At 40.5% G+C, this 126,420-nt stretch overlaps 1 protein-coding gene across 1 annotated transcript; it reads right to left on the bottom strand.

Moving 5' to 3' along the window:
* Positions 1–4,856: 4,856 nt before the first annotated feature.
* On the bottom strand, positions 4,857–58,108 carry SLITRK3 (SLIT and NTRK like family member 3). The gene is made up of 9 exons (XM_067002271.1): positions 57,467–58,108; positions 53,489–56,512; positions 46,212–46,269; positions 44,120–45,566; positions 20,122–20,260; positions 16,610–16,642; positions 14,812–14,861; positions 13,342–13,493; positions 4,857–4,948 (listed from the first exon to the last, which is right to left on the bottom strand). Exon 2 carries the CDS (start codon positions 56,492–56,494, stop codon positions 53,693–53,695), a length of 2,802 nt encoding a protein of 933 aa, XP_066858372.1. The 5' UTR covers positions 56,495–56,512; positions 57,467–58,108; the 3' UTR covers positions 4,857–4,948; positions 13,342–13,493; positions 14,812–14,861; positions 16,610–16,642; positions 20,122–20,260; positions 44,120–45,566; positions 46,212–46,269; positions 53,489–53,692.
* Between the last annotated feature and the right edge of the window lie 68,312 nt (positions 58,109–126,420).

Genomic DNA, 126,420 nt, shown 5'->3' with positions numbered 1-126,420 from the left:
CCTTCCGTTATGAACATTTAGCCTTATAAAACAGCCTTAAATACAGAGAAATACCTTCTTTTTAGCTCAAGTAAGAAAGTGAAGGAATATGTGTGCATTGCACTAGCATATGAAAACATTGTCAAGGGTTTTAGTGATAACTCAAAAGAAAAACACTTTAGTAAAAGTTGTGTATGGTGTGTGCGAAGTAACACTAAATCTGTTGCACTTCATCACCTCTCATTTCCTACAAATATATTCTATCACCCCACCAGCATCCCTATTCCTGGAAATCCCACAGCCACAGGAATGAATGGAGAGGAAAAGCAATACTGAAACATCAACCATCCCCAGAATAGTGAAGGCAATACTTAGATACAAGTCGTATCCAGCAGTTCCTCTCCTGAGTTTCCTTTAACATTGTCAGAATACAGGTCCACTAGGAGCCCTAACAAGTGACAGTTATTTTTCTGAAAACTAGAATATTATTAAAGTCCTTGTCATCAAACTCTTCCCACCACCCACAAACAACCATAGCATTATATTTCAGCTTTTTCATTTTCGTGGTCTCCCCCAAGACCTGAGACTTCAAAAACATGGATTTATAATTTATAACAGTTCTAATTTATAAAAGTTCTACTGCGTGACTTGTACGCAGCAGTGAAGTAAAGGTCTCCAGTAACTTGGATGCAATAAATTGGATGACATACCTTAAAGCCCCTCCGCTTCCTTCATCTGCTGCTCTTAGTTGTAAAGCTCAAACTCAAAATCAATGCTTTATTCTCAGCTCTTATCAGCTCATTGCGTTGTTTGCTAACCAATCTACCAATAGCAGGCCCGTACATAATTACAGGCAGATTGTGGAAACTCTTTGGGCTAAAATTAGTTACTATGGTTATTGTAGCCAAGGAATGGCTAGTTAATTAATAATATTTTGGTTCAGTATTACTCAGCATGTTCTCTAAATAAGAGAAAAACAGCAATAAAATGACAATACGTTTGTCCGTGCTGCATGACTTAGTAGTTTTATTCTGTTCTTTTTCCATATCATTATTTCTAGAACCTTCATGCAACCTTCCCATTGTCTATCATTTCTGCTTTAATCACCACATGAAGTCATTAAATGTTCCCAAATGAGTAAAAGACTTATTAAAATAATTGTAAGAGAGAATCAAATTTATGATCACTGAAACTTTTTCAGGAATGAACTATGAATTATTAATTCTAATATTAATATAAACAGATTTCATGGGATTCTAACAAGAAATGTCAAAATCATAAGAGAAAGATGAAAGATTAGCATGGAAAAGAGCTTACAGGGAAGAGTTTTCAATCATAATCTTAATATGAAATCTTAACGTGGAATTAGGTTTTGCCTTCTCCTTACAACAGATCTAATCATAACCTTAAATCTCTGTTTTCCAAAGGAAAACTTTTAGTTCATATTGTTACCGTACTTATAAGCTATTTTTCAGTAATAAGGAGATGGCTGAGAAGTGTCACTTGTAGTTTTGAATTTTCTGCAAATTTATTTAATTTCCTAAATATTTCCCCTCCCACTGGAGACCCCTCTAAGCACCAAGTGAATGGTTCCCTTCTCCTTAGTCAGTACTTAAAAGACACAAAATCAATCATACACAGGGCTCTCCTGGAACCATTCATCTCTGAATGCCACCACTCTCACTGACCGTTGTTGAAACACACCCTGGTATTTAGTTATCTCATCCTCTCCATTTCACTGTAACAACATCATGCATATCTGCATGTGTGCAAACAAGCTCTTGAAATGTAATTCTAACATCCCTCTTAACATTGCTAAGTATGCTGCTTTATGAGCGCATATTGAGACATAACAATTTCACGTGAATTATGAAGATACCAATGGTTCTGGAGGTCTGGGGGGGCTGTTTGTGCATATCTGTTTTCCAAGTTTTATATCTTCATTTAGCTGTTCCAAGAAAGCACACAGTTCGGCAAAGCATATGGCCATGAGTTTCATTTAAGCATGTCTGCAATCACATTGCCATCAATATAACCATTTGCTTAAGTGCTTTCCTGAATTCACAGTGCTGCAATCTCATATTATCAATCACCTAGTGCACATTTTCTATGCAACTTGAGAGCATGAAAGCACTGAACAAAAAGGTCTCACAAGAGGGTTAACCAGCAGGTTTCCCAGCTGAGTGTATTTTAATTTACCTACAAAGGATATCAACAATGGGGCTTTCAGGTCAAGATGTGATATTGAGCTCTAAGAAGCAGGAACGGAGAAGGCTCTTCAGTCAGGGACACCAAGGGACCATAAAGAAAACCAAGAATTCTATTAAATCAAGAGCTGGAACAGCATGGTCTCTGCTATGTCCTGCTTTAGTTTCCAGGAATTAAGAGCCGATTCATTTCTGACAGCCGTTAAGAAGAATTACTAGAAGCCCGGGAATATAGGTTAGACTAGAGTCTAGGAAAAAACCTAGGAAATTAGGTACTGTTCAAAATGTAGTCATTTAGACAGAAACATTTATCTATCAGCTTTTAACAGGGCCAGTTTTAATTAAATCACATACAACTTGAAAAAAAACTTGTAAGGCGGTCATAGGTGGCTCACTGAGAGTTGTGCTGATGAGCAAGTTCTTTCTCTACAGCTTCACAAGATTTTTATTTTTCCCTCCAATGCTCCAGTATCAAACATTTACTTTAAGTTACAGTTTGGAGCCCTTAATTCCTGCAATAAGCTGCTTGCAGATCACCAGTTCAGGCAGGAACATAATCATTAACTGCCATGGAAGACCATCTACCAAAGATCCAGTGGGAGCATACTGGCCCTCCTGTATTCCCCACATGCTGCATTTGCATGGCTGAAACCGCTCTGCAATCCCATTCAGCAAGACAGGAGCGCTTCAGTGCAGCCATTGTCATACAGAAAGAAGGAGGAAGTCTGAGCACTTTTTACAGGCAGTTGTGGGGAATCCTGTGCTCAAAGACTCATCCCTCAAGACTGGGAAAAAGAAACTAGCTTGATTTACCTTCTGCATATGACAAGGCAGATGCCTGCTGAGGTCTCCTCCCTTCTCTGAAAGGAGATATGAAAGATGCAGCCCTTGTTCCTTCAGAAGGAGGTATGTGCCCTTATCTCCATTCTGTGTACTGAAGCACACATTGCCTGTTCAGAGCAAAGACCCATATGTCTGTGCCCCACTCCCAGCTCAGTTACTCATTAGCTGAGTGTCAGGTGGTGATTTTCCTACGCTCACCTGCATGCTTCATGATTTTTTCCATCTGGATAAGGAAGATGATGATAATTCTTCAAATGCTTCAAATGGTTTGATTAGCAACAGCTTTTTACCTAGAGAACAGAATAGGGTCCAGCCTTTCCAAGAAGTCGCTGAGTTGCTATCTCAGGGAACCATACACACCCTGAAAATTCTGGCTGCAGTGCCCCGTTGAACAAAGGTCTTATGGACTGTTCCCTGAGGTGCTGGTCCCCAAGCACCTACTCTGGTAGGAGTGCCCCATAGGCATTGCTGCTTGGGCTCCTCTCCCAGGCACAGGGACAAGGGGGCTATGTGCAGGTCCCATCATGACAGTACAGGTACAGTTGTACTATGGTTTGTATCTAAATATGTCTGCATAATATTTGAACATTACAGACTCTGCTTACTTTGAGTAATTGCTTGCTTTTCTTGAGACGAAACAAATATCCTAGCTGAGCAAAAGGCAAATAATTTGGTAAAATCAACATATTGGTGACAGTTTGGTGACAAAACAGGTCGTTGGCAGGAGACCCAATCTCTTCCTACTGTAACTCTGCTGCCGTAAATTGGTTTATACTGTTGATGAATGTCCTCCCAAGAATTTCAGGACTGTTGGCAAACTAATGAGGCAGATGCACACAAGCAGAAAACCCATCCAAATTCGGCACAGCTCTTAGAGGATTCCTGGGAACCCCTTGATAAAATTCCACCATCAAATAACAAGCAGATCACATGGACGATATTCCTGCCCCTAAAATCTTCTTCTTTGGCACTGAAATCACAAAAGACTTCTTGCAGCATTCAACTAAAAATATAACCTTCCAAAAATAGAAACACAACTCCTCTTCAAACTTAAAAAGATCAAGGTTTAGAAATTCCACTAGAACAGTCCCAGACCACAGAGAGAGCTAAGAGAAACTATGACTACACTTTTCCAATTGTTATATTCATCTGGAGAGAAGACTGGGTGCTTTAAGGATTATTTCTCTATTTCACATAAACAATGAAGAAAATATGTGGTGCTAAAGCAGAGGTTGGAGACTAGGACTTCTTATTTAGAAAACAGTATCTCAGTATCTTAGCCTTTGAGCTCAAATCATTTCACATTCTCTCTAGCTTGATCGGCATGGAAATATTAAATGACTATGGCAGTGTTTAAACAAGAGCAAAGGAATATTTAGGTTGATACCTCTTCCTTTTATTTTTATAGACTGCACCTTATTGTCTTTATCAGGTGAGCAAATGGAAACTCAGACCTTTGCAGAAAACTACCAAACAAAGCGTTATGAGTTTGGTGGAATTCAACCTGAAAAAGGTTCACTGCACATCTTAATCAGTTCTTCAACACTTTGCTAGGACCTCAGCGAACACATGGAACAAGTGATGTGGTTCACAGCATAGCTTTGCCCACTGGATCACCAACCTCCAGGGTTCTACTGGCACCCGTGAGCTCCGTATGGAGGACTGCAAAGAAAACACTTTCAAAAGTTCATTAATGCCTATAACAAAGTAAATGCATAGCACACCATAGGCATCTTTTTGCTCTTTTAAGCTTCAATAAGCACAGTGATGAGCACAGACCTTTGAAAACCTGTGTTAGGCAGCTCTTTTGTGGAAGTTTCTAGGCAGAAGCCTTACCAGAGCAGGGAAAATTTTACTGGACCTCTGGACCTCAGAATGAAGGCATACTGTTATTCAGCTTTCCAATTTGTTATAGGTTTCTGTAAAGGACACAGAAAATCCCTACAGTTAGGACAAATATATATATATATATATATATAAAAACAATTTTAAATAGAAACTGAGCAAGAAAACTTCTAATGGAGAAAAAATAAAATAAAATAAAAATGTATACTTGCCCAGGAGTCTCATTCAGACACTGAACAATTAATGAAAATTCAACCAAGCAAGTAAAAGAACTGGGAAAGCCTCACAAAAATGTATTGCAAACATTTATTTCCCCAGTGGGACTTTGGAGAGAATGGATTTGAATTCATTCAAAGCAATCTCATTTGCACAAAGTGCCTCACAGTTCAAGATCAGATCACGTGAGCTTAGTCTCAAACCGAAGTAGTTTTCATTTCATAGCAAATGACAGCCAAAAGATTTTGATTTTGTTTATTAACGAGATACAGAAATAAGTTCAACTGAATAATTCAATTTTCATGGAAAACCAGAACATGTTTGAAGTTCATTTTCAAAGTATGTGTAGTTTTTCTAAGAGAAATGCAATTAGACATTATATAAACTCTGTCTTCTCATAGCTAAATTACTTTCTGTGTACCTAAACCATGGGCCTTTATCCTGGTTCAAATAACACTTCTGAGCCAAGAAAGTATGGCAAAGATAATGAACATGGTAAAAAAACTGAATCCAAATGTTATTTAGGAGTTATTATTTCAAGTTACAGCCCAGTAAAAGCCATGATGATGACTGCAATGATAACATTTCCAACTGAACATATACTGTAGAAAGAGGAAGAAATTCCACAGCTCTTAGGGCAGTTGACGAAATTACTTGTTGTAAATCTCTAAAATACAGCAATATAACAATTACCACTGAAAATTTTACTGTAGACAGAGCAGTACATGTTTCTCAGATGGTTGTGATGATCTGATAGTTGTTAAGACGTGAAATCAGATTAAAAAATATTTTAACATTTCCTTTTTTTTTTATAGTTAGTGAACATAAAAGCAGAAATTGAGAAGGTGTCCAATGTAGAAGGAAGAAGCATCATGACAGTTTGAATTATAATCATGAATGTAAATTACCTGATCATGTCTATAACTGCTGTTCTTCAAGCTAGCAAATGGTAGGTGCTAGTAGAGCCAAATCTTATGTATTGCCAATATTTATGATATGTCCTTTCAGCTGAAAAAGGAATTACAAGCTTGCTTGAAGAAAAAAAAAAAGTGTATTTTCTCTGTGGCTATTCATGATTCAAGACATGGAAATATCAAAACGTGTTTTACAGAGTTACTTGATCAAAATCTATTGTCTATTTTTTTTTTTTATTCTTCAAATTGTAATGAGATTGTATTAGGGATATTTGGAAATGTAAAATGTCCTAGAAGCAAATGATTCAGACCTGTCATTTGCAGCTGACAATGTTAACTTTAGGATACCCTTTGCTGCCTATAAATGAGGGTGAAAAAGGATAAGTATTTTTTTTTCCAGCTAATTGCTAGCTCCTGATAATCCATAAAACTCAAAAGTACACCACCAGTAATTCTCAGATACACATTCTCTCATCTCTGCTCTGTCATCCAAAGGGGATACTGATGGTATTCGCAGGCATGTAAGGCCCAATGGCCACCCCTGTGACATCCCCTCCAACTCCTTTGGTCCCCCACCTCTCCTCAAATATCTGAATCCACAGTTTGAGTCACAGAGCAGAACCAACCCAGCCCAGCTTAGATGCTTTTCTCAAGAAATGCTGACTTTGGAAAACGAAGGCATTATTGAAAGTGGAAACTTGGCAGCATGTTAGATCAGATTTATTCATGAGGCATGGCACAAGCTGACAGACTGAGCCCATTGCGGGTGCTTGTTCTGGAGTCATTACTGGGAATGGCTGTTAGTTTTACTCTCTAGTCTTCGTTTTCTTCAGCTTTGTGTAAATTTTTTTTTGTACTCCTTCCTATCTCAAATGTACCAGCAGAAAGAAAGCTTTACTTCTGTTAACAGATCTGGAGACATTTTCTGAAACACTTTCTGAACGAGGACGTGTCAAGGTTAACATTCTAAGTGCAGCTTATTGCTTTGAATAAAAAATATATGGCTTCATATGAAATCTATTGGTGGGAAAATCAAGGACTAGTTTCATAAAATAAAAATGCATGTATCATGTATTAAATCTCTTCAGAAAAGTCCTTTTCACTCTTTTGAATCCCTACAAAACAGATGAAACTGCCTTTTAAACCTCCTGATATCTGTCATGATGTTTTTCTCTCTAGAACACGGAAAATACACATATGTGCTTAAATAAAGCATGTACAGCCTAGCAAGAAAAACACAGGCAAAACTTAGTCTTGGATTTAAGAACCCCGGTCAGTCCATTCTGCATTTTGGCAATCAAAATGCACATTAACGTAAAATAAATACTTATATGACTACCTACTTGTGGCAGTTTGAAGATGCATATGCACAAACCACTAGGAAGCCCAAGAGTCTGCCAGCTCTTAAGATTTTCAGTCATATGTTAGGCAGATGCAAAATAGCAATTTATATAGTTTTCTAATGCAATTGGAAAACAAACAAACAACTGCAAAAACAAAGGTAAAAAGCTGGGGACTCTTTCTGACCTTCTTAGATTGTGAATTTGCACATGCAAGTTTTTCTGCAACTATGAAGGCCAGAAACTCTAGTTATTCTCTTTAAATGGATGTTGGTACTTTTACTTAAAGTAAATAAATAAATAAATAAAAAAAACATACATGATATTTAATGATTAAATTATGAAGATGCAATACTGACAATAACCTAACAGCAAAAATCAGTTAGCAAATAACACTCCAGACACACCTTATTCAGTTCTAACTTCATTATTTGTAATTCCTAACCTATTATATTTTTTCAGGTCATTATTGAACAAAATCTGAAACGACAGATTGCCTCCCCGCTTTCAGAGTCAGGAAAAAATAACTCTGAAAGCGACTGCTTAATGAAATCACTGTTTTGACCCTTTGCATTTTTTTTTTTTATCAAAGCTTGTCTGCTGACTGTTTCTATGACTTTCCTTGCCCTTGCTGCAGATGGTCCTCCAGCCAGCGCCTGTGCTTCTTGCTGCTACTGAGTAGGAAACAAAGCAAAGCCACCGTTATTACATACTGATTCCTAGCCAGCTCTTTTACTTATTTCGACATTTTATTAGTTTATTATTCAGCTTTGCTTTTTTTTTTTTCAGCAAAAGTAATGGATGGTCATAATAAGAAAAAAAATTATTAAAGGCTTAGGATCTCTATTTAAAAAGGTGAAAATTTAATATTCCACATATTTGTAATAATAACTGAAAAATGTGCATAACATCAGTGCCAAGAATCTCATTTACTTCAGCCTCTGTTTCTATATGGCATTTAGTAAGTACTCAGTGGGCAGCCTGGTCTGCAGAAGTGACACAAGGGCTCACGCAGAGAGAATGGATCAGCTCATACTCACACTGTTCAGGATACAGGAAACTTCAAAGTTCATGGTGCTTATGATCTCCATTAACATAGTTCCCTCTCTATCTTTTAACCTGCACAGTAACTTCTGAGCTGCAGCCTTGCACCTAGCGATAATTTTTTTTGTCTCTGTGATGAAGGATTAAAATCCTGAAATAAATAATCCCATCATCCCATCAGATGCTTTTGCTTTGCGCGTGAATCTTTACAAACCTTTAAAGATTCTGTTCAAACCAGTTCCAAGGTGATCTCTCTGATTACAACAGCTGGAAGCTTCCACCCCCCTGCCCTCCTCCCTTTTTTTTTTTTAAAGCCTAACACCTGATATTTTACAGTTGCTTGTAATCTCATGTGGGAGTCTGAATGAAAACATCAAATAGTGCAAGATTTCAAACAAAGCTCTGTGGTCTGGCAACAGCACAGCAAAAATGATGGGATTGAGTACTTTCCTTGGATTGACTGGTTCTCCTGCTCCTGCCTTTCCATTCTCTCTCCATGTCTTACCTGCAGTTTTCTCTTTCAAGAGGCACCGTGTACTGCTGATCCTGTGGGACACAGAAGTGCCCAGTTCTCCCCAGATCACAACTCCGTTCAGGCCCTCACATGCGGCAAGGGGTCACTTAAGTACCAAGAAAAGCTACCTGAAGGCTGGACAAGGGGGCTTCATTCCCCCAGCAGACTTCAAGGAGGACAGTATTGGCTGTTGCAGTTTGCTGGCCCAGATGGACTCACCAAGATATCTTCCTCCATGACTGATTACATTAATGACAAGGGCTTGAGTCAAGGAATTCAATGATAAAATGATTTGCTACACCAGTAACATAGTTTGGGCTCAGGATTCTGCGAAGGTGTTTCAAGGAGAGTAGATTGTAAGAGAGCACAGCACGTCTTAGAATGGAAATAAACTGGCCACGGGATCATATGCTTGTGCTGGGAGATTTGTCATGTGGAGAGCGTAAACAAATCTTAACAATGAGGCGAAAAACAACTTATATTAATGGCACAGATCAATGCAAAACATTATGGCACTGAGCCTTGCGGTGACAATGATATTAAAGAACCTCAGATGAGCTGCAAGATACATGAGTCTCCTGGTTAATGAATGATGGTGTTAATACCTCAAGGTGTAGAGGGCATGGGTGTATGCATTTTTCCTGAATGTGTAAAAAAACTGTACCAGATGATTTTGGAGCCACTTCCAATAATGTCCAGTTCTTGTACTGTACCCGGCTTTTTGTTTTGTTTGCTGTACCCAGGATGTCACCAGAGTGATGAGAAATAAACATTACCAAGAGGGAACGGCAGCCCAGCAAATTCTTCGCACCATTTACCTTTGTATTGTTTGCTGCTTCTGCCTTTGGACTCTCCTAGTGCTCCAGGAAGGATAAATGCACCTATGGAGTTTAGAAGGGAAGATCCAACACTTTCAAGTGAATGGACAGAGAGAAGGAAAAAAGTTGTTACTCTTACACGAAATTATTTGATGCTTTCTTCAGTTCTTGTGATTTTTGAAATAACACTTGGTATAGAAGCTATAGCCACTCTTTCTGCCTGTACATGTTAGCACATGACAAATATATATGTATTTATATATATCAACAGTTTAATGTCTTCACCTATTATCAGTGCCTCAGGAAGATAAATACTCAGTTTGTTATTTTTTTTTTATTCATTGTCACTCTTGAAACAATTCCTTTGTGATAAAAAGAATTCAATTTGAAAGCATATTATTGAAGTGTAAAGGCAAAGGCCTTCAATGATTCCTGTCTTTCTCAACTGCAGACATCTTGAGGAAAACATAATGGGTGATTATTATTGATCAAACAAACATCACAATCTGTAAGTTCCTGTACTGTGAACTTAAAATCCCTGGACCCAAATGGTCAAAATCAAGTTTGCGTGTGTGGTGGGCAAACCTTGACAGGCTCCCAGGCACACACTAGGCCTCTCTCTCTCCCCCTCCTCAACCGGATAAGGAGAAAATATGACAAAAAAAGCTCACAGGTTGAGCCAAAGACGGGCAGATCACCTGTGCCACTCCTTCCTCCTCCCACAGTTCTGCTCCAGCGTGGAGTCCCTCCCACAGGATGCAGTCTTTCACAAACTGCTCCAGCATGGGTCACTTCCATGGGCTGCAGTCCTCAGGAACCGACTGTTGCAGTGCGGGTCCCCAGCAAGCCGCAGCTCCTGACAGAGGCCTGAGCCTGCGTGGGCTCCCCATGGGCTGCAGATCCATTCAGGGCATATTCTCCTGCTCCTGTGTGAAGTCCTCCATGGGCTACAGTGTGGATATCTGCTCCACAGTGGTCTTCCAAGGGCCGCAGGGGGCCAGCCTGCTCTGCCACGGTCCTCCCCACCACGGACTGCAGGTGAACCTCTCCTTCAGCACCTGGAGCACCTCCTGCCCCTCTTTCTTGGTGTCTGCAGGGCTGGTTGTCTCACATTTTTCCTCACTCCTCTCTCTCAGAGCTGCACCACCATGATTTTTTTTACCCTTTCCTAGATACGTTATTACAGAGGCACCACCCAGGTTGCTGATGGGCTCAGCCACGTGCTGTGGCAGTTCGGCTGGAAGCGGCTGTGCTGGCAGTGGCAGCCCCTGGTCTCTCCTCACGGAAAACGCTCCTGATGCCCCCAGCACAAAAACCTGGCCACAATCCTCATTTCCTCAGCCATTGGGAAGGGACACAGTGGGGAGCACCTCCCTGAGGCAGCCAACACCTGTTGAAAGCTGTGATTTCTCAGTCTGAATGAGTTCCTGATGAATTATTATCTTGGGTATTCAGTAAAAGCCGTTCCCCCTGGCCGAAATGCGTGTAGTTCAGCTAACATGCTGTGCTCTGACAAGCCCTCACAAAGCCAAGAAAACCAAATGATGAATTTCCTCAAATAAACATGATAATACCAAAAATGATGAAAATAAGCTCTCGGAAGCTTTTGTCTGTGCCTAATGTTTCCCACATCAGTTGGGCAGGCATCAAGTGGTAGCACATAACCTGACAGGGGATGGGTCGAAGGCTTAGTAACCTGCACGTCCCCTTTCTGAAGCAATTTCCTTGTGTTTGCTTGCTTATGCAGTTGGTCATTACTAGCTCAAGATTGTACTTTGTTCCTTTGGACAAAAATATTCATCAAAATGGTGAATTCATTCTTAAATGATCTATTCATCTGTTCTATTACCTGTTTCCCCTGCATTTCCAATTTCCTTACTTTACAGGCAAATTTCAGCAAATTCAGTCCTATTAGAACACTGATCTTCCTATGAGATGTTAGCTACTTGGCTGTTCTACTACAAACCTTTAAAGCAGAGAAGCAGCCTTTAAATGATTTTTAAGCACAGTCAGTAGAGATTACTACTACTTCTGACTGCAGTTTATTCCCATCAAATTTAATTGTAAACACACTGTACTAATCCTTTTAGTTTGTATGCTGCACTCTTAGGATACAGAAAGTCGTTAACATGAATCACTATTATAGTAAACATACTACATTTCCTTCAGTGAAATAAAAACTCAGAGACCAATATTTATCATTTAACCTTGAAACTTCAAGTTTAATTTTGCGACTTCAGCATTGGGGAACACAAAGGTCTGGCTGACATTTTGCAAGTACCATAGTAGTTTATGGATAACAACTGGAAGCATTGTTTCACGCTAAAACAATCTGAAAACATTTACTTTGCGCATACTTAAATACTTTTAATCAGTAGTGACTACAATTGGCAGAGTTAAAATTAAGATGGTAGAACTTATTATGGGTAATATTATAACTCAAAGTCCATGCAGGTAACATATTCCTTATGTTGCAATAAGCAATATCTTTATGTTACATATCTTTATGCTGCATATTCTTTTTTAAAAAAAAGGGGGGGGGGGCAAGAAGGAAGCCAGACAGAGATTCTACTTTTCTTCATTCGGTGGACGTTTTAGCATTTAGTTTTTATATATACATATATATAAGGCAGCAAAATTTGGAACACACTACAATTCAGCTGCGCATATCCATTTCTTTTTCTTTCATCCAAAATAAAAACCAGAATGAAATACATCCATTCTGTTTCAAAATCTTAATTCATCTGTTTCGTTATGTACAAAAGTTACATAATTTTGGCTTTCCACTGAAAGACAGAAAGTACTGAGACTTAACAAAATACTGAATTTCAAAGAAAGGATGGTAAGATCCCAATAGCAGAAGAGATTAGGCCCTCTACCAGAAAAGCGGTGAGACTGAGTGCCCCAGCAGTTCTGTTTGCATTTGAAAGATGCTCCATTGGAGTGCTGTCCTGAGTGGCAATACAATTGTAGTCATTTGTCTCAGTTGGCTTTAGCAGTGCTTGACTTTATTGTCTGGGAGAAAATGCCCTGGACAGACATGACCCGTGCAGATGGAAAGCCTGGCACTCTGAAGTTGGTGGGAAGCTTAGCCGATAACTTCAGAGGCATGGAATTGGACTTGTGCACGTAGCGGCCCTGTGTGAGCTGCCTTGCCTACAGCTCAAATCTGACTTGACAGAGGAAGAAATGGTGTTGGCAAACAGAGGTAGGAAATAAAGTTGTCAGACAAAACTGACAACAATAGGGTCATGTAGAGACTACAAAAACATTTGTTGCTTTTCCTTCCTTCAAATCGCAGGCTGTGAGCAAGCTATTAGGAAGAGTAGAAACCAGCACAAAACAAAACCCACCATTTCTTCACAGTCAGGAGCAGCCTGGGTTCCTCTACAGTAATTTCTGTGCTTAAAAGCTCTACTGCACCTCCTGCACAATATTTACTCTCTATTAAACAGTACTTTCTAAAAGTGACTGTCAGTTAATGATGATATGTCCTGCTGAACTATCCTCTAAATATGGTATTAGAGCTGAGAGCTGAATCCCCAAAGGCTTAAGAGCATATTGCTAACATAAGTTGTGAAGTTGTGAATATTTTCCATTATGCCAAAAACAGCATCCTACCTGGGTGGTGCTGTTGTAGCTCAGCACATAAGCTGATGGAATTGTCCCAGCTGGTGAACGTTGGTGGTCATGCGCAGGACTTTAATTTCGGTAAACATTAAGTTGCTTGGATCTATGTAACCGTGATGTACAACCGTGATCTCTAAAACATTCTGAAAGAAAAAAAATGAAATGGGATGTTGGCATTAGACTGGTTCAAGTCCACTTGAGCCTTTTAATTGCCATCCTTCCTTTCAGGTGTTTTAAAGAAAATATATCTGTATATTCTTGTTTATTTTTCAAATGCTGAAGGCTTCAGTTTTCTTCACATTGTTAATCTATCTAGGTCCTGGAATCTGCTATGTCTTTAATTGCTGCTCAGCTGCAAGGTGTAAGGAGCAAAGCAGCCACATGCTCTTAACCCTTGTCACAGGCAGATACTGCCACATAGGCAAACCTGTCCTCTGCTGTCACCAGGACAGCAGTTATGCCTCATCTCCCAGTTTCTGTGAGGCCTGAACTAGGATTAAAAAACAGATTTTCACCTGCAGAGCTTCAGTTAAGACCTTTTTTGAACTGACTCTGGTTCTGAGTAGGGTCCAAATCTATTAGATCCATCAGAAATGTTTCTCTGCTTCTATGGACTAAATGTGCTATGATATAATTCTGCATATTTAATGCAGTAGTCATGGGTCTGTTTATTTTAGTGTGAGCATTTCTAACTTTTGGTTGATTCACGACCCCTTTAATTAGGCTTTTCCTTACCAGCTTTCTGTAAGAGCAGGAAAAGGTGTATTTATTTCATACTCTCCTTTCAGCTGCAAATAGTGTATGTTAGCAAAACACACTTCTCTTCCTTACCAATTAACATCCAAGTAATTGACAAAGACAGAATTAAATGAGAAGAAAGAACAGTTGGGATCATTCTTAAATTTGTTCTTAACACAGTTTAATCGTACAACCTGTGGTGGATTCGATGATGAGCACAACAGACTCCTTGTCAATTCCTTCTGATAGACCCAAAAGACTGTCAGATGCGTACTTCTAGGATTCCAGCCAGTCTACTCTTAAGCTGCAAACCCAGTTCCCTGTGAGAAACTATCTCCAGCTACAGGATGTGCACCAACATCCGTCCTGCAGCTTTCACTGTGGGCCAACTCCTTAAAATGAATATTCACATCTGTGTAATAACCCCACTGAAATAAACCAGGTTACTCTGATGTATATGAGTACAAAGTGCCAAACGAATTTGTTCTTCTAGTGTGCACTAATATATGCTTCTGGATTACCGAATAATTTTTTTAAGCAATATGTATAGACCCATAACAGTCTTCACCCTACTGAATAACAACTGGTCTGTCATCTAGAATTAATGTGAGAAGGGGGAATACCTAAACTTTGCAAAGGGCCAAATTAAAATATGAGTAGTTAAGAATGAGACAATGATCATCTCAAGTGATTATTCAAAAACTGTTAGCTAGCATTACATACCTGCTTAGCAGTAAATAATGTTAGCAGATATGAACCATCTTCATATGCATCTGTTAGAAAGAAAGAATACAATCAAGTGTGTTCGCTGTTTAGTTGTTCAGTTAATATATTATAAAACTTTCAATTGAAGAAGGGTGCCCACATGCTCTACTCATATACGCATGTTGTATATCTCTCACTGTATATAAAGAGAGTATAACTGCATTTGTGCAAGAAATGCTTTTAGACATAAGATACTTTCTTGTTGGACTGTTTGCTATTTAAATGAGAACAAATTTTAGAGGTAAGACATATAAGAAGGCAAACAAACTGCTTCAGAAAGATCAAGGAAGCTAAGACCAACAAGAGAAAAATGTTTCTCGCTGAAGGAAGCACGGGAGTGATTTCCCGTTTCCATATCTATTCACTGTCCAATTATGCATGATAATGATAGATGTTGATGCTTCTTTGCAATCATTGTTATATATTTTACCAGTCCTCTTATTCAGCACAATGAACTAATGAAAGCAGTGCTGATGATAGTGGGCATTGCGGGTTCTGCTTTTCTGATCTACAGCAAGCAGATCACTAAGATCTTGGTAAAGGACTACGTGACAGTGAAAACAGTAGGTATGACTGTCATCCCTAAGAGGGGAACTAGAAAGAAGGAAGACGAGAAAAACCTGTGGGGAGTACTGTAAAAAATATTTCTTGCAAGTTGTCCTGAAGGCGTTACACATCCTGGAGTACATAATTTATTATCCCTCTCTCCTGCAGGGCAGCACTCAGGACTTGCAAAAAGAGACCAAAGCACTAATGACTGATGTCAGGGAGCACTTCCAATCTTTACTAAACGTATTGAACAATACCTTGGCAAATTGGCTAAGACTGCAAGCAACATGATAACCCTGAATCTGCATTTTTAAAGGCTTTGGAAGTCCTATCAAAAGGTGTGCCGTGGCAAGATAAGCACGTAGTTTTTGAAAAGAAGACTCGGATTCATTAGACATGTGCCACACAAATAGCACTACTTGGCTAGACCTGAAGCTTTAACTGGAATCTACGTGCTGTTTCAATTTTTATTTTTCCACTTATCTAGTTTTACAGCTTTCTACAATATAGTCCTTGGCCAGCACAGACCTACATTTAAGCAATTATTTTCCTTTATTCCTAAAAGAAATACAATATCTGATGGTGGCAAATGTGTAAAGTACATAAATTCCTGACTCTTATTCCAGAGTCATATTACACTGTTCCATTTTCTCATTTGTTGTAATAATTATGGACAATTAGGGCTTCAAACTCCAAGGTCAGTTTTGCTCCTTTAAGAGTGTTTAGCAAATGTAGAACATGTTTCCTTCAAGTGGTCTAAATACCAGAGCAGCCCCTCTGCAGGCATAAAACCTCCCATGCGAGGGGAGGATTACAATAGAACTAGCATACAAAGACTATTGTTTGTTTTATGAAGAGCGAAATGTGTTCTTTTCATGTCCGTTTTGCTTGGAATGTGCTTTTTTTGACACTGGCAGGCTTGTGTGATGCCCCAGCTGTTCTCTACAAGTGCATTGCAAAGGTCTATCCATTAACAACCACTAAAAATCTGCAACTCACCTTTGTTCCTTTCCCATCGTGATTCCTTCAATATGGGTAAAATGGACCCAGCTGCATCCAACAAAGACACAGCTCATACTTTGACTCATTAAAGAAGCCACAGATATCAGTTCCTGTCTGAAAGTTGACAAATAATCCAGCTGGAATACTGTAAATTCTTGTACAGTGTCAAGATAATTAAATATAAGCTAATAACTCATTAACTTACATAAGATAATGTAGAGACTGAAGTCCATCATACCTAAAGGAAGAAATAAATCAATGTTACCAGCTGTTTTTCTTTCCACTTTGGTATGTCAATAGTTGAAAAGATAATACACACATAATGCAGAATGAGAAGAAGAAGAAAAAAAAGTGTTTCACAATTTCTCTAATTTCTCATATTTTTGTGGTATGTAAAGAATTGAGAGCTGGATGTCAGATGCATACGAAGATGTTCAGCAGGAACCAAAAACTCATCTGAACAAAAAACAAGCCATGGAGCTATAATCATGTCAGAAACAAATAAACTAGTCAGAGTTCAAGAAGTGTTTGGATAATGGTCTCAAACACGTGGTTTGATTTTCAAGTTGTTCTGTGTGGAGACAAGTGTTGGATTTGATGATCCTTGTGGGTACATTCAAACACAGAATATTCTATAATTTTATGACTCTGTGATTTGATGAGAAGAGACCAACATGGGCTTGCCTAGAAGAACATATATTAAAGCAGTTGTTTCCATCTCACACCAGGTAATGAGCCACACAGCTTAAGGAAGACTAGTTTGGGTGACTGCCTTGGCATTAGGTGATGTCTCTCTGCAAATGAGCTGGAAAGAAAAACAATTCACCAGCTAGGTCCATTCCACAAATAAAAAAGAAAAAATGGTTTATTTTCTTAAATAATGTCTTGGCAATTGCCACAAAATACCTCCAAAGGTAACAAATAGGCTTTATGAAAAAAAGTTGTGGAGATAGGAAGCATAAATTCTTCTCAATTGTCCCGCAGAGGATACTCACACCTTGCTGCTGCTGGTCTATGCTGTGTGCCTAGTGTGGATGCATAACTGCCCTGGTTTCTTCGAAGAATCCCTTTGCAGGCGTACTGTAAAACAGTAAAATACTGAACTGCAATACTAGTTAGAAAGCTGCACTGATTGAATCGCACTGATCTCCAATGCTAGCTCCACCATAATTGCCTAAACAGCTGCTTCAATAAGGCACTATGTATTTATTTTTCGACAGGATTTGCAGCTTTAGTGATGCTATAATTATAGCAAAAATACACAAGTCACTTAAATTACCGTAGTAATTAAACTAGACTAATGTGCTGTAATTATTTCTTCCAAGACAAACAGTAAGTTTTCTAGTACCTTTTATTTCTTTGTAATGTATTATCAAACATTTTCAGCCGCTGCTTCGTTTACCCTCCTTCAACAGTCTTTGGAAGGTCCTGCTAAAATTTGAAATCCAAAGAAAGTGTACGTTGCCCACTGAACCGCCCAGGGATGAGCAGGGCCCAAATTTTTTTACTGACTTAGGGTGGCAGCTCTCTGCTTCAGGACTGAGCAAAAACTGTATCCCTGAAAAGAAATCCCTCATGTTACCAAGCCCTCCAAACCTTTACCTCAAAATGGTTGCTAGATTCACTCTTAAAGGTTCTGGCTTTCACATCTGTGCAAAAGCCTTGTTACAAAAGAACAGCCTTGAGCCAATACAAAGAAGGTTCCTCTGTTGAATTAACAGAGAAACGAAACTATCAAACTAGGCAAAAATTTACAGCTTACTTTTCCATTACAGTGCTTTTTTTTTTTTCCCATATTGTGGCTTTTGTATGCGAACAATCTTCTTGTTTGGATGGTTTACTCTTAGAATAGGTTATTATTACTACACATCTTCTGTGTCACAATAACTCCTTTAGTCAGGAGTATTAGAGAGAGATCTAATTAGAGAGATCTCTTAGTTGTGATCTCTTTCTTTTTTTTTATTAATAACAGTTTTCTGTTTGTTTCAACTGTGAGAATATCTGTATAGGCTGTGTAAGTTATCGTACTCATTTCTGTTACAGTACCTCTCAACAGAGAAGAAAATATTTCACTACATTTCAGTTCACACCTGATGCACAGGAATGACAGCAATATTGCTCCCACTGTTAAATTATTGTCTATTTACAATATCCAAATTGCATGTGATTTGGCTGACAGCAGAGGTATCAGACTTTCCTCCCTCTCCTGCCAGCAGATTCATGCGTGCCTTGACCGACAGCGCTGCCATGCACGCTGCCGACAGTAGCATCCACTCAGTCAAAAAATCAAATAGCCTTGGTATTTTCTTGTCTTATGGCAACATCAAAGTTACCAAGGGCTTTAAGATCATTAAGACCTATAAGGAAACGCTGTTCCTTGCTTACTCCTTGAATTGGAAATGAAACAGCACAAGTATACTATCGTTAGATCAGACGCTATCTAAAGTCAGCTGGGATCCTATTCACTAAGGAACAGGTAATGACATCTGTCTTGGAACTGAGAAAATAAATTCCTAAAAGGAAAGCCTTATGAACAGAATGTGTGTTTTAAAAGTCACTGTTTTCTCTCTTCACCCATATTCAAGTAATTTTGAATACCCAAGATAATAGAGCCCTTCTTAAATTAACATTCTTAAAAAACCTGTATTCATTTTCCCTCACTACATGTGTAAGGCTAAAACAGTATCAAGGCTAGAAGTAAAAGAGGCTATCCTAGCACTAGCTAGAAACAAAAAACACATGTTTTATATTTTAATTGCAGTAATTAGGTGAGACTGTCATTGAGTAATTACTGTTAACAACAGCTGATCCAAATGTTCAGACCTGTTCTCTGTTCTGCCTTGTAACAGAATAGCAGAGCAATGCCTTTTGATTGACTGCTCCCATTTACAATGCTGAGCATCGCCCCAGGATGGCCTTGACTCAATAGAAACCTCTGCTGAAAAGGCAACGTGTTATGTGTGAACACCCTGGGACGGGACAACGATTGGTGGCGAGTTATTACATCCCAATTAAACTATATGAGAAATAGCACCGTGACCACCTCATTTCATAATACAGGTCAGCAGTTGGGCTTGCACAACTTAAAATGTGTATGGATGAAACCCTTAGAACTGCTATACAAAGACTTGCTCTGCAGCTAGGTGAAGAGTAACTTTCTTTAATATCAGACTCGGGTAAACTGCCGCTAAAAGGTACCTTGAAAATTGCATCTGCTCAGGGTCAGTGATTTTAAAGCTGCCACACTCAAAATAAAGGCTTTGCCTGCCTGTCCTGACACAACGAGTGATGCTGCTGCTGGTGTAGACATGCTTGAGTTAGTTTTTTTCTACTTGGCTCCAACAGCAGTATGCCTTTATTACACTGCAACAGTGGAAGCTGAGCTTCAGCTCCGACCTGCACACACCCACCATGCCTTCCCCTGCACATCCTTGCTCAGGTTCCTACCACCCTGCTTGCGCCACACGCGAGATCACAGCGCAAGCTGAGCAGGAACGTGACTGAAATACTGCCAACTGCAAAACCTGGAGCATTGGTGCTCTGAACACCAAACTCCACTTTGAACAGAACGGCAGAATCAACACTACTAGGATGAAAAGGAAGATTTCACAGACATCTGAAAGAGACTCAGGCAGGTTTGGGCCATAAGAATATGGACACCAACTTTCTTGGCAGCACATTTTGGAGATAGCAAGAAAGTATGCAAATCTCACTTACTCGAGGGTAGGTTTTGTTTGTGACCATCCGTAAAGACTGTGGACATCATAGTGTCTAACTGGGGTACCGTCCGGAAGATACTGCTGACCTTCCATGCATGGAGTTTTGACAATTAAATCATCTGGCTGGGATCCCAAATCTAATGAGAAGGGAAGAAAAGAAAAAAAATATTTTTAATGAGGAGTATTCTATAACAACTGCAGTTAATTTGTTAATGGTCATGATTTCTTTTGTGTTCACTCTCTGTTAGGCATCTATACTGTCATCTATGACTTATTATAAAAGAGCGTTTCCATCTTTATCAAATGGGATATCTCCAATAGTCCTGTGTGGGCATCTTTCAGTATCCTCCTATAATTCAATAGAAACACTCAGACTAGGTATTCTGAGATTAGATGAGCTGATATAGGTTAATGCATTAGCCTTCCACTTCTGCATACTTCTCATTAATCTTGCCTAGTTGTTCTAATGAAACTATGCCTGCTCCTCACATCTGAGCTGCTAATGAATATTTATTCGTCTGCCATTATCAAAATCAAAGTACCTTTCAACTTGAGCAAATGTTTAAAACATACACAGTCCATAACATGACCAGAGTTTGATTTCACATGAAAAAACATTTCCAAATATCCAAAATTGCAAAAATCTTCCTAAGAATGCAACAAATTCAGGGAACTTCCTGTACCAATTCATCTGTTGCTGTTTCAGGAGGAGCTAACAGACAATTTTGGTCTATACAACAATGATTTATTATCAAAAAAATCTGCATAAAGTTCTCCTGACTTAATTTATTTTTCTTATTAGTTCTCTGTGGAGTAGTATAAAGTAAACTGATACTGTTTTCTTAACATAATCATTATTGCCCTTCTCCTAAACTTCCCCCCCAAAATAATATATTCAGCATCTCTAAAATGAATGGATATTTTTTTACTCATATCTTCTTAAATGTAGATGTATGGTTCAAAGTGAAGCCTTCAAAATATTTAAAGTAAGTGTTTCATGCAGAAAATGACTGTAATATTAATAATGTATGCCATGGAGACATAACAGAGGAAACAACGCACCACCAGGAAAAAGAAATACAGAAATTGACTACAACAATCTGTTACTTTTTTCTGTATGAGAAAATGTAAATGCAAGCAAACTGTAAACTGTTTCTCTGAAAAGACTGCAACCTGTAAGTTTTGGCCAGGAAATAGAATCACAAGATGTTTTATTGTTTTGTTTCTCAACAGAAGAGAGTACAATAACAGCTTCGTTATTTTAGATCTTGACATAGCAGTACATACGGTTGTCATATCAGCAGCCACCCAAGGCCTTCAATATTTACTGCTGCAATAATCAGCCAAATCACAGCTCTATTTCTTAAAAGCATCCCAAACTTTCACAAAAATCTAAAGAAAACTAGATGCTTGGAAGTTTTTCTGTGAGATATGATTGGCACAGTTAAAATAATAAAAGGGAGTCCTACAAGTCCGATGCATGAAGTTTTTCTCTTTCCAACAGATTTTCTAGGATTGCCATCACAATACCTGTGGAGCACAAATACCTTACTTTCTGGCATTTTCTGTAGCTGTCTTCCTAACAGACTGCACAAAACGCTCCACCAGCATCTTCCTTTGCAGCATTAGGGTGCAGAAACCCTTCAAACTAGAGATTTCTGGGCTAAGATTTCTGATGTACATGTCCCAGTAGGAAATACCTGACCGAGGTTTGCTACTTCAAAGAGACACGCGAGTGAATCTGAAGGCTCTGACAGAGGTGCTCCGGTCAACAGAGCCAAGCTGTTCCCTAGCCTTGCCCCCTCCAGCTGTCCGTCCTGACCTTCTCCCAGGGTGGAACCTCACAGTGTCAGCTGAGGCAGGGGGAACAAAGCATAATCACATCTTTTCTCCTGCTGCTTTTGTTACAAAGACAGTGACCGCCAGCACAGCACAAAGCATTTATGAATTTAGGAAAAGTGGTTACAGTTCTGAACCCCAACAGATGCTTGCTTTCATGCAAGTGGAGTCAGAGCCTTGGGCTTCAGACGAGTGGAAAAACAGATTATACCAAGGATAAAGGTAGCATTTAACAACTGGATGATAAACCAGAAAAAAGGGACCGCCAAAGTATCTACAAGGAGGAGCTTTTTTTTCCTATCAGAAGACAGAGGCATGACTGCACCAATGCAAATACCACCTACAGATGGACACTAGTCAGGTTAATTCACATGGGAAAATATCAAACTGCCTCTGTGAGCAACCATCTGCAGAACCTGAGCCTAATCTTTAGGAATACGAATTGGACATGCCCAAAATATATATTTTAACCTCAGTGGTAGTATTACTCTGACTTCATTTTTAGCTGTGCATTCCTATTGCTGCAGTTCTTGCTATGTTCACACCTACATTTTATTCCAGTATAGCTAAAATAAAGCTCAGGTACTTTTGTCTTGGACAGCTGTCTATGGACACAATAGGACATGAAAGAGAGAAGATGGGGTCCGCCTGAAATGCAGCGGTACCAGCTGGCATCCACCATAAACTATAATACTTAGCTCTGAATGATATGGTTTGTTGCAAAGAAAACAATAAGATCTGTCAAATAACACTTCTTAAAATGTTAATGCAAGATACAGTGTTCTATAAAAGCTCTTCAAAACAGTTGTTTCAGAATTAATGTTCAACCTGCTTGCTGACTTCTCTCAAAATATACATAATAAAGGACAAAGGCTGCAAAAGCAGCCTAAAGGACTGAAGTACCTCAAATCCTTTTATTTTAATGGAAACTGAATGCCTACCTAAATCCTCAGAAATACCATAGAAAATCCCATGGTTCAAGGTATTCCATTTTTCAAAACTTTCTTCCCCTCAAGATTAAAATTTCTATTTCTATTTTTTCCAAGGTTCTTCCATTGCTCTAGAACTAACACTGATTTCCTTAGACATGCATGTATTCCAAATGCATTAATTTTCATGAAAACAGAAATTAATTTGACTGTAAACTAGAGGTTGAAGTTTGTATCTTTTTTTTTTTTTGACAGAACAAAACTGTCGAGGTAAGGATTATCAATGCCAGTTCACCACCAGAGATGAAGTTGACAGGCTTTGGCATAATTATAGTGACTGTCCCAGGGGAAACAACTTCCCTGACTGCTTTTGCAAAGGCGAGGTTGGCAACATGGCAAATATAGCCTGTACATGCTTACTTGTATGCTCGTGCACCGGTGTGCTGCGGGAACCAGATGGCACGAAATATTTTGGCTTCAATACTGTATCTTTGAGTTGACATAATCTCTACTGTTTTCACAAGTAATTTAAATAACTCCAGAGAGTTAAAAAAAGCGCTACTTTTTCATTTTCTACCTGTTTGTAGTGTCCAACGCTAATTATGTGAATTCTTGCACCCGTTGAAACTAATTTGGATCTATACCAGAATATATATCAATCTTGACACCACAGTTTAACAGTCAGAATGCTAATGTACCAAACCTTAACATATTTGTAGCTACAGTGAAAACACGGGGGAAAAAAATAAATAAATAAAAAGGAAGACTAACTAAATAACAGATTTTTTTTTCACTTAAAAGTTATGAAAAAGTTATGACATATGAGCACCTTATTGACATATGACAAACTTCGCTCAAGGTCTGCTCAAAACAGAAGAGTTCAGACCAGAATAGGACCAGAGGACATTTCCTGAGCTCCTATGCGAAATAGGAAGACCCCATTTTTGTGGTTCACCTTGTTCAGCATTAAACGGGAGAGGAAGTGTGATTTCAGGAGGAAATACATACACAAGAGAGGAACTATTATCTTCAAGCTGAATAACGAAATTGTCACACAATGAGCCAAACCTACTGGATGAAGGACAGCAGAAATAAGTAGACCAGGACCCCATAGGAACTGCCTATCAACTCCCCACGTCGCTTCATCTGAGTAGAACCTGGGAATTGGGAAGGACAGGGCACTAACTCATTTTGAAGAACTAGACCATCATCAGTAATCCTAGTATTTCAAAGTACTGATTGCCCAGAATCATGACTGAAAAGTGTCAGGTGAAAATTCCTTCTTTTTCTTGACGTATTCTTGACCTAGTTGTGTTCAAAAGTTTCCAGGTAAGGAAATGTACATTCTAATATACAGATCATGGCCCAGAGTGATTTGATTAGCTGGCAATAACATTTCGTAGCACCTCTTAAGACTGACTGACAATAATATATGCATATATACAGAAATTACAGATGGTTTCTGATTACTCTTCTGATTACACCAAAATGGTATTTCATGAATTCAGAAGTTGTCTCTCTCTATATATATTCCAACATGCATTTTCACAAATTATATACCTATTTGGATAGCTCCTATCAACATTCAAGCTGAATCTTTTATTCCTAATAAAATTACCACAAAGGCTCTTTGGTACACTTACTCGTGCAAAACTGGACGTGCAACCGTGTCCCCTTGGGTATGAGCTTTGTAAAAGAGGGTGTACAGGTAGGGCAGCAAAGTGTAGCGAATGTTCAAGTAATGTTTGGAGGTTTTCACCAAAAGTGAATCGGCTCCAAACACAGCTGGATCCTGAGGCTGAAAATAAATATTAGATTATTTTCAGTTTGTGGGAAATACCCTGCCAATCACGGAAAGCAGCTGCTGTTTGCGAGGAGCTGAAATTCAGTGGTGTGCATCTGCACAGTATCTGCCTTTTGGGTTGTGAGACTTGAGGTCCTGCTCCAGTCTCCCTTAGCACTGCCGGTCCCTCCTTGTCCAACTGCGAGGAGGGCACATCAGGGACAGCCCAGGTTTCAGCAAACAATATAAAGGTAAATGGTGCGAAGAATTTGCTGGGCTGCCGTTCCCTCTTGGTAATGTTTATTTCTCATCACTCTGGTGACATCCTGGGTACAGCAAACAAAACAAAAAGCCGGGTACAGTACAAGAACTGGACATTATTGGAAGTGGCTCCAAAATCATCTGGTACAGTTTTTTTACACATTCAGGAAAAATGCATACACCCATGCCCTCTACACCTCGAGGTATTAACACCATCATTCATTAACCAGGAGACTCATGTATCTTGCAGCTCATCTGAGGTTCTTTAATATCATTGTCACCGCAAGGCTCAGTGCCATAATGTTTTGCATTGATCTGTGCCATTAATATAAGTTGTTTTTCGCCTCATTGTTAAGATTTGTTTACGCTCTCCACATGACAAATCTCCCAGCACAAGCAGATGATCCCGTGGCCAGTTTATTTCCATTCTAAGACGTGCTGTGCTCTCTTACAATCTACTCTCCTTGAAACACCTTCGCAGAATCCTGAGCCCAAACTATGTTACTGGTGTAGCAAATCATTTTATCATTGAATTCCTTGACTCAAGCCCTTGTCATTAATGTAATCAGTCATGGAGGAAGATATCTTGGTGAGTCCATCTGGGCCAGCAAACTGCAACAGCCAATACTGTCCTCCTTGAAGTCTGCTGGGGGAATGAAGCCCCCTTGTCCAGCCTTCAGGTAGCTTTTCTTGGTACTTAAGTGACCCCTTGCCGCATGTGAGGGCCTGAACGGAGTTGTGATCTGGGGAGAACTGGGCACTTCTGTGTCCCACAGGATCAGCAGTACACGGTGCCTCTTGAAAGAGAAAACTGCAGGTAAGACATGGAGAGAGAATGGAAAGGCAGGAGCAGGAGAACCAGGAAAACCCAGCCAAGGTAAGAACTCATCAAGAAAAACACCAAACTGTCTTAGAGATGACAACGTAGGTTAAGTGAAAAAGATTCTGAAAATGCACATGATGAAAACTGAAATAAAATGGTTATAATATCACCTTTTATAATGATGAAATTTACTGCTCTAAGAAGTCTGCCTTTTTGTATATAAAAAGTAAACCTCGGGTGATAAGTGTTAGTTGAATTTTCATTTTTTTTTCAATATTATCTGTGTTGCTTGGATAATTTTCTTCCTTCAGTTTGAAAAGCCTTGTATAACAGCAAGTAGTAAGGAAAAGCTTTGAACCATTTTAGTTTGCTTCCCTAAAGGAAAAATAGCCAACCAAGCAGGCAAAGTATTTCTGCTTATAACAGCATAAAGAACAGGTAATTTCTGTTTCTGTAGCATCTTCCCTTCAAAGTCTAAGATAAAACCATTTTATGTTTTCAGACAAAAATGAAAATCTAGAAAACACTGTCTGAGCATCCAGCTACTCAAACTTCCTTGCTAGGCAGCCAAGAGGAATGCAAAGGCACCCTGGAAAAATGCTGCTGTGGGCATGGAAAGAACAGGGACTCTGCTCAGTCCAGTCATTGTTTGTAGGATTGCCGCCCTGGGTCAATGTTTATCATAACTTGCCCTTTTGGCAGCAGTGCTTGCAGCGATAACCTGCTAGCTGAAACCCTGCCTGCCCCACGTGGCACCCAATGTGCTGCTACATGTTCTGGGCTGATAGGGAAGGCATCTGCTTCATGTGGAGCCCTGCTCTGTGCTGCAGCCTCTTCGCATGCACTGGTGCCGACACTTCTTCACACTGCTCTCTGTTAACAGTCTTGGGGTGGGAGTTAGATGATCTTTAAGGTCCCTTCCAACCCAAGCCATTCCATGATTCTAGCTCTGTACTTCAGACCATTTTTACAAAATGGATGCTTTTTAAGGAGAAATGCATCAAAACAGCATCAATGTATGTAATTAAGCTTCTCTAAGGTGGCCCATGGGTACCAGCACACTGCCTTTTCTAAATGATACTTCTGTGCTGGCACAAAAGGACACAAAAAAATTAAAGTCTCCAAATGTAAACTCATTAATAGCACTTACATGAAAGAGGGGACACAACAGAATGTCAACCAGTATACTTGTGTGTGGAATTACCATAGATTCTGGTCTTCATGGTTAAAGACATCTAAAAAAAATAATGTAAGGTACTTTGCTGTGCATGATGTGGATGTTGTAACCACACCTCATCTTTTCAGAATTTAAAATCAGTGTCTCTACAGAATGCAAAACTAGCCATGAAACACATTAACAACTACAGGTTTCGTTTAGTTTTTATTATCGTTATTATTTATTTTATTTACTCTAATCTCTTGGAGCTAGATAACTTTTATGATGGGTGCTTACGTGACTCCTATAACAAGGAGCCAAGGTTGCTACTCTGCCTCCAGAAGAAAGGAGTGCCTGCAACATCCTTGGACGAACAGGAAAGCTATGGGTGATTCTTGAGCCAATATGGTTTGACAATCATTTTCAGTGACCAGCAAGTAAAAAGTACCCTAAGCAAGCCACCTTAAATTACCAAACTTAGTAACAGCTCTGTGAGGACTAGGTAAATTGTTAACTTTCCAGTTAATATTGTTTCTTTATCAATTCTGCCTTAATAATGAGGTTCATTCCTATTAATTTCACAGATTTAGCAATGCACTGATCACATTTTCAGTAGCTTTGCTCTGAGGAAGGAATAGATTGACTACTGGTGTAACCTCGTTGTGGGGACACTTTCTGCCATCAGATAAGTTACTCTTGAACATTTGAACCAAGATCGATTTAGAAAGTGTAATACATTACAGCATCCTTTGTCTGAGCTGTAGTATTACTCAAAAAAACTTGTTTTTATGCTACATACCACACCGCTCCCAATGAAATATTACAATAATATCTGAAGAGACATATTTCTGTAAAATGGTCCTAGAATATTGCCTAAATTCCTTCAGGGTTATATTTCAGGAAACATGACCATATATTCATTTCTTTCCTTTGAACTGCTACCTGTTTTAAGCAGACCTATCAAAGTGTTCTGGCAGCCCTTAAGTTACAAAGATTCAAAAAGAAAAATAAACCAAAAAAAACACCATTATAATTAAACAGGATTAAAGCACCATGTAAATTACCCTATTTATAACTTTCTCAAAACCAAACACTGCCCAAATTTTCATCCATTCAAAGTATATTGAAAATGATATTAAGCCAGTGGGAACTAATCCCTGAAACAAGCCTCAGCTATCAGTCCTCAGATATCCCTTCTCACAACTTCAGTGGAAAAAAAAGGGGGGGAGGGAGGGAATTTAAGATATGCATTTATAGGAATGAAGAATTTCAGATTGCTTCAGCACAGCACTTCCTCTGAAAGGATGGTGGCTGGAAAAAGACAACTCTCCTATACCGTTTGAACCTTTGATTGAGCAGCAGGTTTTGCACAAGAGGTGAAAAAGCAACTGAGTTTTGAAATAAAAGTTATCATTGGTATATATGCACAAGGACATTGGCCATTTCAAGTATGCTTCACTGTACATTTTCTGTATTTGTCTGCTATTTCTGTGCTGTCAGCTCTGCTACTTTTGTTTTCATGGGTAGGATCCACACCATCACTCCCTTTGCAACGTGATTTCATTAAAAGGAGGATGAAAGGCACGCCAACACTTTCGGCTAAGTAGTGTTGACTGTGAGGGCCATATCCTGCTTTGGGCCTCAGTGGGACTAGTCATCCGAAAGAGAGATCCTGTCATTTCTCAGTACAAATATAGTCCAGTCCTTACTTGGAAAAATATTCTAACCCATAAAAATAAAGTCAGAATAAAATAGCAGTTGCACTCTTTTTGCACAAGAAAGTAGAAACAAACAAGTAAACACTCCACATCCTCCACTCCAAGTCACACTTTCAAGTGACTGGACAGAGAGAAGAAAAAAAGTTTTTACTTCTGTTATAGCAAATCATATGATGTTTTCCTCTGTTCTTGTGATTTTTCTTTTTTAAATTCTATTTGGTATAGAAAGTACAACCACTGGTGCTTCTTGTACCTGTTATTAACACAAAAATATACATCAGCATTTAATGTTTTCACCCCAGGAAGCTAAACACTTGACCATTATTCTTTTTTACTTGTTATCACTCTTGAAACAATCCTCTTGCAACAACAATAACTACAACAACGAAATCAATTTGAAAGCATTTTATTGAAGTATAGCAGCAAAAGCCTTCAATGCTTCCTGTCTGTCCTGACTGAAGCGAGCTTCTTGAGGAAAACATAACGGATGATTAGCATGGGTCAAACAAACATCACGATCTGTAAGTTACTGTGCTGTAAACTTAAAATCCCCAGATTCAAACTGTCAGATTCAGGTATGAGTGAAAGGCAGATTGCATGAAGAAAATACAAGGATGTTATAGTGAAACAAGTAAGATTCAAGGAAAATCCTAATTACATAGAAGAAAACAGAGGACCAGGTGTACTATCACTGTAATTATAGGCTTGCTATATATGGTAGGGTTTTGGCTCCGTGACTGCAAATACAGGAGAGCTTCAAAGGAGAAAAGTCTATCACATAGTCCAACAGAAACAAACAATTGTACAACCTTCCCATTCACTAGACAGAACTTGAATTCTGATTTGGATTACAAATATATATATATACATATATATAAAGATTATTAAAGTAAGCTACATCTTCCTTAGCCTTTCAAACCAGTTCAAACACTGGGTTGGGGGAATGTTTCCATTGACGGCAAAGATCATGAGGGATTTACCCAACCTGGTGTGACTGTGATCAGGTGTGCAGCATGCATTGCAGAGGTTTAAATACATCCACATTTTGCTATCAGTGGCAATGGAGAGGAAGAGTTAGAGATTCTTTCCAACCCTCTAGGAAGAGAGGTGGCCAGCTATGAAAAAAGGTGAATAGGATAAGGAATAAAAACAGACTAATGTTACACAGATTGTGAAAGAGAGCTTAAAGAAAAAAATATTTATATTGTATGTATCCTCACCTCTAAATCTTGTTGTTTAAACAAGAAAGCAGAGAAAGGACAAAATAGTACCTATATTAAAAATGTATCTGACCTAGTTAATTGCTTGGTTGACATTTGAAAAAAATATGGGGAGGAAAATCTTCTGAATTTAAATTGGAAATCTAATATATTAAAGTTTTTTAGAAACAAATTAAAAATTATACCTGACAGGTTTGTCAGAAATAGAAAATCACATAAGTACACGTTGCCAGTTCATTCTGAAAATGTTGCTGCTTTATCAATAAATGGGAGAATATTTTGTTTTCTTTTAATCGTGATTATCTAACAAACTGAGGAACTGAAGGAGATATAAAGCTATTTAATTTTCCATAAAATCAAAATAATAATCAGGGCCATGGAAGCCAAAAAAAATCCTCAGAGCATAAAAACTGTTATTTTTGATGTGCAAATGAAATGGAGCAGAAGACCTAGCACAGAACGCAGAAACCTGAGGTGCTCACTGCCTTCTCTGCCTGCTGGCACATCCTCCCATCTCACATATCCCTGAAGAAAGCTCTGCTTTTCAGGGAGACTTGTACCTTTAAAGTTCCCACCCAACCTAAATTTTTGCATAATTTTCATTACTTCACAGTAATTAATAATTGGTCAGAGATCATTTTGATAATATACATATGACGTCAACATAAATTTTTCCGAGTTTCAAAAGTATGCTTAGTGCCTGTATGTCATAAAAGAAAGAAGAGATAAGAGGGTATCATAAAAAAATTATGCCGGCAATAGCAAGACAAAGCCAGTTGTACCTAATTTCTCAGTGATCACACTGAGATCATGCAGTACCTTTCAAATGACTATGCCTTTGTCTTGAATGAAAAATTTATTTCCATTAGGAAATACTCTCAAAAGTTTTCTCCATTTACAGGCTGGGACTTACCAGCCACCGGAGGCTGTGGCTTCCATAAAATCACAAGTAGGATTCTCCCTAAGGCATTCTGGTGACTTGTGCTTGTATATCCACTCTTTCTGGGAAGATGAGGAGGTGAGTGGTGGCCGTCACCTGTGTCCCCCTAGCCCACGGTGTCATTTCTCGTGGACAGTGCTCGATACTGCATGGAGCTCCTTGATCTTCAGAGCTGCTGTCACTCCCCTCTGTGGCCAGGGGCTTACTGCTGCAGCTTAGTCTCTACAGAAACAGCCTGGTGTCAGAAATGTCCTGGTGTGATGCTAGACTGAATGAGACATGTCACTAACCTCTCCTCTATCACCATCCCTACCTCTTGCACTAAGAGGGTTTATCCTCCTTGTCTTCAGATTTGCTATTTGTTCCAGGTAAGGATGCAGACATTTCTCCTACCTTCAGCTCCTGCTGTTCATATCGGAGCTTTCAGGTGTCAGACAGCTTTCAGAAAGCTGCTTTTCCCCACCCAGGCAGCAGCCGCACTCAGCAGTATCACACCTGCTGGCACCGCTTCTGCTGCGCAGGTGAGTGACCTGCCCCTGAACTTGCGGCATTGATGGAGCTTTTCCTTAGCTGCTGCTTTCCAGTCCCTTTCTTCCTCCTACGGTAAAAGGGGCAAAAGACCAATTATCTTCCTAAGGGTGAGGCAAAATCAGCACATCAAACTTATAGGTGCCTCGTGCAGCTGAACTGCTCCATGTGCAGTCGGAGCCTGCCCCACAGGACCGTTCCCAACAGGCTGGGGCTGCTGGGGGAAAACTGCACAAGCACATCAATTCAAAGCAAATAACACTGGGGGGGTGGGGGAGAAAAAAAAAAGAACACGTTTGTCTTGAAACTACTTGAACTAAACTGATTTTTTCAAAGAAAAACCATTCCTGCTGTTTTGCAGTAGCCCAGCAGGCTGAGATTTGGCATTTGCATGTTGCAGACCCACAGTACTGGGACAAGATTTCTGAATCCTGCCTTGCGAAGGTTGGTTTCGAGAAGTCAGGGATGATTCTTCCCTTTGATGTTCCAACCTTTACCCCACATGATCACTACAAAAAGGCATCAGTTAGCACCTAATAATTATGAGAATGTAGGCACTTAATGTAAACACACTCCATTGCCTAAGGTTTGCGAGTCATTTCCACTGATTTAATAGGATGCTGCTTGGTCAACTAGTGCTACAAGTGATGAGCTAGTTCCATCCTGCAGGATACTTTCACTGTTCAGAAAAGAAAATGCAGTGTAGTTAACAACATTGCTGGAGATCTATTATGTTAATTACCATAATCTTTAATATCTATTAAAGACGTTTGCCCCTGCCAGAATGAATTAACTAATTGATACAAAATGCACGGAGTTGCATCTAGCATTACTAAGAAAAAGGTTGTCATTACAAAAAGGATTAGACTTTTCAAGTAAACATATATGACATCTTCTGATTAAATAGAGAAAGGGTAAAAACATTGAAATTTTGGAAACAGGTGTCTTCAGACAATCTCTGCCTGATTCTTCTAAGTCAGAAGGACCACTACCATGTTTCTTTCCTACACAGCAGGACTGTTTTCAACAAAAGCTATGTAAAGCCAGGACGCCTTTCAGACAACAGCCCTCTGAGACAGTGGAGATTCCATTTCTGAAGATTTTCACTGCCTGTTTTACTGTTCCCTTTGCAGATTCAGATCTTCAGTCTGAAATTGTGGCCTGGAAACTAAAAATCTCTCAGACTTAGTGCTTTCTTGTGCCTATTTGGGATAGCCAAGAAGTTATCCCTGCAACTGAAAAAGCTCCATATGGACCCCTATCTCAATCCATTTGTACTTGCTCAAATTCTCCATTAATGGACTGTTTAAGTGAAACATTAGCATTCATGCTTTAGAATCTCACATCTATTGAGTTTTGTTCTTGTGTATCTTAAAATTGAGAGAATTTTTAAGAAAATGATTATTTGTACTTAAATACAGATTTTATTATATATATTTTAATCAAGATATTTCCTATAAATGGATTGAAATCCACGTGACTGGATCTCTGTCACATCTCAGTTTTGTTTTAAAACTGCTTTTTAAAAACTGCTTTCTATCATGTTCTATGCATTCCTTTCTTACGTAAGCACTGGAGATTTTGGGGTATCATTTGCTTAAGACAGGAAAGGGAAAAAATCCTTTGCACATAAATAACACTCAATTTCAATCTGAAGATTGAAGAAAAAGAGCCTCTGGTATTCCTATAACTCCGTGTAGAGCTGTGCTCTTTTGATTCATGGGCTACAGTGTTGAATTCATACATTTTCATTGGGGAAAAACGTAGTTGGAAATTTTCACGTTCTTGACCTTTAGCTCATAATAAAGTAAGACTTTACATCATATACTCTGGAAAATACATGAAGTACCCAGAAAAAAATAAAAACAATAATAATAATAAAAAAGAATGATCAGGAACTATGGAGGGTGACCTTCACTGAAAACCTGAGATCTGCAATTAGTTCCACCAGTGATAAAATTTGTAAAACACAAAGTTGAGAAACAGTTCATGTTTTTCTGTACACAAATACTATCTTAAGAGAAAGAGCATCAAGAGAAGGTTAAGTACACAGTTTCCTCAGAATAATCACCAACTGGGGGAGTAGGTTTCCTTCCAACTCATACATATTTCTTGTTAAACACAGTTGAATATATTTTGATTTCCAAGGAAAAATGTTAAACAGCAATACAAGGATGTAAATGTAGTGAGCTTTCAATGTAACAAATGTTTGTTTATAAACCAAGACTGTACACTTGTTTCTCCTGACAGCTCAATGTCAGACATATCTTCTGAAAGTTAACACCACAACAAGCTGAAATATTTTGGTGGTGTTTTGGGGAAGTCACTCTGCTACACTGCTGTAAAATAAAACCAAATAACTGATATTGATGTTATATTGATTATATTAAAATTACATTGTAAAATGTGTGATCCAGTGTAGAGAAGTGTGTAAGGAGATACAGTATGCCTGTCTTAAAAGGAATTAGATTTACTTTCCTGTTAGGATATTTAGCAAACAATGAAACTTCTGTAAGTACATCTCTCTAATAAAAGTAGAGTTCCTACAGTCTGGTCCTAAAGAACAGCAGCACAAAATTTCATCAGTACTCTGCAGTATTTTTAGTTGGACAACATAGCCAGTAAGGGACTTCATGAAACAGTGACAACCTTGGAAAGGGAAAATGAGCAGAATTTGGCTCTCTGAGTTCAGTATGAGCCAAATTAGATTTTTAACCAAGTTTGATTGTTCTGGAAAAGATTTGTAAGTCCAAGTTTAGAGTTCTTGAGGACATCTACAAAATTATATATATATATATGTATGTATAAAATCATATGTGTAGTTGACATAAGAATGAGTGAATTTTAAGAAGTGAATAACTTTATTTGATTGAAAACTGCTTTAATGCTGCCAAAAATGATCTGCTTTTGTGCGGCTTCTTTTTCTGAAATATCATGCGATCTTCGTGAATTCATTCAGTTTATTTTCAAGAGTCTATCAATTAACAAGAGTTATCTATTGCTAGCAGTGGAAACTCTTGTGTAGCAAGATACTACTGACTCATAATCTTGACCTCAAGGTAACTACCATGATTTAGCCATTTTCTAATCCTGTGCTCATTTTATGATTCGAAAATCAATAATAAAACTGTAAATATAAGCATGACTCATTTTATAGGCATATTCTCCAAAAGATGCTTACACAGTATTTTTAAATGCTTGCTATTTTGTGCTTCTATTTCCTGGAGATATTTAGAGAAATAATTAAAACTGGAAGATGCAAAGCTGCTACTCTAGTTAATAATGCAAGAAATTGTGACATCCAACAATTTGAACACAGTTATTTAAAGCATCCAAATGCTCCCAAAGTAGTCTGTAAGGTTAATCTGAATATTATTTTCTTAAAAGCTTTAATATTTTTGATATTTCAGTTAATCAAGTTCTCTCAAATTATTATTATAAAGTCTTATAAAAAGTAACAAAAGCATAAACTTTCTATTTTGTATACTTCTATGCACTTCTCTTTGCTTTGCATGTAGTCACTGGAATACAAGATTCACGAGCAAAAGAGCATCAGTCTTTTAGTTGCTTGACTGTGTAGCTGCCCTCATTGGATATACAGATCACACACAAATCTACATCTACTGAGGTTTCCTGACCCTGCAGATGGGAGATTCTATTGAATAAAACTAGATATTATTACAAAAGGCAAAAACCAACAGAACCCTGACATTTAGGATTGCAAGCTTTTAAAACACAGCCAGCAACATCGAGCATTCTCTGCTTACATAACTTTTGTAAATATTTACTTTTTCATCAGTAACATGCAAGATCTGGCACAATATGGTAAAGTGGAAGGTGACTCCAGCAGAAAATCATTTCAGTTCATTTCTGAATGTAACAAACTGCTTTACTGGCTGTAAAGAAATGTATTTCATCAAAAGGATGTTTCTTGCATCTTGTTCCTACGAATTGCTCTGCAGTAGGCAGACCCTGCTGTGCTGGGGCTCTGTGTGTCCACAGGGAGGTGCCCACACAAAATCATGCAAGGAACATTGCCCTAGAAAAGCAATAATCTGAAGAATGTCTTTCTGCTTGTAACCCTACTGTTAAGTGGTTATTGTATCTGAAATAAACACAAAACCAGGCAACACATCACATCTTTTTTTCCTTTTGAAGGACTATTCTGCAATCCTCAGCTCAAATTTGCTTGCACAAGATATTAAAAATAGAACAGGATTAACCACAATACCTTCTAGCCTAATTTAATTCGGTGTGTACTAACACTGCTGCCTACATCCATGTTAACTGACGACTGTTTGGCTTCCAGACATGCATGCTGCATGCAGTTTGGTCAGTATTCCCTGCCTATATGCATTTGCCTTGACTTAGAGGGCTATAATCTGATCAGTCTGGCTAATGCAGATGTACACGAAATTTCTATGCTACTGCCACAAAGATGATTCATGGCAGCCCCACCAGGCTGCCATCAGATCTGTATGCGCACTGCTGCTGCTGCCTGCGCTCCTCATCCCTTGGCACTGCAGGAGCCCATGCTAGCTCCTCTCTTGGACACCTCAAGAACATACCATTGTTTCACAGATACATCCCATAGGATGGCTCCTAGGTGGCAAAACTAATGCTGAAGCTTTGGCCCAAATAAGATTTTCACCCAAGGTGGGAAGGAATGAGTTCCTCACTAATTTAATATTAGGCTGAGGAACAGGAGTTTTTCATCTCTGACTGTTGCACTTGAACACAGAGACATTATTTTAAACCACTAAAGACAGGCTGAGTGTTTCCAAAAAATATCTTCCCTTCTTAAATTTCTGCTCACTCTGGCTTGCAGCATGCTTTTGAATAGACACCTCCATCTTCTTCCTTGCTGTCTTTACTGGTGGACTGATATCTTATTGTTTTCCTTCTTGCAAAACATCTTTATTCCTACGTGCAGGCTAAAGTGATGAGCTATTGCCTACACGAAAGCCAGTTGCTGGGATAGTAAATAAATCTCCTGTGCCATACTGCTGCCTCTCAAATGAGAAACTAAAGACGACACATCTCTCATTACTTTGTGTTGTTTCTTCCATAATTTATGAATCTACATTGCATGTATTTTGAGCTGTAAATGTGATCTGCATCTATATTTGATATAAGGCATGCAAAGGACAGTTCCCAATAATGTTGTCGGTTGTTTATGAGCAGAGTTACAGTAAATAACATTTAATGTGAAATATGTAGTGTCTCAATAAACATGACACTGGGCTAAGATTACTCATACTGAGGTTGCTGAGACTACCAGCGGTGAGGCACACCGATAAGTCCCTGCATCAGGGACTGGGGACCAAGGCTTCCAGGTTCTTTGCAGACACCCAACTTCGTGCTACTGCTACAAAGACACACTCAAGGTAAAACACTATAATAAAATTGCTTTGATACTTCCATTAGAATAAATTATAAGAGCTCAGTCTAGATAAAATAATTTCTGGTCTCCACTCCATTAAAGCTATTCAGAAGAAGCATCAGGTAATCCAAGCCAATTAATCCAATGAAAACAGGGACGTTGGTGAATATGAACAAGATGTCTCCATCCACAGCAGTTCTTAACCAGATTCAGAGGCTAGCATTATGAAAAAGTGTGAGTATGATGGCAGCCTCAGCCTTCTCTTTAGCTGCCTTTTCAAACCCAAGCTGGAGCAAGAGCCTGATCTTTTCTTTTTGGGTGCCCTCCTGTACTAAGGTACGTGGGATACCAACCACTGCAGAAGGAAATATCCTCTCTCCATAAGGTGTCTGACATAGCAAAGAGCCTCACAGTGTTTCTGAACTGTAGAAACCACAGGAATCAATTTTCACTCTTAAACCAGAACTAAAAACCTTTTTAACTTCTGAAAAACACTGTAGTTAAAATCTGCTTTAAATTCATTCACATGAATCTATAGAAACTCGAGGTCTGATCCTGCAGTTTCTGAGATTTTCTGAAGTCCATTGGGAATCTCCTCTCTACAGATAGAGCTGTGCCAGTGCCCAGCATTGGCATTATTTATTTCCTATGCCACGCAAGATGTGTTTAAAAGGTCAGCAGAAAGTGAAAATACCAGTGTGTGACTTCCCCATGGCTGCTTACAGTGTTTATCAGTACTTGATAAAAATATTGCCCACATCTTCCCTGGTGCTAACCTTTCAGCAAGTGCACAGCAAGTCTAAGGTTTGTGTATTTGGGGATTTCATTGCAAACATTTAGCTAAGTCTATAATGTATTATAAATAGTTCTCAACACAGGCAGCAGCATTGTATATTTCCCCTATGCCTTCATGGTACAGAGATAAGAGTTCTACAGGGAGGTAAACTACAAAGAAAATATTAAAAGATTTATCTAAATCCATACAGGAAATCAGTATCAAGGGCTGAGAAGAAGGCAGGAGGACCCGGTTGCCATCTCCTCACTTACATGACTAGCTCAATAAAAAGCACTCTTCTATTTTTATTTATTTTTATTTACATAATTATGTGATTTTTTTAAAAAAAATTTCAGCGAGTTTTGATGTTGTCAACACTTGCTATTGCAGTTACTGTATCCACTGGGAAATTAATATCTTCTACAAGCAACATCTCTCCTTAACTTAACCCAACCCACCCTCATCATCTATATTTCAGCTGTAACGTTTGGTCAACTTAGATATGACTTTTGATCTTAGTTTTCAAAACTGACTTGAATGACTTGTGATGATAGGTCACACTCCACAAGATCTTTAGAAGATGGATAATCAGAAAAGTCTACCAAGTTGTCCATTAAAAGTCCTAGTCACCCTGCAAAATTTAAAATATTAACATTTTTGAAATTAAATATTTAAAAATCTTGGCTTCTGATCTTAGTTTTATATTGTCAGCCTGTTACCTTTGTCTTCTTTGCAATGCATGCAGAAATCATCTAGAGGTATCAAATCCCACCTATACACATTACTTTGAAAATATTTTTTATATTCTCTGCCACCCTCCAAAATGAGGCTACCAGCCAAGTTTGTTACTGAAGATATAATACATCTTTGCTGAGTTTATAAAAACCACAAAATTAATAGAAATAGAATAGTGTATTTTTTTCAGAACTCTTCTGTCTAGTAGCAGTTTCCCTTTCCTGACCTTCTTGAGCCTGTATTTAATCCACTTTGGCACTTTTCTCAAATTAAACTTTTTCTCAAAAAAATAACTTGTTTTTGATACAGGCTCAGAAAAGTAATTTATAGCCTCCTCTGAAAAGCTTGCTTGAGGATTTTGGACATACCAGCTCTCCCAAACACAATAAACTGCAATCTTTTTGCTCTGTTACGTGCACGTCCAGGCTACAGGGAACATTCTGGGGCAGAGAACAAATGGTACTTTTTTTTTTTTAATTACATGCAGGAGTAAATAGTCTTTAAGAGCCTGCATTGAGCTCCCACTTTCTTATTCAAAGAATGTTGTAGAAGTACTTGTTCTTTTCATGTTTTTTTTGTTTTTTTGTTTTAATGTGTTCTGGGATGTTTACTCAAAAGAGGAATAAAAACTTTGGTTCATATTTTTTCAAAGATATCTGATTTGGGCCACTTCACTTAAGAAGCGACGAGAAGCTTTTGTGATTTCAGAGTTACATTTTAAATGAGATGGGAATTCGATGACACCAGCCATCAGCATTCGCACAGGCCACCAACTGGATTTCGGCTCTCAGTTATTCACCAGCCACTCCAACAGAAGAGAAGCTAAGAGGCTTAAAATACTACTGGCTTTTCCTTGAAAAAGCTAGATGCCCTCTCCTGACATATATACAACACTTACTTGGTTACCTTTAAATTCCGAATTACAGCATTTTCATTTTTTGCAATCAATTTACTGTGCTCATTTAGTTGGCTCTGAATGACTCGGGGAGCATTTCTATTCTTTGGACCTGCTTCAGCTACTGTCTGCAATGACTCTATTTTGCCAATAAATCCTCTTCTAGAATTCAACAAATCCTCTCATTCAAACTGGGCTGCATCTTCACTACTTACCTTGTGCCTGTCCCTTCAGTCTCTGCTGTATACTGTTTAACCACCATCCTGTGTCCAGCTTTTTTCCAATGTCAGTCTTTTCTCTATTGATTTATGCTTCTGGCATTTTCATTCACTAGATCTAAGAATTTCTTTGTGATGTTTACCTTGTCAAAAACTATGGCTATAAAGATTTAAATTTCTAAATTATTGTTGTGGCTGATTTATCAGGGGCCCGATTCTCTGAAGTCCATAAAATTGTGGGAATATTTCCAGTAGCTCCTTCACATGTCAGATCAGGCCTGCAAGTATTTATTTTTACTTATTTGATGGGAATTTCACCTTCCAAATGCAGATGGCATCTTAAACTCAGGAGGTTCATTTCAACATAATGAGGGAATTTACACCTCTACCACATACATTCTGTGTGCCCCAGTGAGCACCTAAAATTATAGAATATCCTGAGCTGGAAGGGACCCACAAGAGTCATCGAGTCCACCTCCTACACTTGAATCCTACTCTACTGCAGTGAACAGTAGCTGACCGCAAAAAGGTTGGGATATTGCTGAAATGAATAAAGTCAAGGTATTCAGAGAAGACTAAACAAAAGCAACTATACTCCATCAGAAGCAAAAATGCAAGCAACTTTACATCTGAAGGCTTTCAGGATCACAGCTTCCCCTTTGGGCTCTCCCTACCCAGCTTACCACAGCACTAGGAAATTTGGAAAACACTTTGCAGAGGATCATAATTTCCAGTTTTCATTGTTCCCTGATTTAGCTGTGAAAAGAAACAGGCGAATGTAAAGTCCACCCACTCCAAGCATGTTAATTATAGGTGCTAAAGATCAGCTTAACAGTATTAATTCTTTTATCATTTAGGCACACGTGCAAGTGCCCACAGTATGTTCTTTGTTTTTGCAGGGGCTAACTTGGGCATGCTAAGACCATGACTGTGCTAGCAAGTGTTCATTTGTATACGTATATTACGCTGTCATGCCTGTCCTATGCACATACAGGTTTTAAGCCTGTACAGATTTTATGTGCGTGTTGCTGGCACAAATAAGCAATTGAAAATCTGTTCAAGGTCTACTATATTACTCAGGATTGTAGATGCTGAACAAAACACTTGAGAAAAATTATCTTATTTCTGGTGTTATCTGGTCCCAGCAGTAAAGGGCCTGCCCATACACAGATGAATGCTAGCAAGCCAACTAAAGCAACGTTAGAATGTATTTTCCCTCTACAATTTGGTCACTTGATTTCACCATTACTACATTAATGTGCCTAAAGATGGCATAACTTTTAGTCTTAGAGTTGTATATCACTTGAAAAAATGAAGTAACCGCAATTTCCCTGAGATTCTACTACTCCCACTCTTTAATCTTCCCAGAACTACTACTTTTTGTAATGACAAGACTGACAACAAGAGATTATGAACTCAGTTGTAGTTTACATTGGTAATAACGTGAGAAGTCAGCAAATTGCCTGATATTCATTCAAAAGGATTATGGATTCACAAGCCCCTGTTGATTACACCCACATTTCTTGGCAATGGAAACTCAGTTTCGTGACTGTAAGCCACAATACAATACTAAGCTACAAGATATGCTTTCCTTCAGTACTTGATTCCTTTATTTCCTTTATTTCTTCCTTAAAGGAATAAGTGACTAAAGATAGAATGCATGATATCTTTTATTAGAAAAAAAACAAAGATAGACAAAGTTTTTGAGCACAGAAAACATTCATGTGCCTGAGAATGATTTTTCCTCCATAATACCAGCTAGATACTATTTCTTCCCTACAAACAAATTTTACGTGAATCAAAGCACATAGAAGTTGGTGTTTTTAGTACTAATAAAGGAAAATAAGTTTAACCCTACTTCTATTTTTTTTTCTATTCTATGTTTTCTTCTAAATTGGTATGATTTTCAGAAAGCTTCTCAATGCTTCAAAAAGAGGTTTTTCTAAGCTAAAAAAAAAGTGTTTTCTTAAGATGAGAATGTTTAAAAGGTTTTGGTTTGTAGCAATATTCAAGTGAATGCTTTTTATTTTTTCACCTATAGAATAATCATTAAAAAAAAAGTTTGAAGATTTTCCTTCCAATTAAAACCAATTACTTTTCAGTGGAAAAAGAAGAATGGAGTTCCTCATGGCTCAGGAGAGACATTGTGAAAAATAAGCAGTACATCCCTGTCTAAACGCCGGCGACAGTCATAATGAGAGTATCTCTGAGCTCTGTCCTGGCCATAAAACTGCTGCAGTTTCCTTGACGGCTGCTGTCTGTGCTCATTGCCTACCTTTATAATCATCACAACTGCACCTTCACCAGATCAGCCACTGCATCCAAGGAGCCACATCTATCATTATATTGTCCATTCCCCCCCCAAGCCAGTTCTTTTTTGTTATCATTGGTACTCAGCACCAGAGCTGCTCAGCCATTACGTGTTTTACAACAGGTAGTTATCCATTGGAACCTGACTTGGAGACATCTTGAGACACAAACTGCAGGAGCCTAATCCCTGTAAATTCATCACATATTCTAGTAGAGTGCCACTGCCCTTGTTACTTAATTACTTCAAGGAATGGTTTAAGCAGGAATTGGTAAAGGAAAAATCACAGGGAAATTGTGTTTCTCTGATCTTTTTTCTTTTTCTTTCAACACAGAAGGGCAGGATCAGGCTTCAGGGGGCACAGAAACTTGTGCAGGAGTTGGAGGCCAGCCCAGGGAGCACTGCCCACGCAGGGGCTGGCCCATGCAGCACAGCCACAGATCAGCACGCAGCAATTCCCACCGGCAAAAACCCCCAGAGGTTTTCTCCAAAGGGAGAAGGTTGCCACAGGCAAACTCCCCACCAAGTGGCCTGAGGAGCTGGGTTTATTCGCCTTCATTTCTAAACTTCAACAAAACACTAATGGCTGCATGGGAAGCCCTCCAGAGCAATTGCTGCAAGCATGTAGCAAGCATCTTTGAATCCAGCTCAGGGGTACGAGCAGTGCTGTACTGAGAGCAATGGAGCTACAATGATTTACACCACCTACATGCTTTGGTCATGTAATTTATTTTGATGTTCACCTATAACAATAACATTATTTTGCATGCCCGATCCTCAGACTACGCAGTTCCTTTCCTAAATATAAAATGGTTTTACAAAATTCAACCACAAAGAAGGTGGGGTTTGTTGTTTCTTCACAGCAAAATAGCAAGTAGCCAAGGTTCATTATAGACTAAATTTAACCTGTAAAGAGGACATTACCACTGAGAATGAAGAGATTTGCACTCTTTATTGTTCCTTTACTAGCTTCAGATTCTGGCCTTTTTGTGTCATTTGCTGCTTTCCTGAGGATGCAGACATCTAGGCATCTTCTTTAAGAAGTGACACCAGAAAAACTTATTTCCCAAAGTCTCCACATGCTCAGCAAAGCAGCAGTTCTCTGAACTCTCTGATACACTCAACTCAAATTCTGATGCTCCTTGCTTAAAAAAAAAAAAGCCATGTGAAGATGATGTGCCTGTGGGTGTCCAAGAGACACCGTATTCAAGTGATTAGCCTGCCATGAGGCCTGCATGAGTTAATTAAAATGTGATCAATTTTTCTGCTCCCCTTCTAGTTTTCTTCATTCAGGCAAACATGCTGAAATCACAAAAACAGCAAAAGGATTGCTTTAACCAGATAGTATATAGATTCAGCATATTTTCTGCATTAAAAAATATAACATTTATATGGAAATGACCTTTTTTTTTGAAGAGGCAGCTATATATTACACAAAGTTCCACTACAGCATTTATGCAAAAGAGATTGGGAAGCACTTTCCCGTAAGGTGCTTATTTCCTCCAGTGTAAATAAGAAGGCACAGTATAATCAAGAAGCTTAAAAGAAACATTTCACTCCATATCGTATATTTTAAACCACCAGGTATTTGTTTTCAGTTCTGTGATTATTTCTTGTTTGTTTGCCTTCTGCCTCAGAGGAAGCAAAGGACTTTAGAAGAAATAATCCATTCTCCCCCTTCTCTCTTCTAATCACATCACAGTCTGCAGACGATGGCAGGTTGGCTGCATGACAGACCCATGCCACTCTCAGAACCGTGAGAGCATTTGGTGCACGAGGCAGAAAGCCTCATGCCCTCAAAGCCCTGCCATGGCCCCAGCCCCGTGCACAGTCCCAGCGGGACATGCATGGGCTGCGTTGTGCTGGAGCCCCCACCGTGAGGACAGAGCCACGTCCACGTGGCCTTCATTCACGCCAGCACAAGGCACGTAGCAATTCTGTGACCAGCCACCGTTCGGGCCGAGGGGATGCTCGGGGAGGGCATTACGTGCAGCTCAAATCAGGGGCAAAGCTGAGAGCAGCGATCAGCTGCACAGAACCAAAGCCCTTGCAACTGCCTAAAGGTCTCTGTGATAGAAAGATGCTATAATCATAGAATACATAACTAGCAAATCCTTTTTAGGCTCGCTTTTATTACAAAATTACACTTTTGGTTAATAGTTGCACAATGACAAGCCAGTTTTAATGTCAGTGTTGTGCTTAATGAAACAGTGTGAGCTGATCTGACCCCACTGAAGCCAAGTGCAAAATTCACCCTGATATAAATGGTTTTCCAGTTGAGAAATTCTTTGAGCTTATCATGAATTAAAGTATAGCTTGCTCCGATGATGAAGTGAAATTATTTAAAATCAATTATAACATAAAAGAGATATCCTGAACTAGAAGCTCACTGAGCTAAGATTCTTGATTTACAGCCTAACATCCTAACCCTAAATGGAAATCCATACATCATCTAGTCAAAGTAATCAGACTCCAGATCACTTACTTTAAAGCAGGAAATTCATCTTTTTTTTCCTCTGTTCAGAAGCCATTACCATTAGCTGGGACGTTAACAGCAACCAAAGTAATCACTACTGAGGTTATTTCACCATCAAAACTCCACAAAGCACAACAGGGATTTCCAAAGCATAAACAGTCAAGAACCCCCTCTTCCTTCACTTTTAAAAGCAGCCCCGGAGTCTCTTTGGCCACCGCTTTATTTCACATATGAAGAACAGCTGTGGAAGAGCTAATGACTTGCTTGGAGTCCTCTGGAGCAGTAAAAAGCTTCCAGGCTGGTGCTCAGCCATGGAGCAACACTCCTATCTATGTGTAAATGATAACTTAAGAACTTTGTGCAATATGATGTTAATGGGACAAGCTTCTTGTTGGGTTTTAAAAAAAAAAGGACACACCGGTGAAATGTTATTTTCCATAGTTGCATGACTATTTATATAGAGAAATATAAATTTATATAAATGTATACATATATATAGATACACATATTATACATTATGGGCATATACATACATACATATATACACACAGCGTTATCTACACATACACAGATTTGTATATACATATATATAAATATATATATACACACAAATACAGACAGCTTTCTTCTTTTTAGCTAGCTATAGTTATAAATTCTCCCTCCCCCACAGAGCCAAGATGATCTGAGTTGCCTCTGCTGAACTCCCTACGGTTGCCTTTCCATCACAAATTAAATATAATACTCATTATCCTGCAATTCTGGTTCCTGAGAAACTTGGCAATATTTCTGAATGACTTCAGATGCAACAATTTCTTCTGCATTGCCTCCGCTAACCTATTCCAGGAGATGCAATATGCTGCTAAGATTAAGTGTCCAAAACACTAATATGTCTGAGAAGTGCCTCCACTGACCTACATTAGGAATGTAGGTCTTAATGTATACATTTTTAGCTTTATCACCAAAATGTTCATATTTTTATAACAGTCCAAAACAAGCCATATGCCTGAATCTCCCAGAACTTTTCAAAAAATGACTTCTACACTTCAACATGCTAGCATATACACATATACATACATATACATAGTATATATGTATATAATGTACATACTCAGTATCACCATTTCCCTTACATACATTAGCCACTCTGTTCCAGCAGAGGTAACAACATAGGAGGCAGTTACTACTGCTTTGAGTTAACAGCAGCTAATTTTAGGTTGTCGTCCATGGAACACCTTTGCGTTATCCCTGATGCATACCTGTTAGTGATCCATCTTATCAGTGTTTTGTGCTCTGAAGGCTTTAACAGACTTTGGCTGGCTTGTAGGGGCTGGCAAAGCACAAGGCATGTATTACCACCGCGGCTAACCTCGGGAGGCTGCTTACAAAGCTGAGTTACAGGTAGGCAATCCAGTCGATACATCTTACAGAATGAAGTCTTGAGGTGCAAAACATCACTCTACAGAAAAACCCAACAAAGATAACCATATTTTTAATTGGACTCCATTTTGTGCACATGTTCAATGTGCAAACCGAGGCGTTAAAAGTTATCATCAGCCAAATGATTATCTCTGCATGCAGATAGGTAAAAGCAATGTTGAGAATGCCAACAAATCTGGATGCTGCTTGAGAACTTGGGCCAGAAGTGGGGAAAAAAAAAAAAAAGGATTCTATGAGATATTTGTTTACCTGCTCTAACAGAGAGGTTTCAACAGGAATTGTATGTTGTTATTGACTGTTTCTAACACAGCAAGATGCTTGACTTTGCGGTGCCGTTTGCATCGTTAGCCTTGGCACAGGTCCCACTTGGCACAGCTTAACCCAGCCATGGTTAATAATGCCATTCCTTCCATTGGCATCACTGGCTCTAGCACTGTGCCCCCTCATTGCTCACAGGAGGAATACGTACATACATAAATTAGATACATCCACCTTTCTTGCTTTGTTGGCTTAAAACTGAAGGGGATAATTAAACACATTGAATAATGACCGACTCTTTGCCTTAATCAGTGAAGGCTGCAGAACAAGGACCCAGTAGCTATGACTTGCCCTTTCTTGAAGAAAATACTGATATAAACTGGATCTGAAAAATATCTTTACTTGCCATATTTCTTTGATTGCCAATACTATCCACTTTCCAAAGCAGCCAGGTTTTTGGGTCACTGCAAGAAAACATAACAGAAGTGATGCCACAAGAAACGATGTTTCCTAATGAAGAAGAATGCATTAGTTATACATCTTTTTCAGCAGTGCTTTTATGAAGACTGATCAGCTGTGCCCTCGCATGGCATTTTAACTGCACCAGAGAAATCCTGGATGAGTCTTCTGAAGAACACAGAGACAAACTTTTAAATGGCCAATGTCCATTACCAATGCCCAGTTTTTTTAACATTCATTTTTCACAGAAACACTACACCATGATTTTTCTAAGTGCTCATCACTGCCCTGCTCCCTGTGCGACACAGGAGCGGTGCCTGCAGTTGCAAGAGACCTCCAGGTACCTGATAGCGCAGGGTGAGAGTTAATGGTGGAGAAGATTAGCTGGCCACATCTGAACCTGTAATCTCACTAATGGGAGTTTCTTACACCTTCCTTTGAGCCTGATCATTCTGGGCATTCTCAGGATTGAGAGGACACATTTCATGAACACATTTCAACTCTCAGCCTGAGTGGCAACTCCTACTCTCTTTGGAGCACAGCTCCTTCATTCTCCAAAGAAAAGGAGAAGAAAAGAAAGGATTAGACTTGAAAGTCCTATTAAAAAGTATTCTGTGGTGAGAACTTCCCCACTGCAATGTTTTCCGCTCTCCAGTGACACTCTGAATAAAACCAAACCAAACAATCATGAAACAACAGCAACAAAACTGTAATTAACCTTGACTTCCAAAGCCAAAACCTCCAAAGTTCAAAGACAGACTTCAGTTTAAGGATTATTCAGATAAAGGTCATTACATATAAAATATAAAATATGTAAATATTTATGCATATAGTAACTAAGAGAGCAAGAACAAAACCAAAGGTTTACATAGCTTTCTAGAAAACTCATCTCAGTTTAGGACAGTTACAGCCGTGAGAGACTGATTTCATTTTAAACAAGTATGTTCTGAAAAAAAAAAATAGCAACAAATACCTTCCTACAATTCCTCAACATGCAAAACAGCTCTTGTCTCAAGGAAAGCATAGTAAAGAGGACAAAGCAAGAAAAAAACATTTTCCCATAATCAGTGTACTGATGTCACTTTAACACTTGGGGCAAAATGATTAGCATTAGATGAGATAGTCACTGCGGGACAAAGACAACAACCCCTTTTTTGGGGGGGGGATTACTCTTACAGGAGTCCCCACTGGCAATGGTGCCACCGTCAGCAGAAGGATTATCCGTGCCACCACAACCAGCAGCATTTTCCAGGTCTATGCCAGTCCAATAGTGACTCATCACAACTCAACACCCCCTCGATGACTACTTATTCAAGCCCTACTGCGTAATCTGCATCGCTGCAGAGAGCTGCCCTTCCTGGCACAGTGCTACAACAACATCCCCAGCTTCCATGCCACTTATCATGGACAGGAATTTTCCTCCACTGTTGGTGGCATCTGTTTGAATTTCCAGCTTCTGAGAGATTTGACCCTTAGCAAACCTAAAACATTTCATCATAATTCATAGAATATATAGGATATTCTTGAGAAATTTAGAAAATTCTAATACAAAAATAAAGACGTTAGAAAAAGTAAATGGGCATTCAGTCCATGATGCGTTCAGTACATGGCATATGACTGAGCTATTAATATTTTACATTGTGCTATACTCTCTATTATTATCTGTTCTTTTTAAGGCACCAAACATCTTAGTATTGCATATACATACATCTTCCTAATACCACACTTACGATTAACGCCCTTAACATTCAAAATATAAAGACTGATGCAGCATCCACTCTGCAGAGACTACCCAGTACAATTGTCAGACAGGGAATTTCTATAGCAATGCCAGTGGCTCAGTTCTTTTGAGTCTTCTCCCATCATTTTTCCACAAAAATGAACAATCTGACAGTGTTCTGAAAACCACCACAATATTGAAAGTTTTAAAAGAGAAAATCCCACCACAGGGGAGTGTTTCCAAATACTTTCACAGTGATCAAGATAACCTACAACGTTTCACCCCAGCACCCCTCTGGTGAGCACCATGTATCACCAGATACACCCAAAGGTAATGGGTTCGTCAGTAACCCCCTACCTCCTCCAAAAACCCTAAACGAAAATAGAAGTACGGAATTTTAAAAGAAGTGGGAAGCTACAAAGATCAAACAAAAGACATTTAAAAAAACGATATGAAACACAATTGTTGGTGTCTGTAAATATTCTTGCTTTTAAAGAAGGTAATACAGATGAGGTATTTCCAAATAATTTGCAACTGTTATATAAATAATCGTGGTGTATGTAGCTATAATACATAGCTACCTATGACATTAGATCTAAACTCCTCTACCAATTTCCACATTTCTTGAATCTACTGAGACACACTAATATTTGTCTTCATGCAAATCCTCTTATTTTAGAATAAGAAAGTGCTAAGGGTTGGTTAGTTTGTGAATGAGGTCAATCAAGAAATTTACTAAAATGGTAACAATTTTTTTTTTCTAGTCACATGGAGAGCTTGTCTCGATATACTTGTATCCACATAATATAGGTTGCAATTTTCTGAGATGAGACGTTGCTCTTCATTTGAGTCTGCTGACTAAAACTGAGCGGTAATGTGGTACTTCATCACTGGCTTCAACTGGAGCAGGATTCGGCCTTTAGTCCGTGCTCACACAAGAGTTTGTTCCAAGCACATTCCACTTCTTCCACTAAGAGGAACAGGCTTTGAACTGGGACTTAGATGTGTTTGCCAGATTAAAACAGAATCTTTTTTCAAGAAGTGGGAAAAAAAAACTGTATTCCCACTCACATCAGCTTTACAAAGTATTAAAAATAGCATATTTTGTACAAAGAGACGTTGTTAGCATGAAGAAGTTATGAAACTACATATTGGGTATATTTATTCCACATTTCTCCCATGGAAACAATTGTTTTGTATTGTATAATCCATACATAAATTCACTGTGAAACTCAGATATGAGGAAGTCAGATTTAGAACCAAGTCTTGGAAAACTCAGAAAATAGGAATATGCAATGTGCAGCAGTCTGATTTCTGAATGTATGTAAATCCATGTTGGAAAAGGAAATGCCTTTGGAAGAAGTGCAATTCTGGAACAAGTTCACATCTAAGTGGCTGAACCATTGCCAGAAGTCATATCCTAGGGCTGAGTAATGTAGATAACCAGTGAACTTCCAAACTTAGGGCCAGATTCTGCACACCTTATTCACGTGAACATTTCTGTAATACATAAAGCCAGCTCATCACATATTGTTCATGGGAACAGTTCAACTTCATTTGAAATACGACTAAAGTAGAAGTAGCATAGCACTCATGAGTTGCTGCTTGCATACTTTAGTGTTTCAGAAATGTAGAACATTGCATATTGATATTTTGTAGAGACCTGTCTGTCGCGTTGCTCTAAATGTTTATAGCAGAGAAAATGAGTTGGCCATAAATGCACATTTCTTGCTTAAAACCAAATCAGCAGTGATGATATGCACAAAAGTGTCATTTTTTGTTGTTTTGTTTTGTTTTTTCTGGAAGGGTCTCTGACAACATCTTGAGTTACCACAGCTTAACTCACATCCACTGAATCTAATAATAAACCTCTTTGTAGTATTCACCTGACTAAAGCAGTCCAGTTCCTGGTGTGCTGTGACAGACTTTCAGAGATGGCAAGTGTTCTGGAAGTCAGATCATTATTTATACCATAAAAATTAACATCACTATTGATGCAACCCAGGGATCCACAAAGCATTGTCCAAGCCTCAAGCAAATCTTTTAACCCAGGTAAAATATTACTTTTACATCTATGGCAATATCAAGGAAGTACAAAAGAGCACCGAACACCACCACTATCTATTCCCATGTATGCAGCCATTATCAGCTAGGACTGGGACTTACCTGGACTTGTTTCTTTTCCACCTGTAGGAAGAATTTCAGTATAAACAATGAGTGAATAAGCCAAGCACATGGTGAAAGATTTACACAAAGGTTCTGAGCACTGCCACATGCTGAACTGCTGAAGCTGATACCAGCTACTCATACAATAATGTAATAAGCTAAAAAATGTATTTATTTATTTGAAATAGTATCCCATCAAACAGCTCCAATGTGAATGTGGATCATTGACTTTATTTGGTTCCTTCCCAATATTATTAATGCTACCAATAACACTGCTGATAATGAGAATAATCCCTATTAATTAGGAGTAACCCAGGTCGCAGCATGTAAATAGTCACCCGTCACAGACCAGAGATGATGGATCCACTTTCGTTTCCTGCAGTGGAAAGTAATGCTACCACCCACTCAGCCTCAGCTTAACACAATGAAATAGCAAAATAGAAGTCATCATAATATACATTAGATATCACAGTTAAGTATTGTCAATATTTCCAGAGGCAACTATCCCCAAATGATTCCAGTGAATTCCCAGTACACAAGGAAAAGAAAGTTTCCTACACAAGGAAAGAAAAATAACTCAATGTAAGCCAAAATTATCTCTTTTAATACAAAATTCCATTCTCATAGAACAAATTTATTTCCACTGAATAAATAGATTTCTCACCATTCACGGGTGAGATTGCTACCTATAGTTATGTTGAAATTCTCTTGCCTTTCTGCAGTTTAATTAAAATATAAACATTATTTGCAACTGGCTTTACTATATTTGGATACAAGTATGAACACTTGGGGTTTGATGACATTGCCAAATGTACACAGCACCACTCTCACTAGGGGTTGTACTTTAACCTGGTTTGTATAGCTCCACGTGTTGCTTGCATGTACGCTTATCAATGCAATTCTGATTATCATATTATAATGATTATCATAAGAAAGATCTGGCCTTTGCACTTTGATGTTTATTTTTTAACAGGTCCGTGCTCTTCCACTGTCCTTTAAATAAAAAAAAAAAATAAAAAAAAAAATCAATGGTAACAACAATGAAAAAGAAAGAAAGGAGAAAAAAAAAAAAAAAAGAAAAGAAAGAAAAGAGAACCCCATGCCCAGCAGACTAGAGCTGAATTGCAGCAGTAATAAAACACTATCAGCTCAGTAGAGGAATTTGGGAACTTCAAATGTATAACATTTCTTTAGCAAAGCTATTGAGCCAATGATAGATTTACAGACATTTGGAGCTGCCTCTCCACCCCAAAGCACATACAGCTACTCCCAGTGCTTGGGACCCTAATGTCACACCCAGCTGCCTCTCCAAGACAGATAGACCAAAAAGCCTGCAATAAGCATACTTGATGAAGCTATAAAGGGGACACTTGGGGTGAAAACAAGCGTCCATGGTTTTATCTCCGGTATATGCATTGTGCTGGGTGGGACAAAACTGCTCCCACCAGGCCGGAGGGACAGCTGGATGAGAGGTGACACCACGCTCCACTGCCCCGCGCCAAGCAGGTGGCTGAGCCTTGTCCCCTGAACAGCACCCAGAAAAAAAATGCCTTAAGGGGGAAACCTTTTTAACGCAGATGGGGGTGAGAAAAAAAAAAAAAAATCACAAATATACATTTATTATTATTATGGATAAATTATCATACCTGCTGCTCCGTTAAGACAAACGATACCTATAGATATATATTCGATCTTTCGCTATAAAACTCTATATCTGAAGACCTTCAGGACAGTGCTCGGTGACAGGGGATGCCGGCAGTGGGCTGTCCCCCCCGCAGCCCCCCCGGCCCCGGTGCAAGGCCCCCGGGGGCTCCGGTTTAGGGCCCCGGGGGCTGCGCTCGGCTGGGCCGGGGCCGGGCGGGCAGCGCTGGGGCTGCGGCGCCACCTGGCGGAGGATGAGGAGCGGAGCCGCCGCTGCCGCCCGGCCGACCCCGGGGACCGAGGCCAAGATACCACCGGGACCTTCCCTCCCCTCCTTTTGGTCTCACTCCGGTTCCAGCGCGGAGCAAACAAACGGCCGCGCCAAGGCAGGCAGACCCCCGGCCGCGGGGAGGTGGCTGGAGCTTTACGCATCCCTTCCCAGAGACCTTCAACTATTTTTTCCAAAATTGAAAAGCGCTTTAATGCCCGCTCCCATCCCCCTTTGACTGCTCGCTTCGCATTTAGAAGGAGCCCCAGCAGTGCCCCTGCGAGAGGGCACTGGTTTGAGATGCGAGGGAACTGCCGTAAGTACAGTGCGGCGTGGGAATACGGATTGCAAATCGGATTTGTAAAAGTCTCGGGTGGTATCTTGGCAAGAGAAGCTGTACAGGTGTCGGTTTTTTTTTCTCTGTTAACATCACAGTGCATCGAACTGTTATCAATAAAATAGCTTTCAAGGTTAAGGTGGGAGAAGGAAATCTCAGTAGGGGGAAGCTGACGTTTAAGGTTCAAGCTTTGTATTCCTATATATATATATATGTGGATATATATATATATATGCATGTTTTTTCAAAACTTTTTATTAGGAAAGCTATACCAGACGCATCACTGTACAATGATTAAACATTACCTTTACAATTTATATTCACTTGAAATTACAGAATAAATATATGCACATTGTTGTACCTCTCGTGTGTGTGCGTGTGTGTGCATGTATGTGTGTATGAGAGAAAACATTAAAAGTGCTTCCTACAAAGCTGTTAGTGACAGGTGCCCAGTAGCTTTTTTTTTTTTCTCCTTTTTTTTTATTTTCCTGCATATTTGCATGTTGCTTTTATTTAGGAAAGTGCGGATGTCCTCCAAAAAACCATGGCGTCATGATGAAGTGTCGCTGAGCATCCCCTAGGTGTGTGCGCCACGTGGTTACATCCTTTGGGCTGCTCGGCTCCGGGTGGCTTCCCCCGGCGCCCGGGATTCCCTGCGCGGCGGCGGGCGCTGCGCGGAGAGGCCGGGCTGCCGCGGGGTGGCGGGGATGCGGGTGGGTGCGTGTGCGTGCGAGGGAGGGAGAGAGACAAGAGTGAGACATTCGAGCAAGACCCTCCCCTCCCTTCCCTCTTGCAGTTTCCAGGCATGCAGCAAACCTCTCTCGTTTGCTTCTTTGCATTTTTTTTTTTTTTAAATAAATGTACAGAATCTGTGCCATGATGGGCAAGAAGAAAGCAAGCCACAAAATGCCATCTTCCCTCCCCCTCCCCTCCAAGGGAAAATATAGAGGAAGTTTACTGCAACGGAAAAAAAAGAAAAAAGAAAAAAAAAAAAAAGAAAGAAAGAAAGAAAAAAAAGAGACACACATGGAATTTACTTAACCAGGATCAATACAAAGATCCCCGATAATAATAATAATAATAATAATATACCTTAGACATGGCACAGTCAAAGTCTCAGTTTCAGTATAAAAAATAATGATTGATTAACATCTGCTGGCAAAAGTCTGCGAAGGCACTTCGTCGATTACTGCTCTGAGGCCGGCCCTGCCCGCAGCGCGCACAGCTGGCGGGCAGAGCGCGCAGCTGGAGCCTCCCCTCGCATGCGGCGGTGCCGGGCGGGCGGCGGGGCGGCGGTCAGAACCGGTACGTGGTCTTCTCCAGGACTTCGAGGTAATCCGGCTTGGTTTGGAGTTTGGCCCTTAACTCGAGGTATTCGCTTGTGGGGGTTTGGTGCTCTGAGAAGCCCTTGCCGGCCGCGAAGAGAAGGGTTTCTTTGAGCCTGGCGTCCTGCTGGAGGTCCGGGTATTGCATGCCAGGGGGGTGCACGTGCAGTTCCTTCAGCTTGGGCACGGTGCCGTACAGGCAGTCCACGAAGCCCACGGCGCAGGGGGGCGGGCGGTCGCGGTCCCGGGGGGCTCCGCCCGCCGCCGCCGCCGCCGCCCCCGGCCCCCCGGCGCCCGCCGCCAGCCCTCCGCCCGCGGGATGCTGCGGGTGGGCGGCCACGATGGTGTTGAGCTGCGAGCTGGACACGGCCAGGCTCCACTCCTGCTCCTTCTCCAGCAAGGTGCGGTAGTTGGTGCCCGGCTCCGGGCCGGGGGGCGCGGCGGCGAAACGCTCTCCGGCGCCCCGCAGCAGCTCGGCCGCCTCCCCCCCGCCGCCCCCCGCCGCCGCCTCGTCCTCCTCGTCGTCCTCCCGCGGCTTGTAGATGGGGTTGTTGCACATCTGGGTCACCGGGTGCGGGATGTAGTCGTAGACGTGGCCCGCCGGGGGCGCCTTCTCCGGGGAGCGCTCCCCTCCGCCGCCCTCCTGGAAGCCCCCCGGGCCGCCCAGCTCCGCCGCCTCCGCCCGGGGCCCGCGGAACGGCCGCTTCCTCCGGCGGCGCCTCAGCACGAAGGCGAAGAGCCCGGCGGCCAGCAGCACGGCCGAGAAGAAGAGGACCAGCAGGCTGAGGATGAGCACGGAGAGCGGCACGGCGGCGGCGGGCGGCGGCAGCTCGTAGGCGGCCGCGCCGGTGGCGGAGGGCGGCGGGGGGGCGGCGGCGGCCGGGGGCGAGGCGGCGGCAGCGGCGGCGGCGGCGGCGGGGGGGCGCAGGGCGGCGGGGCAGAGCGCCCCCAGCTCAAGGGAGCGCAGGTCGCGGCGAGCCAAGCGCTCGGGGCTGGCGCACAACACGTCGCCCACCACGCTGACCGAGCTGAGTGCCTCGAGCCACTGCTTGAGGGGCACCAGGTCGCAGGTGCAGTCCCAGGGGTTGAGCTTCAGGTCGATCTGCACGATGGCGTGCAGGTGCTCCAGCACCCCGGCCACCGGCAGCGCCAAGAAGTGGTTGTTGCGCAGGTTGAGGCGGGCCAGCGAGGTGCCGGCGAAGGCGTCAGTGGGCAGGGTGCGGAGCAGGTTGTCGTTGAGGAAGAGCAGCTTCAGGTTGGGCATGAGGCTGAAGGCCGCCGGCTGGATTTCCCTGATCAGGTTGTACTCGAAGTACAGGTAATGCAAACTCTGCAGGCCCCGGAACATGCCCGGGGTGAGCCGCTCGATGTCGTTGCCGTTCAGGTAGAGGCTCTTGAGATTGGGCAGGTTGATAAAGGCCCCGTCCTGCACGTAGGAGATGCGGTTGTTCCCCAGGTGCAAGAGATCCAAAGAGGAAAAATTCCAGAAATCGGAGCGGTAGATTTTCTGGATCAAATTCCCGCTCAGGTAGAGCTTCTTGGCGTTCAGGGGCCTGGGCAGGAGCTCGGAGATGTTGTGAAACCCTCGCTCCTTGCAGTTGACCGTCAGGCCCAGGTCGTTGATGTGCAAACTGCAGGAGCAGCCGGTAGGGCAGATGATGGGGATCGGGGGCCTGGTTTGGTAGGCGGCCACGGGCGGCTGGTTTGGCCCGGGGTACAGGCCGCGGGGGGTTGGGGGAGGCCGGGGTGCCCTGGGCTGCTTGGTGGGCTTGGGCTGCTTGTTGGATGTTTTGTACTCAACGGAGGAAGCGGTGAAATGGAAGGAGGACAGCATGGAGGACGGCTTCGTAGGCCACGCATTCTCCTTGCTGGACGACAGCTGAGGGATGCCCAGGCTGGCTTCCACCTCGGAGTCGGACAGCATGGGGCAGAGCTTACTTCTTTTGATTTCCCGCAGGTCCTTCCCATGGAAGTGGAAGGGGGTCTCGCAGGTGATGTCCCCCACCAGGGCGGTGTAGGGGATGCGCTCCAGCCAGCTCTTCAGCTGCACGATCTCACACGTACAGTTCCACGGGTTCTCCTCCAGCTGAATCTCCATCAGGCTCCTGCCAATATGGTCCAACATCCCACGGTACGAAAGGACTTTTAACCTGTTCCCACGCAAGTCCAAGTGGGTTAAGGACACGGACTTAAATAGGTTGGTGGGAAGCATGGGGATCAGATTGTCATTTAGGATAAGGACCCTCAATTTACTTAGGTTTCGAAATGCCCCGCTTTCAATCCGCTTAATGACATTGTAATCTGCCTGCAGATATTCCAGACTTTCCAAACCCAGGAAAGTGTCGTTTCTGAAAATGTCCAATTTGTTTTCGTGCAAATACAACCTCTTCAGAACTCGGAGCCCATTAAAAGCCCCCGTCTGAATGTCCTGCAGTGCATTGTTCCCAAGGTTAATAGACACAGCATTGTTCAGATGAAGAAAACTGTTGGTGTACAATTTCCTCATGGAATTCCTCTGCAGATAAAGTTTAAAAGGTCTTGACCATGACTCTGTTATCTGACTAATATTTATAAATCCTTTGTTGTCGCAATGTATATGGAAAATGCTCTCCTTCACTTCACAGTAACATGGATCAAAGCAGGGTTCATCAAGTTCCTCCGAGTCCTCTATCAAGGGAATTGGTGTAGTCCATGCTAGAGCAATTGTGCTTAGAAGAATTATCCACAACATCCTTCCTTTATGAAGCGTCTCTGCCGAGGAAGGTTTCATCATTTGTTGACGTTTACAAAACTGCAACGGGAAAAAAAATGCAGATTTTCAGTATTTCTCTCCTGCCCCGCTCCTTTTACCAAGCCCCTACCTGCTAGACTTGTGTTAGACTCCTGGAAAGTTCAGCAACTGTTGGGTAGACGTTCACAATAAACTCTAGGGCTGTCGGTTGTGCGAGCCTTGCCCTGATTTATACTTAAGAGATGTTAAAGGGTTTAATCACGCGATATCAGCTTCCCTCATCTCCCTCCGCCCCCCGTTTTGGTAAATGCCACCTATAAAGAGGACAGCACATGCAGACCATACAACGAGAGGAGCACACAGGCAGAACGTGTTGCGTCTTTGCGTGTTTTCCGCCATAGGACCAGTGTTCAGAACTGCGTGTATTTCATACTTGTTTGCAGTTTTGGCTTTATAGCCATCGTAGCCCGTGTCGACTACAGGGGGGAAATCTCGTAGCAGTGGGCAGATTTCTCCAGTGTCACACTACATCTTTTATACATGCAAACTCCCAAAGTTATTGAATTTCAGTCCTTGAATCTCTCTCCCTGCCAGCTCGATATTATTCCATATGTAAGTTCAAAGGAATGTGCAAGGTTTCCTAATGTCCCTGAGAAAACAGTTCCCTTCAGAAGCCAACACAACGTCTTTAAAAGAGTAAACGGTTAACAATCCTGATTTAAAAGAAAACATTCCCCTTTCAAACACACAGATGAATTAATGGAATGGTATATTATCAGATAAATACATACCACATATTAGTCATTTTAGCTGATTAAAGCATTTAGAGATGATTAATCTTTCTAAAGCACATGCCCATGCGATCAGCAGATCTAAAGGGAAGTGACAGCTAAAGAGGCACCTAGGATTGAAATGCTCAGCCTGCCTTGGATTAGGGTATTCTGCGCCCCCAGGACCAAGCAGGAGACCCGGTTAAAAAGATGAAAGTGGAAGAAAAAATACCTTGACACTTACCAGCCGATAAATTATCTATCCTACTATATACGTTTCCGAATGAAGACACGGTTCTTCTCCAATCAGATGAAAATAATACTGTACTAATGAGATGCAGCTCCTTCAACATATGGTTTCACCCTTCCTTTCACCAGATATTTCAAATGTATGGGCATGGAGAAATGCTAAGGATGGTAATAATAACGGTGGTGATGCAGCCTTCCTTGAATCACTGAAATGCCCATTAGAATTATTCGGAGCGATCATTGCTTTCGGTCTTAATCTCTCAATAGAAATGGTCCTTTTTCCCTTCCACGCGTAAGAACTGGAAAATTTTGACCCCCATCCACAAACTTAAGAGCAGAAAGATGCATTTAGGGGAGAGAAATGCGAAAGGAAAAGAAATCCTTAGGATCAACTTGCGAATGAAACCCTCCCCTGTGGGAAAGAGGTGGTTGAAAGCATGAAAAGAGAAATACCCCCTGCAATTAAAGCCAGCATCTAATTGGGAAGAAGGGAGAGAGATGAGAGCTATATTGCAGTATCAGTCTCTCTGTCTCCTTTGCAAAATATTAGCCACTTAAGTTCTTTCTCTTCTGCAAGGGCTGTAATAAAAAAAAATAAATAAAGAGGGTTATTATATCTTCTTTTGGGGAGAGGGGGTGTCTTTGACCCTACGTGGAAACAAAAGGATCCAGAAAGCTTGTACTTACCGGTTTGCAGGAGAGATTTTAGCACATCGTTCCAAAAAAAAAAAAAAAAAAAAGGGAAAAAAAAAAAGAAAAAAGGGGGGAAGGGGGGGAAAAAGCTCGAGTTTAAAGATTGCTGGTTTCTCTCTGTCTCTCCCTCTCTGTCTCTCTCCCTCTCTCTCTACTCCTGCTGAAGCTGAGGCAAAAAGGAAAAAAAAAAAAAAAAAAAAAAAAAAGAAGCAAGGCTGAGACGTGCTGGGAATGCAATGAGCCCCTCAATGATCTTCTTTAGGATGCAGAGCTGCTGTTTGGCACACTCAATGGAGGAGGGAGGAGAGGGGCTGCTGCAGGCTCCAGCGCCGCCGCCGCCGCCTTCTCCGGGCACCGGCAGCGCGGAGCGGGAGGGCTGGGGCGCGGCGGAGGATCTCGGGCTTCTCTCCTGCTCCCTGTGTGTGTGTGTGTGTGTGGTGCTGTTGTTGCCCTGGATCAGGCTTTTCCACGTCATGAAAATGAGCTTCAAGAAGGGGAACAAATGAAGGGGGCGCGCTTGGCACCAGGTCGGGGGCGCGCATTTGGGAAGCCCTGACTATACATTTTTTTTTTTCCCCTGCCTTTTTTTTTTAATTTTTTTTTTAGAGAGGGAAGGAGGGGGCTGGTTGGCGGAGAGGAAGGGAAGTGGGAAACGAGCAGATGGGGGAGGAAAAAAAAAAAAGGCAAGAAGAAGCAGAGAGGAAAAAGCCGCCGGGATGGGTCACAATTCGCATCCCTCCCCCACCACCTCTTCTAACAAAAAAAAAAAAAAATCCAACTCCGGAGGGAATCAGAGATGCCCTGACTGCAAGCGCCAGCCTCGCAGCCTTGCAGCGGCGGGTCCGGGTGTCCCGGGGTCTCTGGGTCCCTGGGTCCCGGGGTCCCGGCTCCCCGCACCGCGCCCCCTCCGGGCCGTGCCGGTGCCGAACCTCGCCCGAGCCTCGCAGCCTCTCCGGGATCCAGCAGCCTCCTCCCTCCCGGCCGGGAGGCAAAGCCCCAAACCCTCGGGGAGGACACCCGGCGCCTTTCGCATCCTCCCTCCGCCGCCGCGGAGTTTGCGCGGAGGCGGAGGGCGGCCGCGCCCGCGGAGGGCAGCGCTGCCGGCCGGCATCTCTCCCCCCCCCACCCCGGGGAGCCGCAGGAAGGTAACGGGGCTGCGGGGAGGGGAGGGGGGGAGCGATCCGCGGAGGATGCGCGGAGGGGCGCGCAGCTTGCGCGGGTTCCCCCTCGGCTGAAAGTTGGGTGGCGAAGACCCCCCCCCCCCCCCTCGCCTAGGGGTGTCGCACCCCCGGCATCCCACCTGCGGCCAGGGCAGCATCGCGGCCCCGCGTTGCCTCCGCGGCCCTCCGCAGCCGCGCATCCCCATCCTCGGGCAGGCTCCGGTTCCCCCTCAACCCCAAGTCCCCTTTCCCCGGGGCGGCTCGGCCGGGGGGAGACTTAACTGCGACCGCGGCTCGGCAGCACAAAGTTGACGGGCGAAGCTGCAGGGGTCGGGGGGAGCGCCCGGGGGGGCCGCCGCCTCCTCCCGGCTCTCTCGGCGGGCAGGGGCGCTGCCTCCGCGGCCGGGCCCCATGCTCCGCAGGCTCCCGAGCTCTCCTTCAGCGGTGCGGCACGGGCGCTCCGCACCCTCCTAATTAAAGCGCAGCATCATCCCCCCGCCGAGGCGGGCGGCACGCACCCGGCACCCCCTTTGGAATTAAATGGGGGCGGGGGGAGATCGGGAAGGGCGAAAGGGCAAATCGTAGCGGCTTGGGCTTGTGCCGAGCTCGCAGGGGGGCTCCAGCAGCAACTCAGAGCCGTGAGAGACGAACTGTGTCCCCCCCCCCCCCCCCCCCCCCCCTCCAGCACCCCCCTTCGCTCCCCGCCGTGTTTGGGGACCTTGCGCTGCCGCTACCCCGCAACTTTCCCCAAATGCCACCGGAAGGGGCTCGTCCTCCCCCCACGTCGGGGCTGCCGCCTTCAAGTTTCGCCGCTGGGCTGGCGACGGGAGGACGGGGGGGGGGGGGGGGCGCCGGGGGGCTGGCCCCGTGCATGCAAACCGGCGGGTGCTGAGGGGGTGGCACTGGCCGGGGGGTGCCCCCGCCTTGTGCCCGGCTGTCCCCGCATGTGAGCAGCCCCCCCTAACCCCCCCGGGACGCCCTCGGGGCCGCAGGAGGGGCATCCCCCCCCCCCCCTCCACACACACACACGGCACCGCGATGCTCCCTGCGGGCGTGCGGAGGGAGGAGCAGGAGCTGCGAGCTCGCCCAGAGGTGCTGGCCCTTTCCGGCGCTGCTCGGCTTGAAAACCCCGTGTCCCCCGGTGTGTCCCCCCCCCCCAGCCCAAAGTCAGCAGTCGCCCTGGCCGCCCCCCTCCCCAAAGCAGCTCCCAGCCTCGGCCCTTTTTGCTGCCACCAGCTGCTGGGAGCAGGCTCGGCAGATTGGCAGCAGCTCCGGCTCAGGGTACGGCGGGCTGATGCAACCGAGACTGGGACGTCACTCGGTTATTAATAATAATAATTAGTATTGGCAAGCGAGCTGTTTCCTTGCCAAACCCGTCCTGGAGCCGTGGAGTCAGGGGAGATGCGTGTCAGCCGGGTGAGGGGCTGGCAGGTGCCCTCCCGCCTGCCTCTTCCCAGCCTTGGTTGTAATTACTGAATGCACCTTTTCCCCGACGGCTTGCAAAAAAAAAATAATAAAAAAAAAAAAAATAAAAAATAAGGGAGAGAAAAACCCCGGACAACTTCTGTGACAAATTAGACAAGGATACTTGAACAATTATTGTGCCTTTACGAACGTATCATTACAGCATTACATTTCCACTGGAGGCGACCATTCCCCCCACTGCAGTCATTGTAACGCAGTCATTTAATGCTTCATTCAATCTGCAGTGTAAACCAACTCGTTCCTTTTCTAATAGAAGTGGCAATGTTTGAGAGAAGGAGGGAGTTTTCTAGCAAAGTTCTGCCTGTCCAGAAAGAAATATTTTGATCTTTAATAGCCTCTTCTGTCTCGAGCAATCCATGGTAAGGGCGAAAGCAATAAATAGTGCAAGGACAAGGGAAACTCTGTTGTAATTATTATAGATGGGAGCTGCTTTCTGGCTCTCTGTATTTTGCTAAAGCCAGGGAGCAGTTTAGAGGTTCTGGATCTGAGCGCTGTGAGGATTTAGGGGTAGGCAGCGCCTGGGTTCTGGCTGCGGTTCTGCCTAGGGGTCTGGAGAAGCCTGCACAGCCAGGACTGGGCTTCAAATCCCCTGGGCAGGGGGATGCGTGGGAGCCTGGGCTTGGGACCAGAGCTGTGAGACACCAGCAGGCTGCCGTGCTGCTTAATCCAAGCCTCGTGCACTTGTTTCAGAGAGTAGGGTGCTCTGGGAGGGCAGGCCCTGGGCTTCAGGGGGCTTCCCATGGGGCAGAGCCAGCCCCCGCCTCTGGGGACCTTCATAGCATCCCTGAGTCTGAGGGAAGGCCGGAAAGTCAGTGGGGCTGGGGAAAATGCAGAGCAGAGAGTGGTCCTGCATGGAAATGTTCATGGCTGCAGAGGCTGAAGGGGCAGACTTCGGATAACGCCACTTGTCTGCCTGGTGTTCAAGCCTGGCGAAGGCTTAAAATTCCTTCCCTGGTCTGGAGATCCCCCTTGTGTCCTCATGAGACTCCATTTGTCTGGTGTGTCAAGATAAATGTATTTAAAATTGAGATCTCCTCTCTTTTCTTTCTTTCTTCCTCTTCTTTTTTTTTTCTTTTTTTCTTTCTTTTATTTTTTTTTAAGAACCTTTCAAAAGTTCTTGTTTTTCTATATTATACATTGCTTAAACTGAACGACTTTAGTGTCTTTGAAAATGTTGACAGAGGAAAATCTGAACAGAGAATCTTCTTTGCATACCAGTCAATGAAACAGTTCATGAGGCTTAGCTTCTTCTTTTCCCTCTTTACTACTCAGTTCATTTACCAAACCGAAAGGGAAACAAAATTACTGGTGGAATTTACCTACAGTCCTGGCTTGGAAGAGAACTTTTCTGTTGAAACCTGCATGATAGCATCCCAGTTTTTTGGAGAGAATTACAACCTCTCAGCCTACCATACCAACAGTTGAGGCCCATGCCCAGAGGACCTGAGTTCAACACAAGGCTCGGTCCTATGCCCTCCAGTCAGCACGAAGGGGCTGCTGTTTAGGAGCAAGGTTGGCCAAAGCTCAGTCCCCCTCAGCTCCAAGGGGAGCCGCTGAGGACCCTGAGTCACCTCCAGCCTGGGACTGGCTGCTCAGCTGAAGGCTGGCTTCCTTTTCGGCGTGCAGTCCTGGTATTTGACATGCCAGACATAAATTACCAGGACAGATTATTTGAGCTGCATAAGCGTTTGTGAATGCACATGAAATGGAGGAGATGTAAGAATTTTAAACTGGGCTTTTCCAGCTGGAATCCTTCAGGCTGGAGAGCTTCTTATGTTGAACTGATGCTCCTGGCCACATTTTTTACAATTAGTCACCTCATTATCATCTATATAATATCATATGGAATTTTTCCCAGGCCACATCCACTCTAAGTGATGCATACATCATAGTATTTTTATATATGAAGTTAAGAAATAACAATGCACCAGATTAAATCATCACATTGTACTTCTGATGTGAAACTCCTCAGCTACTTTAAACTCAAGAGAAGGACACTGAAGTTGTACAGAAACCCCAGCCATGCCCTCAGTAACAAGTTATATGTAATTGGTTTTTACTCTTGGGATTTTTTTCAGCGGAGAAATTTTGCCCAGTGTTTGATGATATGAGTAAATATTAAAAAGAAAGGATGAAAGAACTAATGGATAGCATTAAAATAGAACAGCAAATACCAGCAAATCATGAGTGCAGTATTTTTAATGGATTGTTATTAAAAATAAAAGAGAAAAGTAGGCAAAGTAAAAGAGAGATTTTCATGGACAAAATTGACAGTTCTGTTATCCTCACCAAATCCTGACATTTCAAGATCAGTTTTTATCTAATGATTCAATGGCCTTAAATATTTCTTTCCACTAAATCAGGCACAGCTATAGCTATTTTCCCACCTCAGACACGTAAGCCCACATTTTTTTCTAAATGTGCTGATATTTATTATAGCCAGTGTCAAAAAACTTCGCACTCCATTTATATATGAGCTTCTCTTTGGCCTTTATTAGAATGATCTACGGCCGTGGTTAGGCATGCACAACTTCTTTTGACAGCAGCCAGGATTTCGTGTGTGGATCAAAGGTAGAATAATTCCCCAAGGGCGATCTCTTCCCGTCCAAACTACAGAGTTATGAGCTCTGCTTCAGTGCGGGGTGGGAGCTTCTTCAGCTCTTCCCATGCTTCAGACAGGTCATTCTGCAGCCCACATCCACTTTTGTGCCAACGTGCTGCATATTTTTTAAGCTTTTTATATTATTTTTTTCTTCGGTGGAGAAAGTAATTCTTACCTGGTAGCATGAATACAGGCTCTGGTGTCCTAAATGTGACAGATCATGGACCAATGGACCAATGCAAAGGAAGAACATGGACTTAGAAAGGTGCTTTCTAAATTTCTCCTTCCATTTCCCTAAGAGCCCAAAGGTAGGACACAGAGCCTCAGAAGATAGCTGATACCTTGCATGCATACAAAAAAAATCTTAGATAATGCAGAAAATAATGTCAGAGTACTATTAGCAGGAACATACAATTCTATGATTCTGTGACTCTGTGATTTATTCCAAAATAATCATGTGGGATTATTTCTACACATATGCACTCTGCACGTAAACATTTCCTTTTGCAGTTGCTAACTCTGCTTGGTTTCCTTTCCATCTTGTGGGCCACTCTTGTGTATATCCCGGTTGCTTTATTTGGTCTGGACCCATGAAAACAGAGATAACCTGACAGCACACACTGTAAGCAACAGCACGGATTTTCAGGGCATCTGGATTTAGAGTTGCCAGAATTAGAAACATGAGCCCGAGGAGATCATGCCAGGGCAATTTCCCATTCCTTGGCCATAACGCCAATCAATTTAAAGTGTAATAGAAGCCACGATTACTGCACTGGATTCCGTGTGAAGGAAGGCACTTACTGCTCATTTGGAAAGAAAAGCTCATATTCAAAATTGCTTTTAGATCAGTCTTGATCCTACTTTTAGTGATGTCAATGGTGACACTTTGGTCCAGCCCCATGGTGCCAGAATTTTCCATTTACTGTTAACTACTTCTCTCTCCTCATTCCTACACTCAGCACCATTGCTTGAGGACAGTTCGGGCATAGAGACAGCCCTTATCTTTGAGCACAGGGGCAGCAAGATGGATAGTCATTTTAATCTCTTAGAAAAATTAGTTCAATGGCCATAGAAGAGATGGTGAGAATGGTGTCTTCCTTGCTCCTGCAAGGCTTGCACTCCTTTCTTTTTGCTGCTGATGACACAAGTCTTATAGTAGCCCCTGGTTAGGAATAAGAGGTGATCTTTCATCCTCAATGGGCTCAGCTATGAAGTTTGAGATGAGCTGACTCACTCTGATTTCAGTTATGTGTAATGGAAGCTGTGGACTAATGTAAGTCTGCAGAAATGGCAGAAGAGAGGCTGGTCTTAAACTCTTGGATCTTTTCTAATATGTAAAACCATGAGCCATAATACTTGGGTTTCCAGTGCATGACACATTAACACATTAGCATGCTTTTAAGATATTATTATGCTGAAATTATTAAATGGAGAGAGACAGAAGCAGCCAAAGTACCCCTGAGTGCACCTCGCCCAGCCTTCAGGCGGAGCTGACCCATGGCTAGGGAAGGAGGCTGCTGCCCTTCCAACTTAGGCAATGGAAATTATTGCAAACTGAATCGTGTGGCCATCCCTTATATGCAGTAGTTCCCTGTTTCCTTGTCTTAATTAAAGTAGCATTATGTTGTACAGGAGAGAAAAGCTGCGGCAAATAGCTGCTTTTTATGTTTTCAATACCGTGATAGGTTTTCTCCATTTAGTCTTTGGCTGTTTTATGTAACACCGAGTTTCTTTTACAAGGAGCAGCGGGAACCACCATTTTTGATCACTACTTCCAGATAGTCATTAAACGCACACGTATGAGAAGGATCAGAGGTCTAGATAGCACGACCTCTGAGGAAAGAGTAAATTAGGAATGTTCTAAACAGAAGAGTAGGAGGAACATGATGATACTTTTGAATTATATATGAAAAATAAAGGGAATACTTTGTTCTCTGTGAATAGCATCATAGAGAGTACAAGAAATTGGTCTTAATTTGTAGCCAGAAAGCTTCATATCAGATATTAGGAAAAAAGTTTCTGATGGTTAGGATGGCAAAAACTGACTTTGGGGTGGCTGAGCCTCTGGCATAAGAGGCTCAAAAACATGCAGGTGAGGTCCTGAGCCAGGAGCATCAGAGAGCAGTTCCTGTAGCACACAGATGGATTAGGGATGGATCCCCTGAGCATCCCTCAAACCCCACAATTCTGTGATTATTCATGTTGAGGGACAAATTGTTTGTGATCCTATACTATACTCCTATACTCCTGAAAAAAAAAATATATATATATATATATATTTATATCCTCGTTAAATACAGTAGGAAAATGTAATAAAAATAGTTTGGGAATTAGATCCCAGTAGAAACAATGACATAAAAAAAATAACATGAAGGAACTGAGAGTTTCATATCATCAGGATATGTACAGATAAGCTATAAATGAAGCATCATATATCTAAATTCTGAACTCATGCAATTGGCTAAAATTGTAATCTGGGAAGGATATATATGTATATATTTATATGCATATGTATGTATATGCAAACACACACATGCGCATGCATATCTACATCCTTGTATGGTTTTATTTATCTTTATCTTTTCAAGGTTTCTGTGCTTAGGGTTTTTATTTTCCATTCATTTTCTATCTTTATGCACCATCCATCTATCTCCAGTTGGCTAGCTAGATAAAAAAACAGCTTCTCAGGTAGTCAACTCCCAGAAGCTGGAATTTTAGGAAAAAAACTCAGTACAAGAAAATGCACAATGAGTTCCCGAGAATTGTTATTCCTGAATATAGATAGAAATCTTAGCTCATAGTGTAAGAAGGACTGTACCATGGTGTAAGGTAAAATCCAGACAAATACTCAGCTTTTCCTAACCACTTTTCTAGTATTAAATCTTAGTTTCAAAGAGCGCAAGGAACTTTCCTTTTAGCTGTTGATTTAACTAGGCTTAAAATCCAATGAATAAATTGTACATAGTTCATCAGCTTGTGGGGTGCACAGTGCCTGCACACCAAATAATAAGCTACACATCCCACTGTGAAAGGTTTATGGCCAGAAGACTGCAGGAACACCACTGTGGGACTGTCAAAATAAAACATGTAAGGGAATCATAGATGAAATGAACGCATATTGGTTTAAAATCAAGCCCATAAATATGTGTCACACCTGTCCTCTGGGTGGTCAGCAGTAATCAAGCTGTTATATTCCAAACGTATTTTCACGTTGATGCTGTCTGATTTGTCCTCCCTCGCTGAGCAGTATCAAGGAATAAAGTGAAAGACCTGAGTGATGTGGTGCCATCGCAAAGGCTGCAACCAAGGTGACATTAATATATCAAGATAAATATACAACAGACCCATGAAAATTCAAGGCTAATTATGTTTTACTGTGCTAACCTTCTTAGAAAAAAAATCATTGAAAACAGGTTCACAGCAACTGTTTTCTCCACCCAGCAAGCTTCTGCACTTTCCCACAGAGGTTGCTGTGGATGTGGAAGTAGTCTAACATAAGGATTAATAATAATAATTTACACCGTGGGAGTGCCAAGGTTTCCCTCCATGCATGCAAGGTACTGTACGAACAGAAAATTATACACAGAAAAGTTTCAGGCCAGTGACCAACGTGCGTGAATGTGCTCATGATTGTTCTTTGTACCTAAAACTCTCTCGGTGTATAATAAATTCAGCCACATCCTTGCTGTACTTCTCCCAAAGGTTACTCATTTTAGCAGGTGGTTTTCATGGTTTTTCTAAATAAGCTATCGCAGAAGATCCAACATTTGGTATCTTGCTACAGAAGGCCCCAAATAATCACCTAATTAGCTGCAAGGGTGCATCCCATCCTGCTAAACCAGGCACTGCTTTCTGTAGCCGCCTAGGGGAGCCCAGCAGCTCAGGGATTTTGTTTGCTTCCAGTGCAAAACCTTCCATTTGGTTTCTTGCTGGTTGAACCTTTGAAGACGGTGTTATTAAGTTTTTAAATTACACTGCTTAAAATGTGATTTTGTTTTTGGCCAGTTAAGCAGCTGTCATTTGGGGAGAATCCGTTCATCCTGAAGCCACATGGGACCAGCCTTATAGAGGTGTTAGGAGAGAGGCTCTCAGACTTTGAGGCTTTCCCAGGTTAGACACAGAAGATGGAGAAAGCCCTTGGTGACTCCCTGCCAGAGCAGTTTTACTGCCGAGCTTCATCACAGACACGTCAGGGCTACCCCCACCTGTAGGACACGTGGCCCAAGTTGGACACAAGGAAGTCAGCGATGGGCCAACACAGCAAAACACTATGGGTATAGGAAACTCAAGAAAGCAGTGAGTGCAGGGACAAGGAGAGATGCCGTGGATGCATCTCATCCACCCGCAGCAGCAGGAGCCATGGTAGGCAGCAGATCCACGTCCTCTCCAACACTTCCAACCGGTGGTACCTCTCACTGCTTCTCCCCGCAGCCACGGGTCTCCCCCTCGCACTGACAGGTGATGCTGAAAGCTTCCCTGGGGATGCCAAAGTTTTCAGCTTGTCAAATGGACATCATCAGCGTTGTCCAGGTAGAGACTGACTTTTTTTTTTTTTTTTTAAATACATGACTAAAAGATATTGTGCTGTTAAACTGGATTAAAACATGAAAGCAGCAGAATGGCAAAACTGCCGAAAACCTATGAAAACACATGCATTGTCTGATTTTCTGGTGTGCAATGCAGATGAAAATGGCAACATTTTTTTCCCAACTATTTGCATATCTGTAAATGACTGCAAGGCAGTGTAGAAGGAGGCCAGCTGGATTCAATTAAAGAGAAAGGTAAAAGGCTTTTGCTTTGAATTTCATTTTACAATTTAGAGCAGGCTGACATTTTGAATCTCTTTATGGAGTTTTTAAAAATGAGCGAAGTTCTGCACAATGCAGCCCGAGCGCAGACGTGTGTGTCAAACAGAATTATAAAAAATACACGTTTATTCTTATAGCAATAATTAACGTTTTGTCTCATGCAGTCTCACGAATGATCCACATAAAGCACATTTTAGGGCAAGCTGCTTAGCGAGATTTCAGGGGACACTAATCCGCTGGGCTTCGCCGACAACCCGAACACGGCGTCACGTGAAAGCCTTATCACGGCAAACCCAACCCAAGCCCATCTGCAGCGGCGGCGGGGCGCTCTCAGATGTTTGATGCCCCGACGCGTGATATCGCGTCCATTTATTTGATTCCACGATTCTGTGAGTCTATGATTTATTGGGGTCGGGTGCCGGGCTTCGTGCACGCCAGGCTTATTTTATTCATATTTCCGTTATTCCCAGGAGCATAATCCCGTGCTCCTTGGAACCCAGACCCCTGACCATGGCGTCTCCCACCCGGGGGGAGTAGCCGGGCCCCCCCGTGACCCCCCGGGGGTGCGGAGCCGCCCGGTAGGTGCCGCAGCTCCCCCAGGGGGCGCGCTCCGACCGCGCAGCCGGGGCGGGGGCCGGGAGGTGGGCGCCCTTGCCGCAGGGTGCCTCCTCCCCGGGAGCTTTCCCAGCGGAGCGGGGAGTGACCGTAATAGCAACAGCAGCGCAATAACGGCAGCAGCGGCTTCCAGTAGTTCTTCATAAGCCCCGATCGTTATCGCATGCGTCTTTCCAAACATTTATTTATTTATTTATTTGCTTGTTATCCTTTGCTTTGAGCACCTCCTGTCTGGACGATGCCAAGGCAGTGCCACGGCGTCATTCCTGCCCTCCGTGCGCGTATGCAGCAAGGCAAGGGTGATGCAAACAACGTGAACTGATGAGAAGGGGCATGATAAATAATTCTTAACTTCTTTACAGCCACTTGTACCTTACAGAGGGCTCCAATTTGTCCTTGCAATTATTAGCCTTCGCTGATGAACACAACCGTTATGAGTAGTCCTTCACAGACGCACTTCTTCCGTCCTGCGTGCAACATGAAGGTCAGCTAAACATCGCTCTGATTGCTTCCCTGCTCCCCTCGCCTGGCACATGTCCCGGTTTGTCCCCGCAGAACCAGGGCTCAGACAAGCCTTCAGCGCCAAGCGGCTTTCCCAGGTACACAGGTGACTGCTAAAATGCCTTAAAGTTAGAGGGAGAGAAAGGGAGAGTCGAGTGAGGAGAGCAGCCAATTCTCCAGGTTAGGATGACAGACAGGTTAAGATGACAGACATTGTTCCCCACTCCTACTTAGTCAGCTATATTTATTTTTTCAGTGGATTTTCTCCTTTTCAGAGTCTCGCTGTATCCTGCGATGTCAGGGAAATGTGTTAAGCAAGCTCTGCTATCCAGGGAAGGGCATAGTCCTTGTGCACAAGGAGGAAGACAGATAGGAATATTTGGAGTTTATACACAGCTGAATACTAACATAGATGGATTTGAAGGAGGGTTAGAGAAAGACACTTGACTGTCTGACAGCTGTGTGTCATGCCAAGATGGAGAATGGTCCCACTTCACATTTGCAGCACCGGTGTTCCTGGCAGCAAGAGCAATGCATACTGACACTTTGGGGGTAGTAATGTTTTCAGGTTGCTCATATGTTCCCAGGAAAGCCTGTTTGTGGCTATTTTAGTCCGACACAGCTTCATAACTTCATCTTGTGTTATCACATTTTGTAGAAGCGCCAAGACATCACATTGCAAAAAATTTGCCTTGCAACCAACAGTGTCAAAATGATTGTCCTGATGATGGAAGGAAGGCATTAGATATGTATATTTCCATCCTGTCGAAGGCATTAGATATGTATATTTTCATCCTGTCTTCAGCAAATTACAGCAGGATTTAAAGTTACTGTGATACATGCAGGAATAGAAAATAAAAGATTTCCGGCCTCCCCAGCCCCTCTCGTGTTACCCTGGGGACCGAACCAGAGCACTGGCTGCTTGTGATTTAAGGGTTGGTTTAATGGAAGGCTTCTCCTAGAAGTCCCTTTGCTAAAATATCTATTTATTCTTTATTTTCTTCTTCCATTAAGGTAATCTGGCTCTAACAGAAAGCTGTCTCCCAAAGAATCCTTGCCTAGTTTTAGCCAAGGCTAATTCAGGGCTAACTTGCTACACTTATTCTGGGTGTAAAGAGTGAAAGAGCCTTTCTGCACCAATGACTTTTTTTTTTCTGTATTTGCACCAGTACAAGCAAGGAATGGGTATGACTTTAACAGAAGAGAGAAAAATATAACCAGCAATGGAGAAAGCCAATTATGTTCCCCATTGCCTAGGGATGGGCAGCCTAATTTGTAGCTGACAGTGACCTGATGGACTGAACCATACTTTTTCTGATCCAGCATTTGGAGTAATTTTTATTGTAAACCAATCATTACAATGTAGGACTCTCAGTACCATCAGTGTCACCGTGACAAATTCCCACGGCAGTGTTAGTGTTGCTGCTGGGGTTTTTCCTCCCATCCTTCACAGCCTGACACGTTCCGGGAGGTGCTGGACATGGTGCACCATGCCCTGTCCTCAGCACGCACCCTGGGCAGAACAACTAGTCGGTCGTGTGAGCGTGACGGTGCCAAACATGATGGTACCATCACTGGGGGACATACTACCAGTCTCTTTGCTGTAATTTTGGCAGGAATGCTAAAATTAGTCCTCTAGTTCTGAATATGCAGACAACACATTGAGCTGGGAGTTTAGCAGTGCACATTTTCTCCAGCATCTTCATCTAAGACAGTCTCTGATTTTGCTCCTTTATGTGGTTTATAGGTCATAAAATGATTTTTTCCCCCTAAGGATATTGTACTAGTTTGTGTCCGACGTCTGTGCACCCTAGTAATTGCTAAGGTTTAGTGTGGTATCCTTATCTTCCCTGAACTAGAATAGAAGCAAGGCTTCTGCCCAACCCATTTTGGATGGAACCCTACTTCATTAGAACCAGCTGGAATTTATTTTCAACAGAACTTGAGCAATTTCTTTTTTTAAGAAGCCAAATCCCTGATTTTTCAGAGGTGTGGGACTTCACTAGTCTGCACTGGAAAAAACTCACGCTGGGTTATGTAAGCTGTGGTTTGCAGAGATAAGGGGAAATGTGGAGAAAGTGACCTGAGAGGCTACATGCAGGTCTAAGATCCGTGGCTCTTGCAGACGATGTGCCCTACATTCCCCTCCCAGGTCTGCGAGAGCACACTGTGTTCCCAGGAGGCTTCATCTACACTTGCTTCCCCACATTTCTGCTTAGCTGTGAAATCTGCGATTTCTTTCTTTCCACTCTAGTATCCAGCAGAGACTGATTAACGAATGATAGACAGACACCTACTATTGCTAACAGGAGGGATAAAAGCCTATAATTTTCATAAGACAGATCACTGAGACTGTTCTAATATTGCATAGTCTTATCAATACCTCTACTCTGCCAAAGTAGTGCCTTAAAAGAGTGTGATTAAGGCTGTAATATCAAGTATAGGGATGGTAAGACAGGCCAGGGTTGTGGTAACTGCTGCGGCTTTGTTTCTGCTTCTTCCACGCATCATCCTCAGCCACACAGTCACATATGTGTAAAAGTGGCCATGCATTGAAGGGCTATAAGGTGCAAACCATGTATTTTCTATGCTCAAATATTATTATTTATAATAACCTAACACATATATTGATTTTATAAGGTCAAAAATCAAAGTGAAGGTGGAGGTACATTTATTCATTGTGGTAGAACTGGAAAGTACCTAGCGGGATGTTTTGAGTGAAAATCTAAGCATCAGTTAAGTGAAATTGGCTTAAATGAGTTTGTCCCAAGGAAACAAATACATTTTTTGCGGTTGGGTTCCCAGGAGCCTCCTGTGCAGGATGGGTGTGTGGCTGCAGGTTTCCATTTGTGCAGGAGGAGAGGCTGGGCAGCTTGCTGAGACGTGCGGGAGTGCGGCTGGGACGGGGCCGTGGTGGCTGTCAGCATTTCTGGGATCTCTGCACGGATCTGGGGTGAGAACTGTGCCCCTATCACTGCGGCGCCAATGGGAAGTGTTGAGGAACGGTCCTTGTGGGCCTGCTTCAAGAGCAGTCCTGTGAAAGGAAACAGATTGCCTTAGGCTAGACATTTAGAGGGCCTTATGCTTCTCTTTAAAGTGTATGTTCTTGCTCTCAGGGAAATATCCCCTTCCAAAATGGACTTGGACAGGGAGATGGCATATGGACTGAGCTGTAAATGTGTCTTTAGGTCTTCCTCGTGCAGAGAAATTTATACCAACTGTAAGGCCACCGTGCATCCAGATTTTGCTGCATATCTTCTTTGTTTTCCCAAATGCCTTTCTGGGTCAGATTAAAGATTCACTGTGCTCACAGGTGCATTTCCCAAGGTTGGGTGATGCCTCTTTTTGATCGGTGCTGCCTACTCAGACATGCCTGAAGTACTCGCGGAGAACCAGCGCGGAGCTGCAAATCCAAGCCCCAGGTGTGAGTTAGCCCAGCTGGCCGTGTCTGGAGTTTGGCTTTGCCATGTGTTGGTGTGTGGGCCCTCTGCCTTGCTTTGGTCTGAATTTCCTCCAAAATTCAGATGGAAGAACTTGGTACTGCATTAAGTTCATGCCAAGCTCACCAAAATTTCCATTAGGAAAAAAAGGGGAAAAGGGTCTCTGAATATGAAAATATTTTTAGTGCCTTTTTTTTTTTTTTTTTTCCATTTAAATTTTTAAACAACTTTCAGTTTGACCTGCTAACATTTTGGGGTTGTGTTATGCATGTTATGATGCCATTAAAAAAGAAAGAAGGGCTAATTAAAACATTTTAAGCCACGGAAAATTGCTTTTCCAACTTTACCCATATGTGCTCATGAGGGAAGTTGAAATTTTATTGCAGTTTAGAATGGAACTTATTTTTTTTTAAAGTTATGTTCATTTCCAATGAATTTAGATTCTGGTCAAAATTTACAAAAATTGAGGATAAAAGAGTTTTAAATGCTTGAAGGCTTAGGGTACTGAGCAGTCACATTTCTCATCACTTTCAATAGGCCTGTCCCTCCCACCCATTAAAAATAAGCTTCAGGACTATTCAGCTTGTGGCAGTCTATGCATAGACAGTTACTTTTGAAGATTTTGATTTTATTTTTAATGTAATCCTTTTTGAAAACCAGAAGGATATGTTCTAGAAAAATCATTTTTTCTTTCTTTCTCTTTCTTTCTTTCTTTCTTTCTTTCTTTTCTTTTCTTTCTTTCTTTCTTTCTTTCTTTCTTTCTTTCTTTCTTTCTTTCTTTCTTTCTTTCTTTCTTTCTTTCTTTCTTTCTTTCTTTCTTTCTTTCTTTCTTTCTTTCTTTCTTTCTTTCTTTCTTTCTTTCTTTCTTTCTTTCTTTCTTTCTTTCTTTCTTTCTTTCTTTCTTTCTTTCTTTCTTTCTTTCTTTCTTTCTTTCTTTCTTTCTTTCTTTCTTTCTTTCTTTCTTTCTTTCTTTCTTTCTTTCTTTCTTTCTTTCTTTCTTTCTTTCTAAATTATTACCTATTAATTGTTCATACATATTTCTCATTCTTTTGTACACTCTCTGAGTCATAGATCACAGTGCAGTGACCACAGTGGTGATCAGCCTTCCCGTACAGCAAGGGGCATAGAGCAAGACAAAGTAATTTTTCAATTAGATTATGTTTTCAATTTCAATTTCCAGTTTAAACCCTAACTTCTGTTTCAGTAAGATATTCAGCTGTGATAACTGGCAGAAGACTAGTGGCAGCAAATAGGTTCCTCCAAATAGTTACCCTCTCTAGATCACTCCTTTCATGAGGCTAATTTCTTCAGAGTAATCTTCAATGAGTTAGATCTGATTGTGATTAGTGCAAAAATTGGTGAGTAAATTTATTACATGATCAATTTTCCTCAAAGCCAATCTTCTGGACAGACTTATATATCTGTATACTTTAATACTGTTTTCAGAAAGGGGGAAAAACATTATAACTCACCTTGGGGATTTTAAAAGGAGTGATTTTCTTGAAACTGTCCCTTAATATAGCTAATAGCTCTTGGCTTCACCTCAGGATGGTTAACAAACCCATCATTAACTGTGGTTAATGAAAAATTAATTAAACTTTTTAAAATCTAATCCTAGATGACAAATCATTATAAATCATGCCCTGGGTTATTCAAGTCACCGAAGTGAATAAATGGGTTTTAAAGTCCATATATGTATAAAACAGAATTGTAAGAAAACATAGCATGAATCTTGCTAGTTGCCAAGAGCTATTTTGTTTGTTTGTTTGTTTGTTTTAATAGCTTTTAAAGTTTCTTAAAATTTCTGGAATTCTCCCTAATGTATGACCCTGGTTTTATATATATATATATATATGTATGTATATATATTTAAGATTTAATAAGAAACCTTAACATTTTATATGATCAGAGAATCCCAGCATCTGCAGTAGGATTATCCACACCGACCTGGAAGATAATCGTTAAACTGTGGAGATTTGAAAGAGGGAGGCCAGGGTTATTACAAAGTCTAGCAGGACACAATCCAACAAGCTACCTAACTGGATTTTGAACTCTTATAAGCTGTCAATAGAACGAGGAGACTTTTTTCCTCTGTTTTGAATGTGCCTAAGATAACTCAATAAAGAAATAGAAGTAGGATCAATAAATTTTGTCTGAAAACAAGTTTTAAGAGAGCCACAGGTCTTAGATGTGAAGCAATAACAGGCGAAAACACTAAGTAGTCGAAGAGCCTTTCACAAAACAGGTTAGAAACCATTTGATAAATCCTATGGTTATTTCAGAGATATTGTGATTAGCTCATAAATCCCCAAATATTTCCCATATACCACCAATAGTATTTATGGCTTTTAGATCAATGTAGTGTCAGGGTCAGTACAACTGTGGTGCCTGGTATTACTGGAGAAATATTTCTGATGCTGAATTAGAGCATCACCCTGAGCGAGCTTGGTGAGGTGTGGGCACAGAGCACAGACCCTTCTCCCGCGCCCACACCGCAGAGGAGCACAGCAGGAGAGGCAGGGCCAGAGCAAAGCCATGCCGTGGGAGCTGTGCCGTGGGATCCGTGCCCTGGGCAGCTCACCCAGTGCTGGAGGCTGCTCCTGGAAGCCACCTCCTGTTCCCGTCCATCAGCTCCCACAGCTTCCCCGTGGACGTCTGGGCTGGCTGCACACACAAAACCCTTTTATTGATGAGAAGAGAGGATTTCCTTTTAAAGTTACTCTTGTTCTGTGCACAACGAGTTCTCTTTCCTTTCTTCAGGTGTTCTTTCAGTACTGCCCAGGCTATACCTAGTCCTCCTCTGGGGCCAGAAGACTTGACCTCTCTTTCTGCTTTCTCCTTTCTTATTTTTCCTTCCACTCCCATAAGACTGCAATGTGCTCACTCAGTGTGCTCACAAGTTGCCTCCAAGGCCGAACATCCCATTCCCTGGCTCACTTTCTGATACCTCAGACAGCATCCCTTAGATAAACTCCATCTATATTTCATAGATATCTATCTCCATCGCCCTGCAGGATTACCTTCTTTGTGTGGTACATTTGACCCCTTGCAAGGGGTACACCCTTCAAGGGGTGCAACTGAGCTTTAAGATAAAAGCCATTCCCAGTGAACTTTTTAAAGATGTAGAAGTTACTTATGTGCAAAAGTCTTTACTGTCATCAAATGTGAACATGTTTTATTACATGTATTATTATTTATGTATTACTCAAAAAAGCCCAAATTGTTTTATTTTCAGGTCCAGGAATCAGTTTACCAAGTTTAAGAATATGTAATACAGTAATTATGGGCATTCCCCAAAAGCTGTATTTAGATATTTATGAAAAAGCTCCCATGGGTAACACTTCATATAAAATATTTGACTTGGAAATGCTTTTATTTTCATAAATTCTTTTCCGTTTTCTATTTTGAGAACTGATGCAATATTTTTCATAACACGTAATATTTCTTTGAAAGGTCATATTATGTAGCCAGCCACTGCTGCAACTTGTAATGCAAGACATTTAGGCAGTGAACAAATGCTCTTGATGACAAGCACAGTTTTGTAAAAAAAAAAAATAAAATCTATTTTGCAAATAAGAGCATAGCATCACATCCATTCTTTCTCTCAAAAATACATTTAAACTGGTTTTTGTTGTTGTTTGTTTTATTTAGCTGTAATTCAGACATACCCAAAAATGTAATTAATTTTGATCACCGCTTTTGTGTGATTCCAATGATGGATAACAAATAGGTTATGCTTATCCCTAATACAACCTTATTATATCAAACAGTTTATTGCATTACAGATGATATCAAATAATGGTAGTCATTCACGTGAATAGTTCTGACGTCTGATTGAATTTGATTCCTTATTAGAGAGAGTTCCACACTGCAGAATATTGTACCAGTAATATAATACAGAAATTGCTTCTAGCAAGTGAAACGTACAATTAAAATAAGCAAATATTTAACTCATACTGAGCTCTTGGGATCACAATGTCAATAAGAGACTTAAAAAAAAATTAATTGTTTCATCAGCCTGGAGCGTATAAGGGTCTGTAGCCAAGGTGGGCTGCCAGGGATGCCCAGTGTGTGGAGCTGGGTTTACGAGAAGGTGGTGATTAGAGTTATTATAAATGGAGGCTGGGATTCATTTTATGATCAAAGTATTGAACATAAAATTAATAAGCATCCAGTTATGACAGTAATAAATGATGATGGCACGCAGTTGATGGGAATGTCAGAAGAAGAAAATATGACTGTCAGGCGTGTGCATGGAGCTCCTGCTTACACACTGGCATTTGTATGCACACACGCACGCATACACACACACAGACACACACAAACACATGTATACACACAGCTTCCTAGCCCCAGCCCAGCCCTTGCAGGCAGGTTTGAATTTCACCAGGGAGTGCTCAGATGCTCTCACCTTCGGAGCTTTGCTTTGGGAATATAAAAGAGGGGCTGTCCCTGCACTTAACCAGCCACAAAAGGTATAGTTTTTGTCTGGCTGTTGCTCTGGGGAGAAAAAAAAAAGATTTCTTTGTGACTTCCCCCTTAATATTCCTTCAAGAGCTTGGGACAATCTAGACCTGAGGATGCCCCTGACACGAAATTAAAATAAGAATCGGATTTCTGTTCCTTCAGAGCCTTCTGCCTTTCAGAGCGAGTTGGAATTGCTCTTTGCTTCTTACTGACTAGTGCTGCGACATGCCATTATTCATGAGCATTTTCAGCAGGAGACAGATGTATGAACTCTCATTTTCTATGGAAGATTTCTTATGGAGCCGGCATTGCCAAGCGGTGATTAGATAAGATGACACCATGGGAAATTCAAGATGGAAACAAAGCCAGAACAGGGATGCTGCAAAACTGCAATGCTATCAGTCCTTATTGAAGGGGCCTTCATCTAGGACATTCAGATGGACTCTTTTAAGGCACCAGCTCTCTAATGAAGCTTAATAGTTTTGTATTGACAATACCTAGCAGCAGAAACTATGTAGATACTTAATAATAGTGTAATCATTTTCTGTCAGCCATTTGGTCTGAAGCAGAATACAGATGCCTGCATTATTCCATTTAAGATAGATGTATTTACATTTATTGAAATTGCGTACTTTTACATTATATATCTCTGAATTTATCATAATATTCCTTGTTTAGAAGGCAAGTTTGCAGGGATTTAGATTGACTAACACAATGGGAAATTTCAGATGAAGCAGAGCCAATGTGCCAGTTCAAAGTAGAGCTGAGAATTCATCTGCTTCAGTTCCAATGCTCTTTTATGAAAACCAGCTATCTCATCAGGAATCATTTATAGGCACTTTGTAAGAGTTTGTGTGTCAGGATAAATTGTGTCATTAATTGCAAATACACCAGTGGGATCCTGGAATATGTATGCAATGCATATGTATGCAAGTGAAAAATACTGAAGGAAGAAGAAAAGATCATGTGAGGGCCTGTAACTATGATGGAACATTGAATATGAAAAGTAAGCACAGAGGAAGCTAAATAAAAAATAAAAATAATAAAAAAATAATAAAAAAGTCATGATTTTAAAGAAAAGGCAACTATCATATCCAGAAAAGGGGAAAGCATAGATTAGAACTAAATGCTAGATATTCCTTATGCTTTTAAACACATTAGTTACAGAAAGGAGCCATCAGATCACCTTACGTTGTGTCATATTAAACATGCAGATTGTATGGGCTTTCCACTCCTAACTGTGTGCATCATGAGCTCCAACCACAGTGCTGTGGTGGTGGAATTGCAGGATAAGGACTATGAAGAAGAGGTGCTTCAGAAGGGGGTTCAGGTGCTGCTTCGGACCTCCAGATTGTACTTATCCATTTGGATTTATTTCACGTTTTTGACTGGATTGTTTGAAAGTAATATAAATAAAAGGAATATGTGAAAATATGTGGCAAAAATAATGAGATATTCAGCAGAGTGCTGAGGAAAAATCACTGTTGGATCTTGTGCTACTCTACCAGCAAGTTTGACGGTGATGCAATCTTACAGAAAGCACTGAATCATGCTGTCAATTAACCTGAGTAGCAATGTATATATATAGGAAGTGTTGCATAAAAAGGGAACTTGAATATGTTATAAAAAATTGGTAAAGTGATTGCAAGAAATCTGGTAATTAGCATGTCTGCCATACATCTTTGTGAACATTCACCTAAAGAGAGCTGAGGACGGTGTTAGCAACAATGTGATACAAAATAATTAGCTTGTTTTCAGGGCTTAAATAGTCATTACTTTCTTGTGAAGTCCCTAATTAAGCTAATCCTGGTTTATAATACATTAGCAACCACTCTTTATGTAGAAGCTACTTCTTAGAGGATAAAAATAACTTCAAATTTTGAAATGCTCAAAATTATATGCAAAAATTGTAGAGCTTGGGACAGGAACAATACAGAGGAAAAAATTTATGTAAGTACTTGATTTATTCCTTGCTGCCCACATGCAATTTGTTCACCTGAAGTCTGCAGATACAACAGTTTAAAGGCTCTAGTGAAACAATTTTCCCTTTCTGCTTTGAAAGTCTATGACAGCCTGTTACCATGATTTTCTTAGGAGGTCCTGCTATAGCATTACCCAATTATTTCCTAAGAACTGTAAAGTGTTGTGATGTTGTTTTTCTTTTTTTTTTTTTTTTTTCTTCCACTGACTCACGCTATGGTAGATGAAGTAGTGATTTTCAGTTTGATATTTGACTTCAGTCAAAGGAAAAGAGCTGATAACATGAGGTTAACACAAAACAAAGCACAAAGCCTGGGCTGCAGGGTACAGTAGGCTCTGTCCCTTGTCCACAAAATAAGAAACACCAAAGAGGTAGAAAAAAGCTAAATTCTGGAAGTGGGAGGCCTGTACGTAACTGTTAATGGTTTTTCACGGTGCAGAATTAGTGCCTTCTCCAGCTTTGGGCTCTGCTTGGAGATTTACTGATGGTCAGATGGAGGCAATGTTGAGTTACAAAGCCCTGAAAAAAATCAGGATAAGTTAATTTTATGCAAGACAATGAAATTAGCTGATGTCGCAAAATTCAGAGTGATGTGGAAAACAAAGGCACCCCTCCCGCTGAAAGGGATGATTGATTGAAAAGAAAAAAATGCTGAAAACTCAGCCAGTGCATCCTGCAAAGAGAGATCAAAATGAAGCTGGGAAGGCTGGCTCTCCCTGTCCCTTGGATTTACAACAGGCAAGGAATTACATTTCCCATTTAAAGACAGAGCTGAACTTCTCACTTAAATAATTTGTAGAAGCTTTGCTATCAGCTTATGCTCAAAAACTGAAAACTGGAAAAGATAACCACAGTCAGCAAGAAGGCACCTGAGACTGACTTTATATGCAGCAAGCAGCAAACCACAGGATTTCTTACAGAGCTATTTATCCATGCATCTAACTGAACCATGTGGTTGCTTTACCATGTCATGCAATATTCTGTCTGTTCCCCCTACACTTTCATTCCTGGTACAGTATCAATATTTCATGTACTTTTCTTACATGGGCTATTTAATATGTTGTAAGAGGCAAAATATACACAGTATATATAAGGGAAAGAGATTTCCTGCCAAAGCTGTTTAACAAACCTATGAAACCTAGCCAGAAGCATAAGGCAAAACACAAGGACATGTACTGTACAGGCATGATAGGCAATTCCCTTTCATGTCTGTATTTATATTTTTTTTTACATGAGAGGTGAAAAAACTACTGCTACGAACAATCTACTGTGAGAAATATCAGTCTTCCCAAATTTAACCTATACGAAATAGAGAAGAAATAAATCACAATGCAACAAAGCACTGGAATAATGTGATACTGTGTTTAGAGACGTGGCTGCATGTATACAGAGTACCTCTATTTTATTTATTTTATTTTATTTTATTTTATTTTATTTATTTATTTTATTTTATTTTATTTTATTTTATTTTATTTTATTTTATTTTATTTTATTTTATTTTATTTATTTTATTTTATTTTATTTTATTTTATTTTATTTTATTTTATTATTTTATTATTTTATTTTATTTTATTTTATTTTATTTATTTTATTTTTTAATATCTATTTTGATTTGGCCTCTGGTCTGTGATTCAAAGTCAAAGACTCACAGAAGCAGGACGTGGCTAGCACCACACGAGCCCCATCCTCTCCCCACTTAAACTGCCCTTAGTACACACGTGGATGTGTTCACAGGCTCGCACTTATTTTTCAAAGAGCGGAGCACATTTAAGTTAGAAGAGATTAAGCAGAATTAAACATGGATGCCTTTTTACAGAGCCATTCCTCAGAAGGCACATTTTTTTCCAGAATTGACTCCTGAAGTCTCCTCTACCACTGTTAGATTTGACTGCAAATGACAAGCTGTACACAGGAACCAGGCATTTATATCCCTATCATCACTTATTAACTGTTGTTGTCGTTGACAATGTAGGATAATAATAGGGATTCTTTCAACACCTGGCTTAAAGATGTAGGAGTTTATGACATTCAAAAATATCTCGACAGAACTGACAGGTGAAGGCATGTTCAGAGGCAATTTATACCAGGAACAGTACATAAATACCATGCAGCAGCTGACTGGGACATTAAAGAGTCTTTGCTAGCCCTTAGGAGCTGACTTCGGCATTCGAAAGCAAGGTCATTTTCTCTTAATAAGGTATCACTGTCTCCGTCCGTAAATCACTCTACACTGTCAGCATGTTGCAGTTTATATAGCAAAATGACTAATAGGGAATAATAGTGTTGCAATAAACAGTGTAAGGAGAGCTGTGAGTGAGTGGAAAAAAAAATAATTGGAAAAACAGCTGTTGCCACTTTCTTGATTAATTCAAGGCATGGAGCGAGTGTACTGACATGTTGATTTCCTTCAACTTTTGTAAGATATGAGAGGCTTCTAAGAGGTGATTGGCTCCTGAAAGGTTCAGGCCTGAAGAATGGAAAATACTTTCAGCTTCCAAGATCATTGTGTTATGGATAACTGGATGTGTGTCTTTCAGCCAGTACATCATCCACAATGCAAGGAATTGGGTCCTGTCTCTGCATCTGCATGCTCTTCTGGTGTGCAGTGGCCATATCCATGCACTGATCCACCACAGCCGTCTACAGGTCAATGCACAGAGGATCCCTCAGCAGATACAGAAATTTCATCCGCTGTGAGGACCTGAAAGTTCTTGATGTAGTCTAAAGCCATCCTAATCTTTCCAGTAAATTCTCATCCATAGGACTTGAAAAGAAGGATTTACAACAACGACTCCACACCCTGATGGAAGACCATCCTCACTTCGGTCGCTCCCAGGCACTTGGAAAGGCAGTGTAGAGCTGAGCTGTGCCCATGCCCTGGTGGGCTGGGAAAGACCTGGGCGAGACACAGGACACCAAAATGTGGCCAAAGGAGAAACTGTGTCAGGATGCTTTGCAACTATTTATGTGTCCTTTGATAAGACTGGAGAAAGCAGGCTGTGAAGTTGAGGCGCTGAATGCCTACAACAGGTACACAGCGGACGGCTCTGCTCTGCCTCGCCAGGTCCTGAACACCTCAAAGGATGGAGGTTTCCCTGCTCCACCGAGTCCTGCGCGCTGCACTATGCTGTTGCTGAGGAAATTGTACCTAATGCCCAAGGAAATAAATCTTTACACCTTCGCCAGGAATAAACTAATGGTTCAGAGTGATGGCAGTAAGATTATTTAACCTACATGTTGTTTGAAGTAGAATGAGGCACATTTCAGTTGCAGTAGAACAAACCAGACAAAGGCAGAGGGGATATTATTAGCTAGGCACCATCCCACAGGATTAGAGGTATGAGATATAACATATATAGGGACCCAAGGGTGAGATTATGTCAGGATAATACACCCTTTAGGTTTTTAAATCGCCTCCAAAGCAATCAAACCTGTTACCATAGCATTCATTTTAATGCACAGATAAATTTGTAGCTCTTGTTTATATAGCTTATCCTCTGGAGGCACTAATATGATTCCCTTTAAAACTCAAGTTAATGAGAAAATAATGGAGCATTGTAGATATAAGCAAATTTTTTTTTCACTGTCACTGTCATCATCTTTTATACAGCCAGAGGGCTCTTTGAAAGTATAAGTTGGATTTATTTTACGTTCCACAAAACCTTTAAAAATCTTTCTTTACACCAAGCTTTCTGATTCCAGCCTAAAGCCAAAAATACTTACTGTCTAAACATATCTATAAATCAGTATATCATCCATAAATCTTACCTTATCCCTAATAGGAAATTTAAAGTTGTAACTCTTAAAACTTCACTTTGGCAACATACATTCTTATTTTATTGGCGTTCCTGGACAGAACTCACTGATGAGATACTGTATGTGGCCAGGGAATAGGGACTGCATATCAGTTGCTGAGTGTAGTGAGCTGTGTAATGAAGCCATGTTTGTTTACTTTCCTTTGTATACAGCATGGCGGTAAATCTCTGGACGTTTTCAGCATTTGGGAAATTTCTTATTACTCCATCAGCTCCTGTAATCCTTTTGGAGCAGCTCAGGAGCTCTGTTCTCTTGGAACGTCCTCCAGTGCAAGGACAGAACCCTGCCAAGGTTGACAGAAGCAAGTCTGATACTTGCTGGTACCAAGCTGCAATAATTCATTTTGTCTGGGAAAGATTTATGATATACACATCATTTATATTTATTATTCAAAAATATAAACAAACGTCTATGTAGATTGGGTCTTCAGGCATTCCAAAGTTCATGAGTTAATATTAATAGGAGTAATGTAATTTACCAGGACTGAAGGATTGCCCCTGGCCTCACTTGAAGACTGTGGAAGTTTTGATTTGAAAAGGAAAAGCTTCAAGGTTTCTGCACCTCCTTTTCAGGAGTAATACTGTCACTTAGTAGTTTGTTGTGCACTTCTCTACTGCCTTTTAATTTCTCTTAATCTTAACTGAATTTTGAACTATTCACTCTGAGTCTGCCTATAGGCCAAAGCATCGCCCTCTTCCCTCCAGCTGTGTGTTCCCATCCCTGGGGATCCTATGTGCTTGGTCTGTCTGGAGAGTTAGAAAGGCATCTTCTCTGGCAGATGACCAAGTTAAACTTTCGTCTCCTCAGGGCACCAGATGCTGGTGAGGCAACCACGCTGTTACAGGGGTTGGTGCATGGTTCACAGAGAAGTGTTGGAGGATATATTCCTCCTGCCTTTTGGACAAAGAGGTCGGGGTGCTGAGACTGCCACCCTCCTTGCCCCAAGAAAACTTTGCCTGGCCACAGCACCATATAGAGACTTGCAAGGTAGCTATTAGAGTGGAAATATAATCATTGACTTCACTAAGAAAGATGCTGCAGTGGAAAGTCACTAACGAAGTCAGCCTAAAATGAGTGAATAAGAGAATTCTGTTTCATTGTTAGAACCACTAAGAAACATTTTCTAAGTGGTTTGCAATGCCAGGAGAAACGAGACTGCACAGCTTCAGCTGTGTCTTGCAATTTTTGTATTAGCACAGAAATACAATGCGACTAGACTAACCAAGATTTAGATAATTGAGGAAACAGGTTGATCACATTAAAAGGCCAGTACTGGGGATTTAATAAAGGCCAGACTTAATTCCACTATTCTTTAGTCTCTGAATATCTTGGCAGAGCCTGAGACACCTCCCCCAGGCTGCTGACCCCCGCAATGCTACACTGCCCGTTTTGCAGCCCATTTTCACCAATACCATGGAGCTGGCACTGCTGGAGCTGACCCAGCCTGTCCTGCTGGGCTCCGATCAGGAACACCATTCCTCCTGACAGATTCGCTTTGAATGAATTTATATTTCAGATTGCCTTGGGATAGGAAATATGTATGGAAATATCTCAAGGGATCAGATTAAGTAGTTTTAATTATAATGTTGGCCTCTGTGGAAAAGCATTTCTTGAGAAATTTTAAACAAATATACTTTTTTTTTTTTTTTTTAACATCACTTGGTATGGAGGAATTTTCCACATCTAAAAGAAGAGAGAATAAAAATTTAATTATAATGTTTCATTAAATCTCTGTACCCATTATGATCTACTGTGTGTATATGTAGAGAACGCAATGCTATATTGTGGGGAACTTAACTGCACTACCTGCAAATGCACACATGCAATTATAGAAAGGTTAGGAGTCACATACTTTGTTTTAGGATGTCCTCTCCACTTCTCTGCAGATGTAAAATTGTTCTCCATGGAATGTTTCTAGTGGTTTGCCAAATCTAGCATCAACTATGTTAAATAGCACTACTTCTATTACTTCTCTTGGGAGACTATTTCAGCCTAGCTTATCTTGCTGCTGGGAATAATTTATTCTTAATATTCAACTATTGGTGAAATTCAATTAATTTCCCCTCCAAGCCCATTCACCCTTGCTGGAGCCCTGCATACCACCCCAAGTGGTCCTTCCCCTCCTCAGAGCATTTGCCTCAAGTACTCTTGATGTCATCTTAAAATTTTAGCTCAGCTGAGCTACACATATTCTACATGTATGAGCAAACAAGGAAAGCACCATGAATGATTCCATTCAATTTTGGGTCATTTTACAGAGCTTTCACCAGCTCATCACCGTTTCACTCTATTTGGTGTATTTGGTTTACAAAATAGAAATCCCAAACTGCAGCTCCAGGAGGGATATTCCATTGAATATAAAGAAAAGGTTATTCCTGCAGCTCAATAATAATAAATATTAATAATAATAATGATAATAAAGACACTAATGATGATGATAGTATGTCATCATCACATGATGATAACAACCATAATATGATATAATTTAGATATTTTATCCTACTCAGGAAAATAATTTGTTTTTATTTTGAGGTTTACTTTGGAAAATTTAGCTCGAGTTGGGGTTGTCAGGGCACGAACCAAAGACCAGTTAAGGTTCCTAGCTGATTTTAAGGAATATTTAAGCTGCATTCTTAAACCTCAGGCATCCAGTTTTCAAAATTCTGACTGACAGAGGCCAATGGATTTTGTTTCAGAAAATCAGCTGGGACAGTTAATGCCAATTAAAATGGAGACATTGGGGGCTATGCAGGTGCCACTCCTGAATTAGATATTATTTAAAAAATAATTTTATTGTTTGATATAATAAGTATGGAAGCATTACATTTAACCTTTCAGTAAGATTAACCAATAAAATAAGATAGGAAGAAAAATAAATGCAAAAAATGCACATTTAGGGAAAAATTATTTCAATATTTTCACTCTTTTCAGTCAGATGGACGTTTTTGAAACCCCGTTCCCTTTACAGTGAAATTAAAACACTCCAATCTGTGGCTGTAATTCTAAAGTCTATAATGCAGTTGTGTGTGTTTCAAAAGGTTGCGGGTGTGACCTTGGGGGATTATAGTATAAGTGGAATGAGGGAGTAGGATTTAGACTTTATATTTTATTTTAGGCTATAATAAGTTTTTAAGTGCCTTGTGTCTTCTAATTACTTTTCATGACCATTTTGCAAGGAATTTGCAAGGACTCGCCATTCTTGTCAATCAACAAGTCTCTTAAAGCAATTTCAAAAAAAAAAAATCTAATGCTGTAATGTGAACTTCAAATACATTTAGGGATGAAATAAATGTTTTGTTTGTTTGTTTGTTTGTTTGTTTTCTTCCCTTTTCTTTCCTTTTTGACTGTCTTTAATGAGTTTTACTTTTTTCCCCTATTTTCTCCCCCGTCCCACTGGAAGGGAGTGAATGAATGGCTGTGTGGTGCTTAGCTGCCTGCCAGGTTAAACCACAACACACACCAGAACGTACCTTCCACAAACAACAATACACACATTATATATACCCACAGTTTCCATGAAGGAGACACGGAAAGCAGAGTTTTTTTAGAGGAAGAATTGCAAATAATGAGGATGCATACAGCTGACTTATATAAATACACAAGCAAATACATGTTGATTGCTACTCCATGCTGATAAATGCATTCTATTGAAAGCTGGGAGAAGGGAAAATGTCTGCTAAATGTTATAGTGCTGCTGAATACTAACCAGGAAAGAGATTTTAACTTTATTGTTGGGAAATCCCCAAAGCCTTTGCTGTGCTACTTCAATATGCAGCTGTGGAACACATAGGACAAACAAAATGCTGTGTAAAAACCCAAATCTCTAGGAAAGGAGCTGGTGATGCAGACCAACATCTCACTGAGCCAATGGTAGTCCTGGTGTAAACATAATGATATGACTGGTTTTGCACTGATGATGAAATTGCTGACTTAATGAGCAAAAAAAATAAAATAAGCAAATAAGAGGTTGTAGGGAAGTTGCTAATTTTTTGGAAACAAATCTGATGCTTTAAAAATGTATTTGAAAATATCTAGCAAAAGCCTGAATGAACAGCTAGCGACCTCTGAGCTTATATTAGATAACTGGCAGTCAAGCGTGGAATAGATGCGTTCAAGTCAGATGATTTCATTTTCGGTCAAAGTGATAATATCTGGAAAAGATATCTCCGGATATCACAACTGGATACCAGAGTTGTCACTGTCCAAGTGAAAATATTGAACAGTAGGGTACCAAACACTAATTACACTTATTGTGGAAATGGCTGACGTTCTAAAAGGATTTCACAAATACCCCCACAAGCTTTCCAATATTCAGTGACAGTTCATATTATGATCCCAGAAGTATGTCCACATGAAATATGTTCTGCCAATGTTAATTCCAATATTTGAAAAGCGTTTTTTTAGCTCTTCAGTCTTCTGCTGTGTTTAGGGAGAGGTAGAAAAGCTCCTATAAGAGTTTTGGTATGCAATAAAAGGCGAGTCGAACAAATCTTTTCCTCAAAGAGGAAATCCAGCATTTCAAAATGTAATACCACGGGTGAGGAAACGCTTAGACTAGACACAACAGCCCTCCTATTTTCCTGGTAAATGTTTTAACATGTCGGATAGTTTAAAAGTTTAAACCGTTGAAAAGTTTAAACCATTTAAAAGTTTCAGCTGTTGGCTGGCTTAAAAACCGGCATTAAGAGGGATTGAAGAGAAAGCGATTGCGTCTGGGAGGAAAAGCACACAAAGGATGTGGCTGAGGCTGCTGGGGCTTCCCGGGCTTTGAAGATGCTGGTCCATGTCCCTGTTGTGCCACGCATATCCAGAATGACCTTGAGCACACTCAGCCCCTCTGAGCTTCAGCTCTTTGTCCCGTGGAGATGAAAGCTCTTTCCTATCTTGAAGATTTGTTCTAAAGCAAAATGCAGTCCAGACTGTGAAGCACATCTAGGATGGCCAGGTTTAACAAGTACCCACGATATATCGAGATTTGGTTTTGGTATATGCACTGCAAGTTCCCAAGTTTATAATAATGTCATTTTAGCAGCATGGTTTTACCATTTTATATGAAAATTAGCAAATAAAAGCTGAAGGCACATCCAAACTAAGCGAGAAAATGTTCCTTTAGCGAAAAACAGAGTTTTCAAGCTTTCTGGGTTGCTGGATCCCAATATGAGAGTAATACCTACAAACACACTGAAAATAAGGGAGCAGCAGTGTGGAGCAGCAGTATATTCTAATGGGAAAATTATAAGAAATGCAGCTGTGCTTGCTTTCCCTGCCTATCGTCAGCCTTCAAATTCCTCTAAATTAAATTGTAAAATAACGATCTCCTTTTCTGGTTTCTACTAAGCTACATAGTTAATCCCTGATACAGAAATATATAAAGAACATATACATTTAGGAAAACAATTATTATTAAAATATAGAGGGCCTCAGACCAAAGAGTTTCCACAATTTCCCATGCACGTTTGAACCCAGCTCTAAACTCTCTCGCTCTGGGTTTGTCTCTGTCTAATCCTTTTGTTTATAACCTGATTTTCAGGAGGAAAATCAGCCTATGATTTTAACAGGAAAATTCAGTTGTTGTAGCAAACACACATACTGAAATAATCTGAAACAGCCTGTCTGCCTTAGCTTTTTTAAGCTTATGATTATTTTTTCCTGATGATTTCAAATGGCAGCACAGTAAGAACAGCAGACAGGCCTGGAAGAGGAGCATCTCTGTTACCAACAGCCGTCTATGCCAGACTGCTGAAAATAACAGAGCTTCTAAATCATAGAAGAAATTTTAATAACTTTAATTAAAGTTATTCAGTTATCCAGGATTTCTGTGACTTTAATAAGGTCATTGATGTCAGAAGAATGCATGTCTTTTAAATTTCTCATTTTTCTCAGCCAAAGTGAACATGTCATTTAAACACGCTGTCAGCATAGATGGCATTGTAATTCTTTTTGAATATGAGGTGTTTATTTATGAAGAAGTAATTGCAACTACAGGCAAGCCTCGCATGGCTCTGCACCACTTGAATGGCAGTGTTGTTGCTTTTGTTTACCAGGGACCAGTTCTGATCTGACTGCAAATGGCACATCGTGCCATCGAGTGGCTCCATCCTCCAGTGCCTCTGAGGCATGGAAATGGTGAGAAATACACACCCTTGGTGGACAAAGGGACACCTCCTTTTTATAAGAAATACTAAGTGTTATATAACTACCTTTTTTCTTTTTTCCCAAAGTGCTTTTATTATTACTATTATTTTTTAACATGTCCTCTTTCTCTTCTGCATCCCCTGTCACCAGGTCAAAAAGAAAATTAAAGGGAAAAAAAAAAAAAAAAAGACTGACAACGAAGAATTATTCTGGGACTTTTGAGAGAAGCTAGGATATTTATGGATTTATTATATTCCCTGGGATAACAAGTTTCTGAGATGTTAGTACACTGTCAAATATTTTTCAAGGTTAACAGTTTAGGGACACAATTATGTTGCAAGTTGTCTGGAAGATTAATTAAGGGTATTTCGCAGATATGGGAGAAAAATTGTTCCAGCAGCTATTACAGTGTGAGTAATCCCGACTGAAAGAGTAGTTCCCCTTCATTTCTGTCCCCTTCAGAGAAAATCTTCCCGTGTTTAAGATATACTTAGGAGCAGATAAAATGTATGTGCTCAGGCTGAGAGAGGTGCACAGCGGTGGTGAGGCAATCCTAGGTGCAGCCCATGCAGCAGCTGCCTACTGGCAGCCAGCGCACGGGCATCCCCTCCAGAAAGGTGATTATTAAATAAATATTTCTCAGGGCCAGAAAACAGCAAAAGGTCAGAAAGCAGAGACAGTAAAGGCAAATGTGAGCGCCAGGCTCGCCAGAGCTCCCCCTTGCACCCACAGGCACCAGGAGAGCACTGGGAACAGTCATTCAGTTCCAATACTGAAATCGTTGGGCTAGTTAATGACAAGTCAGGGATTGTGTGTGAAAGTAATCGTAAGATCTAGAGATTCACAAATATGAAAGGTTTTAAATAAAAAAAATAATAAAAAAATCCAACAATCCAGCACTTTAATCACAGCACTGCAACCAATATGCATATCTATCTATCTATAGTCTGATATAATTTTTAATCTTTTTTTTAAATCCCTGTCATTAATGAGGGATAATGTTGGATTGAAGAGGGCCAAAGAGATTTATTGATACAAACTCAGAGACATGGCTGTAAATCAGGACAGTGAAGAAGTATGCCACTGCTGGCTTATGTTCTCTTCCTGCAAAAGGACAGGGATGAATGAACAAGTGTCTGAATGAATGACTGAATAGATGAATGAATGAAAGAATGAATGCATAATCAAATAAATACATTAAAATACATTGCCAACTTGCCGGGATCACATAGTAAAGGAGCTCTTCAGGGCCTTTGTAAAAATATAGGCAACAGTGTCTTCCTTTTTATAAATTAAAATCTGCTTTCCTCGATTCCTCTGAACGTTTAATTTTTATTGAAGGTCAAAAGGTGCATCGTATGTGGGGAAGCTGCAGTATTTGGCTTTCTAAACCTGTATCCCTGTATAACTCCACATCCTGACCAGAGCATCATGCTCTTACTATTCAGCTGGGGTGACCCCTGGGTGTCCCCAGGGCCACCACAGTGCTGGTGGAACGGGTGCTGTGCCACAGCAGCACAGCCTGGATGGGAGGACAGATTTTGGGAAATCGGCCTGTTTTCCCCCTCCCTGCAACACCAAAGACCCTTTCCTCTTCTCAAGCCACAACCACAGCCCTGCATTGGTGATATCTCTGAGAAATTTAACATTAGAGCTGCAATCAATATTTCAAGATGGTGTCTTTTTGTGCAAGGAACAAGGACAGCTGGTAGCAACCTTCCAGGTATGTGGTGGTGGTTGTAGGCTTTTCTTCTAAAGGTGCCAGGTATACAAAGAACATGGCAAATGCATCTGTGAGCTCCAGCTTACAGAAACACTTCTCTGACTTCACGGGAAAGCTTTTATTCCTTTTGAATGGTGATCCAGTTTGTTATTGTTTTTTTTTGAAAAGCACCTGTTTTGAACTTTGTCATCGAATGAGCTGAAAGTCACTAGAATTTCCTTCTGCTTCCCTCTGCTTGGGAAAAGACTTCTGTACTGAGACCTTGGAGGATAAAGCTCTTCTAGCTTGAGACAAAGGTCCTCCAAATGAGAATTACAGAGCTATGGTTTGCGATTTAATTATCTTTCGTGCATTCACACCCAGATGGATAGATTTTTGGAAAGAAAGAATATTAATCAATGTGAATAAACTACTTTATTTTTTAAATAACTAAACCAGCAGTTTCATTTCCCACTGTTAATATTTCTGTCAGTCAGGTCAAGGATAATGAACCAAAATTCAAGGAAGGCTCACCCAAACCTTGACTTTTCTTATTAAAAATGTTCCCATTCATAAAACCTACATTTGCAAATGCAAAATCAACAGTTAAATGTTTGCCTTATCTATGTCTGTATCTCTCCAAGGAGAGAGAGATGATCTTTATCCAGTTTTCACTTATAATATTCTGCTGAAGTTTTGGAAGGAAAAACATGTCTTCTAAACTTTGTTACTTGTATTATTATTACCTGTGGGTAAATGTATTATTTGCTGTTAATAGAACCAGTGTTTTCATTCTGTAGTAAGAACTCTTTTCCATGTATCTCTACATTCATGGTTTAGATTAGCTTCTTTTCCCTCGATTTTTGTAAGGCAATTTTTTTTTTCCTTCTAATGAAAAAAAAAATAAAATAAAATAACACCATAAATGTACCCTATGTGGGAACATGGCCTCTGGAATAAAAGAAAATGAAGAAAGTACATATTATGGAAAGTACTGGAGTTATATGACCAGAAAAGGGCAATGTACTTTAGTAGGACCCAGGTTACATATTTTAAGAAACTGCTTCCAGCAGACAAAATAACTGCTAAAAGCAGGTGTTTATTCCAAAAGCTGCAGCAATGTTTTTCTGTCATGTCGCATTAAATCACTCAGACTGCATCATGTTATGTTACACCACATCATGTTAGTACATACAGGGGAGAAGCCGAAGTGGAGTAACATGATGTGACAGACAACATTTAGCAAAAATATTCACTTATTTGACTCAGATTCTTGCTATCAGTTTGAATCAGGGAGCATGGTCCCAAATGAAGCTGACAGATGGAGGTGAACTCAGCAAGGAACTCATCTGGTGTAAAGTTTCTTGTCGTGTACCTGGTGCTCGTCCTGCTGATGGTTCCTGCTATCCTCAGCTCCTCTTTCTCAGCATTTCCTTCCCTGCTCTAAGTAGTTTGACTGGCTGGTTACCGTTTATTTCGACATAACTCATGACTTCCCCATGAGGGACTAATCACGTACTGGTGTACTTAACAAGCCCTGTTAAATGACAGTTGATGGAATTGCCGTAAATAGTAGTTTTTATACGAGTGAAATTTTGAACTACACAAAAAAAAAAGAGTGCCTGGGCACTGCGTATTTATGTATACTGAGGGACTATTTCAGGTAACAAGAAGCTTATTCCTGAAGGCACCTGTATTTTATAGTGTGGCAAAGTCTTTTTGACAGACTTAAAAATATTGAGACTCCTTTATTACTCTTGGAGGAACTATTTCGTGGCAATACTTCTAAAAAAGATTTAACAAAGAAGTGCATGTTCATGTAAGTAAATCAAATAATCGAGTACAACCCAGGCAGCTGTGGTGCAGGCCGTGCCATACAAGGATTTTTATAAGCGTTGATCCTGACCTAGATGACGACTTCCAACCCACAAGACACCTCTTGGGCAGCTACGGAACCATGACGTGTTCTGGTACGATCTGTCCTAGCAGGAATTAGGATGAGAGAACCTCATGCCAAGTATCAAAGAGGGCTTCAGCGGTGCTAGCGAAGGTAGCTCTATGGCATAGGGCCAGACAGTTGAAGTGTGAAAAAATTTGCATGTGGACTTGAAGACTTTCCTTTTCCTAGAGGTGGAGCCAAGGAGACAGACCAAGCTGCCAAGTGTTTTCTGCATCTCACCAACATGGACCTGCAGTGGTAAGTGCACAGATGCAACTCGAAAAGAAGATACCAATGCTTTGCAGTATCCCGGAAAGAAAGCAATATATGTCAAAATCTAAGTTTGCATCATGGCAGTAATGCACAGGATCCATGGTTCTGTGCTTTCCCCACCCTTTGCAGACAGAATTAATAACTCTAGCAATAGTGCTGGTGATTAGATGGTGCACCAAAGAAGTATGTGTGCCCATTCATGGCTGAAGTATGATTACCCCCTGCATGTTCACCCAGCTATGAGCAGAGCGCAATAGAAGCAGAGAAAAAAAAATGCAAAAGAAGAAGCAAAAAGGAACAGTGACTGACAGTAGGTTTACTCTGGTCTGTGCCACCTTAGCTAATACTGTTAAGATGTGTTGTATTTGAGGGATTCGTTTGGTGCGGCTCACAGGAAATCTGGGAAGCAGGGCTGTTTGGCACGAGACCCTGCACCGCTCGGTGCCTGCCCTGCCAACGTTGGCTGTGTGAGCAGCCGGTCCTGCTGTACCATTTGCTGACGTTGTTCCCTCTCCTCAGGAAACCTCGGGAGCTTTTCTGCCTCGGGCGGTCTCCTGAAGATGTGCGATGGGCTCGGACTGTGCATCAGCAACCAGCAGTTCGTGCTGCCTTGGCCCCACTCTGAGCACAAGCTGGTGCCTGCACCGGGGGCAGCACAGGAGCATCGGGGGCAAAGCGCCAGCACCTCAGGGCCCCCCAAAATGCAAGGGACAGGAGGCTTCTCCCGGCAGCACAGGAGGACTGAGATGAATGATGCCTCGTCCGAAGGGTAGGTAATTGCTCCGGGTAAAACAAAACAAAAGCTTGTACTGGTGCATGAGAAGATCCCAGGAGGTTACCTGAGCCTCAGTGTCCCCCATCCAGAACACAACCCTACAGAATGTGCATTTGGGCTGTGCTCTGCAGCATTTGCACATCCCTCTTGTACTCGGCCTGGGTTTGATCCTTTACCAGCCATTTACTGATGTGCTATAACATGTGGCGAAGCCACACCACCTCTCCAGTGGCTTTTAAGAAAAAGTTTCTGCCTATCTGCATCTGCAGAAGCACCATACCTTGTGCTCGCTTTGAGAGCATGGTCCTGTGTGCCAAGGTGTTTTGTGAAAAGGCATACATACACGGAGCAAGTGTGCTGTTCTCTTCTCACCTGGTGGAAAAAAAAGAAAAAAAAAAAAAAAAAGATTAAATAATTAATACTAGATATTGCTTAAAAGTTGTTAAGAGTCTTACTTAATAATTTTTTGAAGCTTTTTTTTTTTTTTTTTTTTCTAAATTAGGAATAAGATATAATTGAGCATGTCATTCTGAAGCAGCAAATAACACTTTGGAGAGAATTGGAGGAAACACGTTTCTTTGATTAAAATATTTTTCTCATTAACAGGATGTTCAAAATAAAGCAAAAATATTTGATGCACAGAGCCTGTGGCAGTATCGAGTTAACGCTGGCGTGCTCCCGCATTTTACCTCATGTTTACTAATCAATCAGAAAAGACTCTTGCCGGCAAGAAAGGTCACATCTTCCATCACAAAACAGAAACTTTTTGACAACAAACAATTGGAATTTCACCGTTCTGTTTAATAAGGATTCTAGCGCAGAGAGTTAAAGCCCCAGACGGTGGGAGGGGGGGTGTGGGATTCGGTGAGCAAGTAGAGCTGTGCTCTCCAAATGTTCACTGCTCCATACTGTGCGTATGGAGACTGCCTCACTAGCATCGGTATATGATGCTGTTCTTCGAGTCCCAGAATCATTTAGGTTCGAAAAGACCTCTAAGATCAAGTCCGACTATCAACCCAGCACCGCCAAGTGGTGTCTCAGTTCAAATTATTTGGAGGAGAGGCCAATCCAGGTGGTGTTTGGGTAGGTACAGGTGTGCATTTCTGACTCAGACGGTAATGGTCTGGGCTGTGATGCTGCAGGAAGAGCTGGCCTATGGACCGTGTGAGTGACAGACACCCAGAGAGTGTTGGGCAGTGCTCCTCCTTCCAGTACTCTTAGTTTTATCTCAGGATAGAGACAAATCCTCTGGGTCTCTACCATGACCTTCAAGTTTCTGTTCTTTTTTGTTCTTCAACATTTTTTACTGACCTATATCTTGATAAAGTGAATTTTCTTATCCACTGGAAAAAAAGAAAAAAAAAAAAAAAAAGCTCTGTTTTCTCAGATAGAAGATACGGCCTGATTGTTTCACAAGCAAAACAATGCACATATTAAAAGCTCTTGAAAGAGCTGGCGTGGAATCAGAGAGGTGATTATGAAATGTCACTGATTCTGCCATTTTTCCTTCCCTCCACTTGCTGCCCAGGCATCAGCCACCTCCAAGGAGTGTGCTGGGTGGTGACAATAGCAGGATGCAGTCCCACACCCAGCCGGGATTTACACCCTTGGTCTCCTGCAGAAATCATTGGTATGAAAAGATGCACACGTTGCCGGCAGCTATAGCACATATTGCATGGCATGACACACACATAAGTGAGATTAATATGAGTTCTGGGCATCATTAGCTCAATTAAAACTGTGATTTTTTAGTTCAGACCTACAGGCCATTGCAGAGAAGAGTAATCATAAGGCAGAAATGAGTTCCCTAGTTAAAAATTAATTCCCTAGACTAAAAATATAATCAAACGATGTCTACAGTATTTTATGAAGAGCTGAGAGGATAATAAAATTTAAAGCAGTGCAACATTTGCATTTTGTTCATTTCTATCCATATTTTTCCATAGACTGCCTTTCTCTGTGCCTGTTAATCATATGCACTGCTACAGCCCTGGCATTTTAAGATCACTCTTCACATCAAGATTGAAAGGAAACTAATTACAATCACATTTCAGGGTGGTTGTTTAAAGCTGGTACAGCACTGACTACAGCACAGGAGCCTTGACCTTTATTTGTAAGCATGGAAATAAGGTAAAGATGAAAGATTGCTTTTCTTCCAGCTCATGTGCAGGGATCAGGAGGCCCTGTGGAGAAGCAGAGAGGTGGGAAGTCCCCATACAATTTCTTTCCTCGCCTCCTCTCCTGTGCTGGCAGCAGAGGCCAGTAGTGCTATGCAGAAGCTGTGCTCCGCTGCAGCGAGAGGTGAAGGAAAGCACCACGTATTTTGCAGCTCCCTCGGGCTGCTGAAGGAACAAGCAGTGAATTAGCAGACCTCCTCAAATGTCCCCCTCGTTCGGACCCCAGCCCTACTCCTTTTAGTCTATCGGTCAATGACAAATCCTTCCCTGGGGCTGGGCACAGGCACAAGACCATCAGCCCGGTGCTGCATGCCGTGCTCACGCGATTATCAAGGTACCAATGTGCATGGGCTACCCATGAGCAAGAGCTGCAGACAGTACTATCTTTTCTGCTGCTCACATTATGGCTTAGTAGCAATAATAGGATCTGCGTGGATGCGTCAGGGGAAGAATAAGGACCCCTAACCCGAGGAAATACAGGTAATCCTAGTGTTGTCTCTAATTTCATTAAAAGTAATTGCATATAGAGCATGCTGAATGGCAAATGTACCCAGTAGGTTTAAGCTTTCTCTGTGTCTTCACATTTTCAAAACTTTAATTTTAATATATTTATACTTAAAATAAACCAAGAGGTAGTTCCGAAAACAGGTTCAAGCCCAGGACCTGCTGGTGCTTGCTCTAAATACTCTTTTCAGTATCATTACCCAGCGATCGAAGGCTTGCCATGGTATGCAATGACCCCCAACGGATCTTCTGGGCTCGTGTCCTCCCCACGTTATCACAGCTCTTCATCGAAACGCGGTCATTGAGGATAGACCAGCACTGAGCTGAAGCGATGCCATGTGTCAGCCCCCTGCTCTGCGGGCACTGATCGTTCTCACGTCTTGTATGAGGTGCTGCCCTCACCCTGCACAGTCACTTCATTTGCCAGTCTCCACTGGCTGGCAGAAATCACTGCAGGAGCCCCAAGGTCCAGTGGGTTTGACGGTAACATCTGCCAGGTCATTAGCATCTGCTGGTTGGAAAAGCTCTGGCTGGGGTTTTTAGCAATGAAAAGAGGGAAACCCATTTCACACCAGCCCATCACCTCACACCCTCCGCCAGGCACAGGGTGGCTGATCCAGCAGGCAAAGGACCATGCTGGTCCAGTCCATGCTGGGGATGCAGACCTGGGCGATGGAGCTGCTGGGGACCTGGTTGCAGCTTCAGCCAAGAGGCGAAGATGGTTTCACAGCTCTTCTGTGGTGTGTTCTGCGCCGGTCGGCGTTCTCTAAGCAGAAATTTAATCATGCAAATATTTACAGAAACTGGATCAAAAAAATAAAGACTAGTGAAAGCTGCTGCAGTGAACTTCTAATTACAAATCCACAAAGTGTTTATGAATAAATTTATCTATTATTTGTCTAGCTCTAGCACTGCGTATACTTTGCCTTGTACTATTACAGGCTGAAGGAAACAATATGCGGCATGAAAATGAAAACAATTTGACTTAATTATTTACACCATTACCACCCTTTTGAATTAGGCCCTCCATTTCTTTGGTATTTTGTAAAACTTAACTGGTAATTATGCTTGTTTAATTCATTTTATTTATCTACTACTACAATAAGATCAAAACAAAACAAAACCAAACAAAAAAACCCTACCAGAATGCAAAGTGCTAGCTACGTTCCCAAACTGTAAATGATGCTTTTAAGCTATTATAACAAAAATGTAGTATTTTCTACCATTTCATTTAAAGTGTGTCTGGATATGCTCCAACACTATTTAAGTGTAAACAGGAAAAGCCTTGGAGGACAAGTAATCATACTTAAATGACACAAAGATCATCAAAATAATGTTCCAAAAACATGGCAAAATTAGACATTGCAAGACAGTTTTCTTCTTTGAAGTGTTTCACCAGATGGTGAAGAGTGCTGAAATAGTAGATCTGAGAGAGAAGGAAAAACATTTCAACAGCTTTCTCATGCTAGCACCACGTGGCGTGCACAGCTCTCAGCTGAGCTTGTCTGAAGTGCATCTCATACCTTGGCCTAATCAAACGCTGGGGCCGGAGATAATGTCAAGGTGTTGGAGTGAAGCTTGTGCTGAATCACGGTCTGGGAAATCCCTGCTTTGTTCTATTAACGCTGTCAAGCAGATTATATTCAGAGATGAGAACAAATGAGTATGTCAGCATAAGTCATTGTCGTAATTTGTGAAACTCTTAATGAGATATTTTCGGAGCTCATAAAGAGGAAGAACTATGTCATTAAATTGCTGCACAATAATTCTATTTTGATACAAAAAAGAGTTGTTTTTTATCAAAAATGACACTCTACCTCAGTGGTGACGCATCAGTGAGCTACTAGTATTTAAGTACAAGGGTCTAACAACTGTCTTAGAAGTCAATGTTTACTCATGTAAATGAAAAGATGTTTGTATAGGTAAAATGACCGTAATTGAGAAGACTTTGCACCTTTCTCACTATATATCTTCTCATCTGAAGAACTTTACAAAGTTCTGTAGGGTTTGTAAGTCTTCTGATGTCATTAGCTTTTAGCTTGCTTTATCAATAGAAATATCAATACAATTTCTAATTACTTAAAAAAAAGAAACCATTTAATTTTGTGGCTTAAATATTTATATACTTCTCTCTTGGCTAGGGGTTTCTACTTTTAGGTATGTTGGTGATCTAACTGAACACACACACCTCCATCTATCCTTGACCTCCTGAACCTTTAATCTCTGACAATATATATTTTGGGAAATCCGTAAATGTACAAGATGAAGTATCTGGAGGTCCTGGAATCATCAGTGGTTTCTGCTGGCCCATTACCAACCTGGCTCTTCCTAGCTCCAAATGAAAGGCCTGTCATGTCCTAGGAGATAGCCATAACACTACCGGAGCTGCAAAGCTACAGTGGGCACAAGGCTTATCTTCTGGAGGAGATGATTTCTCATCAGCTAAATATGACTGGCTGGGCTAAACAATTGGCAAAGGGGTGTAAATGTACTTCCAAGCTCCCCACCTTCCAGAAATGTTGGGTTTCTCAACCGTTTCCTAGCCAACATGCATGGCAAATCCAAATCCACAGGAAAACTCATCTTTTTTAGATAAATAAGCCTGAAATGGAAGGTGACTTCATTCCCATTTGGCAGTCATTCTAGTTCCATGCTGTGCAAGGAAACAGCCTCTTATTCGCTACAGCACAAGTGTCTTTGCATTGAGTAATCATAAAGTCCTAAAAACATTCTGTCAGCACATTTCCATTATATAGAGATAACATCAAAAAATAAAGTAAAATCCCACACTTTCAGTATATCCCCATTCAATGAGTGCTCAGAAGAGGGGCTTGCAAACTGGAAATCGTGAATATAACTTTAGAAATCCAGTTTACTAGTTCACATACAGCTTATGTGCTTAAGTAAAAAGCTTGTGCATAGATAATTTTCAATAGCCTGTGTTAAATGAACTGAAGACTTTAAGCCTCTTCCTTGGGGACAGATGACCATTAGATATGCAGATACTGTAGGTGACATTAACTGTCATCCCGGTCGTCATTGTCAGGTAGTTGCACTGGCATAGGATGGAAAGTGACCCAAAGTCTTAAAAATGGACAGTGCCTCCAAATGGCTGTGAGCTTGCCCTGATCCTCAATGTTATTTCCAAGCCAAATAATCTGGGAGAGCTGGGTCTCAGGGACACTCTGTGCCTCAGTTTCCCATCTGTAAAATAGTAATAGAAGGACATTTATAAAACATTATTAGTTTTTGCCCTAAAATGGATTGTTTTCTTTTTAGAAGGGCTCTTTGAGGAAGACCAGATCTTTCTGAAAGATAATTTCCGAAGAAAACTAAACGATAGTTGGTAGCCTCTGTCTTCAGCCAGGCAAAGTCTTTGTTCTTTGAACTTAATTATATTGTCAGAATTGTGTCGTGGAGGCCGTGAAGAAGATACTTGTTTTGTTTTCAAGGAAGTCTCTCTGTGTTTGCATTCACTTTGCCAGAAGCTGCTGCTGTCAGCACTGCAGTGCCAATATGGAGTTCTTAAAACTTGGCAAAGCTCCCGTTGTGCATTTATTTTATATTCTACCTAAGTTCTAGGCAAAATATCATTTCTTGTACTTAAATACTAATGGTTTTGAGGGAGAATAAAAGCCTAGATTGAGCAGCAGACATATCAAAATCAAATCTTCTTTTAATGTGTTATGCTGCTAAGAGAAGAGCTCTGTCTCCACCAGCCGGCAGAGGTTGCTCTGATGTTAGCACTTAATCACGGAACTTATTTTCAGTGATAAAGCACACGAAGGAGATCAAACCCAAATATTTAAATTATTAAATTATCTGTGAGCCAGAACTGCGAGAGATGTGTTGTGTGTGAGTAGCCTGGGATGTAGCAGTCCCTAGTCCAAGGCCTGGGGACAACCTGATGCCCAGGGGGCTTCCAGTGCCGTATCGCGTCCACGGCAGCCAGGCATGCTCCAGGGGCAGCCGAGCGTTGCCAGCACATCCCTTGGCCAGCACAGCTCCCGTGCGATGGTGGAGACCCGGGATTCCTCCTCCAGCATATAAATTCTGTCACGCTGGCCCTTAAAAATCCGGGGGTTGTTCAATGAGGAGTCCTGTTGATTTTAATTGGATACTTGAAAAAAATAAGAGAAATAGATTCTTTGCACTTATTTACCAAATGGGATTTTTTTTTCTTTCCCAGTTATTAATTTCCTTAAATGTAAAGTGACATCTCTAAAATGAAAACAGTTTATTGCTTGCCAGGAGCAAAGCCTGCCTAATTTAAGAAATTCAGAATTAAAGCTTTTGAAGCATATCAGGGGATGTTTATACAACAATTATCCTTGCAAACGTTAGCTCTGCTCACCACAGCCTCTTCAGGCCACCACCGTTAAAGCCTGTAACCTCATTGCCAATCTTCCCCACCCCAAAACATTTCAGCAGTTGCATAAAATCAGGTCATCCTTTGATTTCAACTTTTGTATCTCCACCTAAGCATTCAAAACCATCCCAACCTATCCGGAATGTATTTGGTGCTGAAAAAAAAATTTAACTTAGTGTTTAAAATTAAGTAGTAGCGTCATTATTAATAACTGATAGCAGACAAAGGAGTGCAGTGACCTCTCCAACAGAGCATTTAAATCTTTGCACAACATGCTCTGCTTGTGCTAGGCTGGTTTCACAAACAACAGCTGTGTAGTTCGTTAACATATGAATCCCCTTGAGGTAATTTGGAGGAGCCAAATGTGCTAAACTAAACACCTCATTAAAACAGCACTTTAAAAAACAACAGAAAAAAAAAATCCCACCCAAACCCCAAACTAATTCCACATCCCATTTTTGCTTGTGAGATGCTTGGTGCAGAATATTCTATTATATGGAACTCATTCATCTGGGTTGTTGGAAATAGGGGGTTTTTAAATCAGTAATATGGGTTTTTCTTTGCTAAGATGCACTTGAGACTAAAGTGTCTTTGAAGAGTATTCTGGCACAAAGAAGCAATTAACCGAGGACAATAACGTTTTCTTTTCCTTCCAGTTGCTAAGCTGAAGGCCGGGAGCACAGGCCTGTGCTGGCAGTTGCGCCGTGCAGGCCTCTCAGGCCCCTGTGGGCCCCGGGCATGAAGGGCCACAGCCAAAGGCCTGTGGTGGCCCCCAGGAGCTAATTTTGGCCCCCCAAAGCAGAGGGCTTTGGATGGGGCCCAGGCAGAAGTGCACACAAGTGTCCCTGAGGCCACCGCATCCCCCAGGAGAGCCATGCAGATATTTTCAGTAAACTCCTCTCTAACAAACGCTGCCACCAGAGGAATCGGCTGGGAGTCCAGCCAAGCACACAGGAGATGTACAGTGTGAAGGCACTGACAGAAATTTCTCCTCCCCTTGGTCCCACAGGCTACAGGGTGCTCAAATGCCACCTTGGTCCCATCTTGGCACCAAGAGCAACTTTTTACTATTGTTTTTTTTTTTTTATCTTTACTCTTCCCCAGTGCTGCTGAAAAACAATATAAACTGTGCAACATTGAAGTACACATGCATACTCCATACTTTTTATTTTATAAATGTTTTATTCCTGAAGCTTGGGTAAAGAACCTGGTTTTAGGGAGGAGGGGAAAAAAATCCCACACCCACAAGCTTATTTTTGTCCATTTTAAAGCATAGCTTTGTAACCTGTTGGAATTTCCTCAAGGTTTTGTAAATATTCTTCTGAATTCCTCCCAGGTATTAGTGTGTCATCCAAAAACCAGAAAATACTATTTATTCTCTGCAGGACTCAATCCGTTCTTCTTTGAAATCCTGCAGGTAACTGGTTCCCCCCCAGGGTAATCTTTCATACTTCAATAGGCACGTACGTATGTGTGAATTCAGTCAGAATTGGTATTATTATTATTATTTTTTTTTACATTCTTATTTCTGTGTTGCTGCCAGGCTTTGGACAAGTGCAGTTTGGAAAACTCTATTCCCTCTGCCAGTTTTATAAGAAAATCCCATGGCTTGGGGATTTTTCATGGGTACACTGAGTGCAGCTCACACGTGGACTTCCATACGTAAAATCATACCCACTCTTCCAATCCCTGCTATTGTTTTTCCATGGTTTATTTTCCCATGTTCAGTACAGTTATACCTGTAAGAAATTTTAATGTTCTGAGCACTTTTTCTTCAGCATAGCTTTCGGGTTGCTAAATTTGACTTTAACTCTTTCTTTTCCTGTTGGTGTTGCTTTCTAACCTAGCTACAAGTTTTGTCTAATTTTTAGAGTTTAGCAGCTCACATCTGAGGGTACCAACAGCCTCCTCTATATGTCCTACAGTAAATGCAGGCTGTGCTCCTTCCCTTAGCAGGCTTGGTATATCACAGTTTCTAAAAGAAACTGTGTGATAAGCTTTGAGGTAGTCCAAGCTGTGCCATTAGCATCTTCACTCCTTCCCAGCCTCTGGGCATGATGTGATCAAGCCCACTGGTTTTTAAAAGCTGGTACATTTTGTGGGTTTAAATTGAGCTCAACAGCTTCTCTAGTGGCAGCTCCTTCATCCACCCAACGTCCAGCAGCTTCTCTCTCAGTTTGGGGAATTATATGCAAACAACAAATTGATTTCTGAGAGGCTTTTTCATAGAATTACCATAACAACAAGCACAGTCATTTAAAGTGTGCCAAAAATTCAGAGTTTCCAGTGGGTTTCTGAGATGTGACTTAAATTGTTCTATTCACGAATTTGTGGTAGACACACAATGTTTTGCAGCAGCTTTATAGGGACTTAAGAATCCATCTCACTGCCTTGCAGAAAGCCTGAGAATTGCAACTACAATATAAATCATTAAACTGTAAGTTTATTGGTAAGCAAAAATTCCTTTACATATTTGTATTTTCTACAGCATTTGCATAATATACTATTCAAGAACAAGAGGGCTCCAAAATATTTCTCTGTTTTCATTTAACTGGAAAGTCTGTGATATATAGCTATTTTATCTAAGAATGCTTTTTTAAATCCTTCTTTCATTGCTATTTTTCTGATGAATAAAAAAAATAAAATAAAATGAAAAAAATCCCCAGAAAACAGAGAGAGAAGACAGTAGAAATCTTTGTGAAGAAGCAGTTCCAAAGTCCACTTTATTTACTGAAAAGCTATCATCTTGGATCCTAAGAAAGCCCAGAGATTCAACTGAGCCCATCGTACTGCTGCAAGCTTAGGTCATAACTGAACTGAAAACAAGAGATTCAGATTATGTGCTTCCCGAGAAGTGTCCAACCTAAGAGAAGTGGATAAACATGAGAGAGAACACTTTCCCAACTTAGTATATCTCCAGATTTCCTTCTTCACCACATACCAGATGAGGATAGAATCACTAAAAATTCCTATATATTCCTTGTGCTCTAATATAACCTCCACTGCCTCCTGTGCAGTCACTTCTGATTTAGGCTGAAAAGGAAGACTTGTTTCAAGGGATGCAGAAAGTTTGGTTGTCCACACAAAAACCATAATGACTCGTCATTTATTTTATACCTCGAGGACAGATTTAGCAGCTTGGTAGTCTAACAGCCTGCATAGAGAACCCTGTCCACCACAGCTGGACGGTGATGTTGCCTGATTCTTAGAAAAGTCCATCTGCAAAGGCTATGCTGGCCTGCTGGGGCTATACAAATCAGTTTTCTGTAATTCCATGGTGTTCCTATAGCCTGGAAGTCTGAAAAGTTCTTTCTTTCTATTTTTTTTTTTTTTTAACTAAGCTCCCTGTGTGTGCTCCTCATGCCCATTTCTGCCATTTCTGCCTGTAGTCAGCACCACCGAAGCACAGCTTACTCTCCCTTGATGGATAAATTTGATTCTGAGCTACCCTGCCTTGCCCTGGAAGCTGTAATTGCACTTGAAGAGTTTCTGCTCCTGTACTTAACTGTGATTCTCCCTTTGTGGCACAGGGAGCAGATAGCCACAGAACTAAGTGTGTACTCGCATGTCACACCAAAGTTAACCATCGACTGTAAGTAAAAAAGTCTTTTGAGAGCAATGAGATTCTCGAGAAAGAGCTCAAATTACTTTTGTACTGCCCAAAAGGTATAGAGACTTTTTTTTTTTTCTCTTGTATGTTTTGAAAGGATCACAACTTTGTCCTAGGGCCTAGACAGTAATTTACAGACACTCTCCCAGTGATTTTAAAAATAAACAAGATAATTTTAGGAAATAACTATCAATTAATAAATCTATTCTTAAAATAACTAACCTTTTACCTCACGGGGCCAAATTTAATTGTAGGAATACTTCCACCTTAAGAAGATTAAAAATATCATTTTTCTGGTATTTATTAAAACCAGTTGCATTGTTCATAAAGTCCTATTTTGTATCTCTTTATATCTCTGAAATAAAAGCGCTAAAATATTTTTAATTACATGAGAAACATGTAAATTCAGACCATAAGACAAGCAGGACATGTATGCATAAAATTAAAAAATAAATAGAGAATTAAATACTTACAAGTTGTTCAATGATGAATTAAATAAAGGTTCAAATACAAGCTTTCCTTGCCCTCCCTGCTCAAGATTTACACCACTAATCAGCCAGTTTCCAAATCCTTAATATACTAAAGCATTTGCCTTTAAGGCAGCAGTAATTTAAGACTGCTATCAAAATGAATGTTTTTCCATTAGGCAGAATAATTATGTCATATATTCTAACAGTGGCTTTGGACTTAAATCTTTTTGGTGAAGGAAACTGTCAGTCAGTTACAATTTGATCAAGAATCTTGATCAGAAAGCACTCCACACAGGGCAAGCAGATAAAACGTGACTTCTCTGCATCTCACATTAATTCAAGACCATTCATGAAAATTAATATTGACATGACAGGTCACATTTGGTCCTACAGATCTAGTGCATTTTGAGGAAGATATTTGAATATTTATTTATGTTTGCTAAAGCCAGCATCAGTACCTGTGCAAATTTAAAGTCTTCAAATCTGTACATCAGAACTAACTCATACATTTTACTGTGAATTTTCAGGGGGCTATGGGATTGTAATTGTGAACACAGTAAATCTTTACAGTCCATGATTACTTGGTTGTTGATTTTGAAGTCCTTGGCATACACGAGACATGCTTTACTGCCCCTGATGCTTACAGAACAAACACTGAGCATTTCTGCTTGGGATGTGCTTCAACATTCACCCCAAGACAAGAACTTAGCACAAGTGGAAGGGATCAATTTTTTGCCTGGCTGGTGTTATGGAGCATTTGAAAAGATAAGATTTGCCTCATTTAACCAAAACTTGCACTTAGCTAACATAAAGCCCCACCTCGTGCAATTAGGTACAGCCGTGCAGGGAGCCTGAGCATCAGATTGCTCCCACAGTCTCTATCTTTGCACAGTATTATCTTGAAAAAATAATTTGACCTTCCTGTGATTTAATATCTATTTATATTTTCTTTGTGTGTGTGGGACACCATCCCAGGCAAACCCAGGCTGTCTCTGCAGCCTCTTCCCAAACCACTTTAAAATGTATAGGTATTAATATGCACATGCACGTCTGTCTTGGAGAGTAAGACTTGACCCTTTGAGACTGGACACCTGGGCTTGTTCTGCCACATTTATAAACCATCACATGGGATTTTTTCAGTCATTACTGGTTAGTCTTATGTCTCATCAGAGGACGTCACCTCCCAGTGACCCCACTCTGGGTACCAGCTATGTTGTTGGCATGAGAGATCTGGATTGCTCACATGCCAAAGGAAGAATCCCAGGTGTGCGGGAGAGCTGAGACAAAGGCTCAGGAAAGAAATGGAGCCACTGACATTTGTACAGATCTCTGTGCACAGTATGGCCAATTAGCTAATAACTGTCTAGCCTTCCCATCGGAATGTGGTAAATGCAATCACTGCAAAGTGCTCATTGACAGCTGACCCAATGAGTGCAGCTGACCCACTGATAGACGGTGCACTCTCAAATGTCAGGGTCATAAAACATGGTTTACCTCGCCTGAAAGCCCTAATGGCTGTTAGAGCTGTAAAGCCTCATTCAGAGATGGCAAATCCCTCACTTTTTTCTATCACAATTCTGTTCTTCTGGTCTTCAGATTGCAGCCTGCACAGCTCCGAACAGTGCATGTCCACAGACCATGACCCTCAGCTGCGACTGCAGTCCTACTGTGGCTTTGCTATAGCTGCTTCACGTAGGAATACCATGGAAGATGGATCTAGCCATCATCACAGCTGTTATTGCCCATATAGGCTTGATTAAAGCTAATAACACTGTGCCTACATCTGGTGAAAATGATATAATTTTCTGGGGAATATCAGTCATACTACTGCACAGGCACACTTGTCCTTACTTGTGCAATGAACTCGTGCATTGTGCAGTGCCTTGCAATGTATGGCTGTACTAGGCGGAATAATCAATGAACAAAAATTATACGTAAAGAACACTTTGATTTTCTCCATCAGGTTATCAGATTTTTTTCAGAAAAGCAAACCTATGATGTGGCATACCCATCTAGCTACATTCTATTTGCTCTGTTGCTGGGAAAGCGCTATTAGATATAGAGCCTGAAATTCCATTATGAATAGGGATCCCAGTTATCTATTTGAAGGCAAACTGTGGAAAAACACCACTAGAGGTCACTCAAAATTAATTGTTACCTAATTAGCACAGTTTGACCCTAAATTTTAAGATATTCAACCACTTTGGTATTTAAAGCATTTTCAACTTTGACTCTTCAGCTAACCATGACAAAACTCAGAACGGCTGCAGACAGAAAATATTTTTCAGTTCTCCCCTCTTCTGACTCCTTGCAAGATTCCTAAATCAGCTTTGCACTTGCCTGTGGCAGTGGCAAATTGTTCTTTCCTCAGCAATGAGCTTAGTGATGCTTGCAGTGATGAACCTCTAAAAGTGTTGGATTTAGAGACATTCAGCCCTAGCTATGTTATCTTAAATATCTGGTCACCCATTTTGAAAATTGGACTAAAATGAATTGCACAAGTGAGGGAATATATAGGAAAAAAGTCTTTAATGTTTCCAGGATACTAGTTCTTTTTTTTGTTTTGTAAATTTATAACTACTGCTGCATAGAAGAAAAAGTACATCTTTTTATAACAATTGTTTGACTAACTAAAAGAAGTGAAAAGCAAAGTTTAAGCTTGATTAATGGGTATGTGTTGAAATATCTCTGCATGTATTTAATTAAAAGCAGATGTTCTATTTGCAGGGCTTTTTCCATAGTCTGTGGTAATGATGATAGCAATTTATTTGCCAAACACAACAGGAAAAGGAATATCTAATTAGTACGTTCTATAAGATTAAGGCCACCAACTGCTGGTGCATATGCATACATCACCTGAAATATGTAATCAAGCACTCAGGGAACTGAGCCCTCCCATTGCTTAGTAGATAATTCATGGTCATTCATAGACCAGAGTGAGGAGACATTCACTTCAAATGCAGCTCCGTGTAGGAAAACTCTTGGGCAGCCAAGCTCCCATGAATGATGCTCTGTCAGAAACGACATGCTCTTATTTCATTTCCCATTTCAGGTTACTGATGGTGCTCGTCTCATCCCCGCCCCTTGCACTCAATTTAATTGACAAAGGGGGGATTAGCTAGTCAGCTTATCAATATGTGTGAACATGACAACCGTAAAGAATATGGCACTTTCTTGAAAAATCATTTAATAGCCTCACAAGACCAGCCAGAAAGGGTGTGCAGCATGTGTGCAGCTGAGGAAAAAAAAAACTTCAAAGCACTGTAACATTAGCAAGAAATTTATCAGAGGCTCCAGTATCCTAATTGCTTCATCAAGGTGATAAATAAATAAATAGATCATCAGCATCTGAAGAGTTATACGGCTTCTTTCTCCACTTTCATGAGAGATTAATCTTGCAGGGGTAGAAAGACAGCCACAAAAGAGCATACTCATAGTCTCAACTAATGGAATTTGGATACAATTATCATTTTTTTTAAATCGTGAGCCATCCTCTAAATTTCTGCACAGGAAGTCGGTGAATTAAAAGAAAATAATTCTGCATTTTTTCCCATTCCTTAAAATCTATAGCTGCTGAATAATAAGACATACTTTTTCAAGGTGTTCAGTTTTCCCAGCCTTCCTTCATCTGCAGACTGTCCTAGAGACAGCAACTTTCTGGTTGCCTCTGAGGTAGCACTTAGTTGGATGTGGACCATTTAGCTAGACTTTCATGGCATCCACAAAGATTCAAGCTATATTTAAAATAATCAAGAGGTCCTCAAACAAGGCATATTGTTCATGCCTTCCCCTTCCTAAAAGGGGATAGATAAAGAAGAATAAGTGCTGTTTAACAAAAATGCTACTAAAAAAAAAATCTTATCAGAGCACCTCCTTCAGAAAACCTCTGCTACTAGAACTCTTACTCTAGAATGAGAAAAAGTGTTACTGAGTATAATTACCTACTCCCCAATATGCACAGAAATGCTTACTGAACTGTAATCATGCAACAAAACATATTTTATAAGTCAAGGAGCAATATGATAGTGATCAGCCAAAGTTTTGAGGGTGACATGGAGAAATGGAGGAAGGGGCTTGCATTTATTTCAAAAAAAAAGGCTCTAATTGAGGGTAAAAAGCCTACACCAAAGAAAAAATGGAGTTAATACTAGAGACCAATAGTTGAAGAGTCTTACTAGAGACAATAAAAATCAGGTGGGTTCAGCCAGAGAAATTTCCATTCATTTGCAAAGAAAATTACAGCTTTTGATATGCAAATAGTTATACAACTCCAAAAGTCTTGAAGATCAGCTACCTAAAGCCAGCAGTTGCCCCAGCTGGTTTGCCAAAGAGCAATTTTTGATAATTATACATCCCTTGTTCCCTCATCAGTCTATGCTTCTACTCATTGTTACACTAGCAACTATTGTGAAATATTCTTAGTTGGGGCAGAAAAAAGTCCTATTTCATTTACTGTCAAAAAAAAAATAAAATAAAATAGTGACCCACCAGTAGAGAAAAGTTCCTAGCAAGATTTCTACCCAGCTTACCCAGCTGCCACAGTTTTCAAGGGTTTCTTCTTCCCCCTACAAACCTGCCTTTTATTCTGTATACCTCATCATCAGAAAGCTGATTTCCAATTTGTGACATCTTCTAAATCCCAACCACATGAGCCTCCTTCTCTCAATCCCCTGTACAGACTTAACCCAATAATTAGAAAGTAGGGGGAAAAAATAAACAGAAAACAACAACTAAAATCTCTTTTCTTGCAAAAAAATACGCACAGATGTTTTTTACCAGATACGTGCATTGGATAATGCAGTCTTTAGCGACACAATTTTTTATCAATCTGATTTTAAAAGCATTGAATGCTAAAGAATAAATATAGGCTTTCTACAAATTGCTAAAATCTTCATAGAGGTGTAAAATTACTATATATACTGTGGGGTTTAGGTGTTCTGATTTTTGCAATAATCCAGTAAATGCTCAAGCTTTGCTTCAAAATTACTACTGATAGCCAGAGGATATAAAACTATTCTGATGTATTAGCGAAATTATAAAGCAGAAGTCACAGAAGGCATTATAATTGTATGTATGGAGATAATGAACATCTGAACTCATAAGGCATAAGTCCTTTATTTTAAAATAATACATAAACTGGTAGAGCAATTCTCTAAAACATATAAAAATACGGACAGTTCATTTAAAATGGCATTGTCGATCCAGTCTAAAATCATAGATTGAACATGATAGCAAATGTATGTGATACTAAAAATATCCTATATTACTGAATTTATACTCTTTTCACAAACTCTGCTATGGTAATTTCTGTTGCTTATATCATGATTTTCTTGGGGAACATTGTAACCAGAACTGCTCTGAGCTTACATTTTTGTGCTCTTCCTGGTGAAGAGGTTCAAATGTAAAAAAGGAATTCTTTCTTTTAAAGAATTGGTTTTGACAGAAATCTATTAAATGAACCAATTAACAGAACATGTTTCGTAGCTAAGCTGAAATATGGTATAAGATGATTCAGCTAGAAGTAACAGAGTTGTAGGAAATCAGCGTAGCAAAACTCAATATCAAAATGCAAAACCTTAAAAAAGGTCTCTCAGACAGCTGGTTGGACCTGCTCAGCATTGCCCTTGTGTACTCCGAAGCACTGAGAGGTGTGTGCCCGAGTGGCCTGGCCAAGATCACTTTTGTGTGGTAGAGGGCAAGGGATATTGCTGACATCCTCACTTACCTTCTGGGTTCTTTTCAGTGAAGACAACAAACTAATTCTGGATGTGCCTTTTTTACCCTTTAGAAACTGATGTTGGCCAGTATATTTTGTCTCATAATTTTATGGTTCCATTTCTGTTCTTTATCTTCCTATCACCTTATTTTTGTATCAGTTTGGTCTCCATCTTCTGTAGCAATTAAAAGATGTAATTCCTTTAACCTCTTTTTTTTTTTTTCCTAGTGCATTGTCACACACACATTTCTGTTCCCCCACATTTATAGCCATAGCTAGCCTCTGCCTGAGCCCATAAAGTCATAAAGTTAAATCCCAGCTTGCCTTACTCTGCACTTTGTTTTAGTTACTTTTACCATGATGGGTTCATTAGCTGCATGCACATTTTTCAACATACACACCATCCCCACCCAGCATTGCCTACTTTAAGTCCTGGAGACCCACGAAGGCTTCAGGAAATTCAGAAGGGGATTGTTCTGAGAGGGTGCACTGTGATCACTATTTTTTCTAGCGTCACACCAGGAATACAGGATTTTAGGCGAAGTCTTTCATGCCGGTTGCTGTGGAGAGGTCCTAGAAGCGCCTGGTTTTTGCCTGCAGATTTCTTTTGCCATCACACATGGTAAATCCTGGAACTGCTGCTCCTTGGAAGCTGTCCCAGACAGTGCACATAAGGGAGGCTGGGAGTCACACACTGGAATCAAAACCCTTACATTTAGCGACAAACTGTAGCCTCAGAAGATGGTAAGAAAAGAGGTGCTTGGCTAATATTATCTGGTAATGTGAAGCTCACTATGGATTAGATGGCCTAAATGTGTCCAGAAAAGAAGCCATAAGATTGGATTATATTGGTCTGAGACATGAAGGATTAGTGAAGAGGCAGCCTGACAGTGCTGCTTTGTTGGTTACATACATCCAAAGATCTTGCTCAAGAACTGTGTGTTTGTAAATGAAAGGAGTAATTTGGAGCTAAGTCATTAAGAATGGCTTTGGGCATTTCTCAGTGCCTAGAGCTGGAGTTTCCACATCTGTGAACACACTAGCAGGTATTCAGCAGGTGTTGTGTAAGGGTTAGAGGTGACACTATTCTCTCAGAGAGGTAAAAATCATAACCCAAGTCAAAACATCCCCAGATCTGGGCAAGAGAGCTGGGTGTGTGCAAGGCGTGCAGGTCTCCTGACCTGCCTAATTCTGGTGCTCAGGAAGCTCACAGGGAGGCAGAGACTGGGACCAAGAGACTGATCCAGAACTGTGGAGCCTAAGCAAACGCATCCCATAATTTGTTATCTCTGAATTAAAGTTTTTGTAGTCATTAAGATGACAATATACACCACCTGCAGGTGTGCCTCTTTTTCACATTCTTTGTAACATATCTTCCTTAATCTTTTGCACAATTCTTTCCCCAGACCTGGCAGTCTGAATGGGAATGGCAATTTGCTCCTCTCCCAGCTAATTGGAACTACAGCATAGAAATTTCACAAGAGAAAAACTGATGAGCTGGCTGCTCCACATCTGCTCTGTTTATCTCCATTTTTTTTGCATTTATTCTGTCTAGTCTGCTCTGTTAAACTGCCACTCATCTCCTGGGGACACTCTCTACTTGACAGCTAGTAGGACCATCTGACTTCCAGTCATCTCCAGTGTGTGCTTTCAGGTCCTGGGGCTGAGACACACCATCTGGAAGCTGGACCTGTGGACGAGGTGGCTGCTCAATAAGTGCTGTCGAGTTATGGACCTCTTCATTACCATCTTGGCAGCTGTTTCTGTCCTTGGAGAGGTTCACAGCTAGCGAAGGAGCGATGCCCTCCTTTTGCTGACCTATTTCCTCTCCTTGTTCTGGAGGAGCTGGTGGCTCAGTTGCCTCTGTGTCACCTTAATCAACTCCATTTATTTAAGGATCTTAAGTCACCTCATATGAAAACCTCGGTGATGGAGGTATCACACGGCTTTCCTTATTAGCCTTCATGTCAGATTTTGGCACTTCTTCCTGTAGTGGTGAGTATGGGCTCCTACAAATCCCAGAATGCAGAGCTTTATAAGAAAAATACTGGACAGAATAATTTCCTTTTTCTTTCAGTAATTCTGAAAATGGGCCAGAAATCTCTCTGATGCAGAGAGATTCGAAGAACCAATTTTTTTTTCTTTTTAATTATCTTATACTGAAACAGTGGATGCTACTTTTGTTGCAGGAAACATTATGAGAACATTAAAAGGGTTAGGAACTTAGCTAGGCCTGAGAACAATTAGAAGCCCTGCTCTTTCGTACTGCTCTATCATACCACATTTCTTTCTCATTTTTATTTGTCTCGTTAAAATACTAACTTATATAATCGCCTCATTCCTATAAATTTGCAAGGCAATAAATTGAATTAGAAAGCTTTTGCTCACATGCCTCAGAAACACTCAAATTATATAAAAATATATGTAAATCAGACATGCCTCTCATACACCTAAAGTGACACGTAGCCACATTCAATTCATGCACTGTAAGCTGCTAAAGCTCCAAAATGTAGTAAAAATGCAGAACACAAAGGAAAAACATACCAGCCTCTTTAGAAAGCTGTGCATATTATTGGCAAGGGCTGGTTTGCATTAGTGTTTTTCAGTTCTTTGACTGATTTGTTTCTTAGGTGTAACAGCTGCCTACAGGTTGTACCTACATAAGCGAATCCAATGTGACACGAAGCCAGAACATTGCAGTACGTTGCTTCTTGTACTAATAAATATTTAAGTATACAACCTAGGTACTTCTTTAGCATCAGATCCTTCTCTGTTGCAACTGGCAAAAAACAACTTGCAAATTTCTGTCCAAAAAGGAAAATAAAAAAGGATGTTGCTAAGCTTATGCTAATGGGTCATACCTTTTAATAGTCTTTTGTTTTTAGTAAAATTCCAGAAACTTTTCATGTATTTTATTTCCTAATATTCAACCTTGTCCCTGTATTTATAGGTCAGCGATGAGGGAATGGGGAAAAAAAAAATGGCCATAGGCCAAAATTCAAGATTGTTTTCTTGACAAAGCCCAAGTATGTCAGCCTTTCCGGGATGGATTGTCCTTCTCCCCTCTTTCCCCATTTGGTGTCAAGAGAGAGACTCACCTAGCTCAGACCCCAGTGATGCTCACTAGCAAAATGTCCTAGATCCAAATGGCAATGCCAAGATATTTTATAAGCTTTCTTTATCCAATCAGTTCAGTGACTCTGGAACAAGCAATCACTGCTTTACCAGAAACCCTGAAAATAATATTTGTATAGTTCACATGACAAACAGGCACGGGCAGAATGCATTTAGAAAACCAGACAATGTTAATTGCTTCCGGAAGTGTCTAGAGATTACTTTACCTGAAAATATTTGAGTTTTTTGATGAAACCTCATATATTGTGGCACACAGACAGAAAGGCAAACATTTCATTCATTATTTCCTCTCTGGATTTTAAAATTAATCACAAAGGGAAGTAAAATTCAGCCTGTATCCAAAAAAAAGAGAACTACATATGATTTCAGGAGTCCATTTTAAAACTCCCTACCCAGCTGTGTTGGCTCGTCTGAATGGACAGCCTTCAGATTCAGTAAAGTAGGTCACAAATTTGGGATTTCTTTCACCTAGAATCTCAAATGTTTAGCTATATTGGGGAATTTCTTGTTTATATATTAGCAATTCAGGACAAAAAAAAAAAAAAAAAGAGGGGTAGGGGGAAGAAGAGACTCCATATTTTCTTCTAGAAACATCCTCCATCCTCAGTTCCAGAGTGAGATTTGTCTTTGGCTTCTGTGGACATTTTCTCTGAGTTAGGATAAAGTATGGGGTGTAAAAGTCATCGTATCACTTGCTGTAAATATTCTTTTCTTCCTGTCAAGAAGCTCTTCAATCAGAGAAAAAAATCCTAAAGACAGTTCCTGAGTTGCAAGGTCTTTACTGATAAGAAAGAAGAATAAAATAAAGCAATGACTTTCATGCCACAGGCCTTTATCCATCTTTATTTAATACACCAGAAAATTTCCACTGCTTCAGTTGGAACAAGAGTTGTGTTAGGCCTCACTATGGGTTTTAATTTCCTTTTTCTGGAATACCCATTTATTTTTCTCAACTGGTAGAAGAAAATTAACAAATGAAAATATATGTTCCCATTTCTGAACTCCAGTGTGGAGTTAGCCTGGGGAAGGCTTTAAAACAGATGCTATCAAGAATCTGTGGAAAAACAAACAAACAAACAAGCATTTAAAATTCATAGTTCCTGTGTTTATGAAAGATGAGTCCATTCTATTTCATTATAAACTAGAAGGGATTTTTTCACTGTAATCCCAGAAGTAAACAGGAAACAAGAAGATGCAACAGAGATCCAGAATGACTGCTTGGGAGCTGCAATTTTATGTAGTATAATTAATGCTGCAAACATAAAGTAGACAAGGAAATACAGGTAAGAAAAATTCTGCAGGAAATGTATTCTACAGAAATACACCTACACTTTATAGAACCCATATTTGACTTTCTAAATATTTTCTCAGCTTTCCCACTAGGCTTACTTAGCTAATTATTTTATCCTGAGAATTACCCTCACATTTTAGGTGGGAACTGTCTACACATCTAAAATCTGGTGAATACTACTTTTCTTCCACATCACATTGCACATGGGGATACTTGGGGATGTAATAGGTAGGGAAAGTCAGAAATAACACCAAACTTCAGCCTCTAGCAGTGCAGAAGTCTAGTGTTCTCTTCCATAATGCATACGGAGTATGTCCCAGCACTTCAGAAATGGAAGTTTATAAGCAAATACGAGATTTGATTGAATTTGGTCAATCCATGAAGTCAAGTTACTATACTGAAGGACTGTCATTTTGGAGGGTGATTTACGAGCTTTGAATATATTGCCCTCAATGTTTTGAAATGCATGCCTCTATCCATGCTGCCTGAGATCCTTCCCAGCTGTTTCAAAAGGGCAGCTATTATCATCTGCAGGCAAGATTGTTTTGCACCACAGCAAATATTAGAAGGACCCCTGTGTAATCATTTATAGCATGTGTGGATCTTAGAATTGTAGCTGATTTTTCAAAGTAGGCCATAATATATTCTGGGCATCACACATTTTTTTCATCATTACTCATGTTTCTCCATCTCAACAAATCAAAATAAATACAAAAGGGCTCCTAGTATGTTAGCAGTGAGCACTGTATCCGACATGTTTTGAATGTAGGTTAAGAAGACAAAAAAGGCAAAATAATTGTTGTGCTCCACAACACGAACTCACAGTCAATAGTCCATGAAGAGGTAATTTATGTAGACATATCGACATTGCAAATTTTCAATGTCCTCTTTAAAAAGACACTTTTCTGAATTGCCTTCATTTGTGAATGACAGAGGTCTCTGATTCCCAAGAAAACGCAAAAGGACCTTGAAATAAAATGATGCCATAATGGCTTGCAGTGATACACTGCTCCCAAGTTTTCAGAACAATTATATGCTTATTACTTTGGAAGAGTTAGAAAACAAGCAAGCTGCAGCTTTTAATGAAGCTTTCATAGCAGTGAGAAGAACTATGAAAAAAGAATTTAAAGCAGCTCATCTCCTTCTCTATTCAGGCTCTCTTTCATTTCCAGAGGCAGTTGCAATGAGAAATTGGATGCTATCCAGTTTGGATTTATAAGGAAGCAGAAAAGGAGATAATGGCGGAAGTATGTGCTTTTTTCCCCCATGTAAATTCAGATCATCTTTAACATTTGATCAGATTTTGAGGAACATGAGACAAAAAAGCAGCAGATATTTCCAATCATACAATTTAAGAATTCTAAAGAGCTTTGCAGTCTCCCTGCATCGAGAGTTTCTGCAGACGTTCCTTTTATTATTTTCCTTTTATTATTTTTGGGGAAGATAGAGAACATAACCATCTACTTAGCTTGGCTATCTGATTATAAAAACCTGACTCAGAGCATCTAAAAGTTATGCTTACAATGCACAGACATACATCCCAGTCCTTTGTACTGTCATGCTGCTATCCTAACAAGCTAGAAATATGTATGTGAGCAGGGAAGACATTTCAGGATCAGAAGAACAGGCAGTTAACAATAAATTACTGAGACTGATTTCTTTGTCAGTCCACAAAAGCTAAACCTAACCCCAATGGAGATATATTTTATTATAAGGAAGTGATTTTCTTACCCTTTTATGACACCGTTTTTATTACCGCTATTATTCACAATTCTCTAATTAGAGAGCACGAGATTGTTACACTAGCTTTCACTCCTCGATTCAGATGCAAACACACATTACAGTCATCATGCTCAGGTGTGTTAGTCTAACCCAGGCTGAGCAATTCTCCTTTCCTTTTCAGGTGTTCTGTACAGTGGCAAGTAGGCCACAGTATTTTTATACAATTTTCCCTTGCCTGCTCTAACCCCGTGACCTTATGTGCTCACTTGGAAATAAATGGTCGGGCTGAGCAATCTACTCATTTGTTTTTCTCTTTGAAAAAGCTTATCAGAAACTTGCAAACAAAGCTTATTTCTAAAAATATACACCCATTGTGTGAAAAAAAAAAAAAGTTACAAATATTGATGTATGTACAATTTTTCAGGTTCTAGTACTTGAATCCAGGAACTTACCTTACCCTTTCCTGCCCTCCAATAAGTAGCCTGCCTTTGTATAGTAATATGAAATTATTACTGATGGCTGAAAAATGCAGCCACAGCTATGTAGGTGCCTAAAACTTGAACAAAGGGAATTTAACTTTGAAAATGGTATTGGTTGTAGTTTTGTCTATCTGTTTTCATAACAATTTATTTTCATAGCTGAATATAATGCCTGAACTCGATCAGAACCAAATATGAAACATTTCTGTCATCCCCAAAAGTTTCTGGACAACTATGAAGAAGTCTCATCATGCAGCAAACTATTAATACCAGGGAGGGTACAAACTGCTCCAAATCTTCCTTTTCCAGACCTTGACGAGTCATAATTCTTTGGTATTTTGAGGGATGTCGTGAATCAATTCCCTACTCAGGGTTTCACTTTAAAGACCCAATACAGTCCTAAATGCCAACTGTGGAAATGGTTCCTCTGTTTTTTTATTTATTTTTTTTTCCATCTGAAGTCTGTATATATTTCACTGCTCAGAAGTCAATGAAGGGGTTTTATGGCAGGTCTAGTAAAGTGCAGTTCTCCAATTACAACCCAGCTGTAAAATATACAGTAGGGTTTTTTCCCTTTTACTTCCAGGCAATGAGTTTTGGTCATGTCAGTTAAACCCACCTAAAAGAAGGAGAAAGAAAGAGAGAAATGACTGTTCAGTGAACCTCAGGAGAGTTATGAAGTTATACAACCTCCGAAGGATTTTAGGCAGTTTTATACTGCCTGGCTCAGCTCATATTTATATCATCTGTCTCAGTGCCTGAAATGAGCTAAGCTATGTGCTTGATAGAGAAAAGTACCTGTACTGACTGATGTATCTAAGAAATCCACTTTGGACATGGCTGGATGAACCAGAAAAGAGGAGGATAGCTACACAAACCTTGCGATGATATATTTCAAGTAAGCAAGAACTAGATAATACTTAAAAAAAAAAAAAAAGTACATGAAGGAAAACAAAGAATCACTAAAGAGGTAAGATTTTTTTTTTTCAAGTTAAACACTTCCTTGTAAACTTATGTCTAAATTACTGCATGAACTTGGAGGAGGAAGACCTGCAGCAATCTGGAGAGTTTTGCTGCAAATGTAACTGCTATTCCAGATTAAACCATAAACATATCCTTATTCAGTGTAATTTTCTGGATTTTGACTATGTGAGACACTCAAAAAGTCTTCCAAGAACCTGGTGATACACTGCGGTGTAATATTCTGCCAGTGTAGATAAATCTACAGTTTCACCTGGTAAGATTTTTCATCTTGTTTTGAACAGCATAATTTACCATACTCAGCTTGCTCTATTGCATTCATATATGTACAGAAGAACTGGATTGATTATCTTCAACTTTCCTGCCACTTTTCTCACTTTTTTTTTTTTTTTTTTTTTTTTTTCTTTTTTTTTTTTTTTCTGGTGCTCAGGGAGAAATTGAACTGGAAAGCTTTGGCTGGGAAGCCAAGAACTTGTTTTGGAACTCCCCAGAAAGGAAAGAGATATATGGCTGCTGTTATAATTAGTAAAGTAGTGCAGCAATATATGAGGCAGTTCTAATATTTCAGAGAAGCCAAAGAAATTGAATCATAGAATAATGGATCGATTTGGGTTGGGAGGAACTTTAAAGCCCACCCAGTACCCCCCTTCCACCAGCCCAGGCTGCCCAAATCTCATCCAGCCTGGTCTTGGGTGCAGCCAGGGATGGGGCAGCCCCATCTTCTCGGGGCAGCCTGTCTTCAGGTTAAATAGGTTAAAAAGGATCTTTACATTTAGGAGTTGAACTTTACTAAGCACCTTCTAACTGCAACACAGGCAGATACTACATTTATTGATATTATTCATATTTTTTAAACAACATCTCTGGAGGTTCGTTTCAGAGGTAGCGTCATAACATTGGAGGACCTGACCTTACTGTCATTGATTCTTTCCTCATGTAAGAGATAGTGACAGAGGAAACAACAGGAGCATAGGCTGAAGAAGAGGAGAATTCACACACCAATTACTCTCTGTACTATCTTGTTGCTGTAGCTCCTTGGTCATGGATAAGGCACTCAATTAAAATGCTTTACAAACACATGAAAAAGGTGGTCTCTGTCCAAAGCAGCTTACATTAAAATTCCCCAAATAGATAACGTGACTTATCTTTTCAAAACTAATGCAATTATCCACACCTCCCTAAGCCTGGATAAATCCCATGTGACCTTACAGTGTCAAAGAAATAGAAGAAATAGAGAAAGCACAAGTATTTTCAAATGTTTTTAAGAATTTTGCCTCTTTAAATACAAATTCAGATGAAGTTATGAGCATGTCCTTAAGAATATAAAAAGTTTTAAGAAGTTGCTGATGAATTTATGCTTATGGAGATGAAAACATTTAAATCTTTTATGGAAAATGTTTTAAACTGATTTAGCTGTGAGAGAAATTGTGCCACAAGTTTCCTCAGTGTAAGTTTGGAGTAACTTTATCAGCAGATTGCTGAATTAAAACAAATTGGAACAGAAAGTTTGGGTTGTGCCTTATTTTGGTTCACACTGGACAGGTTTTGAATTTAGTAGCTTTGGCAGAACCCTTTTAAAGAAGCAAAATAAGCAAATGTTATGGAGTCACTTATTTGGCTAATTAATTACTGTATTTCATAAATCTTCTAGGATCAATTTTCTTCATATAATTAGAGAAATAACTTTAAATTGTCTCTGTCTATGAATTCCTGGAAATTATTTTCCCACTCCACAATAGGAGACTGGGTTTGCACAAAATCTTTCTGCAGAAACGTATCTGCAAGGGCAGAGTACAGCACATTTATATCTTGCAGGTGTGGCTTCACCCATGCAGTGACGTTTCATAGATCAAACACACTCAGGAGTGCTTTCTTTATGCACAGTACAGGTTATATATAGTCAGAGATAACATTTATAAAGGCCATAACATGACAGAGTATATAACAGACTACATTCTGGCCTTCTTAATCATTTGGTGATGTAATGAATGAAGACCACAGAATCTACCCCATAAATTTCGTATGCAAATCATCTCAGCTTGCTACTTGGGAGATAATGTGAAGAGACTTTTGAAGTCTGGAAAAGCTTGTATACAGACATCCTTAGACGTGCATAAATCAGGAGCAAATGCAGCTTCTGGGAACTAAAGCTGATTCTTGCATCTAACTTGCATCTCAGGAGCTTCCTCTTTTCCACCTGGATATGGTGCCCAGGTCTCTCCTGGGTGGTCAGTGCCTGTGTGTATGCCTTGGCACAGCGGGCATTGCATCTCCCATCTCAGCTTGGGTCTCCTGTGGCAGTGATACAGATACATGATCTTGGACAAAGCACTTGATTTTTCCTTGATTTCTTTTCACCCTGATGATACACTTTCTGCCAGGCTGCTTAGAAGAAACTGCCTATTTCTCCATTGAGCTTTAGCTGTGGATTTTGCAATGCAGGTAGGGACTTAGGATCATTTTCCAGGTGTAATACCTGTAATACCTGCCAAACAACAACAACTAACAAAACAACCAACAAAAAACAAACAGTGAAACCAAAGCTAGTTCAGAGCTTTCAAGGAGTAAAGATGTCTCCCAGTCGGGAACATTGTGTGCTGCTGTGGCTACGTCACTCTCGACAGATGAGCAACTACTGCAGCAGATACAAGGTGGTGGGAACAAGACAGATACTGCCTGGCTCAGAGATGGGCACCTGAGCTCCAAGTGTGGGAACATATTTGAGGGAGAAAGAAGACCCATTTTAAAGCAAAAATGCATCTTGAAATGGTGCAGGGAGAAGGAAAGCAGCGGAGCCAGGACAGGCAGTTTCCTGGACTTCAGCATGCTGCTCTGGGTGCTCACTTGATGTTTCTCTTGAAAGAAAGTTGAGTTAGATTCAGATACGATGGTGTGTTTTTTTTTTTTTTCTCTCTGACCATTCATTTTTCCCAAGTCACTTCTCTGAACACCAGTTTGCCCGCTGTCAGAGCTGAGTCCGTTGAGCTTCCTACACACACCAAGGCCAACTAAGCCGTCTGAGCTCTGGATGGAAACCCTGGGTACATGGGACACCTAAATCTGCACAGTGCATTCTGATCATTTTCCTCTCATTTCTGTTCAGTCTTATTAATTCTAAATCCCTCTTCCTTTGTCTTTTAAATGCTATTTGTACCATTTTATCATTGCTCTTCATTTTTCCCTTCCATAAAAAACAATAAAATATTAATGTGGCATAAAAAATCTGTCTGTGCTGGTAGTCTCTTGAAACTAATGATGATGCCATGAATAAAACATGAATCTTTATTTTGCTTGTAGTATATCAGATTTCATGTGTTTATTATATTTTCTGTGAAGTAAGCTTGTCCAACAGAGCTTTTGTTTGTTTGCTTGCTTTTATTTTAGGTACCCTTGATTTATTAACCTTTAGAAAAGGTAATGTCTGATATGGCCTTACATGAAACATGTAACTTTCATTTGGATAAATTTTCTAGTCTATCTCATCTAGAAAAAGAAAGTAAAAAAAACAAACAAACAAACAAAAAAACCAACAAAAACATCTTTTTTTCATCCTTGTGATGTTGAGCTGCATCTTCCAGTATTACCTTGGCCTAAGAAAGTCTTTTAAATATAATGAGTGATGTTCACTATAAAAACAACCACTCCCAATTCCTCCCCACCCCCAAACTGGGGTAATATAACAGGAATGCTATTTGATTTGGAAAATATTGCTTTCTTTACCAATCTTAATCAACATCTTTACTGTAATTGCACACTAATCTGGAAGTTTAAGTGATTATGGTTTTTTTGTTTGTGTGTTTGTGGTTTTTTTGTTTGTTTTTTTTTTTTCTTTTTTTTTTTTTTGGGGGGGGGGGCACTATAATTATGCCTTAGTCTTGCACAGGACTGATGACAATATAAATCTGAAGCAGTTTCTCTGGAGATGTCTGCATTGCCTACAGTTATTCTGGCTCACTGACAAAGGATCTGCTCATTTGGGTGGCATGTTCTTGAGATAACCTTATCAGAGATGGATTTTTATAGCATTGGTTTTCTAACTATCCATTTAACTGAGGCCAAAGAGAGTTTTGAGTTAAATCTGTGAAACAGAGAAAGAATTCATGATGAACAACTGTCACTGAAGGGGACAACAGCAAACATAGCTGCTGGCATAAACTAAGAAATCACTGCCCATTTTGGGTCTTGTGCCTGTCACCGTGGGACACACCATGATTAAAATACAGATATTTCTGTTCCAGAAATGCAGACAAAAATGCTGATAAGCTGAACTCTACAGGTTCAGTATGGAGAAGAAAAGTCTACTGTTAGTGAAAAGCCTATTAAAAATTTAGAAAAATGAATATAACGAATAAGATGTTCCAGAATCCTTAAAGAAATTAATATAAAACTGACGATGTTAATCTACAAAATAAATAATCTTTTAAAATTCAGTCTGAAAGAGAACTTCTCAAATTTGGTAGCAGTATGTTCTCTTAGGATCGTTTTATTGTTGTACCATAGCCATCTTTCTTCTTGAATATCTCTTAAGTAAACATTGCGTCATGGTTAACAGGACGTTAAGGCCTAAAGCTCAGAAATGGCCTTCCAAAGAGGAGAAATTATTAAAGCAGCTGAAATCCATACCGAGTTTTGGCTGAAGGTAGAAGGGTGAGGAGAAGCTGGCAGTTGGGTGGTGTCCCCTAATAGAAATCCCCTAAACTTGCTAGGCCAAGCAGAGCCTTAAGGGAGAATGTAACGTTTGGCTTATAGCACTTTCTGTAGCCTGTTAATATCTATTGCTAATGATTAATACTGCACAAATTAAACTGTAGGATGGCAATGCACTGTAGATGATTTTCTTTCTTTCTTTGTCTTTAATGAAGTTCACCTGCACAACACATCCAAAGCAGCATTTTTACCTCCTGTATTCCAGTATTTCAAAGGAAAGGTGCAGAGCTGGGGAAAGAGCCTTCTCCCATTGCTCCCACCATTTCATGGGTTTGCTGCCCACCGACTACCATTGTGTGGGTTCATAAAATGCTGACAACGACACAAAAAATGTCCAAACAGAGGAAAACAAGAAACTCGGAGATTAAATGGAATGGAAGTTGCTGCAAAGGTTTGACCTGTGACATGGATTTTCATCAAATAGACATAACAAATGGCAAATATATATGCAAATCATAACCTATCAATGGACACTTTGCAAGAAACAATGAAAGGGAATGTTTTGAAGAGACTGATTAAACCATTCTCTTCATTAATGAAAATAAAAGACGATGAAAAATCTACCTAAACTACCTAAAAATGAGGTGAGTTTGCTGAGCACTGAGAAAATGTATTACACCCTCTTTTCAAGGAGGAATCATAGGTTTCCACATGCTTTTATCATTAGTCAGTTAGTTAGTTAGTTTTAGTGAAATACTCCCTAGAGGAATGAGGGACATCGTCTCCATGTGGTTCAGACAAAAGAGACTACTTTATTGATTGCTAGTCCTTATTGCAAAGTTGTAATTAAAAATAAGTATTAAAACTTGTTACAGTGTAACATGGCACTCTATAGCTGGCTGTGCACAATAAAAATCACATAATGTTCTCATCAGGAAAGCCATCACCAGTCCAATTTCGGAGTTCTGCCGTGGTAATGGAAGGCTGCAGGAGGCTGTTCAGCAAAACTTAAGATTAGGGCTCAGTTGTAAAACATGTCAGCATGCAGTGACATCTCAGTTGTGTCTTGCACAAATTCTGGGTAGGCAATGCTGAGAACATGGCTTAATATTGCAATGAGAGCCTATCAATCTGTATACTCAAGAATTAAGAGTATTTAAAGTTTATGCCAGGAAGTGGATACAACTAACTTTTAATTAGAAGTTAGGTTTTAAAAAAGCTGGTCTCTTGCAACTCTGCTAGTTTCTGTACTCAGAAAGCTGAGATGTGTGTTTTGGCCAGGCAGAAGTATGGTGTCACTGCCAGATGATCAGCCTGTGAGACTGGAAGATCTTTCTCTGAGTACATAAACAGTCTGAATATATATGACAAATATATTTATATAAAGATGGTCAGGATAATATACGTTTAAACAGCAAACAGCAAACGTCACGATTAAACCCTTAGGTTTCTCGTTTTGGAGAAGCCAAAACTTCTATAACTGTTTAAGCCTTCTCCTTCACATTTCACACTGGAAATGGCTTTTTTTTTTTTTTTTTTTTTTTTTTTACCTGGGAACTGTAACTGGGCAATTTTAAAAATATAAGTTGCCTCTATTGACATTCTCAGATCCTAAGACATCACTGTGCAAAGGTTTTGTACCTTTGAAAAACACCCCAGTCCATGCGTAACTTCTCCTTTACCCCAGCATGATGCCAGAACCCAGAATTAGTCAACTTTTGTCTTTTTTTTTCTTTTCCTTTTTTTCCTTTTTTTTTTTTTATTTTTTAATGAGCAAGTACTCTGTGATCTTATCTAGCTCTTGATTTGTGGTTGCTGCTGCTCTTCTATGTTTCGGTTGTAGATGGATGATATGAGTATAAATTATTTAGGCAAAGAAAAGGGTAGCCTGTGAGATTACTAATCAATTTTCTAAAGAATTATCTAGCAGAAATGCTAGTTTTAAATTGTTTCATATTTCTTTTTGATTTAAACAAAGCCATCTAAGGTGACCTGCTGGCATCTGTCTATGTTGACGTTCGTGTATATTATTGGTCTTTTAGTGTTGTGTCCGTTGCTCATCAGTGATTCCAAATGTCCCTGTAAAGTTTCCCAAGGAAAATAAAGACGCTTACTGTGGAAATTATTTTGCTCATTTATAGACACATTACATTTAATAATCTAATGCTGAATCTCTTTACATTACTGCTACTGAAAGAATGAACTGCAATTTTGGCTCTCCTGTGCTAGGTGTTGTAATTCATTAAGGGACATATACTAACACTTGATCTCATGGACTGAATGAAAGAGATAAAACGTGGAAGAAAAATTATCACCATCCACTTCCACAGACACAGAGCGGAGGTGCAGGAAGAGTTGTTCCAGTTCATATAAAATATTCTGTGGCATGGTCAGGTGCTGAACTTCAGTGGTGGGTTCTTCATCTCAGCCCCGTGCACACACATCCATCCTCAGACTTACAGTTTCACAGGAACAAAGGTGAATCTTTCTGGGAAAGTTAGAATGAATCAAGGGCAGAAACCAATAATCTGTTAAACTGAAAGTTATTGTCAATATGAGTATCATGACAAAAATGTTGTATATCACTTCTGTTTTTTAAATATTTAATATGAAATCTTCTTTGATTTTAGAGTGTAGAGAAAATCATCTGTCAGCTTCTCTAAAATTTTCTACATCTCTTATAGATGTAAGAAAGGAAAAATACTTGAGTTTTAAAAAAACAATAATTAAAATTTGTTAATTTGCAAGTCTTCACATTTGCTTTCAAATAATCATAACATGGCAGCTAAATAAGGATGTGCAATAGTTCCTGTGATAATACCACTTACAATAAAATGATTTGTCTTTGCTGTTAATACATCTGTAGAAGTCTTGGTAGAGCTTTCATAAAAGCTTATTGGACTTTTTCACTGAAATCTACAATTCAATATCTGCTTATCCCCTCCATTATTTCCATCAGACAGTAAGAGTATTTCACATTACTTAAAAATCAGGGACAACCTCCTCAGCTGCTTTGAACAGGAAAGCTGCCTGGGCTGGCAGTCCCTCAGTTACACCCTCAAGAATCTCTCTCATACTTTAAACAATATAAAAAACATTTATATCTGTAGCAGCAAGATGCGACATTTGTTTAATCTGCTTCAGTAAAGGTAAAATACTCCTTAAAATATTTTTATTTTCTCCTTAGCTTCCACCAGTTTTTCTTTTTGATAGTAATTGTTTTAATAAGAGGAAAATCCTGGATAGGACAAATGGTTTAAATATTTCAATATAGAGATTAAACCATTTACTGTAAATTTACGTAATCTGGAAAAGCCAAGCAGTGAACTGATGAAGAGAATTAGCAAAAAGGCAGCAACCAGGAGCAGAGCTTGGAACACTCCTTGGCAGCAATGCCAAGCTTGGTAACACGCTCCTGTTACCAATGTGTCTGAAAGGAGCAGGAAGGTTGTTTCA

This window comes from Anser cygnoides, chromosome 9 (assembly GCF_040182565.1).
Source record: "Anser cygnoides isolate HZ-2024a breed goose chromosome 9, Taihu_goose_T2T_genome, whole genome shotgun sequence".
NCBI lineage: Eukaryota > Metazoa > Chordata > Aves > Anseriformes > Anatidae > Anser > Anser cygnoides.
This window is presented reverse-complemented; position numbering and strand designations above follow the sequence as displayed.

What these genes read in the sequence shown, in the direction of transcription:
- SLITRK3 (XM_067002271.1), bottom strand. Translation starts at nt 56,494, where the DNA reads ATGATGAAACCTTCCTCGGCAGAGACGCTTCATAAAGGAAGGATGTTG.